This window comes from Sinohyriopsis cumingii, chromosome 14 (assembly GCF_028554795.1).
Source record: "Sinohyriopsis cumingii isolate HCF-2022 chromosome 14, ASM2855479v2, whole genome shotgun sequence".
Classification (NCBI taxonomy): Eukaryota; Metazoa; Mollusca; class Bivalvia; order Unionida; family Unionidae; genus Sinohyriopsis; species Sinohyriopsis cumingii.
In genome coordinates this window covers 58,759,662-58,903,840 of record NC_142974.1, presented here as the reverse complement: position 1 = coordinate 58,903,840, position 144,179 = coordinate 58,759,662, and the positions used below count along the sequence as shown (strand labels likewise).

The window sequence follows — 144,179 nt, the reverse complement described above, 5'->3', positions numbered from 1 at the left end:
TCTTGCAATAATAAAATATGGCCTCTTATTTTTTAGAAATATTTCTAAAACAGACTTTCGCTTATTCAAATCTAGCATGCCGTTTACAATTAGAGATACAATATATAAGGCCATTATAATGATTAGTGTGTTTAAAGTATTAAATTATGTCGCATGTTTTATCATTTCCATGAATACTAGAAATTATTTAATGGATTTGAGACGCATGCTATTCGTTTTCAGTCTAGGTACTGTATTAAACCGTCTTCTCCAACTGTGTATGACTTTGAAAGTGTCTATATCAGTACTGTTATTTCCATTTCCGTTTACCTGAAAACTCTGAACATCGTTTGCCTTTCAACAGCGACTTCAACTACCATCCTACTGTCATCACTTCCTGGATCCGTCACCGATCTATCACTAACAGTACGCCTGTTGTTTCGTTCTTCCTCCGATTCTATTTCTTGTTCGGTCTTATCGACTCTGCTTCCCACAGTTTCCTCCCCTCTTTCTTCACTATAATTATCCTGTATTTAATTCTCAACGTCTTCTTCATCATCTTCGGCAAGCTGTAACTCCAATGATTGTTCCTCCCTCTTAGCATCACCAATCTGCGGATTCACTTCCACAATGTCCTCTCTGTAACATGTACATGTTTGGGCTTCCTTGTGGCATTTGTCGCATATCCTTCATTGACACATAAAGAAAACCTTCCACAACTGTCAAATCTTTGCCGTTTGCTATTCATAGCTACATGGCTCTTCTCCCCACACTTATAGCACACAAAATCCAGTCACCTTTTCATAAGCTGGCTCGGATCTAGACATCGAGAACACACCTTTACTTTATTACTGTGCAATACCCCAAAATATGTTTATTATTTATTTTCATGTTTGCCTAAAGTTCTAACTGATAGCTTTCTATATTAGGTTTAAGGTAAACTTATGAATTACTCCTCGTGCTCACTGCTATAACGAAGATAAGACACATACCAAAGTGTGCTTCAGCTGATTGTGGATCTTTCACTTCACCTTCTAGATCTCAAATATAACGTATATTGAATCATGATTTTGGTAACATAAAGTTTTGATATTGAATTGTTAAACTTTTAAAAAATAATAGCACAGACTTTATTTCGTTACTCCAGATAAGAAATGAAAGAGAAGGAGAAAAAATAAAGGTAAATAAAGAAATAGAGAGGAAAATAGTAACGAAAATGAAAACTATTGGCCACAGGGGGGATCGAACCCACGACCTTCGCGTTATTAGCACGACGCTCTAACCAACTGAGCTATGCGGCCACTTGCTAATCAAAATCCTCCTACACAATCTAGAAATACAGATGGAGTACATACTTTCACACAATGAATGATTAGCAAAAGGAACCACACAATTAGGGTACGTAAAAGCATTGCCAACGTGTATGTTAATAGTATAAAATATATGGAAATAATGTAAAATGCATAACTCCCATATTATAACAAATATTGGTCTTTTCATAATTGCCGAATGTGCTAACGTTAACACATTGCGTGTTGTTTTAAGTAAAGTCATAAATTACTCCTCGAGCTTTTGGAGAGAACGAAGATAAGACACATACCAAGGTGGCTCTTGGTTAGTCGTGGATGTCTCACTTCCACTTGCAGGTCTCATATATATCTTAGATGGTCCTCTGAATCAGGTTTTGGGTAGCAGACTAACGCAGCTTTTAGAATTGAATAATATAGTTTTACGAGATAACTAGGTACAGATTTTGTGCCTTTACAAATGGAAATTGAAATTTGTGCTGCAGAATAGAAATGAAAGAGACATATGAGAAAATAAAATAAGTATGGCCAAAGGGGCGATCGAAGCCACGAACTTCGCATGGTCAACGTGTGTGTTATCATTATAAAAATCTATTGAACCAATGTAAAATGCATAATTCGGAAATTATAAAAGAAAACATATCTTACTATCCTCTTGGACACTTCAATATACAGTTTGACAATATGATTTCAGCAAAAATTGTTGAGGTTAAACAGTTGCTATGCTCTATACTGATTTCTATGAATGTGCATTCTTATTACCAACTGATTGGGAAATGAACATTGGCAGTATAGTAAGTTAAAATAATAATTTACCAAAGTTCATCAAGTTCATTTTTACTTAGGACACACTCGTCTATAAAGTATAACGTGATAAGAAATATAACAGCAGCAATCGCTAAGCAATCTGTAATATTTGGCGAAACGAAAGGCAACCATGATGATAATTATGAAACAAATGAAGTAGACATGCCTACAGTATCCAGAAACTAGTGTGCCTCATGGTGGGAAATCTACAGATCACGAAGCTAATAGGCAAGGTTTTATCATGTTGACTACGCTTTCAGGAGTTATCTGATGCAAATTCAGCTCTAGCATATTTACTATCTAGCATCCCGCCCTAAAGCCCTGATCGATTCAAATTGACCAGTAAATAATTACCTACTACTGGAACTGACATATGAACTACTGCTACTCCTAGCAGTTTTAATAATGATAATATTAATAATAATAGTAAGAGTAAATTTATCGTCAAGAAAGAAAAAGAGACAAGCCTAACTCAGCATGATTAAAATCAGATCTCCACTGTCATACTGTAACGTATCAAGGGTAAAGACCAAATAAAATGGAATATATGGACAGCTCACGCCTTCTTCAGCTACTAGATGTCTCCAATGTATTGTAGTGTCAAGAAATGGTGTGTTCACCACAACCGTTCTTATTTAGATTATAAAAGCACAAAGCAAAAGAATTATAAAAGCCAAAACATCTTATTATACAACGTCCAGGCTTGTATGTGTTTTCTCCCAAAATGTAGTCCTCAAAATAATGAAATATAATATTTTAAAATATGCAGACCATATATTTGATGGTCAATGGCTTGTGAAAATCAGCATAAATATTGTTGTTGTTGTTATAGGGTTTAACGCCATTTTTCAGCACAAGATAGGCTATACATGGCGGCCAGTATTAATGGTGGAGGAAGAACCGGGAAAACCCCGGAAAGAACCACCGACCCACAAGAAGCTACCGGCAAGCTTTCTCACGTATCTACATTTGACGAGCCCGAGACTCGAACCCACGCAGACAGAGGTGAGATGGCAGTGATCAGTGACGGACAGCGCTTTAGACCACTCGGCAGCATAAATATTCAATTTATCATAGTTCGCATAACCTCTGACTCAAATAATCCCATTTTCCAAACTAATCTTGCACAGAAAAGTAAGTTAATAGTTTTTCAAATTTGTTCATTTTGACGCACCGAAGTGTTAATGATGTTGTGCATCCAGTCAAAGTTCGGAACCATACCCAGGTTTGCGTTATAGAGTTCAATGCTAAATAAGTTAGATGCACAGTCTGGAACCGGATGCAAATAGTGTGTCGCCTTTGTTGGCTGAGGCACAGTTTGTCCTTTACAGCAACGTGGACATAGAATACAATTTAGTTTTCTATATGTTCACTACATTTGTTTCTCAATACTGACCTTTCCACTGTGTGACAATCAATACAATCATATGTTAATTTAAGATACCGTCAAAGATGATATCACGGTGAAGTTCTTGTCAAAGGTTGACCTGCATTTGTTTGAGAGGCTGGACTGTCAACAGAGCAGCATGTAAATAGAACACATATTTCACTTCAGGACCATCACCATAGCCTTATAACACACTAGTCACTGTCGCCAATATACAAAGAGAAAACCACACCTAGAACTCATATTCTTCAGAATAAACAATTACCTTTAAATCCCTACAAGAAATGCATATATATAACTCTTCTATCCCCACCAAAATAAGAGGAAAAAATGTACTGAAAATAGACGAAAACTGCTAGAACTACAATGGTGGGTACTGAACTCGAAGTACTAATTGTGACCTGATTCCAAATAGTCTGGGACCGAATGTCAATAGTGTGTCGAGTAGGTTAAATGCGACAATGTGTGTCGTTTTGTATTTCTATCATAACTAATTTTAGAAAGCCCTGTTAAGGTTTTGTTATGTCGATCAATTCCAGATAAAGCGTTATTGAACGCACCAACCAAGATAGTGTTATCGCTAGTATTGTTATGCAAATATGTGTTTGATCTCATTAAAAGGTATACCTTACTCGCACAAGATTTGGAGCATAAATATTGATTAAATCAACCACTCTTCATCAAGATCTATTTTAAATGTAAAATTCTACCCTTATGAAACATTTCATGTGCCACTTGATTTTTCACCTCTCTCACTACTAAAACATCAACACCAGCCCTCCTAATGACGGCATTGCTATCAAATATGTCACCATTACAAATCTCATTTTCTGTGATACATTCAGTAAACTCATCATCCCAAAAGGCTTCTTGCAATAATAAAATATGGCCTCTTATTTTTTAGAAATATTTCTAAAACAGACTTTCGCTTATTCAAATCTAGCATGCCGTTTACAATTAGAGATACAATATATAAGGCCATTATAATGATTAGTGTGTTTAAAGTATTAAATTATGTCGCATGTTTTATCATTTCCATGAATACTAGAAATTATTTAATGGATTTGAGACGCATGCTATTCGTTTTCAGTCTAGGTACTGTATTAAACCGTCTTCTCCAACTGTGTATGACTTTGAAAGTGTCTATATCAGTACTGTTATTTCCATTTCCGTTTACCTGAAAACTCTGAACATCGTTTGCCTTTCAACAGCGACTTCAACTACCATCCTACTGTCATCACTTCCTGGATCCGTCACCGATCTATCACTAACAGTACGCCTGTTGTTTCGTTCTTCCTCCGATTCTATTTCTTGTTCGGTCTTATCGACTCTGCTTCCCACAGTTTCCTCCCCTCTTTCTTCACTATAATTATCCTGTATTTAATTCTCAACGTCTTCTTCATCATCTTCGGCAAGCTGTAATTCCAATGATTGTTCCTCCCTCTTAGCATCACCAATCTGCGGATTCACTTCCACAATGTCCTCTCTGTAACATGTAGATGTTTGGGCTTCCTTGTGGCATTTGTCGCATATCCTTCATTGACACATAAAGGAAACCTTCCACAAGTGTCAAATCTTTGCCGTTTGCTATTCATAGCTACATGGCTCTTCTCCCCACACTTATAGCACACAAAATCCAGTCACCTTTTCATAAGCTGGCTCGGATCTAGACATCGAGAACACACCTTTACTTTATTACTGTGCAATACCCCAAAATATGTTTATTATTTATTTTCATGTTTGCCTAAAGTTCTAACTGATAGCTTTCTATATTAGGTTTAAGGTAGACTTATGAATTACTCCTCGTGCTCACTGCTATAACGAAGATAAGACACATACCAAAGTGTGCTTCAGCTGATTGTGGATCTTTCACTTCACCTTCTAGATCTCAAATATAACGTATATTGAATCATGATTTTGGTAACATAAAGTTTTGATATTGAATTGTTAAACTTTTAAAAAATAATAGCACAGACTTTATTTCGTTACTCCAGATAAGAAATGAAAGAGAAGGAGAAAAAATAAAGGTAAATAAAGAAATAGAGAGGAAAATAGTAACGAAAATGAAAACTATTGGCCACAGGGGGGATCGAACCCACGACCTTCGCGTTATTAGCACGACGCTCTAACCAACTGAGCTATGCGGCCACTTGCTAATCAAAATCCTCCTACACAATCTAGAAATACAGATGGAGTACATACTTTCACACAATGAATGATTAGCAAAAGGAACCACACAATTAGGGTACGTAAAAGCATTGCCAACGTGTATGTTAATAGTATAAAATATATGGAAATAATGTAAAATGCATAACTCCCATATTATAACAAATATTGGTCTTTTCATAATTGCCGAATGTGCTAACGTTAACACATTGCGTGTTGTTTTAAGTAAAGTCATAAATTACTCCTCGAGCTTTTGGAGAGAACGAAGATAAGACACATACCAAGGTGGCTCTTGGTTAGTCGTGGATGTCTCACTTTCACTTGCAGGTCTCATATATATCTTAGATGGTCCTCTGAATCAGGTTTTGGGTAGCAGACTAACGCAGCTTTTAGAATTGAATAATATAGTTTTACGAGATAACTAGGTACAGATTTTGTGCCTTTACAAATGGAAATTGAAATTTGTGCTGCAGAATAGAAATGAAAGAGACGTATGAGAAAATAAAATAAGTATGGCCAAAGGGGCGATCGAAGCCACGAACTTCGCATGGTCAACGTGTGTGTTATCATTATAAAAATCTATTGAACCAATGTAAAATGCATAATTCGGAAATTATAAAAGAAAACATATCTTACTATCCTCTTGGACACTTCAATATACAGTTTGACAATATGATTTCAGCAAAAATTGTTGAGGTTAAACAGTTGCTATGCTCTATACTGATTTCTATGAATGTGCATTCTTATTACCAACTGATTGGGAAATGAACATTGGCAGTATAGTAAGTTAAAATAATAATTTACCAAAGTTCATCAAGTTCATTTTTACTTAGGACACACTCGTCTATAAAGTATAACGTGATAAGAAATATAACAGCAGCAATCGCTAAGCAATCTGTAATATTTGGCGAAACGAAAGGCAACCATGATGATAATTATGAAACAAATGAAGTAGACATGCCTACAGTATCCAGAAACTAGTGTGCCTCATGGTGGGAAATCTACAGATCACGAAGCTAATAGGCAAGGTTTTATCATGTTGACTACGCTTTCAGGAGTTATCTGATGCAAATTCAGCTCTAGCATATTTACTATCTAGCATCCCGCCCTAAAGCCCTGATCGATTCAAATTGACCAGTAAATAATTACCTACTACTGGAACTGACATATGAACTACTGCTACTCCTAGCAGTTTTAATAATGATAATATTAATAATAATAGTAAGAGTAAATTTATCGTCAAGAAAGAAAAAGAGACAAGCCTAACTCAGCATGATTAAAATCAGATCTCCACTGTCATACTGTAACGTATCAAGGGTAAAGACCAAATAAAATGGAATATATGGACAGCTCACGCCTTCTTCAGCTACTAGATGTCTCCAATGTATTGTAGTGTCAAGAAATGGTGTGTTCACCACAACCGTTCTTATTTAGATTATAAAAGCACAAAGCAAAAGAATTATAAAAGCCAAAACATCTTATTATACAACGTCCAGGCTTGTATGTGTTTTCTCCCAAAATGTAGTCCTCAAAATAATGAAATATAATATTTTAAAATATGCAGACCATATATTTGATGGTCAATGGCTTGTGAAAATCAGCATAAATATTGTTGTTGTTGTTATAGGGTTTAACGCCATTTTTCAGCACAAGATAGGCTATACATGGCGGCCAGTATTAATGGTGGAGGAAGAACCGGGAAAACCCCGGAAAGAACCACCGACCCACAAGAAGCTACCGGCAAGCTTTCTCACGTATCTACATTTGACGAGCCCGAGACTCGAACCCACGCAGACAGAGGTGAGATGGCAGTGATCAGTGACGGACAGCGCTTTAGACCACTCGGCAGCATAAATATTCAATTTATCATAGTTCGCATAACTTCTAACTCAAATAATCCCATTTTCCAAACTAATCTTGCATAGAAAAGTAAGTTAATAGTTTTCCAAATTTGTTCATTTTGACGCACCGAAGTGTTAATGATGTTGTGCATCCAGTCAAAGTTCGGAACCATACCCAGGTTTGCGTTATAGAGTTCAATGCTAAATAAGTTAGATGCACAGTCTGGAACCGGATGCAAATAGTGTGTCGCCTTTGTTGGCTGAGGCACAGTTTGTCCTTTACAGCAACGTGGACATAGAATACAATTTATTTTGCTATATGTTCACTACATTTGTTTCTCAATACTGACCTTTCCACTGTGTGACAATCAATACAATCATATGTTAATTTAAGATACCGTCAAAGATGATATCACGGTGAAGTTCTTGTCAAAGGTTGACCTGCATTTGTTTGAGAGGCTGGACTGTCAATAGAGCAGCATGTAAATAGAACACATATTTCACTTCAGGACCATCACCAAAGCCTTATAACACACTAGTCACTGTCGCCAAAATACAAAGAGAAAACCACACCTAGAACTCATATTCTTCAGAATAAACAATTACCTTTAAATCCCTACAAGAAATGCATATATATAACTCTTCTATCCCCACCAAAATAAGAGGAAAAAATGTACTGAAAATAGACGAAAACTGCTAGAACTACAATGGTGGGTACTGAACTCGAAGTACTAATTGTGACCTGATTCCAAATAGTCTGGGACCGAATGTCAATAGTGTGTCGAGTAGGTTAAATGCGACAATGTGTGTCGTTTTGTATTTCTATCATAACTAATTTTAGAAAGCCCTGTTAAGGTTTTGTTATGTCGATCAATTCCAGATAAAGCGTTATTGAACTCACCAACCAAGATAGTGTTATCGCTAGTATTGTTATGCAAATATGTGTTTGATCTCATTGAAAGGTATACCTTACTCGCACAAGATTTGGAGCATAAATATTGATTAAATCAACCACTCTTCATCAAGATCTATTTTAAATGTAAAATTCTACCCTTATGAAACATTTCATGTGCCACTTGATTTTTCACCTCTCTCACTACTAAAACATCAACACCAGCCCTCCTAATGACGGCATTGCTATCAAATATGTCACCATTACAAATCTCATTTTCTGTGATACATTCAGTAAACTCATCATCCCAAAAGGCTTCTTGCAATAATAAAATATGGCCTCTTATTTTTTAGAAATATTTCTAAAACAGACTTTCGCTTATTCAAATCTAGCATGCCGTTTACAATTAGAGATACAATATATAAGGCCATTATAATGATTAGTGTGTTTAAAGTATTAAATTATGTCGCATGTTTTATCATTTCCATGAATACTAGAAATTATTTAATGGATTTGAGACGCATGCTATTCGTTTTCAGTCTAGGTACTGTATTAAACCGTCTTCTCCAACTGTGTATGACTTTGAAAGTGTCTATATCAGTACTGTTATTTCCATTTCCGTTTACCTGAAAACTCTGAACATCGTTTGCCTTTCAACAGCGACTTCAACTACCATCCTACTGTCATCACTTCCTGGATCCGTCACCGATCTATCACTAACAGTACGCCTGTTGTTTCGTTCTTCCTCCGATTCTATTTCTTGTTCGGTCTTATCGACTCTGCTTCCCACAGTTTCCTCCCCTCTTTCTTCACTATAATTATCCTGTATTTAATTCTCAACGTCTTCTTCATCATCTTCGGCAAGCTGTAACTCCAATGATTGTTCCTCCCTCTTAGCATCACCAATCTGCGGATTCACTTCCACAATGTCCTCTCTGTAACATGTACATGTTTGGGCTTCCTTGTGGCATTTGTCGCATATCCTTCATTGACACATAAAGAAAACCTTCCACAACTGTCAAATCTTTGCCGTTTGCTATTCATAGCTACATGGCTCTTCTCCCCACACTTATAGCACACAAAATCCAGTCACCTTTTCATAAGCTGGCTCGGATCTAGACATCGAGAACACACCTTTACTTTATTACTGTGCAATACCCCAAAATATGTTTATTATTTATTTTCATGTTTGCCTAAAGTTCTAACTGATAGCTTTCTATATTAGGTTTAAGGTAAACTTATGAATTACTCCTCGTGCTCACTGCTATAACGAAGATAAGACACATACCAAAGTGTGCTTCAGCTGATTGTGGATCTTTCACTTCACCTTCTAGATCTCAAATATAACGTATATTGAATCATTATTTTGGTAACATAAAGTTTTGATATTGAATTGTTAAACTTTTAAAAAATAATAGCACAGACTTTATTTCGTTACTCCAGATAAGAAATGAAAGAGAAGGAGAAAAAATAAAGGTAAATAAAGAAATAGAGAGGAAAATAGTAACGAAAATGAAAACTATTGGCCACAGGGGGGATCGAACCCACGACCTTCGCGTTATTAGCACGACGCTCTTTTTTTTTTTTTTTCTTTCTTTATTTAAAAAACGCTTTGTACAGTATATAAGTTAAAAATATACAGTCAGTATGTACATAGTAGTTTGTAATGCTATATTACAAAATAATGGTTCTACAATAGTATTTTGTAATGCTATATTACAAAACAATGATTCTACAATAGTATTTTGTTAAGCTATATTACAGAACAAAGATTCTAAAATTTTATTTTGTAATGGTATAGTACAAAACAATGATTCTACAATGTAATAAACACTTTATCCTCTTCTATTCTCATTAAAGAATTATCTTTTACAAAATACTTCGTAATCAAAGTCTGATTTTTGTCTTTGTAATGTTGATACGCATATAATATATATTTTCTAGTCAAATATTGGAACAATCTTTCGATGTCTATTTGTTTCCCTAATAAAGACATAATGTTTCTTCTTTTGTAAATGCACAATCGAGCAATGCTCAGAATGTAGTTCAAAAAATAACTATTTACTGATTTTGTTTCTTTGTTATATCCTATCATGAGCATTTGTTCAAAAGAAGTGCTATTGAGAACACCAACTCTACAATTTTTAAAAAGAATCTCAACTATATATACAATATAATTCTTAAAAGAGCTTAATTCAGGACATTTCAAAAACATGTGAAATAAATCCTCTGTTTCCAACTGGCACACTGGACATAAGTCATTATCAATTTTGCCATAGTATTTTAGTCTCTCTTTTGTAAATATTCGATTGTGCATTATTCTGTAATCCAATTCTATACAATCTGGGGTCTTGAAAGGTAGGTGTATCAATTTCCAGTATTTATGCTTTTCCAAACTAAATATCTTACTCCAAAAGGAAACAGAAGCTGGTTCTTGAATAAAAAAAACGTACATAAAAGCTTGTAAAATAGTTGTGTTGTACATAAACAGAGGTCATATAATTTTGTATCAACTCTGAGAAACATATTATTTCTCCCATTGGTTACAGTGGGTTTTGACTCTGTTGCAACAATATTTCTCCAGCCTAATGGTATACTTTCTATTATGCAATTATAGTCTTTTTTTATCTTATCTGTTTTGATCTCAGAATTTGATTTGTATATCATTTCTTGAATAGCTCTATAAGGTAGTATTCCAGGTACAAATTCATATGTAATATCCTGAACACGAACAATTCCTGCTTCTATAAATTCTGCGAAAAACAACGTTTTACCAGCACATGTAATATTAGGATTTAAAAAGAGAGGTTGTTCAAAAACATTCCTCACATCAATATTTGTATCGATATTATTTCTAAGTTTTTCCCATGCATGAAACATTTCTCTGTAAAATATAGGTAGGGTATTCAATTGTTGCTTATTTAAAGACATGAGAAACAACTCTTTGGTCAACCTCATGTTCAGGACAGTAGATAAAAAGTGATCAAAGGTATTTTTCCACATAGCATGGCAATTCACATCAAAGTATCTTTTTAAAAATTTTAGTCTGAATGCATACATTTTCATCTTTATATCAGTTAACTGTAGTCCGCCATTTCGCTTATCACCAATTATTGTATAATAGTGAACCAAATGGGACTTTCCTGACCAGATAAATCTGAGAAATAATTGCTTCAATTCATCAGCAATCATATCAGGAAGAGGCTGAACTGACACTATGTACAATACTCTAGAAACTAATAAGTTATTAACAACTGTTACTTTTCCTTGTATTGTCAAATATCTCTGTGACCACAGTTGTAATAAGTTTTTAATTTTAGACAATCTATCATTCCAGTTCAGTTGCTCACATAACTTTGCACATTTTCCAACATAAGCTCCCAAAATTAAGATGACGTGATCACACATTTGAATTTGTAATTGTTTGCAATAATCATCAGTAAGTTTACCAGATCCAATACACAGAAGTTCTGTCTTTTCCTTGTTCACCTTTGCACCAGATCCTTTACAATACAAGTCAAGTACATTAAAAGATTGATTAATGGATTGTGTGTCCGCTAATGTCAAGGTTGTATCATCTGCATGTTGAAAAACTTTACTTGTATTACTAGACAGTGGGAGCGGAATACCTTTGATAGTGGGATTTGCTTTGATAGCGAGTCCTAAGGGTTCTGCTGCTAATACATATAACATTGCTGATATAGGACAACCTTGTCTGACTGAATTTTTAATTAAAAAGGGTTTCGTTAGATGACCATTGCATTTAACACTACTTTTAATTTCATTATAAAATATCTTTATCCACTGAATAAAATTGTCACCAAAACCGAACTTTCGTAAAACAGAAATCAAATATGAGTGGCAAACTCTGTCAAACGCTTTTTCTTGATCAATTTTTAAGATATATCCCTCAAGATTGTCTCTCTCAACCATATCTATAATATCTCTTACAGTGACTATAGTATCAGCAATATCTCTCCCAACTATACAACATGTCTGAGTTTGAGAAATAATTTTGGGTAATACCATTTTTAAACGTGTAGACAAAATCCTTGCCAAAATTTTATAATCTACATTAAGTAAACTGATAGGACGCCAATTTTGCAATCTTCTATTATCCCCCTTATTTTTATAAATAAGTGATATAACCCCAAATCTCATTGATCTCGACATAATATTGTCATTCTTAACACTCTGAAAGATGTGCAACAGAATATCATATATACAATCATAAAATTTACAATACCACTCTACTGTCAATCCGTCCGGGCCGGGGCTTTTATTTTTAGCCATCCCTTTTATAGCTGTATGTATTTCATCAACTGTTATTATGGCATCACACATATCTTTATCCTCATCAGATACAGAACAGTTTACAAAATTTAAAAGTGAATCAGTACAATTATCATCAACAGTTACCGAAGAATATAAATGACTATAAAACTGATGTATTTCATCTAAGATTCCGCTTGTATTTGAAATAATTACACCATCATCATCAATCAATTCATTGATTACATTTTTGTTGTGTCGATATTTCTCAAGATTTAGAAAATATTTAGTATTTCTATCGCTTTCAATTGCCCATTTGGCCTTAGATCTCAATATAGCACCCCGACAAAAATCAGTTTCATAGTCACTTAGCTGATGTTTTAGTTCTTCATATTTGTTAATGTCATATGGTTCTTTATTTGCGACTTTTTCTGAAAATGATTTTAATTTATTTTGCAATGTAAAGTATTCTTTTAATCTTTCCTTATTTCTTCTTGTACAGTATACTTGGGAAAATTTTTTAATTTTGTATTTTACATTATCCCACCAAATGAGTGGTTCACTGAAATACATTTCGTCAGTTTTTCCCTCGGTAAGAATTGATTTCACTCTTTGTACATATTTTTCCTCAAAAAGAACATTGTTATTTAATATCCATAATCCGGGCCCTGTTTCCACTTTGCAGGTATTTAGTTTAAGGTATACAAAAGAATGATCACTAAAGGATGTATCTGCATAATAAATATTTTGCACATTGGAGTGCAATTTTGAGGAAATCAAAAAATAATCTATTCTACTCTGCTTCATTTCGCCTAGTACAACTTGTTTTCTGGAGAAACTACGAGTACTAGGATTTCGTGATCTCCATAAATCGGTAATATTCCTATCATGAATAATTTTATAAAGTTCACGCACTGCTACATCATCAATATGTAAGGCTTTGTTATATCGATCAATACCTGCTAAAGTTGTATTAAAATCACCAGCCAGGATAGTGCTATCACTAGTACTGTTATGTAAATATGTATTTAGCTTCATGAAAAAGTTAAACCTTTCCTTCACAACATTTGGAGCATAAATATTGATTAAATCAATCACTTTATCATCAATAGCTATTTTAAGATGTAAAATCCTACCCTTTTCAATCATTTCTTGTGTCACCTGATTTCTCAATTCTCTCACTACTAAAACAGCTACACCTGCCCTCCTATTGTCAGCATTACTATAAAATATGTCACCATTCCAAATCTCATTTTCTCTAATACTTTCAACAAACTCATCATCCCAAAAGGTTTCTTGCAATAATAAAATATGGCCTCTTTTCTCTTTAAATATTTCTAAAACAGACTTTAGTTTATTCAAATTACGCAAGCCATTTACATTTAGAGATACAATATTTAAAGCCATGATTATGATGAGTGTATTGAAAGTATTAAAAAATGTTGAGTGTTTGATCATTTCTTCATAGGTGTTCGTCGCATGCTATTCATCTTCATATTAGGTACTGGATTAAACCTTCTCCTTCTCCTTTGTACTACTTTGAAATTTTCGATATTAGTACCGTTTTCTTGACATGTACGTGATTCGTTTGATCTTTCAACAACGTCTGCAGCCATCTTCCTGTCATCATCTGAATCTGTCCCCGATCCATCTCCAATTGTATGATTGTTGTTTACTTCCTCAGATTCTATTTCTACATTGGTCATATCAACTCCAATTCTTTCTTTTTCTTCCCCACTTTCTCCACTCTCATTATCTTTTTTTGCATTCTCAATTTCTTCTTTATCATCTTCGTCACTCTGTAACTCCAATATGTCTTCCCTCATATCATCATCAACTTCCGAATGAATGCCTTTAATGGCCTCTCTGTAACACATACATGTTTGCGCCTCTTTGTGGCATTTGTCGCATATCCTGCATGTACACATAAGAGGAAAACTTCCACAACTTTCACATCTTTGCCTTGTGCACTTTTTTGCTACGTGGCCTTGCTCCCCACACTTGTAGCATACAAAATCAGGGCAGTCTTTTATAACATGTCCCGGATCAAGACATCTAGAACATACCTTAACTTGATTATTGTGTAATACTCTAAAGTATTGTTGACCATTAACAGTCTGAAATTTCAGACTGTAAGGCAAGGATTTTACCTGCTGTGGAAATTTACATTTGACATAACGAGTCCCATCAGCCACACTAGTTCCAGGATAATATCTGCGTTGAATGGGAGAAAGAAGTTCTACTCCGTATTCACCGAGCTTCATACTTATATCATCATCTGTGATGTATGCTGGTAAATGAAGAATTGACACAATAATAGTGTCTGAATATAAAAGAGTACAATCAAAGTGTTCACTTCCAATATCAATTCCACACAAGGTATTATATGCTACTTCCTTACTCGGTAGTGTGACCTCATACAAATTTGCACCTTTGGGCACAACTGCATAGACCGACATATCTCCGGTTAATTCTTCTACACTTCTAACAATATCACTTGCCTTTATTTTCTTCACATCCTTTACATCAATCACCACGGTACATTCTTTCCCAAAACGACGAGAAGCTCCTGTCTGTCTATCGATGTTACTCGACATGCCATTCTTATTGTTAGCTATTCCACTGGTGTCATTAGAGTGTGAGTCAGCTCCTTGTGCTGCACGTGCAGCACGACCAGGCTTTGTATTCATTGTCACAGAAAATAATATTTTGTGTGGTGGATAAAGTTATCCACACACTCAAAATATATCTCACTGATATATGAATGCGATCAAACAAATCTTATCAACGTACCTGTAACAAATTAAAACAGCAAAAATGTCTATTAAAGGAAAAAAACTTGAAAATTCACGGAGCGATCATCAAACGTGTTTTCCTTCTGATGTCATAACCGGAAGTCTCCACACGACGCTCTAACCAACTGAGCTATGCGGCCACTTGCTAATCAAAATCCTCCTACACAATCTAGAAATACAGATGGAGTACATACTTTCACACAATGAATGATTAGCAAAAGGAACCACACAATTAGGGTACGTAAAAGCATTGCCAACGTGTATGTTAATAGTATAAAATATATGGAAATAATGTAAAATGCATAACTCCCATAGTATAACAAATATTGGTCTTTTCATAATTGCCGAATGTGCTAACGTTAACACATTGCGTGTTGTTTTAAGTAAAGTCATAAATTACTCCTCGAGCTTTTGGAGAGAACGAAGATAAGACACATACCAAGGTGGCTCTTGGTTAGTCGTGGATGTCTCACTTCCACTTGCAGGTCTCATATATATCTTAGATGGTCCTCTGAATCAGGTTTTGGGTAGCAGACTAACGCAGCTTTTAGAATTGAATAATATAGTTTTACGAGATAACTAGGTACAGATTTTGTGCCTTTACAAATGGAAATTGAAATTTGTGCTGCAGAATAGAAATGAAAGAGACGTATGAGAAAAATAAAATAAGTATGGGTAAAGGGGCGATCGAAGCCACGAACTTCGCATGGTCAACGTGTGTGTTATCATTATAAAAAAATCTATTGAACCAATGTAAAATGCATAATTCGGAAATTATAAAAGAAAACATATCTTACTATCCTCTTGGACACTTCAATATACAGTTTGACAATATGATTTCAGCAAAAATTGTTGAGGTTAAACAGTTGCTATGCTCTATACTGATTTCTATGAATGTGCATTCTTATTACCAACTGATTGGGAAATGAACATTGGCAGTATGGTAAGTTAAAATAATAATTTACCAAAGTTCATCAAGTTCATTTTTACTTAGGACACACTCGTCTATAAAGTATAACGTGATAAGAAATATAACAGCAGCAATCGCTAAGCAATCTGTAATATTTGGCGAAACGACAGGCAACCATGATGATAATTATGAAACAAATGAAGTAGACATGCCTACAGTATCCAGAAACTAGTGTGCCTCATGGTGGGAAATCTACAGATCACGAAGCTAATAGGCAAGGTTTTATCATGTTGACTACGCTTTCAGGAGTTATCTGATGCAAATTCAGCTCTAGCATATTTACTATCTAGCATCCCGCCCTAAAGCCCTGATCGATTCAAATTGACCAGTAAATAATTACCTACTACTGGAACTGACATATGAACTACTGCTACTCCTAGCAGTTTTAATAATGATAATATTAATAATAATAGTAAGAGTAAATTTATCGTCAAGAAAGAAAAAGAGACAAGCCTAACTCAGCATGATTAAAATCAGATCTCCACTGTCATACTGTAACGTATCAAGGGTAAAGACCAAATAAAATGGAATATATGGACAGCTCACGCCTTCTTCAGCTACTAGATGTCTCCAATGTATTGTAGTGTCAAGAAATGGTGTGTTCACCACAACCGTTCTTATTTAGATTATAAAAGCACAAAGCAAAAGAATTATAAAAGCCAAAACATCTTATTATACAACGTCCAGGCTTGTATGTGTTTTCTCCCAAAATGTAGTCCTCAAAATAATGAAATATAATATTTTAAAATATGCAGACCATATATTTGATGGTCAATGGCTTGTGAAAATCAGCATAAATATTGTTGTTGTTGTTATAGGGTTTAACGCCATTTTTCAGCACAAGATAGGCTATACATGGCGGCCAGTATTAATGGTGGAGGAAGAACCGGGAAAACCCCGGAAAGAACCACCGACCCACAAGAAGCTACCGGCAAGCTTTCTCACGTATCTACATTTGACGAGCCCGAGACTCGAACCCACGCAGACAGAGGTGAGATGGCAGTGATCAGTGACGGACAGCGCTTTAGACCACTCGGCAGCATAAATATTCAATTTATCATAGTTCGCATAACTTCTAACTCAAATAATCCCATTTTCCAAACTAATCTTGCACAGAAAAGTAAGTTAATAGTTTTTCAAATTTGTTCATTTTGACGCACCGAAGTGTTAATGATGTTGTGCATCCAGTCAAAGTTCGGAACCATACCCAGGTTTGCGTTATAGAGTTCAATGCTAAATAAGTTAGATGCACAGTCTGGAACCGGATGCAAATAGTGTGTCGCCTTTGTTGGCTGAGGCACAGTTTGTCCTTTACAGCAACGTGGACATAGAATACAATTTATTTTGCTATATGTTCACTACATTTGTTTCTCAATACTGACCTTTCCACTGTGTGACAATCAATACAATCATATGTTAATTTAAGATACCGTCAAAGATGATATCACGGTGAAGTTCTTGTCAAAGGTTGACCTGCATTTGTTTGAGAGGCTGGACTGTCAACAGAGCAGCATGTAAATAGAACACATATTTCACTTCAGGACCATCACCATAGCCTTATAACACACTAGTCACTGTCGCCAATATACAAAGAGAAAACCACACCTAGAACTCATATTCTTCAGAATAAACAATTACCTTTAAATCCCTACAAGAAATGCATATATATAACTCTTCTATCCCCACCAAAATAAGAGGAAAAAATGTACTGAAAATAGACGAAAACTGCTAGAACTACAATGGTGGGTACTGAACTCGAAGTACTAATTGTGACCTGATTCCAAATAGTCTGGGACCGAATGTCAATAGTGTGTCGAGTAGGTTAAATGCGACAATGTGTGTCGTTTTGTATTTCTATCATAACTAATTTTAGAAAGCCCTGTTAAGGTTTTGTTATGTCGATCAATTCCAGATAAAGCGTTATTGAACGCACCAACCAAGATAGTGTTATCGCTAGTATTGTTATGCAAATATGTGTTTGATCTCATTAAAAGGTATACCTTACTCGCACAAGATTTGGAGCATAAATATTGATTAAATCAACCACTCTTCATCAAGATCTATTTTAAATGTAAAATTCTACCCTTATGAAACATTTCATGTGCCACTTGATTTTTCACCTCTCTCACTACTAAAACATCAACACCAGCCCTCCTAATGACGGCATTGCTATCAAATATGTCACCATTACAAATCTCATTTTCTGTGATACATTCAGTAAACTCATCATCCCAAAAGGCTTCTTGCAATAATAAAATATGGCCTCTTATTTTTTAGAAATATTTCTAAAACAGACTTTCGCTTATTCAAATCTAGCATGCCGTTTACAATTAGAGATACAATATATAAGGCCATTATAATGATTAGTGTGTTTAAAGTATTAAATTATGTCGCATGTTTTATCATTTCCATGAATACTAGAAATTATTTAATGGATTTGAGACGCATGCTATTCGTTTTCAGTCTAGGTACTGTATTAAACCGTCTTCTCCAACTGTGTATGACTTTGAAAGTGTCTATATCAGTACTGTTATTTCCATTTCCGTTTACCTGAAAACTCTGAACATCGTTTGCCTTTCAACAGCGACTTCAACTACCATCCTACTGTCATCACTTCCTGGATCCGTCACCGATCTATCACTAACAGTACGCCTGTTGTTTCGTTCTTCCTCCGATTCTATTTCTTGTTCGGTCTTATCGACTCTGCTTCCCACAGTTTCCTCCCCTCTTTCTTCACTATAATTATCCTGTATTTAATTCTCAACGTCTTCTTCATCATCTTCGGCAAGCTGTAATTCCAATGATTGTTCCTCCCTCTTAGCATCACCAATCTGCGGATTCACTTCCACAATGTCCTCTCTGTAACATGTACATGTTTGGGCTTCCTTGTGGCATTTGTCGCATATCCTTCATTGACACATAAAGAAAACCTTCCACAACTGTCAAATCTTTGCCGTTTGCTATTCATAGCTACATGGCTCTTCTCCCCACACTTATAGCACACAAAATCCAGTCACCTTTTCATAAGCTGGCTCGGATCTAGACATCGAGAACACACCTTTACTTTATTACTGTGCAATACCCCAAAATATGTTTATTATTTATTTTCATGTTTGCCTAAAGTTCTAACTGATAGCTTTCTATATTAGGTTTAATGTAAACTTATGAATTACTCCTCGTGCTCACTGCTATAACGAAGATAAGACACATACCAAAGTGTGCTTCAGCTGATTGTGGATCTTTCACTTCACCTTCTAGATCTCAAATATAACGTATATTGAATCATGATTTTGGTAACATAAAGTTTTGATATTGAATTGTTAAACTTTTAAAAAATAATAGCACAGACTTTATTTCGTTACTCCAGATAAGAAATGAAAGAGAAGGAGAAAAAATAAAGGTAAATAAAGAAATAGAGAGGAAAATAGTAACGAAAATGAAAACTATTGGCCACAGGGGGGATCGAACCCACGACCTTCGCGTTATTAGCACGACGCTCTAACCAACTGAGCTATGCGGCCACTTGCTAATCAAAATCCTCCTACACAATCTAGAAATACAGATGGAGTACATACTTTCACACAATGAATGATTAGCAAAAGGAACCACACAATTAGGGTACGTAAAAGCATTGCCAACGTGTATGTTAATAGTATAAAATATATGGAAATAATGTAAAATGCATAACTCCCATATTATAACAAATATTGGTCTTTTCATAATTGCCGAATGTGCTAACGTTAACACATTGCGTGTTGTTTTAAGTAAAGTCATAAATTACTCCTCGAGCTTTTGGAGAGAACGAAGATAAGACACATACCAAGGTGGCTCTTGGTTAGTCGTGGATGTCTCACTTCCACTTGCAGGTCTCATATATATCTTAGATGGTCCTCTGAATCAGGTTTTGGGTAGCAGACTAACGCAGCTTTTAGAATTGAATAATATAGTTTTACGAGATAACTAGGTACAGATTTTGTGCCTTTACAAATGGAAATTGAAATTTGTGCTGCAGAATAGAAATGAAAGAGACGTATGAGAAAATAAAATAAGTATGGGTAAAGGGGCGATCGAAGCCACGAACTTCGCATGGTCAACGTGTGTGTTATCATTATAAAAATCTATTGAACCAATGTAAAATGCATAATTCGGAAATTATAAAAGAAAACATATCTTACTATCCTCTTGGACACTTCAATATACAGTTTGACAATATGATTTCAGCAAAAATTGTTGAGGTTAAACAGTTGCTATGCTCTATACTGATTTCTATGAATGTGCATTCTTATTACCAACTGATTGGGAAATGAACATTGGCAGTATGGTAAGTTAAAATAATAATTTACCAAAGTTCATCAAGTTCATTTTTACTTAGGACACACTCGTCTATAAAGTATAACGTGATAAGAAATATAACAGCAGCAATCGCTAAGCAATCTGTAATATTTGGCGAAACGACAGGCAACCATGATGATAATTATGAAACAAATGAAGTAGACATGCCTACAGTATCCAGAAACTAGTGTGCCTCATGGTGGGAAATCTACAGATCACGAAGCTAATAGGCAAGGTTTTATCATGTTGACTACGCTTTCAGGAGTTATCTGATGCAAATTCAGCTCTAGCATATTTACTATCTAGCATCCCGCCCTAAAGCCCTGATCGATTCAAATTGACCAGTAAATAATTACCTACTACTGGAACTGACATATGAACTACTGCTACTCCTAGCAGTTTTAATAATGATAATATTAATAATAATAGTAAGAGTAAATTTATCGTCAAGAAAGAAAAAGAGACAAGCCTAACTCAGCATGATTAAAATCAGATCTCCACTGTCATACTGTAACGTATCAAGGGTAAAGACCAAATAAAATGGAATATATGGACAGCTCACGCCTTCTTCAGCTACTAGATGTCTCCAATGTATTGTAGTGTCAAGAAATGGTGTGTTCACCACAACCGTTCTTATTTAGATTATAAAAGCACAAAGCAAAAGAATTATAAAAGCCAAAACATCTTATTATACAACGTCCAGGCTTGTATGTGTTTTCTCCCAAAATGTAGTCCTCAAAATAATGAAATATAATATTTTAAAATATGCAGACCATATATTTGATGGTCAATGGCTTGTGAAAATCAGCATAAATATTGTTGTTGTTGTTATAGGGTTTAACGCCATTTTTCAGCACAAGATAGGCTATACATGGCGGCCAGTATTAATGGTGGAGGAAGAACCGGGAAAACCCCGGAAAGAACCACCGACCCACAAGAAGCTACCGGCAAGCTTTCTCACGTATCTACATTTGACGAGCCCGAGACTCGAACCCACGCAGACAGAGGTGAGATGGCAGTGATCAGTGACGGACAGCGCTTTAGACCACTCGGCAGCATAAATATTCAATTTATCATAGTTCGCATAACCTCTGACTCAAATAATCCCATTTTCCAAACTAATCTTGCACAGAAAAGTAAGTTAATAGTTTTTCAAATTTGTTCATTTTGACGCACCGAAGTGTTAATGATGTTGTGCATCCAGTCAAAGTTCGGAACCATAACCAGGTTTGCGTTATAGAGTTCAATGCTAAATAAGTTAGATGCACAGTCTGGAACCGGATGCAAATAGTGTGTCGCCTTTGTTGGCTGAGGCACAGTTTGTCCTTTACAGCAACGTGGACATAGAATACAATTTAGTTTTCTATATGTTCACTACATTTGTTTCTCAATACTGACCTTTCCACTGTGTGACAATCAATACAATCATATGTTAATTTAAGATACCGTCAAAGATGATATCACGGTGAAGTTCTTGTCAAAGGTTGACCTGCATTTGTTTGAGAGGCTGGACTGTCAACAGAGCAGCATGTAAATAGAACACATATTTCACTTCAGGACCATCACCATAGCCTTATAACACACTAGTCACTGTCGCCAATATACAAAGAGAAAACCACACCTAGAACTCATATTCTTCAGAATAAACAATTACCTTTAAATCCCTACAAGAAATGCATATATATAACTCTTCTATCCCCACCAAAATAAGAGGAAAAAATGTACTGAAAATAGACGAAAACTGCTAGAACTACAATGGTGGGTACTGAACTCGAAGTACTAATTGTGACCTGATTCCAAATAGTCTGGGACCGAATGTCAATAGTGTGTCGAGTAGGTTAAATGCGACAATGTGTGTCGTTTTGTATTTCTATCATAACTAATTTTAGAAAGCCCTGTTAAGGTTTTGTTATGTCGATCAATTCCAGATAAAGCGTTATTGAACGCACCAACCAAGATAGTGTTATCGCTAGTATTGTTATGCAAATATGTGTTTGATCTCATTAAAAGGTATACCTTACTCGCACAAGATTTGGAGCATAAATATTGATTAAATCAACCACTCTTCATCAAGATCTATTTTAAATGTAAAATTCTACCCTTATGAAACATTTCATGTGCCACTTGATTTTTCACCTCTCTCACTACTAAAACATCAACACCAGCCGTCCTAATGACGGCATTGCTATCAAATATGTCACCATTACAAATCTCATTTTCTCTGATACATTCAGTAAACTCATCATCCCAAAAGGCTTCTTGCAATAATAAAATATGGCCTCTTATTTTTTAGAAATATTTCTAAAACAGACTTTCGCTTATTCAAATCTAGCATGCCGTTTACAATTAGAGATACAATATATAAGGCCATTATAATGATTAGTGTGTTTAAAGTATTAAATTATGTCGCATGTTTTATCATTTCCATGAATACTAGAAATTATTTAATGGATTTGAGACGCATGCTATTCGTTTTCAGTCTAGGTACTGTATTAAACCGTCTTCTCCAACTGTGTATGACTTTGAAAGTGTCTATATCAGTACTGTTATTTCCATTTCCGTTTACCTGAAAACTCTGAACATCGTTTGCCTTTCAACAGCGACTTCAACTACCATCCTACTGTCATCACTTCCTGGATCCGTCACCGATCTATCACTAACAGTACGCCTGTTGTTTCGTTCTTCCTCCGATTCTATTTCTTGTTCGGTCTTATCGACTCTGCTTCCCACAGTTTCCTCCCCTCTTTCTTCACTATAATTATCCTGTATTTAATTCTCAACGTCTTCTTCATCATCTTCGGCAAGCTGTAACTCCAATGATTGTTCCTCCCTCTTAGCATCACCAATCTGCGGATTCACTTCCACAATGTCCTCTCTGTAACATGTACATGTTTGGGCTTCCTTGTGGCATTTGTCGCATATCCTTCATTGACACATAAAGAAAACCTTCCACAACTGTCAAATCTTTGCCGTTTGCTATTCATAGCTACATGGCTCTTCTCCCCACACTTATAGCACACAAAATCCAGTCACCTTTTCATAAGCTGGCTCGGATCTAGACATCGAGAACACACCTTTACTTTATTACTGTGCAATACCCCAAAATATGTTTATTATTTATTTTCATGTTTGCCTAAAGTTCTAACTGACAGCTTTCTATATTAGGTTTAAGGTAAACTTATGAATTACTCCTCGTGCTCACTGCTATAACGAAGATAAGACACATACCAAAGTGTGCTTCAGCTGATTGTGGATCTTTCACTTCACCTTCTAGATCTCAAATATAACGTATATTGAATCATTATTTTGGTAACATAAAGTTTTGATATTGAATTGTTAAACTTTTAAAAAATAATAGCACAGACTTTATTTCGTTACTCCAGATAAGAAATGAAAGAGAAGGAGAAAAAATAAAGGTAAATAAAGAAATAGAGAGGAAAATAGTAACGAAAATGAAAACTATTGGCCACAGGGGGGATCGAACCCACGACCTTCGCGTTATTAGCACGACGCTCTAACCAACTGAGCTATGCGGCCACTTGCTAATCAAAATCCTCCTACACAATCTAGAAATACAGATGGAGTACATACTTTCACACAATGAATGATTAGCAAAAGGAACCACACAATTAGGGTACGTAAAAGCATTGCCAACGTGTATGTTAATAGTATAAAATATATGGAAATAATGTAAAATGCATAACTCCCATATTATAACAAATATTGGTCTTTTCATAATTGCCGAATGTGCTAACGTTAACACATTGCGTGTTGTTTTAAGTAAAGTCATAAATTACTCCTCGAGCTTTTGGAGAGAACGAAGATAAGACACATACCAAGGTGGCTCTTGGTTAGTCGTGGATGTCTCACTTCCACTTGCAGGTCTCATATATATCTTAGATGGTCCTCTGAATCAGGTTTTGGGTAGCAGACTAACGCAGCTTTTAGAATTGAATAATATAGTTTTACGAGATAACTAGGTACAGATTTTGTGCCTTTACAAATGGAAATTGAAATTTGTGCTGCAGAATAGAAATGAAAGAGACGTATGAGAAAATAAAATAAGTATGGGTAAAGGGGCGATCGAAGCCACGAACTTCGCATGGTCAACGTGTGTGTTATCATTATAAAAATCTATTGAACCAATGTAAAATGCATAATTCGGAAATTATAAAAGAAAACATATCTTACTATCCTCTTGGACACTTCAATATACAGTTTGACAATATGATTTCAGCAAAAATTGTTGAGGTTAAACAGTTGCTATGCTCTATACTGATTTCTATGAATGTGCATTCTTATTACCAACTGATTGGGAAATGAACATTGGCAGTATGGTAAGTTAAAATAATAATTTACCAAAGTTCATCAAGTTCATTTTTACTTAGGACACACTCGTCTATAAAGTATAACGTGATAAGAAATATAACAGCAGCAATCGCTAAGCAATCTGTAATATTTGGCGAAACGACAGGCAACCATGATGATAATTATGAAACAAATGAAGTAGACATGCCTACAGTATCCAGAAACTAGTGTGCCTCATGGTGGGAAATCTACAGATCACGAAGCTAATAGGCAAGGTTTTATCATGTTGACTACGCTTTCAGGAGTTATCTGATGCAAATTCAGCTCTAGCATATTTACTATCTAGCATCCCGCCCTAAAGCCCTGATCGATTCAAATTGACCAGTAAATAATTACCTACTACTGGAACTGACATATGAACTACTGCTACTCCTAGCAGTTTTAATAATGATAATATTAATAATAATAGTAAGAGTAAATTTATCGTCAAGAAAGAAAAAGAGACAAGCCTAACTCAGCATGATTAAAATCAGATCTCCACTGTCATACTGTAACGTATCAAGGGTAAAGACCAAATAAAATGGAATATATGGACAGCTCACGCCTTCTTCAGCTACTAGATGTCTCCAATGTATTGTAGTGTCAAGAAATGGTGTGTTCACCACAACCGTTCTTATTTAGATTATAAAAGCACAAAGCAAAAGAATTATAAAAGCCAAAACATCTTATTATACAACGTCCAGGCTTGTATGTGTTTTCTCACAAAATGTAGTCCTCAAAATAATGAAATATAATATTTTGAAATATGCAGACCATATATTTGATGGTCAATGGCTTGTGAAAATCAGCATAAATATTGTTGTTGTTGTTATAGGGTTTAACGCCATTTTTCAGCACAAGAGAGGCTATACATGGCGGCCAGTATTAATGGTGGAGGAAGAACCGGGAAAACCCCGGAAAGAACCACCGACCCACGAGAAGCTAACGGCAAGCTTTCTCACGTATCCACATTTGCCGAGCCCGAGACTCGAACCCACGCAGACAGAGGTGAGATGGCAGTGATCAGTGACGGACAGCGCTTTAGACCACTCGGCAGCATAAATATTCAATTTATCATAGTTCGCATAACCTCTGACTCAAATAATCCCATTTTCCAAACTAATCTTGCACAGAAAAGTAAGTTAATAGTTTTTCAAATTTGTTCATTTTGACGCACCGAAGTGTTAATGATGTTGTGCATCCAGTCAAAGTTCGGAACCATACCCAGGTTTGCGTTATAGAGTTCAATGCTAAATAAGTTAGATGCACAGTCTGGAACCGGATGCAAATAGTGTGTCGCCTTTGTTGGCTGAGGCACAGTTTGTCCTTTACAGCAACGTGGACATAGAATACAATTTAGTTTTCTATATGTTCACTACATTTGTTTCTCAATACTGACCTTTCCACTGTGTGACAATCAATACAATCATATGTTAATTTAAGATACCGTCAAAGATGATATCACGGTGAAGTTCTTGTCAAAGGTTGACCTGCATTTGTTTGAGAGGCTGGACTGTCAACAGAGCAGCATGTAAATAGAACACATATTTCACTTCAGGACCATCACCATAGCCTTATAACACACTAGTCACTGTCGCCAATATACAAAGAGAAAACCACACCTAGAACTCATATTCTTCAGAATAAACAATTACCTTTAAATCCCTACAAGAAATGCATATATATAACTCTTCTATCCCCACCAAAATAAGAGGAAAAAATGTACTGAAAATAGACGAAAACTGCTAGAACTACAATGGTGGGTACTGAACTCGAAGTACTAATTGTGACCTGATTCCAAATAGTCTGGGACCGAATGTCAATAGTGTGTCGAGTAGGTTAAATGCGACAATGTGTGTCGTTTTGTATTTCTATCATAACTAATTTTAGAAAGCCCTGTTAAGGTTTTGTTATGTCGATCAATTCCAGATAAAGCGTTATTGAACGCACCAACCAAGATAGTGTTATCGCTAGTATTGTTATGCAAATATGTGTTTGATCTCATTAAAAGGTATACCTTACTCGCACAAGATTTGGAGCATAAATATTGATTAAATCAACCACTCTTCATCAAGATCTATTTTAAATGTAAAATTCTACCCTTATGAAACATTTCATGTGCCACTTGATTTTTCACCTCTCTCACTACTAAAACATCAACACCAGCCCTCCTAATGACGGCATTGCTATCAAATATGTCACCATTACAAATCTCATTTTCTGTGATACATTCAGTAAACTCATCATCCCAAAAGGCTTCTTGCAATAATAAAATATGGCCTCTTATTTTTTAGAAATATTTCTAAAACAGACTTTCGCTTATTCAAATCTAGCATGCCGTTTACAATTAGAGATACAATATATAAGGCCATTATAATGATTAGTGTGTTTAAAGTATTAAATTATGTCGCATGTTTTATCATTTCCATGAATACTAGAAATTATTTAATGGATTTGAGACGCATGCTATTCGTTTTCAGTCTAGGTACTGTATTAAACCGTCTTCTCCAACTGTGTATGACTTTGAAAGTGTCTATATCAGTACTGTTATTTCCATTTCCGTTTACCTGAAAACTCTGAACATCGTTTGCCTTTCAACAGCGACTTCAACTACCATCCTACTGTCATCACTTCCTGGATCCGTCACCGATCTATCACTAACAGTACGCCTGTTGTTTCGTTCTTCCTCCGATTCTATTTCTTGTTCGGTCTTATCGACTCTGCTTCCCACAGTTTCCTCCCCTCTTTCTTCACTATAATTATCCTGTATTTAATTCTCAACGTCTTCTTCATCATCTTCGGCAAGCTGTAACTCCAATGATTGTTCCTCCCTCTTAGCATCACCAATCTGCGGATTCACTTCCACAATGTCCTCTCTGTAACATGTACATGTTTGGGCTTCCTTGTGGCATTTGTCGCATATCCTTCATTGACACATAAAGAAAACCTTCCACAACTGTCAAATCTTTGCCGTTTGCTATTCATAGCTACATGGCTCTTCTCCCCACACTTATAGCACACAAAATCCAGTCACCTTTTCATAAGCTGGCTCGGATCTAGACATCGAGAACACACCTTTACTTTATTACTGTGCAATACCCCAAAATATGTTTATTATTTATTTTCATGTTTGCCTAAAGTTCTAACTGACAGCTTTCTATATTAGGTTTAAGGTAAACTTATGAATTACTCCTCGTGCTCACTGCTATAACGAAGATAAGACACATACCAAAGTGTGCTTCAGCTGATTGTGGATCTTTCACTTCACCTTCTAGATCTCAAATATAACGTATATTGAATCATTATTTTGGTAACATAAAGTTTTGATATTGAATTGTTAAACTTTTAAAAAATAATAGCACAGACTTTATTTCGTTACTCCAGATAAGAAATGAAAGAGAAGGAGAAAAAATAAAGGTAAATAAAGAAATAGAGAGGAAAATAGTAACGAAAATGAAAACTATTGGCCACAGGGGGGATCGAACCCACGACCTTCGCGTTATTAGCACGACGCTCTAACCAACTGAGCTATGCGGCCACTTGCTAATCAAAATCCTCCTACACAATCTAGAAATACAGATGGAGTACATACTTTCACACAATGAATGATTAGCAAAAGGAACCACACAATTAGGGTACGTAAAAGCATTGCCAACGTGTATGTTAATAGTATAAAATATATGGAAATAATGTAAAATGCATAACTCCCATATTATAACAAATATTGGTCTTTTCATAATTGCCGAATGTGCTAACGTTAACACATTGCGTGTTGTTTTAAGTAAAGTCATAAATTACTCCTCGAGCTTTTGGAGAGAACGAAGATAAGACACATACCAAGGTGGCTCTTGGTTAGTCGTGGATGTCTCACTTCCACTTGCAGGTCTCATATATATCTTAGATGGTCCTCTGAATCAGGTTTTGGGTAGCAGACTAACGCAGCTTTTAGAATTGAATAATATAGTTTTACGAGATAACTAGGTACAGATTTTGTGCCTTTACAAATGGAAATTGAAATTTGTGCTGCAGAATAGAAATGAAAGAGACGTATGAGAAAATAAAATAAGTATGGGTAAAGGGGCGATCGAAGCCACGAACTTCGCATGGTCAACGTGTGTGTTATCATTATAAAAATCTATTGAACCAATGTAAAATGCATAATTCGGAAATTATAAAAGAAAACATATCTTACTATCCTCTTGGACACTTCAATATACAGTTTGACAATATGATTTCAGCAAAAATTGTTGAGGTTAAACAGTTGCTATGCTCTATACTGATTTCTATGAATGTGCATTCTTATTACCAACTGATTGGGAAATGAACATTGGCAGTATGGTAAGTTAAAATAATAATTTACCAAAGTTCATCAAGTTCATTTTTACTTAGGACACACTCGTCTATAAAGTATAACGTGATAAGAAATATAACAGCAGCAATCGCTAAGCAATCTGTAATATTTGGCGAAACGACAGGCAACCATGATGATAATTATGAAACAAATGAAGTAGACATGCCTACAGTATCCAGAAACTAGTGTGCCTCATGGTGGGAAATCTACAGATCACGAAGCTAATAGGCAAGGTTTTATCATGTTGACTACGCTTTCAGGAGTTATCTGATGCAAATTCAGCTCTAGCATATTTACTATCTAGCATCCCGCCCTAAAGCCCTGATCGATTCAAATTGACCAGTAAATAATTACCTACTACTGGAACTGACATATGAACTACTGCTACTCCTAGCAGTTTTAATAATGATAATATTAATAATAATAGTAAGAGTAAATTTATCGTCAAGAAAGAAAAAGAGACAAGCCTAACTCAGCATGATTAAAATCAGATCTCCACTGTCATACTGTAACGTATCAAGGGTAAAGACCAAATAAAATGGAATATATGGACAGCTCACGCCTTCTTCAGCTACTAGATGTCTCCAATGTATTGTAGTGTCAAGAAATGGTGTGTTCACCACAACCGTTCTTATTTAGATTATAAAAGCACAAAGCAAAAGAATTATAAAAGCCAAAACATCTTATTATACAACGTCCAGGCTTGTATGTGTTTTCTCACAAAATGTAGTCCTCAAAATAATGAAATATAATATTTTGAAATATGCAGACCATATATTTGATGGTCAATGGCTTGTGAAAATCAGCATAAATATTGTTGTTGTTGTTATAGGGTTTAACGCCATTTTTCAGCACAAGAGAGGCTATACATGGCGGCCAGTATTAATGGTGGAGGAAGAACCGGGAAAACCCCGGAAAGAACCACCGACCCACGAGAAGCTAACGGCAAGCTTTCTCACGTATCCACATTTGCCGAGCCCGAGACTCGAACCCACGCAGACAGAGGTGAGATGGCAGTGATCAGTGACGGACAGCGCTTTAGACCACTCGGCAGCATAAATATTCAATTTATCATAGTTCGCATAACCTCTGACTCAAATAATCCCATTTTCCAAACTAATCTTGCACAGAAAAGTAAGTTAATAGTTTTTCAAATTTGTTCATTTTGACGCACCGAAGTGTTAATGATGTTGTGCATCCAGTCAAAGTTCGGAACCATACCCAGGTTTGCGTTATAGAGTTCAATGCTAAATAAGTTAGATGCACAGTCTGGAACCGGATGCAAATAGTGTGTCGCCTTTGTTGGCTGAGGCACAGTTTGTCCTTTACAGCAACGTGGACATAGAATACAATTTAGTTTTCTATATGTTCACTACATTTGTTTCTCAATACTGACCTTTCCACTGTGTGACAATCAATACAATCATATGTTAATTTAAGATACCGTCAAAGATGATATCACGGTGAAGTTCTTGTCAAAGGTTGACCTGCATTTGTTTGAGAGGCTGGACTGTCAACAGAGCAGCATGTAAATAGAACACATATTTCACTTCAGGACCATCACCATAGCCTTATAACACACTAGTCACTGTCGCCAATATACAAAGAGAAAACCACACCTAGAACTCATATTCTTCAGAATAAACAATTACCTTTAAATCCCTACAAGAAATGCATATATATAACTCTTCTATCCCCACCAAAATAAGAGGAAAAAATGTACTGAAAATAGACGAAAACTGCTAGAACTACAATGGTGGGTACTGAACTCGAAGTACTAATTGTGACCTGATTCCAAATAGTCTGGGACCGAATGTCAATAGTGTGTCGAGTAGGTTAAATGCGACAATGTGTGTCGTTTTGTATTTCTATCATAACTAATTTTAGAAAGCCCTGTTAAGGTTTTGTTATGTCGATCAATTCCAGATAAAGCGTTATTGAACGCACCAACCAAGATAGTGTTATCGCTAGTATTGTTATGCAAATATGTGTTTGATCTCATTAAAAGGTATACCTTACTCGCACAAGATTTGGAGCATAAATATTGATTAAATCAACCACTCTTCATCAAGATCTATTTTAAATGTAAAATTCTACCCTTATGAAACATTTCATGTGCCACTTGATTTTTCACCTCTCTCACTACTAAAACATCAACACCAGCCCTCCTAATGACGGCATTGCTATCAAATATGTCACCATTACAAATCTCATTTTCTGTGATACATTCAGTAAACTCATCATCCCAAAAGGCTTCTTGCAATAATAAAATATGGCCTCTTATTTTTTAGAAATATTTCTAAAACAGACTTTCGCTTATTCAAATCTAGCATGCCGTTTACAATTAGAGATACAATATATAAGGCCATTATAATGATTAGTGTGTTTAAAGTATTAAATTATGTCGCATGTTTTATCATTTCCATGAATACTAGAAATTATTTAATGGATTTGAGACGCATGCTATTCGTTTTCAGTCTAGGTACTGTATTAAACCGTCTTCTCCAACTGTGTATGACTTTGAAAGTGTCTATATCAGTACTGTTATTTCCATTTCCGTTTACCTGAAAACTCTGAACATCGTTTGCCTTTCAACAGCGACTTCAACTACCATCCTACTGTCATCACTTCCTGGATCCGTCACCGATCTATCACTAACAGTACGCCTGTTGTTTCGTTCTTCCTCCGATTCTATTTCTTGTTCGGTCTTATCGACTCTGCTTCCCACAGTTTCCTCCCCTCTTTCTTCACTATAATTATCCTGTATTTAATTCTCAACGTCTTCTTCATCATCTTCGGCAAGCTGTAACTCCAATGATTGTTCCTCCCTCTTAGCATCACCAATCTGCGGATTCACTTCCACAATGTCCTCTCTGTAACATGTACATGTTTGGGCTTCCTTGTGGCATTTGTCGCATATCCTTCATTGACACATAAAGAAAACCTTCCACAACTGTCAAATCTTTGCCGTTTGCTATTCATAGCTACATGGCTCTTCTCCCCACACTTATAGCACACAAAATCCAGTCACCTTTTCATAAGCTGGCTCGGATCTAGACATCGAGAACACACCTTTACTTTATTACTGTGCAATACCCCAAAATATGTTTATTATTTATTTTCATGTTTGCCTAAAGTTCTAACTGACAGCTTTCTATATTAGGTTTAAGGTAAACTTATGAATTACTCCTCGTGCTCACTGCTATAACGAAGATAAGACACATACCAAAGTGTGCTTCAGCTGATTGTGGATCTTTCACTTCACCTTCTAGATCTCAAATATAACGTATATTGAATCATTATTTTGGTAACATAAAGTTTTGATATTGAATTGTTAAACTTTTAAAAAATAATAGCACAGACTTTATTTCGTTACTCCAGATAAGAAATGAAAGAGAAGGAGAAAAAATAAAGGTAAATAAAGAAATAGAGAGGAAAATAGTAACGAAAATGAAAACTATTGGCCACAGGGGGGATCGAACCCACGACCTTCGCGTTATTAGCACGACGCTCTAACCAACTGAGCTATGCGGCCACTTGCTAATCAAAATCCTCCTACACAATCTAGAAATACAGATGGAGTACATACTTTCACACAATGAATGATTAGCAAAAGGAACCACACAATTAGGGTACGTAAAAGCATTGCCAACGTGTATGTTAATAGTATAAAATATATGGAAATAATGTAAAATGCATAACTCCCATATTATAACAAATATTGGTCTTTTCATAATTGCCGAATGTGCTAACGTTAACACATTGCGTGTTGTTTTAAGTAAAGTCATAAATTACTCCTCGAGCTTTTGGAGAGAACGAAGATAAGACACATACCAAGGTGGCTCTTGGTTAGTCGTGGATGTCTCACTTCCACTTGCAGGTCTCATATATATCTTAGATGGTCCTCTGAATCAGGTTTTGGGTAGCAGACTAACGCAGCTTTTAGAATTGAATAATATAGTTTTACGAGATAACTAGGTACAGATTTTGTGCCTTTACAAATGGAAATTGAAATTTGTGCTGCAGAATAGAAATGAAAGAGACGTATGAGAAAATAAAATAAGTATGGGTAAAGGGGCGATCGAAGCCACGAACTTCGCATGGTCAACGTGTGTGTTATCATTATAAAAATCTATTGAACCAATGTAAAATGCATAATTCGGAAATTATAAAAGAAAACATATCTTACTATCCTCTTGGACACTTCAATATACAGTTTGACAATATGATTTCAGCAAAAATTGTTGAGGTTAAACAGTTGCTATGCTCTATACTGATTTCTATGAATGTGCATTCTTATTACCAACTGATTGGGAAATGAACATTGGCAGTATGGTAAGTTAAAATAATAATTTACCAAAGTTCATCAAGTTCATTTTTACTTAGGACACACTCGTCTATAAAGTATAACGTGATAAGAAATATAACAGCAGCAATCGCTAAGCAATCTGTAATATTTGGCGAAACGACAGGCAACCATGATGATAATTATGAAACAAATGAAGTAGACATGCCTACAGTATCCAGAAACTAGTGTGCCTCATGGTGGGAAATCTACAGATCACGAAGCTAATAGGCAAGGTTTTATCATGTTGACTACGCTTTCAGGAGTTATCTGATGCAAATTCAGCTCTAGCATATTTACTATCTAGCATCCCGCCCTAAAGCCCTGATCGATTCAAATTGACCAGTAAATAATTACCTACTACTGGAACTGACATATGAACTACTGCTACTCCTAGCAGTTTTAATAATGATAATATTAATAATAATAGTAAGAGTAAATTTATCGTCAAGAAAGAAAAAGAGACAAGCCTAACTCAGCATGATTAAAATCAGATCTCCACTGTCATACTGTAACGTATCAAGGGTAAAGACCAAATAAAATGGAATATATGGACAGCTCACGCCTTCTTCAGCTACTAGATGTCTCCAATGTATTGTAGTGTCAAGAAATGGTGTGTTCACCACAACCGTTCTTATTTAGATTATAAAAGCACAAAGCAAAAGAATTATAAAAGCCAAAACATCTTATTATACAACGTCCAGGCTTGTATGTGTTTTCTCACAAAATGTAGTCCTCAAAATAATGAAATATAATATTTTGAAATATGCAGACCATATATTTGATGGTCAATGGCTTGTGAAAATCAGCATAAATATTGTTGTTGTTGTTATAGGGTTTAACGCCATTTTTCAGCACAAGAGAGGCTATACATGGCGGCCAGTATTAATGGTGGAGGAAGAACCGGGAAAACCCCGGAAAGAACCACCGACCCACGAGAAGCTAACGGCAAGCTTTCTCACGTATCCACATTTGCCGAGCCCGAGACTCGAACCCACGCAGACAGAGGTGAGATGGCAGTGATCAGTGACGGACAGCGCTTTAGACCACTCGGCAGCATAAATATTCAATTTATCATAGTTCGCATAACCTCTGACTCAAATAATCCCATTTTCCAAACTAATCTTGCACAGAAAAGTAAGTTAATAGTTTTTCAAATTTGTTCATTTTGACGCACCGAAGTGTTAATGATGTTGTGCATCCAGTCAAAGTTCGGAACCATACCCAGGTTTGCGTTATAGAGTTCAATGCTAAATAAGTTAGATGCACAGTCTGGAACCGGATGCAAATAGTGTGTCGCCTTTGTTGGCTGAGGCACAGTTTGTCCTTTACAGCAACGTGGACATAGAATACAATTTAGTTTTCTATATGTTCACTACATTTGTTTCTCAATACTGACCTTTCCACTGTGTGACAATCAATACAATCATATGTTAATTTAAGATACCGTCAAAGATGATATCACGGTGAAGTTCTTGTCAAAGGTTGACCTGCATTTGTTTGAGAGGCTGGACTGTCAACAGAGCAGCATGTAAATAGAACACATATTTCACTTCAGGACCATCACCATAGCCTTATAACACACTAGTCACTGTCGCCAATATACAAAGAGAAAACCACACCTAGAACTCATATTCTTCAGAATAAACAATTACCTTTAAATCCCTACAAGAAATGCATATATATAACTCTTCTATCCCCACCAAAATAAGAGGAAAAAATGTACTGAAAATAGACGAAAACTGCTAGAACTACAATGGTGGGTACTGAACTCGAAGTACTAATTGTGACCTGATTCCAAATAGTCTGGGACCGAATGTCAATAGTGTGTCGAGTAGGTTAAATGCGACAATGTGTGTCGTTTTGTATTTCTATCATAACTAATTTTAGAAAGCCCTGTTAAGGTTTTGTTATGTCGATCAATTCCAGATAAAGCGTTATTGAACTCACCAACCAAGATAGTGTTATCGCTAGTATTGTTATGCAAATATGTGTTTGATCTCATTAAAAGGTATACCTTACTCGCACAAGATTTGGAGCATAAATATTGATTAAATCAACCACTCTTCATCAAGATCTATTTTAAATGTAAAATTCTACCCTTATGAAACATTTCATGTGCCACTTGATTTTTCACCTCTCTCACTACTAAAACATCAACACCAGCCCTCCTAATGACGGCATTGCTATCAAATATGTCACCATTACAAATCTCATTTTCTGTGATACATTCAGTAAACTCATCATCCCAAAAGGCTTCTTGCAATAATAAAATATGGCCTCTTATTTTTTAGAAATATTTCTAAAACAGACTTTCGCTTATTCAAATCTAGCATGCCGTTTACAATTAGAGATACAATATATAAGGCCATTATAATGATTAGTGTGTTTAAAGTATTAAATTATGTCGCATGTTTTATCATTTCCATGAATACTAGAAATTATTTAATGGATTTGAGACGCATGCTATTCGTTTTCAGTCTAGGTACTGTATTAAACCGTCTTCTCCAACTGTGTATGACTTTGAAAGTGTCTATATCAGTACTGTTATTTCCATTTCCGTTTACCTGAAAACTCTGAACATCGTTTGCCTTTCAACAGCGACTTCAACTACCATCCTACTGTCATCACTTCCTGGATCCGTCACCGATCTATCACTAACAGTACGCCTGTTGTTTCGTTCTTCCTCCGATTCTATTTCTTGTTCGGTCTTATCGACTCTGCTTCCCACAGTTTCCTCCCCTCTTTCTTCACTATAATTATCCTGTATTTAATTCTCAACGTCTTCTTCATCATCTTCGGCAAGCTGTAACTCCAATGATTGTTCCTCCCTCTTAGCATCACCAATCTGCGGATTCACTTCCACAATGTCCTCTCTGTAACATGTACATGTTTGGGCTTCCTTGTGGCATTTGTCGCATATCCTTCATTGACACATAAAGAAAACCTTCCACAACTGTCAAATCTTTGCCGTTTGCTATTCATAGCTACATGGCTCTTCTCCCCACACTTATAGCACACAAAATCCAGTCACCTTTTCATAAGCTGGCTCGGATCTAGACATCGAGAACACACCTTTACTTTATTACTGTGCAATACCCCAAAATATGTTTATTATTTATTTTCATGTTTGTCTAAAGTTCTAACTGACAGCTTTCTATATTAGGTTTAAGGTAAACTTATGAATTACTCCTCGTGCTCACTGCTATAACGAAGATAAGACACATACCAAAGTGTGCTTCAGCTGATTGTGGATCTTTCACTTCACCTTCTAGATCTCAAATATAACGTATATTGAATCATTATTTTGGTAACATAAAGTTTTGATATTGAATTGTTAAACTTTTAAAAAATAATAGCACAGACTTTATTTCGTTACTCCAGATAAGAAATGAAAGAGAAGGAGAAAAAATAAAGGTAAATAAAGAAATAGAGAGGAAAATAGTAACGAAAATGAAAACTATTGGCCACAGGGGGGATCGAACCCACGACCTTCGCGTTATTAGCACGACGCTCTAACCAACTGAGCTATGCGGCCACTTGCTAATCAAAATCCTCCTACACAATCTAGAAATACAGATGGAGTACATACTTTCACACAATGAATGATTAGCAAAAGGAACCACACAATTAGGGTACGTAAAAGCATTGCCAACGTGTATGTTAATAGTATAAAATATATGGAAATAATGTAAAATGCATAACTCCCATATTATAACAAATATTGGTCTTTTCATAATTGCCGAATGTGCTAACGTTAACACATTGCGTGTTGTTTTAAGTAAAGTCATAAATTACTCCTCGAGCTTTTGGAGAGAACGAAGATAAGACACATACCAAGGTGGCTCTTGGTTAGTCGTGGATGTCTCACTTCCACTTGCAGGTCTCATATATATCTTAGATGGTCCTCTGAATCAGGTTTTGGGTAGCAGACTAACGCAGCTTTTAGAATTGAATAATATAGTTTTACGAGATAACTAGGTACAGATTTTGTGCCTTTACAAATGGAAATTGAAATTTGTGCTGCAGAATAGAAATGAAAGAGACGTATGAGAAAATAAAATAAGTATGGGTAAAGGGGCGATCGAAGCCACGAACTTCGCATGGTCAACGTGTGTGTTATCATTATAAAAATCTATTGAACCAATGTAAAATGCATAATTCGGAAATTATAAAAGAAAACATATCTTACTATCCTCTTGGACACTTCAATATACAGTTTGACAATATGATTTCAGCAAAAATTGTTGAGGTTAAACAGTTGCTATGCTCTATACTGATTTCTATGAATGTGCATTCTTATTACCAACTGATTGGGAAATGAACATTGGCAGTATGGTAAGTTAAAATAATAATTTACCAAAGTTCATCAAGTTCATTTTTACTTAGGACACACTCGTCTATAAAGTATAACGTGATAAGAAATATAACAGCAGCAATCGCTAAGCAATCTGTAATATTTGGCGAAACGACAGGCAACCATGATGATAATTATGAAACAAATGAAGTAGACATGCCTACAGTATCCAGAAACTAGTGTGCCTCATGGTGGGAAATCTACAGATCACGAAGCTAATAGGCAAGGTTTTATCATGTTGACTACGCTTTCAGGAGTTATCTGATGCAAATTCAGCTCTAGCATATTTACTATCTAGCATCCCGCCCTAAAGCCCTGATCGATTCAAATTGACCAGTAAATAATTACCTACTACTGGAACTGACATATGAACTACTGCTACTCCTAGCAGTTTTAATAATGATAATATTAATAATAATAGTAAGAGTAAATTTATCGTCAAGAAAGAAAAAGAGACAAGCCTAACTCAGCATGATTAAAATCAGATCTCCACTGTCATACTGTAACGTATCAAGGGTAAAGACCAAATAAAATGGAATATATGGACAGCTCACGCCTTCTTCAGCTACTAGATGTCTCCAATGTATTGTAGTGTCAAGAAATGGTGTGTTCACCACAACCGTTCTTATTTAGATTATAAAAGCACAAAGCAAAAGAATTATAAAAGCCAAAACATCTTATTATACAACGTCCAGGCTTGTATGTGTTTTCTCACAAAATGTAGTCCTCAAAATAATGAAATATAATATTTTGAAATATGCAGACCATATATTTGATGGTCAATGGCTTGTGAAAATCAGCATAAATATTGTTGTTGTTGTTATAGGGTTTAACGCCATTTTTCAGCACAAGAGAGGCTATACATGGCGGCCAGTATTAATGGTGGAGGAAGAACCGGGAAAACCCCGGAAAGAACCACCGACCCACGAGAAGCTAACGGCAAGCTTTCTCACGTATCCACATTTGCCGAGCCCGAGACTCGAACCCACGCAGACAGAGGTGAGATGGCAGTGATCAGTGACGGACAGCGCTTTAGACCACTCGGCAGCATAAATATTCAATTTATCATAGTTCGCATAACCTCTGACTCAAATAATCCCATTTTCCAAACTAATCTTGCACAGAAAAGTAAGTTAATAGTTTTTCAAATTTGTTCATTTTGACGCACCGAAGTGTTAATGATGTTGTGCATCCAGTCAAAGTTCGGAACCATACCCAGGTTTGCGTTATAGAGTTCAATGCTAAATAAGTTAGATGCACAGTCTGGAACCGGATGCAAATAGTGTGTCGCCTTTGTTGGCTGAGGCACAGTTTGTCCTTTACAGCAACGTGGACATAGAATACAATTTAGTTTTCTATATGTTCACTACATTTGTTTCTCAATACTGACCTTTCCACTGTGTGACAATCAATACAATCATATGTTAATTTAAGATACCGTCAAAGATGATATCACGGTGAAGTTCTTGTCAAAGGTTGACCTGCATTTGTTTGAGAGGCTGGACTGTCAACAGAGCAGCATGTAAATAGAACACATATTTCACTTCAGGACCATCACCATAGCCTTATAACACACTAGTCACTGTCGCCAATATACAAAGAGAAAACCACACCTAGAACTCATATTCTTCAGAATAAACAATTACCTTTAAATCCCTACAAGAAATGCATATATATAACTCTTCTATCCCCACCAAAATAAGAGGAAAAAATGTACTGAAAATAGACGAAAACTGCTAGAACTACAATGGTGGGTACTGAACTCGAAGTACTAATTGTGACCTGATTCCAAATAGTCTGGGACCGAATGTCAATAGTGTGTCGAGTAGGTTAAATGCGACAATGTGTGTCGTTTTGTATTTCTATCATAACTAATTTTAGAAAGCCCTGTTAAGGTTTTGTTATGTCGATCAATTCCAGATAAAGCGTTATTGAACGCACCAACCAAGATAGTGTTATCGCTAGTATTGTTATGCAAATATGTGTTTGATCTCATTAAAAGGTATACCTTACTCGCACAAGATTTGGAGCATAAATATTGATTAAATCAACCACTCTTCATCAAGATCTATTTTAAATGTAAAATTCTACCCTTATGAAACATTTCATGTGCCACTTGATTTTTCACCTCTCTCACTACTAAAACATCAACACCAGCCCTCCTAATGACGGCATTGCTATCAAATATGTCACCATTACAAATCTCATTTTCTGTGATACATTCAGTAAACTCATCATCCCAAAAGGCTTCTTGCAATAATAAAATATGGCCTCTTATTTTTTAGAAATATTTCTAAAACAGACTTTCGCTTATTCAAATCTAGCATGCCGTTTACAATTAGAGATACAATATATAAGGCCATTATAATGATTAGTGTGTTTAAAGTATTAAATTATGTCGCATGTTTTATCATTTCCATGAATACTAGAAATTATTTAATGGATTTGAGACGCATGCTATTCGTTTTCAGTCTAGGTACTGTATTAAACCGTCTTCTCCAACTGTGTATGACTTTGAAAGTGTCTATATCAGTACTGTTATTTCCATTTCCGTTTACCTGAAAACTCTGAACATCGTTTGCCTTTCAACAGCGACTTCAACTACCATCCTACTGTCATCACTTCCTGGATCCGTCACCGATCTATCACTAACAGTACGCCTGTTGTTTCGTTCTTCCTCCGATTCTATTTCTTGTTCGGTCTTATCGACTCTGCTTCCCACAGTTTCCTCCCCTCTTTCTTCACTATAATTATCCTGTATTTAATTCTCAACGTCTTCTTCATCATCTTCGGCAAGCTGTAACTCCAATGATTGTTCCTCCCTCTTAGCATCACCAATCTGCGGATTCACTTCCACAATGTCCTCTCTGTAACATGTACATGTTTGGGCTTCCTTGTGGCATTTGTCGCATATCCTTCATTGACACATAAAGAAAACCTTCCACAACTGTCAAATCTTTGCCGTTTGCTATTCATAGCTACATGGCTCTTCTCCCCACACTTATAGCACACAAAATCCAGTCACCTTTTCATAAGCTGGCTCGGATCTAGACATCGAGAACACACCTTTACTTTATTACTGTGCAATACCCCAAAATATGTTTATTATTTATTTTCATGTTTGCCTAAAGTTCTAACTGATAGCTTTCTATATTAGGTTTAAGGTAAACTTATGAATTACTCCTCGTGCTCACTGCTATAACGAAGATAAGACACATACCAAAGTGTGCTTCAGCTGATTGTGGATCTTTCACTTCACCTTCTAGATCTCAAATATAACGTATATTGAATCATTATTTTGGTAACATAAAGTTTTGATATTGAATTGTTAAACTTTTAAAAAATAATAGCACAGACTTTATTTCGTTACTCCAGATAAGAAATGAAAGAGAAGGAGAAAAAATAAAGGTAAATAAAGAAATAGAGAGGAAAATAGTAACGAAAATGAAAACTATTGGCCACAGGGGGGATCGAACCCACGACCTTCGCGTTATTAGCACGACGCTCTAACCAACTGAGCTATGCGGCCACTTGCTAATCAAAATCCTCCTACACAATCTAGAAATACAGATGGAGTACATACTTTCACACAATGAATGATTAGCAAAAGGAACCACACAATTAGGGTACGTAAAAGCATTGCCAACGTGTATGTTAATAGTATAAAATATATGGAAATAATGTAAAATGCATAACTCCCATATTATAACAAATATTGGTCTTTTCATAATTGCCGAATGTGCTAACGTTAACACATTGCGTGTTGTTTTAAGTAAAGTCATAAATTACTCCTCGAGCTTTTGGAGAGAACGAAGATAAGACACATACCAAGGTGGCTCTTGGTTAGTCGTGGATGTCTCACTTCCACTTGCAGGTCTCATATATATCTTAGATGGTCCTCTGAATCAGGTTTTGGGTAGCAGACTAACGCAGCTTTTAGAATTGAATAATATAGTTTTACGAGATAACTAGGTACAGATTTTGTGCCTTTACAAATGGAAATTGAAATTTGTGCTGCAGAATAGAAATGAAAGAGACGTATGAGAAAATAAAATAAGTATGGGTAAAGGGGCGATCGAAGCCACGAACTTCGCATGGTCAACGTGTGTGTTATCATTATAAAAATCTATTGAACCAATGTAAAATGCATAATTCGGAAATTATAAAAGAAAACATATCTTACTATCCTCTTGGACACTTCAATATACAGTTTGACAATATGATTTCAGCAAAAATTGTTGAGGTTAAACAGTTGCTATGCTCTATACTGATTTCTATGAATGTGCATTCTTATTACCAACTGATTGGGAAATGAACATTGGCAGTATGGTAAGTTAAAATAATAATTTACCAAAGTTCATCAAGTTCATTTTTACTTAGGACACACTCGTCTATAAAGTATAACGTGATAAGAAATATAACAGCAGCAATCGCTAAGCAATCTGTAATATTTGGCGAAACGACAGGCAACCATGATGATAATTATGAAACAAATGAAGTAGACATGCCTACAGTATCCAGAAACTAGTGTGCCTCATGGTGGGAAATCTACAGATCACGAAGCTAATAGGCAAGGTTTTATCATGTTGACTACGCTTTCAGGAGTTATCTGATGCAAATTCAGCTCTAGCATATTTACTATCTAGCATCCCGCCCTAAAGCCCTGATCGATTCAAATTGACCAGTAAATAATTACCTACTACTGGAACTGACATATGAACTACTGCTACTCCTAGCAGTTTTAATAATGATAATATTAATAATAATAGTAAGAGTAAATTTATCGTCAAGAAAGAAAAAGAGACAAGCCTAACTCAGCATGATTAAAATCAGATCTCCACTGTCATACTGTAACGTATCAAGGGTAAAGACCAAATAAAATGGAATATATGGACAGCTCACGCCTTCTTCAGCTACTAGATGTCTCCAATGTATTGTAGTGTCAAGAAATGGTGTGTTCACCACAACCGTTCTTATTTAGATTATAAAAGCACAAAGCAAAAGAATTATAAAAGCCAAAACATCTTATTATACAACGTCCAGGCTTGTATGTGTTTTCTCACAAAATGTAGTCCTCAAAATAATGAAATATAATATTTTGAAATATGCAGACCATATATTTGATGGTCAATGGCTTGTGAAAATCAGCATAAATATTGTTGTTGTTGTTATAGGGTTTAACGCCATTTTTCAGCACAAGAGAGGCTATACATGGCGGCCAGTATTAATGGTGGAGGAAGAACCGGGAAAACCCCGGAAAGAACCACCGACCCACGAGAAGCTAACGGCAAGCTTTCTCACGTATCCACATTTGCCGAGCCCGAGACTCGAACCCACGCAGACAGAGGTGAGATGGCAGTGATCAGTGACGGACAGCGCTTTAGACCACTCGGCAGCATAAATATTCAATTTATCATAGTTCGCATAACCTCTGACTCAAATAATCCCATTTTCCAAACTAATCTTGCACAGAAAAGTAAGTTAATAGTTTTTCAAATTTGTTCATTTTGACGCACCGAAGTGTTAATGATGTTGTGCATCCAGTCAAAGTTCGGAACCATACCCAGGTTTGCGTTATAGAGTTCAATGCTAAATAAGTTAGATGCACAGTCTGGAACCGGATGCAAATAGTGTGTCGCCTTTGTTGGCTGAGGCACAGTTTGTCCTTTACAGCAACGTGGACATAGAATACAATTTAGTTTTCTATATGTTCACTACATTTGTTTCTCAATACTGACCTTTCCACTGTGTGACAATCAATACAATCATATGTTAATTTAAGATACCGTCAAAGATGATATCACGGTGAAGTTCTTGTCAAAGGTTGACCTGCATTTGTTTGAGAGGCTGGACTGTCAACAGAGCAGCATGTAAATAGAACACATATTTCACTTCAGGACCATCACCATAGCCTTATAACACACTAGTCACTGTCGCCAATATACAAAGAGAAAACCACACCTAGAACTCATATTCTTCAGAATAAACAATTACCTTTAAATCCCTACAAGAAATGCATATATATAACTCTTCTATCCCCACCAAAATAAGAGGAAAAAATGTACTGAAAATAGACGAAAACTGCTAGAACTACAATGGTGGGTACTGAACTCGAAGTACTAATTGTGACCTGATTCCAAATAGTCTGGGACCGAATGTCAATAGTGTGTCGAGTAGGTTAAATGCGACAATGTGTGTCGTTTTGTATTTCTATCATAACTAATTTTAGAAAGCCCTGTTAAGGTTTTGTTATGTCGATCAATTCCAGATAAAGCGTTATTGAACGCACCAACCAAGATAGTGTTATCGCTAGTATTGTTATGCAAATATGTGTTTGATCTCATTAAAAGGTATACCTTACTCGCACAAGATTTGGAGCATAAATATTGATTAAATCAACCACTCTTCATCAAGATCTATTTTAAATGTAAAATTCTACCCTTATGAAACATTTCATGTGCCACTTGATTTTTCACCTCTCTCACTACTAAAACATCAACACCAGCCCTCCTAATGACGGCATTGCTATCAAATATGTCACCATTACAAATCTCATTTTCTCTGATACATTCAGTAAACTCATCATCCCAAAAGGCTTCTTGCAATAATAAAATATGGCCTCTTATTTTTTAGAAATATTTCTAAAACAGACTTTCGCTTATTCAAATCTAGCATGCCGTTTACAATTAGAGATACAATATATAAGGCCATTATAATGATTAGTGTGTTTAAAGTATTAAATTATGTCGCATGTTTTATCATTTCCATGAATACTAGAAATTATTTAATGGATTTGAGACGCATGCTATTCGTTTTCAGTCTAGGTACTGTATTAAACCGTCTTCTCCAACTGTGTATGACTTTGAAAGTGTCTATATCAGTACTGTTATTTCCATTTCCGTTTACCTGAAAACTCTGAACATCGTTTGCCTTTCAACAGCGACTTCAACTACCATCCTACTGTCATCACTTCCTGGATCCGTCACCGATCTATCACTAACAGTACGCCTGTTGTTTCGTTCTTCCTCCGATTCTATTTCTTGTTCGGTCTTATCGACTCTGCTTCCCACAGTTTCCTCCCCTCTTTCTTCACTATAATTATCCTGTATTTAATTCTCAACGTCTTCTTCATCATCTTCGGCAAGCTGTAACTCCAATGATTGTTCCTCCCTCTTAGCATCACCAATCTGCGGATTCACTTCCACAATGTCCTCTCTGTAACATGTACATGTTTGGGCTTCCTTGTGGCATTTGTCGCATATCCTTCATTGACACATAAAGAAAACCTTCCACAACTGTCAAATCTTTGCCGTTTGCTATTCATAGCTACATGGCTCTTCTCCCCACACTTATAGCACACAAAATCCAGTCACCTTTTCATAAGCTGGCTCGGATCTAGACATCGAGAACACACCTTTACTTTATTACTGTGCAATACCCCAAAATATGTTTATTATTTATTTTCATGTTTGCCTAAAGTTCTAACTGACAGCTTTCTATATTAGGTTTAAGGTAAACTTATGAATTACTCCTCGTGCTCACTGCTATAACGAAGATAAGACACATACCAAAGTGTGCTTCAGCTGATTGTGGATCTTTCACTTCACCTTCTAGATCTCAAATATAACGTATATTGAATCATTATTTTGGTAACATAAAGTTTTGATATTGAATTGTTAAACTTTTAAAAAATAATAGCACAGACTTTATTTCGTTACTCCAGATAAGAAATGAAAGAGAAGGAGAAAAAATAAAGGTAAATAAAGAAATAGAGAGGAAAATAGTAACGAAAATGAAAACTATTGGCCACAGGGGGGATCGAACCCACGACCTTCGCGTTATTAGCACGACGCTCTAACCAACTGAGCTATGCGGCCACTTGCTAATCAAAATCCTCCTACACAATCTAGAAATACAGATGGAGTACATACTTTCACACAATGAATGATTAGCAAAAGGAACCACACAATTAGGGTACGTAAAAGCATTGCCAACGTGTATGTTAATAGTATAAAATATATGGAAATAATGTAAAATGCATAACTCCCATATTATAACAAATATTGGTCTTTTCATAATTGCCGAATGTGCTAACGTTAACACATTGCGTGTTGTTTTAAGTAAAGTCATAAATTACTCCTCGAGCTTTTGGAGAGAACGAAGATAAGACACATACCAAGGTGGCTCTTGGTTAGTCGTGGATGTCTCACTTCCACTTGCAGGTCTCATATATATCTTAGATGGTCCTCTGAATCAGGTTTTGGGTAGCAGACTAACGCAGCTTTTAGAATTGAATAATATAGTTTTACGAGATAACTAGGTACAGATTTTGTGCCTTTACAAATGGAAATTGAAATTTGTGCTGCAGAATAGAAATGAAAGAGACGTATGAGAAAATAAAATAAGTATGGGTAAAGGGGCGATCGAAGCCACGAACTTCGCATGGTCAACGTGTGTGTTATCATTATAAAAATCTATTGAACCAATGTAAAATGCATAATTCGGAAATTATAAAAGAAAACATATCTTACTATCCTCTTGGACACTTCAATATACAGTTTGACAATATGATTTCAGCAAAAATTGTTGAGGTTAAACAGTTGCTATGCTCTATACTGATTTCTATGAATGTGCATTCTTATTACCAACTGATTGGGAAATGAACATTGGCAGTATGGTAAGTTAAAATAATAATTTACCAAAGTTCATCAAGTTCATTTTTACTTAGGACACACTCGTCTATAAAGTATAACGTGATAAGAAATATAACAGCAGCAATCGCTAAGCAATCTGTAATATTTGGCGAAACGACAGGCAACCATGATGATAATTATGAAACAAATGAAGTAGACATGCCTACAGTATCCAGAAACTAGTGTGCCTCATGGTGGGAAATCTACAGATCACGAAGCTAATAGGCAAGGTTTTATCATGTTGACTACGCTTTCAGGAGTTATCTGATGCAAATTCAGCTCTAGCATATTTACTATCTAGCATCCCGCCCTAAAGCCCTGATCGATTCAAATTGACCAGTAAATAATTACCTACTACTGGAACTGACATATGAACTACTGCTACTCCTAGCAGTTTTAATAATGATAATATTAATAATAATAGTAAGAGTAAATTTATCGTCAAGAAAGAAAAAGAGACAAGCCTAACTCAGCATGATTAAAATCAGATCTCCACTGTCATACTGTAACGTATCAAGGGTAAAGACCAAATAAAATGGAATATATGGACAGCTCACGCCTTCTTCAGCTACTAGATGTCTCCAATGTATTGTAGTGTCAAGAAATGGTGTGTTCACCACAACCGTTCTTATTTAGATTATAAAAGCACAAAGCAAAAGAATTATAAAAGCCAAAACATCTTATTATACAACGTCCAGGCTTGTATGTGTTTTCTCACAAAATGTAGTCCTCAAAATAATGAAATATAATATTTTAAAATATGCAGACCATATATTTGATGGTCAATGGCTTGTGAAAATCAGCATAAATATTGTTGTTGTTGTTATAGGGTTTAACGCCATTTTTCAGCACAAGAGAGGCTATACATGGCGGCCAGTATTAATGGTGGAGGAAGAACCGGGAAAACCCCGGAAAGAACCACCGACCCACGAGAAGTTAACGGCAAGCTTTCTCACGTATCCACATTTGCCGAGCCCGAGACTCGAACCCACGCAGACAGAGGTGAGATGGCAGTGATCAGTGACGGACAGCGCTTTAGACCACTCGGCAGCATAAATATTCAATTTATCATAGTTCGCATAACCTCTGACTCAAATAATCCCATTTTCCAAACTAATCTTGCACAGAAAAGTAAGTTAATAGTTTTTCAAATTTGTTCATTTTGACGCACCGAAGTGTTAATGATGTTGTGCATCCAGTCAAAGTTCGGAACCATACCCAGGTTTGCGTTATAGAGTTCAATGCTAAATAAGTTAGATGCACAGTCTGGAACCGGATGCAAATAGTGTGTCGCCTTTGTTGGCTGAGGCACAGTTTGTCCTTTACAGCAACGTGGACATAGAATACAATTTAGTTTTCTATATGTTCACTACATTTGTTTCTCAATACTGACCTTTCCACTGTGTGACAATCAATACAATCATATGTTAATTTAAGATACCGTCAAAGATGATATCACGGTGAAGTTCTTGTCAAAGGTTGACCTGCATTTGTTTGAGAGGCTGGACTGTCAACAGAGCAGCATGTAAATAGAACACATATTTCACTTCAGGACCATCACCATAGCCTTATAACACACTAGTCACTGTCGCCAATATACAAAGAGAAAACCACACCTAGAACTCATATTCTTCAGAATAAACAATTACCTTTAAATCCCTACAAGAAATGCATATATATAACTCTTCTATCCCCACCAAAATAAGAGGAAAAAATGTACTGAAAATAGACGAAAACTGCTAGAACTACAATGGTGGGTACTGAACTCGAAGTACTAATTGTGACCTGATTCCAAATAGTCTGGGACCGAATGTCAATAGTGTGTCGAGTAGGTTAAATGCGACAATGTGTGTCGTTTTGTATTTCTATCATAACTAATTTTAGAAAGCCCTGTTAAGGTTTTGTTATGTCGATCAATTCCAGATAAAGCGTTATTGAACGCACCAACCAAGATAGTGTTATCGCTAGTATTGTTATGCAAATATGTGTTTGATCTCATTAAAAGGTATACCTTACTCGCACAAGATTTGGAGCATAAATATTGATTAAATCAACCACTCTTCATCAAGATCTATTTTAAATGTAAAATTCTACCCTTATGAAACATTTCATGTGCCACTTGATTTTTCACCTCTCTCACTACTAAAACATCAACACCAGCCCTCCTAATGACGGCATTGCTATCAAATATGTCACCATTACAAATCTCATTTTCTCTGATACATTCAGTAAACTCATCATCCCAAAAGGCTTCTTGCAATAATAAAATATGGCCTCTTATTTTTTAGAAATATTTCTAAAACAGACTTTCGCTTATTCAAATCTAGCATGCCGTTTACAATTAGAGATACAATATATAAGGCCATTATAATGATTAGTGTGTTTAAAGTATTAAATTATGTCGCATGTTTTATCATTTCCATGAATACTAGAAATTATTTAATGGATTTGAGACGCATGCTATTCGTTTTCAGTCTAGGTACTGTATTAAACCGTCTTCTCCAACTGTGTATGACTTTGAAAGTGTCTATATCAGTACTGTTATTTCCATTTCCGTTTACCTGAAAACTCTGAACATCGTTTGCCTTTCAACAGCGACTTCAACTACCATCCTACTGTCATCACTTCCTGGATCCGTCACCGATCTATCACTAACAGTACGCCTGTTGTTTCGTTCTTCCTCCGATTCTATTTCTTGTTCGGTCTTATCGACTCTGCTTCCCACAGTTTCCTCCCCTCTTTCTTCACTATAATTATCCTGTATTTAATTCTCAACGTCTTCTTCATCATCTTCGGCAAGCTGTAACTCCAATGATTGTTCCTCCCTCTTAGCATCACCAATCTGCGGATTCACTTCCACAATGTCCTCTCTGTAACATGTACATGTTTGGGCTTCCTTGTGGCATTTGTCGCATATCCTTCATTGACACATAAAGAAAACCTTCCACAACTGTCAAATCTTTGCCGTTTGCTATTCATAGCTACATGGCTCTTCTCCCCACACTTATAGCACACAAAATCCAGTCACCTTTTCATAAGCTGGCTCGGATCTAGACATCGAGAACACACCTTTACTTTATTACTGTGCAATACCCCAAAATATGTTTATTATTTATTTTCATGTTTGCCTAAAGTTCTAACTGATAGCTTTCTATATTAGGTTTAAGGTAAACTTATGAATTACTCCTCGTGCTCACTGCTATAACGAAGATAAGACACATACCAAAGTGTGCTTCAGCTGATTGTGGATCTTTCACTTCACCTTCTAGATCTCAAATATAACGTATATTGAATCATTATTTTGGTAACATAAAGTTTTGATATTGAATTGTTAAACTTTTAAAAAATAATAGCACAGACTTTATTTCGTTACTCCAGATAAGAAATGAAAGAGAAGGAGAAAAAATAAAGGTAAATAAAGAAATAGAGAGGAAAATAGTAACGAAAATGAAAACTATTGGCCACAGGGGGGATCGAACCCACGACCTTCGCGTTATTAGCACGACGCTCTAACCAACTGAGCTATGCGGCCACTTGCTAATCAAAATCCTCCTACACAATCTAGAAATACAGATGGAGTACATACTTTCACACAATGAATGATTAGCAAAAGGAACCACACAATTAGGGTACGTAAAAGCATTGCCAACGTGTATGTTAATAGTATAAAATATATGGAAATAATGTAAAATGCATAACTCCCATATTATAACAAATATTGGTCTTTTCATAATTGCCGAATGTGCTAACGTTAACACATTGCGTGTTGTTTTAAGTAAAGTCATAAATTACTCCTCGAGCTTTTGGAGAGAACGAAGATAAGACACATACCAAGGTGGCTCTTGGTTAGTCGTGGATGTCTCACTTCCACTTGCAGGTCTCATATATATCTTAGATGGTCCTCTGAATCAGGTTTTGGGTAGCAGACTAACGCAGCTTTTAGAATTGAATAATATAGTTTTACGAGATAACTAGGTACAGATTTTGTGCCTTTACAAATGGAAATTGAAATTTGTGCTGCAGAATAGAAATGAAAGAGACGTATGAGAAAATAAAATAAGTATGGCCAAAGGGGCGATCGAAGCCACGAACTTCGCATGGTCAACGTGTGTGTTATCATTATAAAAATCTATTGAACCAATGTAAAATGCATAATTCGGAAATTATAAAAGAAAACATATCTTACTATCCTCTTGGACACTTCAATATACAGTTTGACAATATGATTTCAGCAAAAATTGTTGAGGTTAAACAGTTGCTATGCTCTATACTGATTTCTATGAATGTGCATTCTTATTACCAACTGATTGGGAAATGAACATTGGCAGTATAGTAAGTTAAAATAATAATTTACCAAAGTTCATCAAGTTCATTTTTACTTAGGACACACTCGTCTATAAAGTATAACGTGATAAGAAATATAACAGCAGCAATCGCTAAGCAATCTGTAATATTTGGCGAAACGACAGGCAACCATGATGATAATTATGAAACAAATGAAGTAGACATGCCTACAGTATCCAGAAACTAGTGTGCCTCATGGTGGGAAATCTACAGATCACGAAGCTAATAGGCAAGGTTTTATCATGTTGACTACGCTTTCAGGAGTTATCTGATGCAAATTCAGCTCTAGCATATTTACTATCTAGCATCCCGCCCTAAAGCCCTGATCGATTCAAATTGACCAGTAAATAATTACCTACTACTGGAACTGACATATGAACTACTGCTACTCCTAGCAGTTTTAATAATGATAATATTAATAATAATAGTAAGAGTAAATTTATCGTCAAGAAAGAAAAAGAGACAAGCCTAACTCAGCATGATTAAAATCAGATCTCCACTGTCATACTGTAACGTATCAAGGGTAAAGACCAAATAAAATGGAATATATGGACAGCTCACGCCTTCTTCAGCTACTAGATGTCTCCAATGTATTGTAGTGTCAAGAAATGGTGTGTTCACCACAACCGTTCTTATTTAGATTATAAAAGCACAAAGCAAAAGAATTATAAAAGCCAAAACATCTTATTAAACAACGTCCAGGCTTGTATGTGTTTTCTCCCAAAATGTAGTCCTCAAAAGAATGAAATATAATATTTTAAAATATGCAGACCATATATTTGATGGTCAATGGCTTGTGAAAATCAGCATAAATATTGTTGTTGTTGTTATAAGGGTTTAACGCCATTTTTCAACACAAGATAGGCTATACATGGCGGCCAGTATTAATGGTGGAGGAAGAACCGGGAAAACCCCGGAAAGAACCACCGACCCACAAGAAGCTACCGGCAAGCTTTCTCACGTATCTACATTTGACGAGCCCGAGACTCGAACCCACGCAGACAGAGGTGAGATGGCAGTGATCAGTGACGGACAGCGCTTTAGACCACTCGGCAGCATAAATATTCAATTTATCATAGTTCGCATAACCTCTAACTCAAATAATCCCATTTTCCAAACTAATCTTGCATAGAAAAGTAAGTTAATAGTTTTCCAAATTTGTTCATTTTGACGCACCGAAGTGTTAATGATGTTGTGCATCCAGTCAAAGTTCGGAACCATACCCAGGTTTGCGTTATAGAGTTCAATGCTAAATAAGTTAGATGCACAGTCTGGAACCGGATGCAAATAGTGTGTCGCCTTTGTTGGCTGAGGCACAGTTTGTCCTTTACAGCAACGTGGACATAGAATACAATTTATTTTGCTATATGTTCACTACATTTGTTTCTCAATACTGACCTTTCCACTGTGTGACAATCAATACAATCATATGTTAATTTAAGATACCGTCAAAGATGATATCACGGTGAAGTTCTTGTCAAAGGTTGACCTGCATTTGTTTGAGAGGCTGGACTGTCAACAGAGCAGCATGTAAATAGAACACATATTTCACTTCAGGACCATCACCAAAGCCTTATAACACACTAGTCACTGTCGCCAAAATACAAAGAGAAAACCACACCTAGAACTCATATTCTTCAGAATAAACAATTACCTTTAAATCCCTACAAGAAATGCATATATATAACTCTTCTATCCCCACCAAAATAAGAGGAAAAAATGTACTGAAAATAGACGAAAACTGCTAGAACTACAATGGTGGGTACTGAACTCGAAGTACTAATTGTGACCTGATTCCAAATAGTCTGGGACCGAATGTCAATAGTGTGTCGAGTAGGTTAAATGCGACAATGTGTGTCGTTTTGTATTTCTATCATAACTAATTTTAGAAAGCCCTGTTAAGGTTTTGTTATGTCGATCAATTCCAGATAAAGCGTTATTGAACTCACCAACCAAGATAGTGTTATCGCTAGTATTGTTATGCAAATATGTGTTTGATCTCATTAAAAGGTATACCTTACTCGCACAAGATTTGGAGCATAAATATTGATTAAATCAACCACTCTTCATCAAGATCTATTTTAAATGTAAAATTCTACCCTTATGAAACATTTCATGTGCCACTTGATTTTTCACCTCTCTCACTACTAAAACATCAACACCAGCCCTCCTAATGACGGCATTGCTATCAAATATGTCACCATTACAAATCTCATTTTCTGTGATACATTCAGTAAACTCATCATCCCAAAAGGCTTCTTGCAATAATAAAATATGGCCTCTTATTTTTTAGAAATATTTCTAAAACAGACTTTCGCTTATTCAAATCTAGCATGCCGTTTACAATTAGAGATACAATATATAAGGCCATTATAATGATTAGTGTGTTTAAAGTATTAAATTATGTCGCATGTTTTATCATTTCCATGAATACTAGAAATTATTTAATGGATTTGAGACGCATGCTATTCGTTTTCAGTCTAGGTACTGTATTAAACCGTCTTCTCCAACTGTGTATGACTTTGAAAGTGTCTATATCAGTACTGTTATTTCCATTTCCGTTTACCTGAAAACTCTGAACATCGTTTGCCTTTCAACAGCGACTTCAACTACCATCCTACTGTCATCACTTCCTGGATCCGTCACCGATCTATCACTAACAGTACGCCTGTTGTTTCGTTCTTCCTCCGATTCTATTTCTTGTTCGGTCTTATCGACTCTGCTTCCCACAGTTTCCTCCCCTCTTTCTTCACTATAATTATCCTGTATTTAATTCTCAACGTCTTCTTCATCATCTTCGGCAAGCTGTAACTCCAATGATTGTTCCTCCCTCTTAGCATCACCAATCTGCGGATTCACTTCCACAATGTCCTCTCTGTAACATGTACATGTTTGGGCTTCCTTGTGGCATTTGTCGCATATCCTTCATTGACACATAAAGAAAACCTTCCACAACTGTCAAATCTTTGCCGTTTGCTATTCATAGCTACATGGCTCTTCTCCCCACACTTATAGCACACAAAATCCAGTCACCTTTTCATAAGCTGGCTCGGATCTAGACATCGAGAACACACCTTTACTTTATTACTGTGCAATACCCCAAAATATGTTTATTATTTATTTTCATGTTTGCCTAAAGTTCTAACTGATAGCTTTCTATATTAGGTTTAAGGTAAACTTATGAATTACTCCTCGTGCTCACTGCTATAACGAAGATAAGACACATACCAAAGTGTGCTTCAGCTGATTGTGGATCTTTCACTTCACCTTCTAGATCTCAAATATAACGTATATTGAATCATTATTTTGGTAACATAAAGTTTTGATATTGAATTGTTAAACTTTTAAAAAATAATAGCACAGACTTTATTTCGTTACTCCAGATAAGAAATGAAAGAGAAGGAGAAAAAATAAAGGTAAATAAAGAAATAGAGAGGAAAATAGTAACGAAAATGAAAACTATTGGCCACAGGGGGGATCGAACCCACGACCTTCGCGTTATTAGCACGACGCTCTAACCAACTGAGCTATGCGGCCACTTGCTAATCAAAATCCTCCTACACAATCTAGAAATACAGATGGAGTACATACTTTCACACAATGAATGATTAGCAAAAGGAACCACACAATTAGGGTACGTAAAAGCATTGCCAACGTGTATGTTAATAGTATAAAATATATGGAAATAATGTAAAATGCATAACTCCCATATTATAACAAATATTGGTCTTTTCATAATTGCCGAATGTGCTAACGTTAACACATTGCGTGTTGTTTTAAGTAAAGTCATAAATTACTCCTCGAGCTTTTGGAGAGAACGAAGATAAGACACATACCAAGGTGGCTCTTGGTTAGTCGTGGATGTCTCACTTCCACTTGCAGGTCTCATATATATCTTAGATGGTCCTCTGAATCAGGTTTTGGGTAGCAGACTAACGCAGCTTTTAGAATTGAATAATATAGTTTTACGAGATAACTAGGTACAAATTGTGTGCCTTTACAAATGGAAATTGAAATTTGTGCTGCAGAATAGAAATGAAAGAGACGTATGAGAAAATAAAATAAGTATGGCCAAAGGGGCGATCGAAGCCACGAACTTCGCATGGTCAACGTGTGTGTTATCATTATAAAAATCTATTGAACCAATGTAAAATGCATAATTCGGAAATTATAAAAGAAAACATATCTTACTATCCTCTTGGACACTTCAATATACAGTTTGACAATATGATTTCAGCAAAAATTGTTGAGGTTAAACAGTTGCTATGCTCTATACTGATTTCTATGAATGTGCATTCTTATTACCAACTGATTGGGAAATGAACATTGGCAGTATAGTAAGTTAAAATAATAATTTACCAAAGTTCATCAAGTTCATTTTTACTTAGGACACACTCGTCTATAAAGTATAACGTGATAAGAAATATAACAGCAGCAATCGCTAAGCAATCTGTAATATTTGGCGAAACGACAGGCAACCATGATGATAATTATGAAACAAATGAAGTAGACATGCCTACAGTATCCAGAAACTAGTGTGCCTCATGGTGGGAAATCAACAGATCACGAAGCTAATAGGCAAGGTTTTATCATGTTGACTACGCTTTCAGGAGTTATCTGATGCAAATTCAGCTCTAGCATATTTATTATCTAGCATCCCGCCCTAAAGCCCTGATCGATTCAAATTGACCAGTAAATAATTACCTACTACTGGAACTGACATATGAACTACTGCTACTCCTAGCAGTTTTAATAATGATAATATTAATAATAATAGTAAGAGTAAATTTATCGTCAAGAAAGAAAAAGAGACAAGCCTAACTCAGCATGATTAAAATCAGATCTCCACTGTCATACTGTAACGTATCAAGGGTAAAGACCAAATAAAATGGAATATATGGACAGCTCACGCCTTCTTCAGCTACTAGATGTCTCCAATGTATTGTAGTGTCAAGAAATGGTGTGTTCACCACAACCGTTCTTATTTAGATTATAAAAGCACAAAGCAAAAGAATTATAAAAGCCAAAACATCTTATTAAACAACGTCCAGGCTTGTATGTGTTTTCTCCCAAAATGTAGTCCTCAAAAGAATGAAATATAATATTTTAAAATATGCAGACCATATATTTGATGGTCAATGGCTTGTGAAAATCAGCATAAATATTGTTGTTGTTGTTATAAGGGTTTAACGCCATTTTTCAGCACAAGATAGGCTATACACGGCGGCCAGTATTAATGGTGGAGGAAGAACCGGGAAAACCCCGGAAAGAACCACCGACCCACAAGAAGCTACCGGCAAGCTTTCTCACGTATCTACATTTGACGAGCCCGAGACTCGAACCCACGCAGACAGAGGTGAGATGGCAGTGATCAGTGACGGACAGCGCTTTAGACCACTCGGCAGCATAAATATTCAATTTATCATAGTTCGCATAACCTCTAACTCAAATAATCCCATTTTCCAAACTAATCTTGCACAGAAAAGTAAGTTAATAGTTTTCCAAATTTGTTCATTTTGACGCACCGAAGTGTTAATGATGTTGTGCATCCAGTCAAAGTTCGGAACCATACCCAGGTTTGCGTTATAGAGTTCAATGCTAAATAAGTTAGATGCACAGTCTGGAACCGGATGCAAATAGTGTGTCGCCTTTGTTGGCTGAGGCACAGTTTGTCCTTTACAGCAACGTGGACATAGAATACAATTTATTTTGCTATATGTTCACTACATTTGTTTCTCAATACTGACCTTTCCACTGTGTGACAATCAATACAATCATATGTTAATTTAAGATACCGTCAAAGATGATATCACGGTGAAGTTCTTGTCAAAGGTTGACCTGCATTTGTTTGAGAGGCTGGACTGTCAACAGAGCAGCATGTAAATAGAACACATATTTCACTTCAGGACCATCACCAAAGCCTTATAACACACTAGTCACTGTCGCCAAAATACAAAGAGAAAACCACACCTAGAACTCATATTCTTCAGAATAAACAATTACCTTTAAATCCCTACAAGAAATGCATATATATAACTCTTCTATCCCCACCAAAATAAGAGGAAAAAATGTACTGAAAATAGACGAAAACTGCTAGAACTACAATGGTGGGTACTGAACTCGAAGTACTAATTGTGACCTGATTCCAAATAGTCTGGGACCGAATGTCAATAGTGTGTCGAGTAGGTTAAATGCGACAATGTGTGTCGTTTTGTATTTCTATCATAACTAATTTTAGAAAGCCCTGTTAAGGTTTTGTTATGTCGATCAATTCCAGATAAAGCGTTATTGAACTCACCAACCAAGATAGTGTTATCGCTAGTATTGTTATGCAAATATGTGTTTGATCTCATTAAAAGGTATACCTTACTCGCACAAGATTTGGAGCATAAATATTGATTAAATCAACCACTCTTCATCAAGATCTATTTTAAATGTAAAATTCTACCCTTATGAAACATTTCATGTGCCACTTGATTTTTCACCTCTCTCACTACTAAAACATCAACACCAGCCCTCCTAATGACGGCATTGCTATCAAATATGTCACCATTACAAATCTCATTTTCTGTGATACATTCAGTAAACTCATCATCCCAAAAGGCTTCTTGCAATAATAAAATATGGCCTCTTATTTTTTAGAAATATTTCTAAAACAGACTTTCGCTTATTCAAATCTAGCATGCCGTTTACAATTAGAGATACAATATATAAGGCCATTATAATGATTAGTGTGTTTAAAGTATTAAATTATGTCGCATGTTTTATCATTTCCATGAATACTAGAAATTATTTAATGGATTTGAGACGCATGCTATTCGTTTTCAGTCTAGGTACTGTATTAAACCGTCTTCTCCAACTGTGTATGACTTTGAAAGTGTCTATATCAGTACTGTTATTTCCATTTCCGTTTACCTGAAAACTCTGAACATCGTTTGCCTTTCAACAGCGACTTCAACTACCATCCTACTGTCATCACTTCCTGGATCCGTCACCGATCTATCACTAACAGTACGCCTGTTGTTTCGTTCTTCCTCCGATTCTATTTCTTGTTCGGTCTTATCGACTCTGCTTCCCAAAGTTTCCTCCCCTCTTTCTTCACTATAATTATCCTGTATTTAATTCTCAACGTCTTCTTCATCATCTTCGGCAAGCTGTAACTCCAATGATTGTTCCTCCCTCTTAGCATCACCAATCTGCGGATTCACTTCCACAATGTCCTCTCTGTAACATGTACATGTTTGGGCTTCCTTGTGGCATTTGTCGCATATCCTTCATTGACACATAAAGAAAACCTTCCACAACTGTCAAATCTTTGCCATTTGCTATTCATAGCTACATGGCTCTTCTCCCCACACTTATAGCACACAAAATCCAGTCACCTTTTCATAAGCTGGCTCGGATCTAGACATCGAGAACACACCTTTACTTTATTACTGTGCAATACCCCAAAATATGTTTATTATTTATTTTCATGTTTGCCTAAAGTTCTAACTGATAGCTTTCTATATTAGGTTTAAGGTAAACTTATGAATTACTCCTCGTGCTCACTGCTATAACGAAGATAAGACACATACCAAAGTGTGCTTCAGCTGATTGTGGATCTTTCACTTCACCTTCTAGATCTCAAATATAACGTATATTGAATCATGATTTTGGTAACATAAAGTTTTGATATTGAATTGTTAAACTTTTAAAAAATAATAGCACAGACTTTATTTCGTTACTCCAGATAAGAAATGAAAGAGAAGGAGAAAAAATAAAGGTAAATAAAGAAATAGAGAGGAAAATAGTAACGAAAATGAAAACTATTGGCCACAGGGGGGATCGAACCCACGACCTTCGCGTTATTAGCACGACGCTCTAACCAACTGAGCTATGCGGCCACTTGCTAATCAAAATCCTCCTACACAATCTAGAAATACAGATGGAGTACATACTTTCACACAATGAATGATTAGCAAAAGGAACCACACAATTAGGGTACGTAAAAGCATTGCCAACGTGTATGTTAATAGTATAAAATATATGGAAATAATGTAAAATGCATAACTCCCATATTATAACAAATATTGGTCTTTTCATAATTGCCGAATGTGCTAACGTTAACACATTGCGTGTTGTTTTAAGTAAAGTCATAAATTACTCCTCGAGCTTTTGGAGAGAACGAAGATAAGACACATACCAAGGTGGCTCTTGGTTAGTCGTGGATGTCTCACTTCCACTTGCAGGTCTCATATATATCTTAGATGGTCCTCTGAATCAGGTTTTGGGTAGCAGACTAACGCAGCTTTTAGAATTGAATAATATAGTTTTACGAGATAACTAGGTACAGATTTTGTGCCTTTACAAATGGAAATTGAAATTTGTGCTGCAGAATAGAAATGAAAGAGACGTATGAGAAAATAAAATAAGTATGGCCAAAGGGGCGATCGAAGCCACGAACTTCGCATGGTCAACGTGTGTGTTATCATTATAAAAATCTATTGAACCAATGTAAAATGCATAATTCGGAAATTATAAAAGAAAACATATCTTACTATCCTCTTGGACACTTCAATATACAGTTTGACAATATGATTTCAGCAAAAATTGTTGAGGTTAAACAGTTGCTATGCTCTATACTGATTTCTATGAATGTGCATTCTTATTACCAACTGATTGGGAAATGAACATTGGCAGTATAGTAAGTTAAAATAATAATTTACCAAAGTTCATCAAGTTCATTTTTACTTAGGACACACTCGTCTATAAAGTATAACGTGATAAGAAATATAACAGCAGCAATCGCTAAGCAATCTGTAATATTTGGCGAAACGACAGGCAACCATGATGATAATTATGAAACAAATGAAGTAGACATGCCTACAGTATCCAGAAACTAGTGTGCCTCATGGTGGGAAATCAACAGATCACGAAGCTAATAGGCAAGGTTTTATCATGTTGACTACGCTTTCAGGAGTTATCTGATGCAAATTCAGCTCTAGCATATTTACTATCTAGCATCCCGCCCTAAAGCCCTGATCGATTCAAATTGACCAGTAAATAATTACCTACTACTGGAACTGACATATGAACTACTGCTACTCCTAGCAGTTTTAATAATGATAATATTAATAATAATAGTAAGAGTAAATTTATCGTCAAGAAAGAAAAAGAGACAAGTCTAACTCAGCATGATTAAAATCAGATCTCCACTGTCATACTGTAACGTATCAAGGGTAAAGACCAAATAAAATGGAATATATGGACAGCTCACGCCTTCTTCAGCTACTAGATGTCTCCAATGTATTGTAGTGTCAAGAAATGGTGTGTTCACCACAACCGTTCTTATTTAGATTATAAAAGCACAAAGCAAAAGAATTATAAAAGCCAAAACATCTTATTATACAACGTCCAGGCTTGTATGTGTTTTCTCACAAAATGTAGTCCTCAAAATAATGAAATATAATATTTTGAAATATGCAGACCATATATTTGATGGTCAATGGCTTGTGAAAATCAGCATAAATATTGTTGTTGTTGTTATAGGGTTTAACGCCATTTTTCAACACAAGAGAGGCTATACATGGCGGCCAGTATTAATGGTGGAGGAAGAACCGGGAAAACCCCGGAAAGAACCACCGACCCACGAGAAGCTAACGGCAAGATTTCTCACGTATCCACATTTGCCGAGCCCGAGACTCGAACCCACGCAGACAGAGGTGAGATGGCAGTGATCAGTGACGGACAGCGCTTTAGACCACTCGGCAGCATAAATATTCAATTTATCATAGTTCGCATAACCTCTGACTCAAATAATCCCATTTTCCAAACTAATCTTGCACAGAAAAGTAAGTTAATAGTTTTTCAAATTTGTTCATTTTGACGCACCGAAGTGTTAATGATGTTGTGCATCCAGTCAAAGTTCGGAACCATACCCAGGTTTGCGTTATAGAGTTCAATGCTAAATAAGTTAGATGCACAGTCTGGAACCGGATGCAAATAGTGTGTCGCCTTTGTTGGCTGAGGCACAGTTTGTCCTTTACAGCAACGTGGACATAGAATACAATTTATTTTGCTATATGTTCACTACATTTGTTTCTCAATACTGACCTTTCCACTGTGTGACAATCAATACAATCATATGTTAATTTAAGATACCGTCAAAGATGATATCACGGTGAAGTTCTTGTCAAAGGTTGACCTGCATTTGTTTGAGAGGCTGGACTGTCAACAGAGCAGCATGTAAATAGAACACATATTTCACTTCAGGACCATCACCAAAGCCTTATAACACACTAGTCACTGTCGCCAAAATACAAAGAGAAAACCACACCTAGAACTCATATTCTTCAGAATAAACAATTACCTTTAAATCCCTACAAGAAATGCATATATATAACTCTTCTATCCCCACCAAAATAAGAGGAAAAAATGTACTGAAAATAGACGAAAACTGCTAGAACTACAATGGTGGGTACTGAACTCGAAGTACTAATTGTGACCTGATTCCAAATAGTCTGGGACTGAATGTCAATAGTGTGTCGAGTAGGTTAAATGCGACAATGTGTGTCGTTTTGTATTTCTATCATAACTAATTTTAGAAAGCCCTGTTAAGGTTTTGTTATGTCGATCAATTCCAGATAAAGCGTTATTGAACTCACCAACCAAGATAGTGTTATCGCTAGTATTGTTATGCAAATATGTGTTTGATCTCATTAAAAGGTATACCTTACTCGCACAAGATTTGGAGCATAAATATTGATTAAATCAACCACTCTTCATCAAGATCTATTTTAAATGTAAAATTCTACCCTTATGAAACATTTCATGTGCCACTTGATTTTTCACCTCTCTCACTACTAAAACATCAACACCAGCCCTCCTAATGACGGCATTGCTATCAAATATGTCACCATTACAAATCTCATTTTCTCTGATACATTCAGTAAACTCATCATCCCAAAAGGCTTCTTGCAATAATAAAATATGGCCTCTTATTTTTTAGAAATATTTCTAAAACAGACTTTCGCTTATTCAAATCTAGCATGCCGTTTACAATTAGAGATACAATATATAAGGCCATTATAATGATTAGTGTGTTTAAAGTATTAAATTATGTCGCATGTTTTATCATTTCCATGAATACTAGAAATTATTTAATGGATTTGAGACGCATGCTATTCGTTTTCAGTCTAGGTACTGTATTAAACCGTCTTCTCCAACTGTGTATGACTTTGAAAGTGTCTATATCAGTACTGTTATTTCCATTTCCGTTTACCTGAAAACTCTGAACATCGTTTGCCTTTCAACAGCGACTTCAACTACCATCCTACTGTCATCACTTCCTGGATCCGTCACCGATCTATCACTAACAGTACGCCTGTTGTTTCGTTCTTCCTCCGATTCTATTTCTTGTTCGGTCTTATCGACTCTGCTTCCCACAGTTTCCTCCCCTCTTTCTTCACTATAATTATCCTGTATTTAATTCTCAACGTCTTCTTCATCATCTTCGGCAAGCTGTAACTCCAATGATTGTTCCTCCCTCTTAGCATCACCAATCTGCGGATTCACTTCCACAATGTCCTCTCTGTAACATGTACATGTTTGGGCTTCCTTGTGGCATTTGTCGCATATCCTTCATTGACACATAAAGAAAACCTTCCACAACTGTCAAATCTTTGCCGTTTGCTATTCATAGCTACATGGCTCTTCTCCCCACACTTATAGCACACAAAATCCAGTCACCTTTTCATAAGCTGGCTCGGATCTAGACATCGAGAACACACCTTTACTTTATTACTGTGCAATACCCCAAAATATGTTTATTATTTATTTTCATGTTTGCCTAAAGTTCTAACTGACAGCTTTCTATATTAGGTTTAAGGTAAACTTATGAATTACTCCTCGTGCTCACTGCTATAACGAAGATAAGACACATACCAAAGTGTGCTTCAGCTGATTGTGGATCTTTCACTTCACCTTCTAGATCTCAAATATAACGTATATTGAATCATTATTTTGGTAACATAAAGTTTTGATATTGAATTGTTAAACTTTTAAAAAATAATAGCACAGACTTTATTTCGTTACTCCAGATAAGAAATGAAAGAGAAGGAGAAAAAATAAAGGTAAATAAAGAAATAGAGAGGAAAATAGTAACGAAAATGAAAACTATTGGCCACAGGGGGGATCGAACCCACGACCTTCGCGTTATTAGCACGACGCTCTAACCAACTGAGCTATGCGGCCACTTGCTAATCAAAATCCTCCTACACAATCTAGAAATACAGATGGAGTACATACTTTCACACAATGAATGATTAGCAAAAGGAACCACACAATTAGGGTACGTAAAAGCATTGCCAACGTGTATGTTAATAGTATAAAATATATGGAAATAATGTAAAATGCATAACTCCCATATTATAACAAATATTGGTCTTTTCATAATTGCCGAATGTGCTAACGTTAACACATTGCGTGTTGTTTTAAGTAAAGTCATAAATTACTCCTCGAGCTTTTGGAGAGAACGAAGATAAGACACATACCAAGGTGGCTCTTGGTTAGTCGTGGATGTCTCACTTCCACTTGCAGGTCTCATATATATCTTAGATGGTCCTCTGAATCAGGTTTTGGGTAGCAGACTAACGCAGCTTTTAGAATTGAATAATATAGTTTTACGAGATAACTAGGTACAGATTTTGTGCCTTTACAAATGGAAATTGAAATTTGTGCTGCAGAATAGAAATGAAAGAGACGTATGAGAAAATAAAATAAGTATGGGTAAAGGGGCGATCGAAGCCACGAACTTCGCATGGTCAACGTGTGTGTTATCATTATAAAAATCTATTGAACCAATGTAAAATGCATAATTCGGAAATTATAAAAGAAAACATATCTTACTATCCTCTTGGACACTTCAATATACAGTTTGACAATATGATTTCAGCAAAAATTGTTGAGGTTAAACAGTTGCTATGCTCTATACTGATTTCTATGAATGTGCATTCTTATTACCAACTGATTGGGAAATGAACATTGGCAGTATAGTAAGTTAAAATAATAATTTACCAAAGTTCATCAAGTTCATTTTTACTTAGGACACACTCGTCTATAAAGTATAACGTGATAAGAAATATAACAGCAGCAATCGCTAAGCAATCTGTAATATTTGGCGAAACGACAGGCAACCATGATGATAATTATGAAATAAATGAAGTAGACATGCCTACAGTATCCAGAAACTAGTGTGCCTCATGGTGGGAAATCAACAGATCACGAAGCTAATAGGCAAGGTTTTATCATGTTGACTACGCTTTCAGGAGTTATCTGATGCAAATTCAGCTCTAGCATATTTACTATCTAGCATCCCGCCCTAAAGCCCTGATCGATTCAAATTGACCAGTAAATAATTACCTACTACTGGAACTGACATATGAACTACTGCTACTCCTAGCAGTTTTAATAATGATAATATTAATAATAATAGTAAGAGTAAATTTATCGTCAAGAAAGAAAAAGAGACAAGCCTAACTCAGCATGATTAAAATCAGATCTCCACTGTCATACTGTAACGTATCAAGGGTAAAGACCAAATAAAATGGAATATATGGACAGCTCACGCCTTCTTCAGCTACTAGATGTCTCCAATGTATTGTAGTGTCAAGAAATGGTGTGTTCACCACAACCGTTCTTATTTAGATTATAAAAGCACAAAGCAAAAGAATTATAAAAGCCAAAAGATCTTATTATACAACGTCCAGGCTTGTATGTGTTTTCTCACAAAATGTAGTCCTCAAAATAATGAAATATAATATTTTGAAATATGCAGACCATATATTTGATGGTCAATGGCTTGTGAAAATCAGCATAAATATTGTTGTTGTTGTTATAGGGTTTAACGCCATTTTTCAACACAAGAGAGGCTATACATGGCGGCCAGTATTAATGGTGGAGGAAGAACCGGGAAAACCCCGGAAAGAACCACCGACCCACGAGAAGCTAACGGCAAGCTTTCTCACGTATCCACATTTGCCGAGCCCGAGACTCGAACCCACGCAGACAGAGGTGAGATGGCAGTGATCAGTGACGGACAGCGCTTTAGACCACTCGGCAGCATAAATATTCAATTTATCATAGTTCGCATAACCTCTAACTCAAATAATCCCATTTTCCAAACTAATCTTGCACAGAAAAGTAAGTTAATAGTTTTTCAAATTTGTTCATTTTGACGCACCGAAGTGTTAATGATGTTGTGCATCCAGTCAAAGTTCGGAACCATACCCAGGTTTGCGTTATAGAGTTCAATGCTAAATAAGTTAGATGCACAGTCTGGAACCGGATGCAAATAGTGTGTCTCCTTTGTTGGCTGAGGCACAGTTTGTCCTTTACAGCAACGTGGACATAGAATACAATTTATTTTGCTATATGTTCACTACATTTGTTTCTCAATACTGACCTTTCCACTGTGTGACAATCAATACAATCATATGTTAATTTAAGATACCGTCAAAGATGATATCACGGTGAAGTTCTTGTCAAAGGTTGACCTGCATTTGTTTGAGAGGCTGGACTGTCAACAGAGCAGCATGTAAATAGAACACATATTTCACTTCAGGACCATCACCAAAGCCTTATAACACACTAGTCACTGTCGCCAAAATACAAAGAGAAAACCACACCTAGAACTCATATTCTTCAGAATAAACAATTACCTTTAAATCCCTACAAGAAATGCATATATATAACTCTTCTATCCCCACCAAAATAAGAGGAAAAAATGTACTGAAAATAGACGAAAACTGCTAGAACTACAATGGTGGGTACTGAACTCGAAGTACTAATTGTGACCTGATTCCAAATAGTCTGGGACTGAATGTCAATAGTGTGTCGAGTAGGTTAAATGCGACAATGTGTGTCGTTTTGTATTTCTATCATAACTAATTTTAGAAAGCCCTGTTAAGGTTTTGTTATGTCGATCAATTCCAGATAAAGCGTTATTGAACTCACCAACCAAGATAGTGTTATCGCTAGTATTGTTATGCAAATATGTGTTTGATCTCATTAAAAGGTATACCTTACTCGCACAAGATTTGGAGCATAAATATTGATTAAATCAACCACTCTTCATCAAGATCTATTTTAAATGTAAAATTCTACCCTTATGAAACATTTCATGTGCCACTTGATTTTTCACCTCTCTCACTACTAAAACATCAACACCAGCCCTCCTAATGACGGCATTGCTATCAAATATGTCACCATTACAAATCTCATTTTCTCTGATACATTCAGTAAACTCATCATCCCAAAAGGCTTCTTGCAATAATAAAATATGGCCTCTTATTTTTTAGAAATATTTCTAAAACAGACTTTCGCTTATTCAAATCTAGCATGCCGTTTACAATTAGAGATACAATATATAAGGCCATTATAATGATTAGTGTGTTTAAAGTATTAAATTATGTCGCATGTTTTATCATTTCCATGAATACTAGAAATTATTTAATGGATTTGAGACGCATGCTATTCGTTTTCAGTCTAGGTACTGTATTAAACCGTCTTCTCCAACTGTGTATGACTTTGAAAGTGTCTATATCAGTACTGTTATTTCCATTTCCGTTTACCTGAAAACTCTGAACATCGTTTGCCTTTCAACAGCGACTTCAACTACCATCCTACTGTCATCACTTCCTGGATCCGTCACCGATCTATCACTAACAGTACGCCTGTTGTTTCGTTCTTCCTCCGATTCTATTTCTTGTTCGGTCTTATCGACTCTGCTTCCCACAGTTTCCTCCCCTCTTTCTTCACTATAATTATCCTGTATTTAATTCTCAACGTCTTCTTCATCATCTTCGGCAAGCTGTAACTCCAATGATTGTTCCTCCCTCTTAGCATCACCAATCTGCGGATTCACTTCCACAATGTCCTCTCTGTAACATGTACATGTTTGGGCTTCCTTGTGGCATTTGTCGCATATCCTTCATTGACACATAAAGAAAACCTTCCACAACTGTCAAATCTTTGCCGTTTGCTATTCATAGCTACATGGCTCTTCTCCCCACACTTATAGCACACAAAATCCAGTCACCTTTTCATAAGCTGGCTCGGATCTAGACATCGAGAACACACCTTTACTTTATTACTGTGCAATACCCCAAAATATGTTTATTATTTATTTTCATGTTTGCCTAAAGTTCTAACTGATAGCTTTCTATATTAGGTTTAAGGTAAACTTATGAATTACTCCTCGTGCTCACTGCTATAACGAAGATAAGACACATACCAAAGTGTGCTTCAGCTGATTGTGGATCTTTCACTTCACCTTCTAGATCTCAAATATAACGTATATTGAATCATGATTTTGGTAACATAAAGTTTTGATATTGAATTGTTAAACTTTTAAAAAATAATAGCACAGACTTTATTTCGTTACTCCAGATAAGAAATGAAAGAGAAGGAGAAAAAATAAAGGTAAATAAAGAAATAGAGAGGAAAATAGTAACGAAAATGAAAACTATTGGCCACAGGGGGGATCGAACCCACGACCTTCGCGTTATTAGCACGACGCTCTAACCAACTGAGCTATGCGGCCACTTGCTAATCAAAATCCTCCTACACAATCTAGAAATACAGATGGAGTACATACTTTCACACAATGAATGATTAGCAAAAGGAACCACACAATTAGGGTACGTAAAAGCATTGCCAACGTGTATGTTAATAGTATAAAATATATGGAAATAATGTAAAATGCATAACTCCCATATTATAACAAATATTGGTCTTTTCATAATTGCCGAATGTGCTAACGTTAACACATTGCGTGTTGTTTTAAGTAAAGTCATAAATTACTCCTCGAGCTTTTGGAGAGAACGAAGATAAGACACATACCAAGGTGGCTCTTGGTTAGTCGTGGATGTCTCACTTCCACTTGCAGGTCTCATATATATCTTAGATGGTCCTCTGAATCAGGTTTTGGGTAGCAGACTAACGCAGCTTTTAGAATTGAATAATATAGTTTTACGAGATAACTAGGTACAAATTGTGTGCCTTTACAAATGGAAATTGAAATTTGTGCTGCAGAATAGAAATGAAAGAGACGTATGAGAAAATAAAATAAGTATGGCCAAAGGGGCGAACGAAGCCACGAACTTCGCATGGTCAACGTGTGTGTTATCATTATAAAAATCTATTGAACCAATGTAAAATGCATAATTCGGAAATTATAAAAGAAAACATATCTTACTATCCTCTTGGACACTTCAATATACAGTTTGACAATATGATTTCAGCAAAAATTGTTGAGGTTAAACAGTTGCTATGCTCTATACTGATTTCTATGAATGTGCATTCTTATTACCAACTGATTGGGAAATGAACATTGGCAGTATAGTAAGTTAAAATAATAATTTACCAAAGTTCATCAAGTTCATTTTTACTTAGGACACACTCGTCTATAAAGTATAACGTGATAAGAAATATAACAGCAGCAATCGCTAAGCAATCTGTAATATTTGGCGAAACGACAGGCAACCATGATGATAATTATGAAATAAATGAAGTAGACATGCCTACAGTATCCAGAAACTAGTGTGCCTCATGGTGGGAAATCAACAGATCACGAAGCTAATAGGCAAGGTTTTATCATGTTGACTACGCTTTCAGGAGTTATCTGATGCAAATTCAGCTCTAGCATATTTACTATCTAGCATCCCGCCCTAAAGCCCTGATCGATTCAAATTGACCAGTAAATAATTACCTACTACTGGAACTGACATATGAACTACTGCTACTCCTAGCAGTTTTAATAATGATAATATTAATAATAATAGTAAGAGTAAATTTATCGTCAAGAAAGAAAAAGAGACAAGCCTAACTCAGCATGATTAAAATCAGATCTCCACTGTCATACTGTAACGTATCAAGGGTAAAGACCAAATAAAATGGAATATATGGACAGCTCACGCCTTCTTCAGCTACTAGATGTCTCCAATGTATTGTAGTGTCAAGAAATGGTGTGTTCACCACAACCGTTCTTATTTAGATTATAAAAGCACAAAGCAAAAGAATTATAAAAGCCAAAAGATCTTATTATACAACGTCCAGGCTTGTATGTGTTTTCTCACAAAATGTAGTCCTCAAAATAATGAAATATAATATTTTGAAATATGCAGACCATATATTTGATGGTCAATGGCTTGTGAAAATCAGCATAAATATTGTTGTTGTTGTTATAGGGTTTAACGCCATTTTTCAACACAAGAGAGGCTATACATGGCGGCCAGTATTAATGGTGGAGGAAGAACCGGGAAAACCCCGGAAAGAACCACCGACCCACGAGAAGCTAACGGCAAGCTTTCTCACGTATCCACATTTGCCGAGCCCGAGACTCGAACCCACGCAGACAGAGGTGAGATGGCAGTGATCAGTGACGGACAGCGCTTTAGACCACTCGGCAGCATAAATATTCAATTTATCATAGTTCGCATAACCTCTAACTCAAATAATCCCATTTTCCAAACTAATCTTGCACAGAAAAGTAAGTTAATAGTTTTTCAAATTTGTTCATTTTGACGCACCGAAGTGTTAATGATGTTGTGCATCCAGTCAAAGTTCGGAACCATACCCAGGTTTGCGTTATAGAGTTCAATGCTAAATAAGTTAGATGCACAGTCTGGAACCGGATGCAAATAGTGTGTCTCCTTTGTTGGCTGAGGCACAGTTTGTCCTTTACAGCAACGTGGACATAGAATACAATTTATTTTGCTATATGTTCACTACATTTGTTTCTCAATACTGACCTTTCCACTGTGTGACAATCAATACAATCATATGTTAATTTAAGATACCGTCAAAGATGATATCACGGTGAAGTTCTTGTCAAAGGTTGACCTGCATTTGTTTGAGAGGCTGGACTGTCAACAGAGCAGCATGTAAATAGAACACATATTTCACTTCAGGACCATCACCAAAGCCTTATAACACACTAGTCACTGTCGCCAAAATACAAAGAGAAAACCACACCTAGAACTCATATTCTTCAGAATAAACAATTACCTTTAAATCCCTACAAGAAATGCATATATATAACTCTTCTATCCCCACCAAAATAAGAGGAAAAAATGTACTGAAAATAGACGAAAACTGCTAGAACTACAATGGTGGGTACTGAACTCGAAGTACTAATTGTGACCTGATTCCAAATAGTCTGGGACTGAATGTCAATAGTGTGTCGAGTAGGTTAAATGCGACAATGTGTGTCGTTTTGTATTTCTATCATAACTAATTTTAGAAAGCCCTGTTAAGGTTTTGTTATGTCGATCAATTCCAGATAAAGCGTTATTGAACTCACCAACCAAGATAGTGTTATCGCTAGTATTGTTATGCAAATATGTGTTTGATCTCATTAAAAGGTATACCTTACTCGCACAAGATTTGGAGCATAAATATTGATTAAATCAACCACTCTTCATCAAGATCTATTTTAAATGTAAAATTCTACCCTTATGAAACATTTCATGTGCCACTTGATTTTTCACCTCTCTCACTACTAAAACATCAACACCAGCCCTCCTAATGACGGCATTGCTATCAAATATGTCACCATTACAAATCTCATTTTCTGTGATACATTCAGTAAACTCATCATCCCAAAAGGCTTCTTGCAATAATAAAATATGGCCTCTTATTTTTTAGAAATATTTCTAAAACAGACTTTCGCTTATTCAAATCTAGCATGCCGTTTACAATTAGAGATACAATATATAAGGCCATTATAATGATTAGTGTGTTTAAAGTATTAAATTATGTCGCATGTTTTATCATTTCCATGAATACTAGAAATTATTTAATGGATTTGAGACGCATGCTATTCGTTTTCAGTCTAGGTACTGTATTAAACCGTCTTCTCCAACTGTGTATGACTTTGAAAGTGTCTATATCAGTACTGTTATTTCCATTTCCGTTTACCTGAAAACTCTGAACATCGTTTGCCTTTCAACAGCGACTTCAACTACCATCCTACTGTCATCACTTCCTGGATCCGTCACCGATCTATCACTAACAGTACGCCTGTTGTTTCGTTCTTCCTCCGATTCTATTTCTTGTTCGGTCTTATCGACTCTGCTTCCCACAGTTTCCTCCCCTCTTTCTTCACTATAATTATCCTGTATTTAATTCTCAACGTCTTCTTCATCATCTTCGGCAAGCTGTAACTCCAATGATTGTTCCTCCCTCTTAGCATCACCAATCTGCGGATTCACTTCCACAATGTCCTCTCTGTAACATGTACATGTTTGGGCTTCCTTGTGGCATTTGTCGCATATCCTTCATTGACACATAAAGAAAACCTTCCACAACTGTCAAATCTTTGCCGTTTGCTATTCATAGCTACATGGCTCTTCTCCCCACACTTATAGCACACAAAATCCAGTCACCTTTTCATAAGCTGGCTCGGATCTAGACATCGAGAACACACCTTTACTTTATTACTGTGCAATACCCCAAAATATGTTTATTATTTATTTTCATGTTTGCCTAAAGTTCTAACTGATAGCTTTCTATATTAGGTTTAAGGTAAACTTATGAATTACTCCTCGTGCTCACTGCTATAACGAAGATAAGACACATACCAAAGTGTGCTTCAGCTGATTGTGGATCTTTCACTTCACCTTCTAGATCTCAAATATAACGTATATTGAATCATGATTTTGGTAACATAAAGTTTTGATATTGAATTGTTAAACTTTTAAAAAATAATAGCACAGACTTTATTTCGTTACTCCAGATAAGAAATGAAAGAGAAGGAGAAAAAATAAAGGTAAATAAAGAAATAGAGAGGAAAATAGTAACGAAAATGAAAACTATTGGCCACAGGGGGGATCGAACCCACGACCTTCGCGTTATTAGCACGACGCTCTAACCAACTGAGCTATGCGGCCACTTGCTAATCAAAATCCTCCTACACAATCTAGAAATACAGATGGAGTACATACTTTCACACAATGAATGATTAGCAAAAGGAACCACACAATTAGGGTACGTAAAAGCATTGCCAACGTGTATGTTAATAGTATAAAATATATGGAAATAATGTAAAATGCATAACTCCCATATTATAACAAATATTGGTCTTTTCATAATTGCCGAATGTGCTAACGTTAACACATTGCGTGTTGTTTTAAGTAAAGTCATAAATTACTCCTCGAGCTTTTGGAGAGAACGAAGATATTACACATACCAAGGTGGCTCTTGGTTAGTCGTGGATGTCTCACTTCCACTTGCAGGTCTCATATATATCTTAGATGGTCCTCTGAATCAGGTTTTGGGTAGCAGACTAACGCAGCTTTTAGAATTGAATAATATAGTTTTACGAGATAACTAGGTACAGATTTTGTGCCTTTACAAATGGAAATTGAAATTTGTGCTGCAGAATAGAAATGAAAGAGACGTATGAGAAAATAAAATAAGTATGGCCAAAGGGGCGATCGAAGCCACGAACTTCGCATGGTCAACGTGTGTGTTATCATTATAAAAATCTATTGAACCAATGTAAAATGCATAATTCGGAAATTACAAAAAAAAATATATCTTACTATCCTCTTGGACACTTCAATATACAGTTTGACAATATGATTTCAGCAAAAATTGTTGAGGTTAAACAGTTGCTATGCTCTATACTGATTTCTATGAATGTGCATTCTTATTACCAACTGATTGGGAAATGAACATTGGCAGTATAGTAAGTTAAAATAATAATTTACCAAAGTTCATCAAGTTCATTTTTACTTAGGACACACTCGTCTATAAAGTATAACGTGATAAGAAATATAACAGCAGCAATCGCTAAGCAATCTGTAATATTTGGCGAAACGACAGGCAACCATGATGATAATTATGAAACAAATGAAGTAGACATGCCTACAGTATCCAGAAACTAGTGTGCCTCATGGTGGGAAATCAACAGATCACGAAGCTAATAGGCAAGGTTTTATCATGTTGACTACGCTTTCAGGAGTTATCTGATGCAAATTCAGCTCTAGCATATTTACTATCTAGCATCCCGCCCTAAAGCCCTGATCGATTCAAATTGACCAGTAAATAATTACCTACTACTGGAACTGACATATGAACTACTGCTACTCCTAGCAGTTTTAATAATGATAATATTAATAATAATAGTAAGAGTAAATTTATCGTCAAGAAAGAAAAAGAGACAAGCCTAACTCAGCATGATTAAAATCAGATCTCCACTGTCATACTGTAACGTATCAAGGGTAAAGACCAAATAAAATGGAATATATGGACAGCTCACGCCTTCTTCAGCTACTAGATGTCTCCAATGTATTGTAGTGTCAAGAAATGGTGTGTTCACCACAACCGTTCTTATTTAGATTATAAAAGCACAAAGCAAAAGAATTATAAAAGCCAAAAGATCTTATTATACAACGTCCAGGCTTGTATGTGTTTTCTCACAAAATGTAGTCCTCAAAATAATGAAATATAATATTTTGAAATATGCAGACCATATATTTGATGGTCAATGGCTTGTGAAAATCAGCATAAATATTGTTGTTGTTGTTATAGGGTTTAACGCCATTTTTCAACACAAGAGAGGCTATACATGGCGGCCAGTATTAATGGTGGAGGAAGAACCGGGAAAACCCCGGAAAGAACCACCGACCCACGAGAAGCTAACGGCAAGCTTTCTCACGTATCCACATTTGCCGAGCCCGAGACTCGAACCCACGCAGACAGAGGTGAGATGGCAGTGATCAGTGACGGACAGCGCTTTAGACCACTCGGCAGCATAAATATTCAATTTATCATAGTTCGCATAACCTCTAACTCAAATAATCCCATTTTCCAAACTAATCTTGCACAGAAAAGTAAGTTAATAGTTTTTCAAATTTGTTCATTTTGACGCACCGAAGTGTTAATGATGTTGTGCATCCAGTCAAAGTTCGGAACCATACCCAGGTTTGCGTTATAGAGTTCAATGCTAAATAAGTTAGATGCACAGTCTGGAACCGGATGCAAATAGTGTGTCTCCTTTGTTGGCTGAGGCACAGTTTGTCCTTTACAGCAACGTGGACATAGAATACAATTTATTTTGCTATATGTTCACTACATTTGTTTCTCAATACTGACCTTTCCACTGTGTGACAATCAATACAATCATATGTTAATTTAAGATACCGTCAAAGATGATATCACGGTGAAGTTCTTGTCAAAGGTTGACCTGCATTTGTTTGAGAGGCTGGACTGTCAACAGAGCAGCATGTAAATAGAACACATATTTCACTTCAGGACCATCACCAAAGCCTTATAACACACTAGTCACTGTCGCCAAAATACAAAGAGAAAACCACACCTAGAACTCATATTCTTCAGAATAAACAATTACCTTTAAATCCCTACAAGAAATGCATATATATAACTCTTCTATCCCCACCAAAATAAGAGGAAAAAATGTACTGAAAATAGACGAGAACTCCTAGAACTACAATGGTGGGTACTGAACTCGAAGTACTAATTGTGACCTGATTCCAAATAGTCTGGGACTGAATGTCAATAGTGTGTCGAGTAGGTTAAATGCGACAATGTGTGTCGTTTTGTATTTCTATCATAACTAATTTTAGAAAGCCCTGTTAAGGTTTTGTTATGTCGATCAATTCCAGATAAAGCGTTATTGAACTCACCAACCAAGATAGTGTTATCGCTAGTATTGTTATGCAAATATGTGTTTGATCTCATTAAAAGGTATACCTTACTCGCACAAGATTTGGAGCATAAATATTGATTAAATCAACCACTCTTCATCAAGATCTATTTTAAATGTAAAATTCTACCCTTATGAAACATTTCATGTGCCACTTGATTTTTCACCTCTCTCACTACTAAAACATCAACACCAGCCCTCCTAATGACGGCATTGCTATCAAATATGTCACCATTACAAATCTCATTTTCTGTGATACATTCAGTAAACTCATCATCCCAAAAGGCTTCTTGCAATAATAAAATATGGCCTCTTATTTTTTAGAAATATTTCTAAAACAGACTTTCGCTTATTCAAATCTAGCATGCCGTTTACAATTAGAGATACAATATATAAGGCCATTATAATGATTAGTGTGTTTAAAGTATTAAATTATGTCGCATGTTTTATCATTTCCATGAATACTAGAAATTATTTAATGGATTTGAGACGCATGCTATTCGTTTTCAGTCTAGGTACTGTATTAAACCGTCTTCTCCAACTGTGTATGACTTTGAAAGTGTCTATATCAGTACTGTTATTTCCATTTCCGTTTACCTGAAAACTCTGAACATCGTTTGCCTTTCAACAGCGACTTCAACTACCATCCTACTGTCATCACTTCCTGGATCCGTCACCGATCTATCACTAACAGTACGCCTGTTGTTTCGTTCTTCCTCCGATTCTATTTCTTGTTCGGTCTTATCGACTCTGCTTCCCACAGTTTCCTCCCCTCTTTCTTCACTATAATTATCCTGTATTTAATTCTCAACGTCTTCTTCATCATCTTCGGCAAGCTGTAACTCCAATGATTGTTCCTCCCTCTTAGCATCACCAATCTGCGGATTCACTTCCACAATGTCCTCTCTGTAACATGTACATGTTTGGGCTTCCTTGTGGCATTTGTCGCATATCCTTCATTGACACATAAAGAAAACCTTCCACAACTGTCAAATCTTTGCCGTTTGCTATTCATAGCTACATGGCTCTTCTCCCCACACTTATAGCACACAAAATCCAGTCACCTTTTCATAAGCTGGCTCGGATCTAGACATCGAGAACACACCTTTACTTTATTACTGTGCAATACCCCAAAATATGTTTATTATTTATTTTCATGTTTGCCTAAAGTTCTAACTGATAGCTTTCTATATTAGGTTTAAGGTAAACTTATGAATTACTCCTCGTGCTCACTGCTATAACGAAGATAAGACACATACCAAAGTGTGCTTCAGCTGATTGTGGATCTTTCACTTCACCTTCTAGATCTCAAATATAACGTATATTGAATCATGATTTTGGTAACATAAAGTTTTGATATTGAATTGTTAAACTTTTAAAAAATAATAGCACAGACTTTATTTCGTTACTCCAGATAAGAAATGAAAGAGAAGGAGAAAAAATAAAGGTAAATAAAGAAATAGAGAGGAAAATAGTAACGAAAATGAAAACTATTGGCCACAGGGGGGATCGAACCCACGACCTTCGCGTTATTAGCACGACGCTCTAACCAACTGAGCTATGCGGCCACTTGCTAATCAAAATCCTCCTACACAATCTAGAAATACAGATGGAGTACATACTTTCACACAATGAATGATTAGCAAAAGGAACCACACAATTAGGGTACGTAAAAGCATTGCCAACGTGTATGTTAATAGTATAAAATATATGGAAATAATGTAAAATGCATAACTCCCATATTATAACAAATATTGGTCTTTTCATAATTGCCGAATGTGCTAACGTTAACACATTGCGTGTTGTTTTAAGTAAAGTCATAAATTACTCCTCGAGCTTTTGGAGAGAACGAAGATATTACACATACCAAGGTGGCTCTTGGTTAGTCGTGGATGTCTCACTTCCACTTGCAGGTCTCATATATATCTTAGATGGTCCTCTGAATCAGGTTTTGGGTAGCAGACTAACGCAGCTTTTAGAATTGAATAATATAGTTTTACGAGATAACTAGGTACAGATTTTGTGCCTTTACAAATGGAAATTGAAATTTGTGCTGCAGAATAGAAATGAAAGAGACGTATGAGAAAATAAAATAAGTATGGCCAAAGGGGCGATCGAAGCCACGAACTTCGCATGGTCAACGTGTGTGTTATCATTATAAAAATCTATTGAACCAATGTAAAATGCATAATTCGGAAATTATAAAAGAAAACATATCTTACTATCCTCTTGGACACTTCAATATACAGTTTGACAATATGATTTCAGCAAAAATTGTTGAGGTTAAACAGTTGCTATGCTCTATACTGATTTCTATGAATGTGCATTCTTATTACCAACTGATTGGGAAATGAACATTGGCAGTATAGTAAGTTAAAATAATAATTTACCAAAGTTCATCAAGTTCATTTTTACTTAGGACACACTCGTCTATAAAGTATAACGTGATAAGAAATATAACAGCAGCAATCGCTAAGCAATCTGTAATATTTGGCGAAACGACAGGCAACCATGATGATAATTATGAAACAAATGAAGTAGACATGCCTACAGTATCCAGAAACTAGTGTGCCTCATGGTGGGAAATCTACAGATCACGAAGCTAATAGGCAAGGTTTTATCATGTTGACTACGCTTTCAGGAGTTATCTGATGCAAATTCAGCTCTAGCATATTTACTATCTAGCATCCCGCCCTAAAGCCCTGATCGATTCAAATTGACCAGTAAATAATTACCTACTACTGGAACTGACATATGAACTACTGCTACTCCTAGCAGTTTTAATAATGATAATATTAATAATAATAGTAAGAGTAAATTTATCGTCAAGAAAGAAAAAGAGACAAGCCTAACTCAGCATGATTAAAATCAGATCTCCACTGTCATACTGTAACGTATCAAGGGTAAAGACCAAATAAAATGGAATATATGGACAGCTCACGCCTTCTTCAGCTACTAGATGTCTTGTAGTGTCAAGAAATGGTGTGTTCACCACAACCGTTCTTATTTAGATTATAAAAGCACAAAGCAAAAGAATTATAAAAGCCAAAACATCTTATTATACAACGTCCAGGCTTGTATGTGTTTTCTCACAAAATGTAGTCCTCAAAATAATGAAATATAATATTTTAAAATATGCAGACCATATATTTGATGGTCAATGGCTTGTGAAAATCAGCATAAATATTGTTGTTGTTGTTATAGGGTTTAACGCCATTTTTCAGCACAAGATAGGCTATACATGGCGGCCAGTATTAATGGTGGAGGAAGAACCGGGAAAACCCCGGAAAGAACCACCGACCCACAAGAAGCTACCGGCAAGCTTTCTCACGTATCTACATTTGACGAGCCCGAGACTCGAACCCACGCAGACAGAGGTGAGATGGCAGTGATCCGTGACGGACAGCGCTTTAGACCACTCGGCAGCATAAATATTCAATTTATCATAGTTCGCATAACCTCTAACTCAAATAATCCCATTTTCCAAACTAATCTTGCATAGAAAAGTAAGTTAATAGTTTTCCAAATTTGTTCATTTTGACGCACCGAAGTGTTAATGATGTTGTGCATCCAGTCAAAGTTCGGAACCATACCCAGGTTTGCGTTATAGAGTTCAATGCTAAATAAGTTAGATGCACAGTCTGGAACCGGATGCAAATAGTGTGTCGCCTTTGTTGGCTGAGGCACAGTTTGTCCTTTACAGCAACGTGGACATAGAATACAATTTATTTTGCTATATGTTCACTACATTTGTTTCTCAATACTGACCTTTCCACTGTGTGACAATCAATACAATCATATGTTAATTTAAGATACCGTCAAAGATGATATCACGGTGAAGTTCTTGTCAAAGGTTGACCTGCATTTGTTTGAGAGGCTGGACTGTCAACAGAGCAGCATGTAAATAGAACACATATTTCACTTCAGGACCATCACCAAAGCCTTATAACACACTAGTCACTGTCGCCAAAATACAAAGAGAAAACCACACCTAGAACTCATATTCTTCAGAATAAACAATTACCTTTAAATCCCTACAAGAAATGCATATATATAACTCTTCTATCCCCACCAAAATAAGAGGAAAAAATGTACTGAAAATAGACGAAAACTGCTAGAACTACAATGGTGGGTACTGAACTCGAAGTACTAATTGTGACCTGATTCCAAATAGTCTGGGACCGAATGTCAATAGTGTGTCGAGTAGGTTAAATGCGACAATGTGTGTCGTTTTGTATTTCTATCATAACTAATTTTAGAAAGCCCTGTTAAGGTTTTGTTATGTCGATCAATTCCAGATAAAGCGTTATTGAACGCACCAACCAAGATAGTGTTATCGCTAGTATTGTTATGCAAATATGTGTTTGATCTCATTAAAAGGTATACCTTACTCGCACAAGATTTGGAGCATAAATATTGATTAAATCAACCACTCTTCATCAAGATCTATTTTAAATGTAAAATTCTACCCTTATGAAACATTTCATGTGCCACTTGATTTTTCACCTCTCTCACTACTAAAACATCAACACCAGCCCTCCTAATGACGGCATTGCTATCAAATATGTCACCATTACAAATCTCATTTTCTCTGATACATTCAGTAAACTCATCATCCCAAAAGGCTTCTTGCAATAATAAAATATGGCCTCTTATTTTTTAGAAATATTTCTAAAACAGACTTTCGCTTATTCAAATCTAGCATGCCGTTTACAATTAGAGATACAATATATAAGGCCATTATAATGATTAGTGTGTTTAAAGTATTAAATTATGTCGCATGTTTTATCATTTCCATGAATACTAGAAATTATTTAATGGATTTGAGACGCATGCTATTCGTTTTCAGTCTAGGTACTGTATTAAACCGTCTTCTCCAACTGTGTATGACTTTGAAAGTGTCTATATCAGTACTGTTATTTCCATTTCCGTTTACCTGAAAACTCTGAACATCGTTTGCCTTTCAACAGCGACTTCAACTACCATCCTACTGTCATCACTTCCTGGATCCGTCACCGATCTATCACTAACAGTACGCCTGTTGTTTCGTTCTTCCTCCGATTCTATTTCTTGTTCGGTCTTATCGACTCTGCTTCCCACAGTTTCCTCCCCTCTTTCTTCACTATAATTATCCTGTATTTAATTCTCAACGTCTTCTTCATCATCTTCGGCAAGCTGTAACTCCAATGATTGTTCCTCCCTCTTAGCATCACCAATCTGCGGATTCACTTCCACAATGTCCTCTCTGTAACATGTACATGTTTGGGCTTCCTTGTGGCATTTGTCGCATATCCTTCATTGACACATAAAGAAAACCTTCCACAACTGTCAAATCTTTGCCGTTTGCTATTCATAGCTACATGGCTCTTCTCCCCACACTTATAGCACACAAAATCCAGTCACCTTTTCATAAGCTGGCTCGGATCTAGACATCGAGAACACACCTTTACTTTATTACTGTGCAATACCCCAAAATATGTTTATTATTTATTTTCATGTTTGCCTAAAGTTCTAACTGATAGCTTTCTATATTAGGTTTAAGGTAAACTTATGAATTACTCCTCGTGCTCACTGCTATAACGAAGATAAGACACATACCAAAGTGTGCTTCAGCTGATTGTGGATCTTTCACTTCACCTTCTAGATCTCAAATATAACGTATATTGAATCATGATTTTGGTAACATAAAGTTTTGATATTGAATTGTTAAACTTTTAAAAAATAATAGCACAGACTTTATTTCGTTACTCCAGATAAGAAATGAAAGAGAAGGAGAAAAAATAAAGGTAAATAAAGAAATAGAGAGGAAAATAGTAACGAAAATGAAAACTATTGGCCACAGGGGGGATCGAACCCACGACCTTCGCGTTATTAGCACGACGCTCTAACCAACTGAGCTATGCGGCCACTTGCTAATCAAAATCCTCCTACACAATCTAGAAATACAGATGGAGTACATACTTTCACACAATGAATGATTAGCAAAAGGAACCACACAATTAGGGTACGTAAAAGCATTGCCAACGTGTATGTTAATAGTATAAAATATATGGAAATAATGTAAAATGCATAACTCCCATATTATAACAAATATTGGTCTTTTCATAATTGCCGAATGTGCTAACGTTAACACATTGCGTGTTGTTTTAAGTAAAGTCATAAATTACTCCTCGAGCTTTTGGAGAGAACGAAGATAAGACACATACCAAGGTGGCTCTTGGTTAGTCGTGGATGTCTCACTTCCACTTGCAGGTCTCATATATATCTTAGATGGTCCTCTGAATCAGGTTTTGGGTAGCAGACTAACGCAGCTTTTAGAATTGAATAATATAGTTTTACGAGATAACTAGGTACAGATTTTGTGCCTTTACAAATGGAAATTGAAATTTGTGCTGCAGAATAGAAATGAAAGAGACGTATGAGAAAATAAAATAAGTATGGCCAAAGGGGCGATCGAAGCCACGAACTTCGCATGGTCAACGTGTGTGTTATCATTATAAAAATCTATTGAACCAATGTAAAATGCATAATTCGGAAATTATAAAAGAAAACATATCTTACTATCCTCTTGGACACTTCAATATACAGTTTGACAATATGATTTCAGCAAAAATTGTTGAGGTTAAACAGTTGCTATGCTCTATACTGATTTCTATGAATGTGCATTCTTATTACCAACTGATTGGGAAATGAACATTGGCAGTATAGTAAGTTAAAATAATAATTTACCAAAGTTCATCAAGTTCATTTTTACTTAGGACACACTCGTCTATAAAGTATAACGTGATAAGAAATATAACAGCAGCAATCGCTAAGCAATCTGTAATATTTGGCGAAACGACAGGCAACCATGATGATAATTATGAAACAAATGAAGTAGACATGCCTACAGTATCCAGAAACTAGTGTGCCTCATGGTGGGAAATCTACAGATCACGAAGCTAATAGGCAAGGTTTTATCATGTTGACTACGCTTTCAGGAGTTATCTGATGCAAATTCAGCTCTAGCATATTTACTATCTAGCATCCCGCCCTAAAGCCCTGATCGATTCAAATTGACCAGTAAATAATTACCTACTACTGGAACTGACATATGAACTACTGCTACTCCTAGCAGTTTTAATAATGATAATATTAATAATAATAGTAAGAGTAAATTTATCGTCAAGAAAGAAAAAGAGACAAGCCTAACTCAGCATGATTAAAATCAGATCTCCACTGTCATACTGTAACGTATCAAGGGTAAAGACCAAATAAAATGGAATATATGGACAGCTCACGCCTTCTTCAGCTACTAGATGTCTCCAATGTATTGTAGTGTCAAGAAATGGTGTGTTCACCACAACCGTTCTTATTTAGATTATAAAAGCACAAAGCAAAAGAATTATAAAAGCCAAAACATCTTATTATACAACGTCCAGGCTTGTATGTGTTTTCTCACAAAATGTAGTCCTCAAAATAATGAAATATAATATTTTAAAATATGCAGACCATATATTTGATGGTCAATGGCTTGTGAAAATCAGCATAAATATTGTTGTTGTTGTTATAGGGTTTAACGCCATTTTTCAGCACAAGATAGGCTATACATGGCGGCCAGTATTAATGGTGGAGGAAGAACCGGGAAAACCCCAGAAAGAACCACCGACCCACGAGAAGCTACCGGCAAGCTTTCTCACGTATCTACATTTGACGAGCCCGAGACTCGAACCCACGCAGACAGAGGTGAGATGGCAGTGATCAGTGACGGACAGCGCTTTAGACCACTCGGCAGCATAAATATTCAATTTATCATAGTTCGCATAACCTCTAACTCAAATAATCCCATTTTCCAAACTAATCTTGCATAGAAAAGTAAGTTAATAGTTTTCCAAATTTGTTCATTTTGACGCACCGAAGTGTTAATGATGTTGTGCATCCAGTCAAAGTTCGGAACCATACCCAGGTTTGCGTTATAGAGTTCAATGCTAAATAAGTTAGATGCACAGTCTGGAACCGGATGCAAATAGTGTGTCGCCTTTGTTGGCTGAGGCACAGTTTGTCCTTTACAGCAACGTGGACATAGAATACAATTTATTTTGCTATATGTTCACTACATTTGTTTCTCAATACTGACCTTTCCACTGTGTGACAATCAATACAATCATATGTTAATTTAAGATACCGTCAAAGATGATATCACGGTGAAGTTCTTGTCAAAGGTTGACCTGCATTTGTTTGAGAGGCTGGACTGTCAACAGAGCAGCATGTAAATAGAACACATATTTCACTTCAGGACCATCACCAAAGCCTTATAACACACTAGTCACTGTCGCCAAAATACAAAGAGAAAACCACACCTAGAACTCATATTCTTCAGAATAAACAATTACCTTTAAATCCCTACAAGAAATGCATATATATAACTCTTCTATCCCCACCAAAATAAGAGGAAAAAATGTACTGAAAATAGACGAAAACTGCTAGAACTACAATGGTGGGTACTGAACTCGAAGTACTAATTGTGACCTGATTCCAAATAGTCTGGGACCGAATGTCAATAGTGTGTCGAGTAGGTTAAATGCGACAATGTGTGTCGTTTTGTATTTCTATCATAACTAATTTTAGAAAGCCCTGTTAAGGTTTTGTTATGTCGATCAATTCCAGATAAAGCGTTATTGAACGCACCAACCAAGATAGTGTTATCGCTAGTATTGTTATGCAAATATGTGTTTGATCTCATTAAAAGGTATACCTTACTCGCACAAGATTTGGAGCATAAATATTGATTAAATCAACCACTCTTCATCAAGATCTATTTTAAATGTAAAATTCTACCCTTATGAAACATTTCATGTGCCACTTGATTTTTCACCTCTCTCACTACTAAAACATCAACACCAGCCCTCCTAATGACGGCATTGCTATCAAATATGTCACCATTACAAATCTCATTTTCTCTGATACATTCAGTAAACTCATCATCCCAAAAGGCTTCTTGCAATAATAAAATATGGCCTCTTATTTTTTAGAAATATTTCTAAAACAGACTTTCGCTTATTCAAATCTAGCATGCCGTTTACAATTAGAGATACAATATATAAGGCCATTATAATGATTAGTGTGTTTAAAGTATTAAATTATGTCGCATGTTTTATCATTTCCATGAATACTAGAAATTATTTAATGGATTTGAGACGCATGCTATTCGTTTTCAGTCTAGGTACTGTATTAAACCGTCTTCTCCAACTGTGTATGACTTTGAAAGTGTCTATATCAGTACTGTTATTTCCATTTCCGTTTACCTGAAAACTCTGAACATCGTTTGCCTTTCAACAGCGACTTCAACTACCATCCTACTGTCATCACTTCCTGGATCCGTCACCGATCTATCACTAACAGTACGCCTGTTGTTTCGTTCTTCCTCCGATTCTATTTCTTGTTCGGTCTTATCGACTCTGCTTCCCACAGTTTCCTCCCCTCTTTCTTCACTATAATTATCCTGTATTTAATTCTCAACGTCTTCTTCATCATCTTCGGCAAGCTGTAACTCCAATGATTGTTCCTCCCTCTTAGCATCACCAATCTGCGGATTCACTTCCACAATGTCCTCTCTGTAACATGTACATGTTTGGGCTTCCTTGTGGCATTTGTCGCATATCCTTCATTGACACATAAAGAAAACCTTCCACAACTGTCAAATCTTTGCCGTTTGCTATTCATAGCTACATGGCTCTTCTCCCCACACTTATAGCACACAAAATCCAGTCACCTTTTCATAAGCTGGCTCGGATCTAGACATCGAGAACACACCTTTACTTTATTACTGTGCAATACCCCAAAATATGTTTATTATTTATTTTCATGTTTGCCTAAAGTTCTAACTGATAGCTTTCTATATTAGGTTTAAGGTAAACTTATGAATTACTCCTCGTGCTCACTGCTATAACGAAGATAAGACACATACCAAAGTGTGCTTCAGCTGATTGTGGATCTTTCACTTCACCTTCTAGATCTCAAATATAACGTATTTTGAATCATGATTTTGGTAACATAAAGTTTTAATATTGAATTGTTAAACTTTTAAAAAATAATAGCACAGACTTTATTTCGTTACTCCAGATAAGAAATGAAAGAGAAGGAGAAAAAATAAAGGTAAATAAAGAAATAGAGAGGAAAATAGTAACGAAAATGAAAACTATTGGCCACAGGGGGGATCGAACCCACGACCTTCGCGTTATTAGCACGACGCTCTAACCAACTGAGCTATGCGGCCACTTGCTAATCAAAATCCTCCTACACAATCTAGAAATACAGATGGAGTACATACTTTCACACAATGAATGATTAGCAAAAGGAACCACACAATTAGGGTACGTAAAAGCATTGCCAACGTGTATGTTAATAGTATAAAATATATGGAAATAATGTAAAATGCATAACTCCCATATTATAACAAATATTGGTCTTTTCATAATTGCCGAATGTGCTAACGTTAACACATTGCGTGTTGTTTTAAGTAAAGTCATAAATTACTCCTCGAGCTTTTGGAGAGAACGAAGATAAGACACATACCAAGGTGGCTCTTGGTTAGTCGTGGATGTCTCACTTCCACTTGCAGGTCTCATATATATCTTAGATGGTCCTCTGAATCAGGTTTTGGGTAGCAGACTAACGCAGCTTTTAGAATTGAATAATATAGTTTTACGAGATAACTAGGTACAGATTTTGTGCCTTTACAAATGGAAATTGAAATTTGTGCTGCAGAATAGAAATGAAAGAGACGTATGAGAAAATAAAATAAGTATGGCCAAAGGGGCGATCGAAGCCACGAACTTCGCATGGTCAACGTGTGTGTTATCATTATAAAAATCTATTGAACCAATGTAAAATGCATAATTCGGAAATTATAAAAGTAAACATATCTTACTATCCTCTTGGACACTTCAATATACAGTTTGACAATATGATTTCAGCAAAAATTGTTGAGGTTAAACAGTTGCTATGCTCTATACTGATTTTTATGAATGTGCATTCTTATTACCAACTGATTGGGAAATGAACATTGGCAGTATAGTAAGTTAAAATAATAATTTACCAAAGTTCATCAAGTTCATTTTTACTTAGGACACACTCGTCTATAAAGTATAACGTGATAAGAAATATAACAGCAGCAATCGCTAAGCAATCTGTAATATTTGGCGAAACGACAGGCAACCATGATGATAATTATGAAACAAATGAAGTAGACATGCCTACAGTATCCAGAAACTAGTGTGCCTCATGGTGGGAAATCTACAGATCACGAAGCTAATAGGCAAGGTTTTGTCATGTTGACTACGCTTTCAGGAGTTATCTGATGCAAATAAATTCAGCTCTAGCATATTTACTATCTAGCATCCCGCCCTAAAGCCCTGATCGATTCAAATTGACCAGTAAATAATTACCTACTACTGGAACTGACATATGAACTACTGCTACTCCTAGCAGTTTTAATAATGATAATATTAATAATAATAGTAAGAGTAAATTTATCGTCAAGAAAGAAAAAGAGACAAGCCTAACTCAGCATGATTAAAATCAGATCTCCACTGTCATACTGTAACGTATCAAGGGTAAAGACCAAATAAAATGGAATATATGGACAGCTCACGCCTTCTTCAGCTACTAGATGTCTCCAATGTATTGTAGTGTCAAGAAATGGTGTGTTCACCACAACCGTTCTTATTTAGATTATAAAAGCACAAAGCAAAAGAATTATAAAAGCCAAAACATCTTATTATACAACGTCCAGGCTTGTATGTGTTTTCTCACAAAATGTAGTCCTCAAAATAATGAAATATAATATTTTAAAATATGCAGACCATATATTTGATGGTCAATGGCTTGTGAAAATCAGCATAAATATTGTTGTTGTTGTTATAGGGTTTAACGCCATTTTTCAGCACAAGAGAGGCTATACATGGCGGCCAGTATTAATGGTGGAGGAAGAACCGGGAAAACCCCGGAAAGAACCACCGACCCACAAGAAGCTACCGGCAAGCTTTCTCACGTATCTACATTTGACGAGCCCGAGACTCGAACCCACGCAGACAGAGGTGAGATGGCAGTGATCAGTGACGGACAGCGCTTTAGACCACTCGGCAGCATAAATATTCAATTTATCATAGTTCGCATAACCTCTAACTCAAATAATCCCATTTTCCAAACTAATCTTGCATAGAAAAGTAAGTTAATAGTTTTCCAAATTTGTTCATTTTGACGCACCGAAGTGTTAATGATGTTGTGCATCCAGTCAAAGTTCGGAACCATACCCAGGTTTGCGTTATAGAGTTCAATGCTAAATAAGTTAGATGCACAGTCTGGAACCGGATGCAAATAGTGTGTCGCCTTTGTTGGCTGAGGCACAGTTTGTCCTTTACAGCAACGTGGACATAGAATACAATTTATTTTGCTATATGTTCACTACATTTGTTTCTCAATACTGACCTTTCCACTGTGTGACAATCAATACAATCATATGTTAATTTAAGATACCGTCAAAGATGATATCACGGTGAAGTTCTTGTCAAAGGTTGACCTGCATTTGTTTGAGAGGCTGGACTGTCAACAGAGCAGCATGTAAATAGAACACATATTTCACTTCAGGACCATCACCAAAGCCTTATAACACACTAGTCACTGTCGCCAAAATACAAAGAGAAAACCACACCTAGAACTCATATTCTTCAGAATAAACAATTACCTTTAAATCCCTACAAGAAATGCATATATATAACTCTTCTATCCCCACCAAAATAAGAGGAAAAAATGTACTGAAAATAGACGAAAACTGCTAGAACTACAATGGTGGGTACTGAACTCGAAGTACTAATTGTGACCTGATTCCAAATAGTCTGGGACCGAATGTCAATAGTGTGTCGAGTAGGTTAAATGCGACAATGTGTGTCGTTTTGTATTTCTATCATAACTAATTTTAGAAAGCCCTGTTAAGGTTTTGTTATGTCGATCAATTCCAGATAAAGCGTTATTGAACGCACCAACCAAGATAGTGTTATCGCTAGTATTGTTATGCAAATATGTGTTTGATCTCATTAAAAGGTATACCTTACTCGCACAAGATTTGGAGCATAAATATTGATTAAATCAACCACTCTTCATCAAGATCTATTTTAAATGTAAAATTCTACCCTTATGAAACATTTCATGTGCCACTTGATTTTTCACCTCTCTCACTACTAAAACATCAACACCAGCCCTCCTAATGACGGCATTGCTATCAAATATGTCACCATTACAAATCTCATTTTCTCTGATACATTCAGTAAACTCATCATCCCAAAAGGCTTCTTGCAATAATAAAATATGGCCTCTTATTTTTTAGAAATATTTCTAAAACAGACTTTCGCTTATTCAAATCTAGCATGCCGTTTACAATTAGAGATACAATATATAAGGCCATTATAATGATTAGTGTGTTTAAAGTATTAAATTATGTCGCATGTTTTATCATTTCCATGAATACTAGAAATTATTTAATGGATTTGAGACGCATGCTATTCGTTTTCAGTCTAGGTACTGTATTAAACCGTCTTCTCCAACTGTGTATGACTTTGAAAGTGTCTATATCAGTACTGTTATTTCCATTTCCGTTTACCTGAAAACTCTGAACATCGTTTGCCTTTCAACAGCGACTTCAACTACCATCCTACTGTCATCACTTCCTGGATCCGTCACCGATCTATCACTAACAGTACGCCTGTTGTTTCGTTCTTCCTCCGATTCTATTTCTTGTTCGGTCTTATCGACTCTGCTTCCCACAGTTTCCTCCCCTCTTTCTTCACTATAATTATCCTGTATTTAATTCTCAACGTCTTCTTCATCATCTTCGGCAAGCTGTAACTCCAATGATTGTTCCTCCCTCTTAGCATCACCAATCTGCGGATTCACTTCCACAATGTCCTCTCTGTAACATGTACATGTTTGGGCTTCCTTGTGGCATTTGTCGCATATCCTTCATTGACACATAAAGAAAACCTTCCACAACTGTCAAATCTTTGCCGTTTGCTATTCATAGCTACATGGCTCTTCTCCCCACACTTATAGCACACAAAATCCAGTCACCTTTTCATAAGCTGGCTCGGATCTAGACATCGAGAACACACCTTTACTTTATTACTGTGCAATACCCCAAAATATGTTTATTATTTATTTTCATGTTTGCCTAAAGTTCTAACTGATAGCTTTCTATATTAGGTTTAAGGTAAACTTATGAATTACTCCTCGTGCTCACTGCTATAACGAAGATAAGACACATACCAAAGTGTGCTTCAGCTGATTGTGGATCTTTCACTTCACCTTCTAGATCTCAAATATAACGTATTTTGAATCATGATTTTGGTAACATAAAGTTTTAATATTGAATTGTTAAACTTTTAAAAAATAATAGCACAGACTTTATTTCGTTACTCCAGATAAGAAATGAAAGAGAAGGAGAAAAAATAAAGGTAAATAAAGAAATAGAGAGGAAAATAGTAACGAAAATGAAAACTATTGGCCACAGGGGGGATCGAACCCACGACCTTCGCGTTATTAGCACGACGCTCTAACCAACTGAGCTATGCGGCCACTTGCTAATCAAAATCCTCCTACACAATCTAGAAATACAGATGGAGTACATACTTTCACACAATGAATGATTAGCAAAAGGAACCACACAATTAGGGTACGTAAAAGCATTGCCAACGTGTATGTTAATAGTATAAAATATATGGAAATAATGTAAAATGCATAACTCCCATATTATAACAAATATTGGTCTTTTCATAATTGCCGAATGTGCTAACGTTAACACATTGCGTGTTGTTTTAAGTAAAGTCATAAATTACTCCTCGAGCTTTTGGAGAGAACGAAGATAAGACACATACCAAGGTGGCTCTTGGTTAGTCGTGGATGTCTCACTTCCACTTGCAGGTCTCATATATATCTTAGATGGTCCTCTGAATCAGGTTTTGGGTAGCAGACTAACGCAGCTTTTAGAATTGAATAATATAGTTTTACGAGATAACTAGGTACAGATTTTGTGCCTTTACAAATGGAAATTGAAATTTGTGCTGCAGAATAGAAATGAAAGAGACGTATGAGAAAATAAAATAAGTATGGCCAAAGGGGCGATCGAAGCCACGAACTTCGCATGGTCAACGTGTGTGTTATCATTATAAAAATCTATTGAACCAATGTAAAATGCATAATTCGGAAATTATAAAAGTAAACATATCTTACTATCCTCTTGGACACTTCAATATACAGTTTGACAATATGATTTCAGCAAAAATTGTTGAGGTTAAACAGTTGCTATGCTCTATACTGATTTTTATGAATGTGCATTCTTATTACCAACTGATTGGGAAATGAACATTGGCAGTATAGTAAGTTAAAATAATAATTTACCAAAGTTCATCAAGTTCATTTTTACTTAGGACACACTCGTCTATAAAGTATAACGTGATAAGAAATATAACAGCAGCAATCGCTAAGCAATCTGTAATATTTGGCGAAACGACAGGCAACCATGATGATAATTATGAAACAAATGAAGTAGACATGCCTACAGTATCCAGAAACTAGTGTGCCTCATGGTGGGAAATCTACAGATCACGAAGCTAATAGGCAAGGTTTTGTCATGTTGACTACGCTTTCAGGAGTTATCTGATGCAAATTCAGCTCTAGCATATTTACTATCTAGCATCCCGCCCTAAAGCCCTGATCGATTCAAATTGACCAGTAAATAATTACCTACTACTGGAACTGACATATGAACTACTGCTACTCCTAGCAGTTTTAATAATGATAATATTAATAATAATAGTAAGAGTAAATTTATCGTCAAGAAAGAAAAAGAGACAAGCCTAACTCAGCATGATTAAAATCAGATCTCCACTGTCATACTGTAACGTATCAAGGGTAAAGACCAAATAAAATGGAATATATGGACAGCTCACGCCTTCTTCAGCTACTAGATGTCTCCAATGTATTGTAGTGTCAAGAAATGGTGTGTTCACCACAACCGTTCTTATTTAGATTATAAAAGCACAAAGCAAAAGAATTATAAAAGCCAAAACATCTTATTATACAACGTCCAGGCTTGTATGTGTTTTCTCACAAAATGTAGTCCTCAAAATAATGAAATATAATATTTTAAAATATGCAGACCATATATTTGATGGTCAATGGCTTGTGAAAATCAGCATAAATATTGTTGTTGTTGTTATAGGGTTTAACGCCATTTTTCAGCACAAGAGAGGCTATACATGGCGGCCAGTATTAATGGTGGAGGAAGAACCGGGAAAACCCCGGAAAGAACCACCGACCCACAAGAAGCTACCGGCAAGCTTTCTCACGTATCTACATTTGACGAGCCCGAGACTCGAACCCACGCAGACAGAGGTGAGATGGCAGTGATCAGTGACGGACAGCGCTTTAGACCACTCGGCAGCATAAATATTCAATTTATCATAGTTCGCATAACCTCTAACTCAAATAATCCCATTTTCCAAACTAATCTTGCATAGAAAAGTAAGTTAATAGTTTTCCAAATTTGTTCATTTTGACGCACCGAAGTGTTAATGATGTTGTGCATCCAGTCAAAGTTCGGAACCATACCCAGGTTTGCGTTATAGAGTTCAATGCTAAATAAGTTAGATGCACAGTCTGGAACCGGATGCAAATAGTGTGTCGCCTTTGTTGGCTGAGGCACAGTTTGTCCTTTACAGCAACGTGGACATAGAATACAATTTATTTTGCTATATGTTCACTACATTTGTTTCTCAATACTGACCTTTCCACTGTGTGACAATCAATACAATCATATGTTAATTTAAGATACCGTCAAAGATGATATCACGGTGAAGTTCTTGTCAAAGGTTGACCTGCATTTGTTTGAGAGGCTGGACTGTCAACAGAGCAGCATGTAAATAGAACACATATTTCACTTCAGGACCATCACCAAAGCCTTATAACACACTAGTCACTGTCGCCAAAATACAAAGAGAAAACCACACCTAGAACTCATATTCTTCAGAATAAACAATTACCTTTAAATCCCTACAAGAAATGCATATATATAACTCTTCTATCCCCACCAAAATAAGAGGAAAAAATGTACTGAAAATAGACGAAAACTGCTAGAACTACAATGGTGGGTACTGAACTCGAAGTACTAATTGTGACCTGATTCCAAATAGTCTGGGACCGAATGTCAATAGTGTGTCGAGTAGGTTAAATGCGACAATGTGTGTCGTTTTGTATTTCTATCATAACTAATTTTAGAAAGCCCTGTTAAGGTTTTGTTATGTCGATCAATTCCAGATAAAGCGTTATTGAACGCACCAACCAAGATAGTGTTATCGCTAGTATTGTTATGCAAATATGTGTTTGATCTCATTAAAAGGTATACCTTACTCGCACAAGATTTGGAGCATAAATATTGATTAAATCAACCACTCTTCATCAAGATCTATTTTAAATGTAAAATTCTACCCTTATGAAACATTTCATGTGCCACTTGATTTTTCACCTCTCTCACTACTAAAACATCAACACCAGCCCTCCTAATGACGGCATTGCTATCAAATATGTCACCATTACAAATCTCATTTTCTCTGATACATTCAGTAAACTCATCATCCCAAAAGGCTTCTTGCAATAATAAAATATGGCCTCTTATTTTTTAGAAATATTTCTAAAACAGACTTTCGCTTATTCAAATCTAGCATGCCGTTTACAATTAGAGATACAATATATAAGGCCATTATAATGATTAGTGTGTTTAAAGTATTAAATTATGTCGCATGTTTTATCATTTCCATGAATACTAGAAATTATTTAATGGATTTGAGACGCATGCTATTCGTTTTCAGTCTAGGTACTGTATTAAACCGTCTTCTCCAACTGTGTATGACTTTGAAAGTGTCTATATCAGTACTGTTATTTCCATTTCCGTTTACCTGAAAACTCTGAACATCGTTTGCCTTTCAACAGCGACTTCAACTACCATCCTACTGTCATCACTTCCTGGATCCGTCACCGATCTATCACTAACAGTACGCCTGTTGTTTCGTTCTTCCTCCGATTCTATTTCTTGTTCGGTCTTATCGACTCTGCTTCCCACAGTTTCCTCCCCTCTTTCTTCACTATAATTATCCTGTATTTAATTCTCAACGTCTTCTTCATCATCTTCGGCAAGCTGTAACTCCAATGATTGTTCCTCCCTCTTAGCATCACCAATCTGCGGATTCACTTCCACAATGTCCTCTCTGTAACATGTACATGTTTGGGCTTCCTTGTGGCATTTGTCGCATATCCTTCATTGACACATAAAGAAAACCTTCCACAACTGTCAAATCTTTGCCGTTTGCTATTCATAGCTACATGGCTCTTCTCCCCACACTTATAGCACACAAAATCCAGTCACCTTTTCATAAGCTGGCTCGGATCTAGACATCGAGAACACACCTTTACTTTATTACTGTGCAATACCCCAAAATATGTTTATTATTTATTTTCATGTTTGCCTAAAGTTCTAACTGATAGCTTTCTATATTAGGTTTAAGGTAAACTTATGAATTACTCCTCGTGCTCACTGCTATAACGAAGATAAGACACATACCAAAGTGTGCTTCAGCTGATTGTGGATCTTTCACTTCACCTTCTAGATCTCAAATATAACGTATTTTGAATCATGATTTTGGTAACATAAAGTTTTAATATTGAATTGTTAAACTTTTAAAAAATAATAGCACAGACTTTATTTCGTTACTCCAGATAAGAAATGAAAGAGAAGGAGAAAAAATAAAGGTAAATAAAGAAATAGAGAGGAAAATAGTAACGAAAATGAAAACTATTGGCCACAGGGGGGATCGAACCCACGACCTTCGCGTTATTAGCACGACGCTCTAACCAACTGAGCTATGCGGCCACTTGCTAATCAAAATCCTCCTACACAATCTAGAAATACAGATGGAGTACATACTTTCACACAATGAATGATTAGCAAAAGGAACCACACAATTAGGGTACGTAAAAGCATTGCCAACGTGTATGTTAATAGTATAAAATATATGGAAATAATGTAAAATGCATAACTCCCATATTATAACAAATATTGGTCTTTTCATAATTGCCGAATGTGCTAACGTTAACACATTGCGTGTTGTTTTAAGTAAAGTCATAAATTACTCCTCGAGCTTTTGGAGAGAACGAAGATAAGACACATACCAAGGTGGCTCTTGGTTAGTCGTGGATGTCTCACTTCCACTTGCAGGTCTCATATATATCTTAGATGGTCCTCTGAATCAGGTTTTGGGTAGCAGACTAACGCAGCTTTTAGAATTGAATAATATAGTTTTACGAGATAACTAGGTACAGATTTTGTGCCTTTACAAATGGAAATTGAAATTTGTGCTGCAGAATAGAAATGAAAGAGACGTATGAGAAAATAAAATAAGTATGGCCAAAGGGGCGATCGAAGCCACGAACTTCGCATGGTCAACGTGTGTGTTATCATTATAAAAATCTATTGAACCAATGTAAAATGCATAATTCGGAAATTATAAAAGTAAACATATCTTACTATCCTCTTGGACACTTCAATATACAGTTTGACAATATGATTTCAGCAAAAATTGTTGAGGTTAAACAGTTGCTATGCTCTATACTGATTTTTATGAATGTGCATTCTTATTACCAACTGATTGGGAAATGAACATTGGCAGTATAGTAAGTTAAAATAATAATTTACCAAAGTTCATCAAGTTCATTTTTACTTAGGACACACTCGTCTATAAAGTATAACGTGATAAGAAATATAACAGCAGCAATCGCTAAGCAATCTGTAATATTTGGCGAAACGACAGGCAACCATGATGATAATTATGAAACAAATGAAGTAGACATGCCTACAGTATCCAGAAACTAGTGTGCCTCATGGTGGGAAATCTACAGATCACGAAGCTAATAGGCAAGGTTTTGTCATGTTGACTACGCTTTCAGGAGTTATCTGATGCAAATTCAGCTCTAGCATATTTACTATCTAGCATCCCGCCCTAAAGCCCTGATCGATTCAAATTGACCAGTAAATAATTACCTACTACTGGAACTGACATATGAACTACTGCTACTCCTAGCAGTTTTAATAATGATAATATTAATAATAATAGTAAGAGTAAATTTATCGTCAAGAAAGAAAAAGAGACAAGCCTAACTCAGCATGATTAAAATCAGATCTCCACTGTCATACTGTAACGTATCAAGGGTAAAGACCAAATAAAATGGAATATATGGACAGCTCACGCCTTCTTCAGCTACTAGATGTCTCCAATGTATTGTAGTGTCAAGAAATGGTGTGTTCACCACAACCGTTCTTATTTAGATTATAAAAGCACAAAGCAAAAGAATTATAAAAGCCAAAACATCTTATTATACAACGTCCAGGCTTGTATGTGTTTTCTCACAAAATGTAGTCCTCAAAATAATGAAATATAATATTTTAAAATATGCAGACCATATATTTGATGGTCAATGGCTTGTGAAAATCAGCATAAATATTGTTGTTGTTGTTATAGGGTTTAACGCCATTTTTCAGCACAAGAGAGGCTATACATGGCGGCCAGTATTAATGGTGGAGGAAGAACCGGGAAAACCCCGGAAAGAACCACCGACCCACAAGAAGCTACCGGCAAGCTTTCTCACGTATCTACATTTGACGAGCCCGAGACTCGAACCCACGCAGACAGAGGTGAGATGGCAGTGATCAGTGACGGACAGCGCTTTAGACCACTCGGCAGCATAAATATTCAATTTATCATAGTTCGCATAACCTCTAACTCAAATAATCCCATTTTCCAAACTAATCTTGCATAGAAAAGTAAGTTAATAGTTTTCCAAATTTGTTCATTTTGACGCACCGAAGTGTTAATGATGTTGTGCATCCAGTCAAAGTTCGGAACCATACCCAGGTTTGCGTTATAGAGTTCAATGCTAAATAAGTTAGATGCACAGTCTGGAACCGGATGCAAATAGTGTGTCGCCTTTGTTGGCTGAGGCACAGTTTGTCCTTTACAGCAACGTGGACATAGAATACAATTTATTTTGCTATATGTTCACTACATTTGTTTCTCAATACTGACCTTTCCACTGTGTGACAATCAATACAATCATATGTTAATTTAAGATACCGTCAAAGATGATATCACGGTGAAGTTCTTGTCAAAGGTTGACCTGCATTTGTTTGAGAGGCTGGACTGTCAACAGAGCAGCATGTAAATAGAACACATATTTCACTTCAGGACCATCACCAAAGCCTTATAACACACTAGTCACTGTCGCCAAAATACAAAGAGAAAACCACACCTAGAACTCATATTCTTCAGAATAAACAATTACCTTTAAATCCCTACAAGAAATGCATATATATAACTCTTCTATCCCCACCAAAATAAGAGGAAAAAATGTACTGAAAATAGACGAAAACTGCTAGAACTACAATGGTGGGTACTGAACTCGAAGTACTAATTGTGACCTGATTCCAAATAGTCTGGGACCGAATGTCAATAGTGTGTCGAGTAGGTTAAATGCGACAATGTGTGTCGTTTTGTATTTCTATCATAACTAATTTTAGAAAGCCCTGTTAAGGTTTTGTTATGTCGATCAATTCCAGATAAAGCGTTATTGAACGCACCAACCAAGATAGTGTTATCGCTAGTATTGTTATGCAAATATGTGTTTGATCTCATTAAAAGGTATACCTTACTCGCACAAGATTTGGAGCATAAATATTGATTAAATCAACCACTCTTCATCAAGATCTATTTTAAATGTAAAATTCTACCCTTATGAAACATTTCATGTGCCACTTGATTTTTCACCTCTCTCACTACTAAAACATCAACACCAGCCCTCCTAATGACGGCATTGCTATCAAATATGTCACCATTACAAATCTCATTTTCTCTGATACATTCAGTAAACTCATCATCCCAAAAGGCTTCTTGCAATAATAAAATATGGCCTCTTATTTTTTAGAAATATTTCTAAAACAGACTTTCGCTTATTCAAATCTAGCATGCCGTTTACAATTAGAGATACAATATATAAGGCCATTATAATGATTAGTGTGTTTAAAGTATTAAATTATGTCGCATGTTTTATCATTTCCATGAATACTAGAAATTATTTAATGGATTTGAGACGCATGCTATTCGTTTTCAGTCTAGGTACTGTATTAAACCGTCTTCTCCAACTGTGTATGACTTTGAAAGTGTCTATATCAGTACTGTTATTTCCATTTCCGTTTACCTGAAAACTCTGAACATCGTTTGCCTTTCAACAGCGACTTCAACTACCATCCTACTGTCATCACTTCCTGGATCCGTCACCGATCTATCACTAACAGTACGCCTGTTGTTTCGTTCTTCCTCCGATTCTATTTCTTGTTCGGTCTTATCGACTCTGCTTCCCACAGTTTCCTCCCCTCTTTCTTCACTATAATTATCCTGTATTTAATTCTCAACGTCTTCTTCATCATCTTCGGCAAGCTGTAACTCCAATGATTGTTCCTCCCTCTTAGCATCACCAATCTGCGGATTCACTTCCACAATGTCCTCTCTGTAACATGTACATGTTTGGGCTTCCTTGTGGCATTTGTCGCATATCCTTCATTGACACATAAAGAAAACCTTCCACAACTGTCAAATCTTTGCCGTTTGCTATTCATAGCTACATGGCTCTTCTCCCCACACTTATAGCACACAAAATCCAGTCACCTTTTCATAAGCTGGCTCGGATCTAGACATCGAGAACACACCTTTACTTTATTACTGTGCAATACCCCAAAATATGTTTATTATTTATTTTCATGTTTGCCTAAAGTTCTAACTGATAGCTTTCTATATTAGGTTTAAGGTAAACTTATGAATTACTCCTCGTGCTCACTGCTATAACGAAGATAAGACACATACCAAAGTGTGCTTCAGCTGATTGTGGATCTTTCACTTCACCTTCTAGATCTCAAATATAACGTATTTTGAATCATGATTTTGGTAACATAAAGTTTTAATATTGAATTGTTAAACTTTTAAAAAATAATAGCACAGACTTTATTTCGTTACTCCAGATAAGAAATGAAAGAGAAGGAGAAAAAATAAAGGTAAATAAAGAAATAGAGAGGAAAATAGTAACGAAAATGAAAACTATTGGCCACAGGGGGGATCGAACCCACGACCTTCGCGTTATTAGCACGACGCTCTAACCAACTGAGCTATGCGGCCACTTGCTAATCAAAATCCTCCTACACAATCTAGAAATACAGATGGAGTACATACTTTCACACAATGAATGATTAGCAAAAGGAACCACACAATTAGGGTACGTAAAAGCATTGCCAACGTGTATGTTAATAGTATAAAATATATGGAAATAATGTAAAATGCATAACTCCCATATTATAACAAATATTGGTCTTTTCATAATTGCCGAATGTGCTAACGTTAACACATTGCGTGTTGTTTTAAGTAAAGTCATAAATTACTCCTCGAGCTTTTGGAGAGAACGAAGATAAGACACATACCAAGGTGGCTCTTGGTTAGTCGTGGATGTCTCACTTCCACTTGCAGGTCTCATATATATCTTAGATGGTCCTCTGAATCAGGTTTTGGGTAGCAGACTAACGCAGCTTTTAGAATTGAATAATATAGTTTTACGAGATAACTAGGTACAGATTTTGTGCCTTTACAAATGGAAATTGAAATTTGTGCTGCAGAATAGAAATGAAAGAGACGTATGAGAAAATAAAATAAGTATGGCCAAAGGGGCGATCGAAGCCACGAACTTCGCATGGTCAACGTGTGTGTTATCATTATAAAAATCTATTGAACCAATGTAAAATGCATAATTCGGAAATTATAAAAGAAAACATATCTTACTATCCTCTTGGACACTTCAATATACAGTTTGACAATATGATTTCAGCAAAAATTGTTGAGGTTAAACAGTTGCTATGCTCTATACTGATTTCTATGAATGTGCATTCTTATTACCAACTGATTGGGAAATGAACATTGGCAGTATAGTAAGTTAAAATAATAATTTACCAAAGTTCATCAAGTTCATTTTTACTTAGGACACACTCGTCTATAAAGTATAACGTGATAAGAAATATAACAGCAGCAATCGCTAAGCAATCTGTAATATTTGGCGAAACGACAGGCAACCATGATGATAATTATGAAACAAATGAAGTAGACATGCCTACAGTATCCAGAAACTAGTGTGCCTCATGGTGGGAAATCTACAGATCACGAAGCTAATAGGCAAGGTTTTATCATGTTGACTACGCTTTCAGGAGTTATCTGATGCAAATTCAGCTCTAGCATATTTACTATCTAGCATCCCGCCCTAAAGCCCTGATCGATTCAAATTGACCAGTAAATAATTACCTACTACTGGAACTGACATATGAACTACTGCTACTCCTAGCAGTTTTAATAATGATAATATTAATAATAATAGTAAGAGTAAATTTATCGTCAAGAAAGAAAAAGAGACAAGCCTAACTCAGCATGATTAAAATCAGATCTCCACTGTCATACTGTAACGTATCAAGGGTAAAGACCAAATAAAATGGAATATATGGACAGCTCACGCCTTCTTCAGCTACTAGATGTCTCCAATGTATTGTAGTGTCAAGAAATGGTGTGTTCACCACAACCGTTCTTATTTAGATTATAAAAGCACAAAGCAAAAGAATTATAAAAGCCAAAACATCTTATTATACAACGTCCAGGCTTGTATGTGTTTTCTCACAAAATGTAGTCCTCAAAATAATGAAATATAATATTTTAAAATATGCAGACCATATATTTGATGGTCAATGGCTTGTGAAAATCAGCATAAATATTGTTGTTGTTGTTATAGGGTTTAACGCCATTTTTCAGCACAAGAGAGGCTATACATGGCGGCCAGTATTAATGGTGGAGGAAGAACCGGGAAAACCCCGGAAAGAACCACCGACCCACAAGAAGCTACCGGCAAGCTTTCTCACGTATCTACATTTGACGAGCCCGAGACTCGAACCCACGCAGACAGAGGTGAGATGGCAGTGATCAGTGACGGACAGCGCTTTAGACCACTCGGCAGCATAAATATTCAATTTATCATAGTTCGCATAACTTCTAACTCAAATAATCCCATTTTCCAAACTAATCTTGCATAGAAAAGTAAGTTAATAGTTTTCCAAATTTGTTCATTTTGACGCACCGAAGTGTTAATGATGTTGTGCATCCAGTCAAAGTTCGGAACCATACCCAGGTTTGCGTTATAGAGTTCAATGCTAAATAAGTTAGATGCACAGTCTGGAACCGGATGCAAATAGTGTGTCGCCTTTGTTGGCTGAGGCACAGTTTGTCCTTTACAGCAACGTGGACATAGAATACAATTTATTTTGCTATATGTTCACTACATTTGTTTCTCAATACTGACCTTTCCACTGTGTGACAATCAATACAATCATATGTTAATTTAAGATACCGTCAAAGATGATATCACGGTGAAGTTCTTGTCAAAGGTTGACCTGCATTTGTTTGAGAGGCTGGACTGTCAACAGAGCAGCATGTAAATAGAACACATATTTCACTTCAGGACCATCACCAAAGCCTTATAACACACTAGTCACTGTCGCCAAAATACAAAGAGAAAACCACACCTAGAACTCATATTCTTCAGAATAAACAATTACCTTTAAATCCCTACAAGAAATGCATATATATAACTCTTCTATCCCCACCAAAATAAGAGGAAAAAATGTACTGAAAATAGACGAAAACTGCTAGAACTACAATGGTGGGTACTGAACTCGAAGTACTAATTGTGACCTGATTCCAAATAGTCTGGGACCGAATGTCAATAGTGTGTCGAGTAGGTTAAATGCGACAATGTGTGTCGTTTTGTATTTCTATCATAACTAATTTTAGAAAGCCCTGTTAAGGTTTTGTTATGTCGATCAATTCCAGATAAAGCGTTATTGAACGCACCAACCAAGATAGTGTTATCGCTAGTATTGTTATGCAAATATGTGTTTGATCTCATTAAAAGGTATACCTTACTCGCACAAGATTTGGAGCATAAATATTGATTAAATCAACCACTCTTCATCAAGATCTATTTTAAATGTAAAATTCTACCCTTATGAAACATTTCATGTGCCACTTGATTTTTCACCTCTCTCACTACTAAAACATCAACACCAGCCCTCCTAATGACGGCATTGCTATCAAATATGTCACCATTACAAATCTCATTTTCTCTGATACATTCAGTAAACTCATCATCCCAAAAGGCTTCTTGCAATAATAAAATATGGCCTCTTATTTTTTAGAAATATTTCTAAAACAGACTTTCGCTTATTCAAATCTAGCATGCCGTTTACAATTAGAGATACAATATATAAGGCCATTATAATGATTAGTGTGTTTAAAGTATTAAATTATGTCGCATGTTTTATCATTTCCATGAATACTAGAAATTATTTAATGGATTTGAGACGCATGCTATTCGTTTTCAGTCTAGGTACTGTATTAAACCGTCTTCTCCAACTGTGTATGACTTTGAAAGTGTCTATATCAGTACTGTTATTTCCATTTCCGTTTACCTGAAAACTCTGAACATCGTTTGCCTTTCAACAGCGACTTCAACTACCATCCTACTGTCATCACTTCCTGGATCCGTCACCGATCTATCACTAACAGTACGCCTGTTGTTTCGTTCTTCCTCCGATTCTATTTCTTGTTCGGTCTTATCGACTCTGCTTCCCACAGTTTCCTCCCCTCTTTCTTCACTATAATTATCCTGTATTTAATTCTCAACGTCTTCTTCATCATCTTCGGCAAGCTGTAACTCCAATGATTGTTCCTCCCTCTTAGCATCACCAATCTGCGGATTCACTTCCACAATGTCCTCTCTGTAACATGTACATGTTTGGGCTTCCTTGTGGCATTTGTCGCATATCCTTCATTGACACATAAAGAAAACCTTCCACAACTGTCAAATCTTTGCCGTTTGCTATTCATAGCTACATGGCTCTTCTCCCCACACTTATAGCACACAAAATCCAGTCACCTTTTCATAAGCTGGCTCGGATCTAGACATCGAGAACACACCTTTACTTTATTACTGTGCAATACCCCAAAATATGTTTATTATTTATTTTCATGTTTGCCTAAAGTTCTAACTGATAGCTTTCTATATTAGGTTTAAGGTAAACTTATGAATTACTCCTCGTGCTCACTGCTATAACGAAGATAAGACACATACCAAAGTGTGCTTCAGCTGATTGTGGATCTTTCACTTCACCTTCTAGATCTCAAATATAACGTATTTTGAATCATGATTTTGGTAACATAAAGTTTTAATATTGAATTGTTAAACTTTTAAAAAATAATAGCACAGACTTTATTTCGTTACTCCAGATAAGAAATGAAAGAGAAGGAGAAAAAATAAAGGTAAATAAAGAAATAGAGAGGAAAATAGTAACGAAAATGAAAACTATTGGCCACAGGGGGGATCGAACCCACGACCTTCGCGTTATTAGCACGACGCTCTAACCAACTGAGCTATGCGGCCACTTGCTAATCAAAATCCTCCTACACAATCTAGAAATACAGATGGAGTACATACTTTCACACAATGAATGATTAGCAAAAGGAACCACACAATTAGGGTACGTAAAAGCATTGCCAACGTGTATGTTAATAGTATAAAATATATGGAAATAATGTAAAATGCATAACTCCCATATTATAACAAATATTGGTCTTTTCATAATTGCCGAATGTGCTAACGTTAACACATTGCGTGTTGTTTTAAGTAAAGTCATAAATTACTCCTCGAGCTTTTGGAGAGAACGAAGATAAGACACATACCAAGGTGGCTCTTGGTTAGTCGTGGATGTCTCACTTCCACTTGCAGGTCTCATATATATCTTAGATGGTCCTCTGAATCAGGTTTTGGGTAGCAGACTAACGCAGCTTTTAGAATTGAATAATATAGTTTTACGAGATAACTAGGTACAGATTTTGTGCCTTTACAAATGGAAATTGAAATTTGTGCTGCAGAATAGAAATGAAAGAGACGTATGAGAAAATAAAATAAGTATGGCCAAAGGGGCGATCGAAGCCACGAACTTCGCATGGTCAACGTGTGTGTTATCATTATAAAAATCTATTGAACCAATGTAAAATGCATAATTCGGAAATTATAAAAGAAAACATATCTTACTATCCTCTTGGACACTTCAATATACAGTTTGACAATATGATTTCAGCAAAAATTGTTGAGGTTAAACAGTTGCTATGCTCTATACTGATTTCTATGAATGTGCATTCTTATTACCAACTGATTGGGAAATGAACATTGGCAGTATAGTAAGTTAAAATAATAATTTACCAAAGTTCATCAAGTTCATTTTTACTTAGGACACACTCGTCTATAAAGTATAACGTGATAAGAAATATAACAGCAGCAATCGCTAAGCAATCTGTAATATTTGGCGAAACGACAGGCAACCATGATGATAATTATGAAACAAATGAAGTAGACATGCCTACAGTATCCAGAAACTAGTGTGCCTCATGGTGGGAAATCTACAGATCACGAAGCTAATAGGCAAGGTTTTATCATGTTGACTACGCTTTCAGGAGTTATCTGATGCAAATTCAGCTCTAGCATATTTACTATCTAGCATCCCGCCCTAAAGCCCTGATCGATTCAAATTGACCAGTAAATAATTACCTACTACTGGAACTGACATATGAACTACTGCTACTCCTAGCAGTTTTAATAATGATAATATTAATAATAATAGTAAGAGTAAATTTATCGTCAAGAAAGAAAAAGAGACAAGCCTAACTCAGCATGATTAAAATCAGATCTCCACTGTCATACTGTAACGTATCAAGGGTAAAGACCAAATAAAATGGAATATATGGACAGCTCACGCCTTCTTCAGCTACTAGATGTCTCCAATGTATTGTAGTGTCAAGAAATGGTGTGTTCACCACAACCGTTCTTATTTAGATTATAAAAGCACAAAGCAAAAGAATTATAAAAGCCAAAACATCTTATTATACAACGTCCAGGCTTGTATGTGTTTTCTCACAAAATGTAGTCCTCAAAATAATGAAATATAATATTTTAAAATATGCAGACCATATATTTGATGGTCAATGGCTTGTGAAAATCAGCATAAATATTGTTGTTGTTGTTATAGGGTTTAACGCCATTTTTCAGCACAAGAGAGGCTATACATGGCGGCCAGTATTAATGGTGGAGGAAGAACCGGGAAAACCCCGGAAAGAACCACCGACCCACAAGAAGCTACCGGCAAGCTTTCTCACGTATCTACATTTGACGAGCCCGAGACTCGAACCCACGCAGACAGAGGTGAGATGGCAGTGATCAGTGACGGACAGCGCTTTAGACCACTCGGCAGCATAAATATTCAATTTATCATAGTTCGCATAACCTCTAACTCAAATAATCCCATTTTCCAAACTAATCTTGCATAGAAAAGTAAGTTAATAGTTTTCCAAATTTGTTCATTTTGACGCACCGAAGTGTTAATGATGTTGTGCATCCAGTCAAAGTTCGGAACCATACCCAGGTTTGCGTTATAGAGTTCAATGCTAAATAAGTTAGATGCACAGTCTGGAACCGGATGCAAATAGTGTGTCGCCTTTGTTGGCTGAGGCACAGTTTGTCCTTTACAGCAACGTGGACATAGAATACAATTTATTTTGCTATATGTTCACTACATTTGTTTCTCAATACTGACCTTTCCACTGTGTGACAATCAATACAATCATATGTTAATTTAAGATACCGTCAAAGATGATATCACGGTGAAGTTCTTGTCAAAGGTTGACCTGCATTTGTTTGAGAGGCTGGACTGTCAACAGAGCAGCATGTAAATAGAACACATATTTCACTTCAGGACCATCACCAAAGCCTTATAACACACTAGTCACTGTCGCCAAAATACAAAGAGAAAACCACACCTAGAACTCATATTCTTCAGAATAAACAATTACCTTTAAATCCCTACAAGAAATGCATATATATAACTCTTCTATCCCCACCAAAATAAGAGGAAAAAATGTACTGAAAATAGACGAAAACTGCTAGAACTACAATGGTGGGTACTGAACTCGAAGTACTAATTGTGACCTGATTCCAAATAGTCTGGGACCGAATGTCAATAGTGTGTCGAGTAGGTTAAATGCGACAATGTGTGTCGTTTTGTATTTCTATCATAACTAATTTTAGAAAGCCCTGTTAAGGTTTTGTTATGTCGATCAATTCCAGATAAAGCGTTATTGAACGCACCAACCAAGATAGTGTTATCGCTAGTATTGTTATGCAAATATGTGTTTGATCTCATTAAAAGGTATACCTTACTCGCACAAGATTTGGAGCATAAATATTGATTAAATCAACCACTCTTCATCAAGATCTATTTTAAATGTAAAATTCTACCCTTATGAAACATTTCATGTGCCACTTGATTTTTCACCTCTCTCACTACTAAAACATCAACACCAGCCCTCCTAATGACGGCATTGCTATCAAATATGTCACCATTACAAATCTCATTTTCTCTGATACATTCAGTAAACTCATCATCCCAAAAGGCTTCTTGCAATAATAAAATATGGCCTCTTATTTTTTAGAAATATTTCTAAAACAGACTTTCGCTTATTCAAATCTAGCATGCCGTTTACAATTAGAGATACAATATATAAGGCCATTATAATGATTAGTGTGTTTAAAGTATTAAATTATGTCGCATGTTTTATCATTTCCATGAATACTAGAAATTATTTAATGGATTTGAGACGCATGCTATTCGTTTTCAGTCTAGGTACTGTATTAAACCGTCTTCTCCAACTGTGTATGACTTTGAAAGTGTCTATATCAGTACTGTTATTTCCATTTCCGTTTACCTGAAAACTCTGAACATCGTTTGCCTTTCAACAGCGACTTCAACTACCATCCTACTGTCATCACTTCCTGGATCCGTCACCGATCTATCACTAACAGTACGCCTGTTGTTTCGTTCTTCCTCCGATTCTATTTCTTGTTCGGTCTTATCGACTCTGCTTCCCACAGTTTCCTCCCCTCTTTCTTCACTATAATTATCCTGTATTTAATTCTCAACGTCTTCTTCATCATCTTCGGCAAGCTGTAACTCCAATGATTGTTCCTCCCTCTTAGCATCACCAATCTGCGGATTCACTTCCACAATGTCCTCTCTGTAACATGTACATGTTTGGGCTTCCTTGTGGCATTTGTCGCATATCCTTCATTGACACATAAAGAAAACCTTCCACAACTGTCAAATCTTTGCCGTTTGCTATTCATAGCTACATGGCTCTTCTCCCCACACTTATAGCACACAAAATCCAGTCACCTTTTCATAAGCTGGCTCGGATCTAGACATCGAGAACACACCTTTACTTTATTACTGTGCAATACCCCAAAATATGTTTATTATTTATTTTCATGTTTGCCTAAAGTTCTAACTGATAGCTTTCTATGTTAGGTTTAAGGTAAACTTATGAATTACTCCTCGTGCTCACTGCTATAACGAAGATAAGACACATACCAAAGTGTGCTTCAGCTGATTGTGGATCTTTCACTTCACCTTCTAGATCTCAAATATAACGTATATTGAATCATGATTTTGGTAACATAAAGTTTTGATATTGAATTGTTAAACTTTTAAAAAATAATAGCACAGACTTTATTTCGTTACTCCAGATAAGAAATGAAAGAGAAGGAGAAAAAATAAAGGTAAATAAAGAAATAGAGAGGAAAATAGTAACGAAAATGAAAACTATTGGCCACAGGGGGGATCGAACCCACGACCTTCGCGTTATTAGCACGACGCTCTAACCAACTGAGCTATGCGGCCACTTGCTAATCAAAATCCTCCTACACAATCTAGAAATACAGATGGAGTACATACTTTCACACAATGAATGATTAGCAAAAGGAACCACACAATTAGGGTACGTAAAAGCATTGCCAACGTGTATGTTAATAGTATAAAATATATGGAAATAATGTAAAATGCATAACTCCCATATTATAACAAATATTGGTCTTTTCATAATTGCCGAATGTGCTAACGTTAACACATTGCGTGTTGTTTTAAGTAAAGTCATAAATTACTCCTCGAGCTTTTGGAGAGAACGAAGATAAGACACATACCAAGGTGGCTCTTGGTTAGTCGTGGATGTCTCACTTCCACTTGCAGGTCTCATATATATCTTAGATGGTCCTCTGAATCAGGTTTTGGGTAGCAGACTAACGCAGCTTTTAGAATTGAATAATATAGTTTTACGAGATAACTAGGTACAGATTTTGTGCCTTTACAAATGGAAATTGAAATTTGTGCTGCAGAATAGAAATGAAAGAGACGTATGAGAAAATAAAATAAGTATGGCCAAAGGGGCGATCGAAGCCACGAACTTCGCATGGTCAACGTGTGTGTTATCATTATAAAAATCTATTGAACCAATGTAAAATGCATAATTCGGAAATTATAAAAGAAAACATATCTTACTATCCTCTTGGACACTTCAATATACAGTTTGACAATATGATTTCAGCAAAAATTGTTGAGGTTAAACAGTTGCTATGCTCTATACTGATTTCTATGAATGTGCATTCTTATTACCAACTGATTGGGAAATGAACATTGGCAGTATAGTAAGTTAAAATAATAATTTACCAAAGTTCATCAAGTTCATTTTTACTTAGGACACACTCGTCTATAAAGTATAACGTGATAAGAAATATAACAGCAGCAATCGCTAAGCAATCTGTAATATTTGGCGAAACGACAGGCAACCATGATGATAATTATGAAACAAATGAAGTAGACATGCCTGCAGTATCCAGAAACTAGTGTGCCTCATGGTGGGAAATCTACAGATCACGAAGCTAATAGGCAAGGTTTTATCATGTTGACTACGCTTTCAGGAGTTATCTGATGCAAATTCAGCTCTAGCATATTTACTATCTAGCATCCCGCCCTAAAGCCCTGATCGATTCAAATTGACCAGTAAATAATTACCTACTACTGGAACTGACATATGAACTACTGCTACTCCTAGCAGTTTTAATAATGATAATATTAATAATAATAGTAAGAGTAAATTTATCGTCAAGAAAGAAAAAGAGACAAGCCTAACTCAGCATGATTAAAATCAGATCTCCACTGTCATACTGTAACGTATCAAGGGTAAAGACCAAATAAAATGGAATATATGGACAGCTCACGCCTTCTTCAGCTACTAGATGTCTCCAATGTATTGTAGTGTCAAGAAATGGTGTGTTCACCACAACCGTTCTTATTTAGATTATAAAAGCACAAAGCAAAAGAATTATAAAAGCCAAAACATCTTATTATACAACGTCCAGGCTTGTATGTGTTTTCTCACAAAATGTAGTCCTCAAAATAATGAAATATAATATTTTAAAATATGCAGACCATATATTTGATGGTCAATGGCTTGTGAAAATCAGCATAAATATTGTTGTTGTTGTTATAGGGTTTAACGCCATTTTTCAGCACAAGATAGGCTATACATGGCGGCCAGTATTAATGGTGGAGGAAGAACCGGGAAAACCCCGGAAAGAACCACCGACCCACAAGAAGCTACCGGCAAGCTTTCTCACGTATCTACATTTGACGAGCCCGAGACTCGAACCCACGCAGACAGAGGTGAGATGGCAGTGATCAGTGACGGACAGCGCTTTAGACCACTCGGCAGCATAAATATTCAATTTATCATAGTTCGCATAACCTCTAACTCAAATAATCCCATTTTCCAAACTAATCTTGCATAGAAAAGTAAGTTAATAGTTTTCCAAATTTGTTCATTTTGACGCACCGAAGTGTTAATGATGTTGTGCATCCAGTCAAAGTTCGGAACCATACCCAGGTTTGCGTTATAGAGTTCAATGCTAAATAAGTTAGATGCACAGTCTGGAACCGGATGCAAATAGTGTGTCGCCTTTGTTGGCTGAGGCACAGTTTGTCCTTTACAGCAACGTGGACATAGAATACAATTTATTTTGCTATATGTTCACTACATTTGTTTCTCAATACTGACCTTTCCACTGTGTGACAATCAATACAATCATATGTTAATTTAAGATACCGTCAAAGATGATATCACGGTGAAGTTCTTGTCAAAGGTTGACCTGCATTTGTTTGAGAGGCTGGACTGTCAACAGAGCAGCATGTAAATAGAACACATATTTCACTTCAGGACCATCACCAAAGCCTTATAACACACTAGTCACTGTCGCCAAAATACAAAGAGAAAACCACACCTAGAACTCATATTCTTCAGAATAAACAATTACCTTTAAATCCCTACAAGAAATGCATATATATAACTCTTCTATCCCCACCAAAATAAGAGGAAAAAATGTACTGAAAATAGACGAAAACTGCTAGAACTACAATGGTGGGTACTGAACTCGAAGTACTAATTGTGACCTGATTCCAAATAGTCTGGGACCGAATGTCAATAGTGTGTCGAGTAGGTTAAATGCGACAATGTGTGTCGTTTTGTATTTCTATCATAACTAATTTTAGAAAGCCCTGTTAAGGTTTTGTTATGTCGATCAATTCCAGATAAAGCGTTATTGAACGCACCAACCAAGATAGTGTTATCGCTAGTATTGTTATGCAAATATGTGTTTGATCTCATTAAAAGGTATACCTTACTCGCACAAGATTTGGAGCATAAATATTGATTAAATCAACCACTCTTCATCAAGATCTATTTTAAATGTAAAATTCTACCCTTATGAAACATTTCATGTGCCACTTGATTTTTCACCTCTCTCACTACTAAAACATCAACACCAGCCCTCCTAATGACGGCATTGCTATCAAATATGTCACCATTACAAATCTCATTTTCTCTGATACATTCAGTAAACTCATCATCCCAAAAGGCTTCTTGCAATAATAAAATATGGCCTCTTATTTTTTAGAAATATTTCTAAAACAGACTTTCGCTTATTCAAATCTAGCATGCCGTTTACAATTAGAGATACAATATATAAGGCCATTATAATGATTAGTGTGTTTAAAGTATTAAATTATGTCGCATGTTTTATCATTTCCATGAATACTAGAAATTATTTAATGGATTTGAGACGCATGCTATTCGTTTTCAGTCTAGGTACTGTATTAAACCGTCTTCTCCAACTGTGTATGACTTTGAAAGTGTCTATATCAGTACTGTTATTTCCATTTCCGTTTACCTGAAAACTCTGAACATCGTTTGCCTTTCAACAGCGACTTCAACTACCATCCTACTGTCATCACTTCCTGGATCCGTCACCGATCTATCACTAACAGTACGCCTGTTGTTTCGTTCTTCCTCCGATTCTATTTCTTGTTCGGTCTTATCGACTCTGCTTCCCACAGTTTCCTCCCCTCTTTCTTCACTATAATTATCCTGTATTTAATTCTCAACGTCTTCTTCATCATCTTCGGCAAGCTGTAACTCCAATGATTGTTCCTCCCTCTTAGCATCACCAATCTGCGGATTCACTTCCACAATGTCCTCTCTGTAACATGTACATGTTTGGGCTTCCTTGTGGCATTTGTCGCATATCCTTCATTGACACATAAAGAAAACCTTCCACAACTGTCAAATCTTTGCCGTTTGCTATTCATAGCTACATGGCTCTTCTCCCCACACTTATAGCACACAAAATCCAGTCTCCTTTTCATAAGCTGGCTCGGATCTAGACATCGAGAACACACCTTTACTTTATTACTGTGCAATACCCCAACATATGTTTATTATTTATTTTCATGTTTGCCTAAAGTTCTAACTGATAGCTTTCTATATTAGGTTTAAGGTAAACTTATGAATTACTCCTCGTGCTCACTGCTATAACGAAGATAAGACACATACCAAAGTGTGCTTCAGCTGATTGTGGATCTTTCACTTCACCTTCTAGATCTCAAATATAACGTATATTGAATCATGATTTTGGTAACATAAAGTTTTGATATTGAATTGTTAAACTTTTAAAAAATAATAGCACAGACTTTATTTCGTTACTCCAGATAAGAAATGAAAGAGAAGGAGAAAAAATAAAGGTAAATAAAGAAATAGAGAGGAAAATAGTAACGAAAATGAAAACTATTGGCCACAGGGGGGATCGAACCCACGACCTTCGCGTTATTAGCACGACGCTCTAACCAACTGAGCTATGCGGCCACTTGCTAATCAAAATCCTCCTACACAATCTAGAAATACAGATGGAGTACATACTTTCACACAATGAATGATTAGCAAAAGGAACCACACAATTAGGGTACGTAAAAGCATTGCCAACGTGTATGTTAATAGTATAAAATATATGGAAATAATGTAAAATGCATAACTCCCATATTATAACAAATATTGGTCTTTTCATAATTGCCGAATGTGCTAACGTTAACACATTGCGTGTTGTTTTAAGTAAAGTCATAAATTACTCCTCGAGCTTTTGGAGAGAACGAAGATAAGACACATACCAAGGTGGCTCTTGGTTAGTCGTGGATGTCTCACTTCCACTTGCAGGTCTCATATATATCTTAGATGGTCCTCTGAATCAGGTTTTGGGTAGCAGACTAACGCAGCTTTTAGAATTGAATAATATAGTTTTACGAGATAACTAGGTACAGATTTTGTGCCTTTACAAATGGAAATTGAAATTTGTGCTGCAGAATAGAAATGAAAGAGACGTATGAGAAAATAAAATAAGTATGGCCAAAGGGGCGATCGAAGCCACGAACTTCGCATGGTCAACGTGTGTGTTATCATTATAAAAATCTATTGAACCAATGTAAAATGCATAATTCGGAAATTATAAAAGAAAACATATCTTACTATCCTCTTGGACACTTCAATATACAGTTTGACAATATGATTTCAGCAAAAATTGTTGAGGTTAAACAGTTGCTATGCTCTATACTGATTTCTATGAATGTGCATTCTTATTACCAACTGATTGGGAAATGAACATTGGCAGTATAGTAAGTTAAAATAATAATTTACCAAAGTTCATCAAGTTCATTTTTACTTAGGACACACTCGTCTATAAAGTATAACGTGATAAGAAATATAACAGCAGCAATCGCTAAGCAATCTGTAATATTTGGCGAAACGACAGGCAACCATGATGATAATTATGAAACAAATGAAGTAGACATGCCTACAGTATCCAGAAACTAGTGTGCCTCATGGTGGGAAATCTACAGATCACGAAGCTAATAGGCAAGGTTTTATCATGTTGACTACGCTTTCAGGAGTTATCTGATGCAAATTCAGCTCTAGCATATTTACTATCTAGCATCCCGCCCTAAAGCCCTGATCGATTCAAATTGACCAGTAAATAATTACCTACTACTGGAACTGACATATGAACTACTGCTACTCCTAGCAGTTTTAATAATGATAATATTAATAATAATAGTAAGAGTAAATTTATCGTCAAGAAAGAAAAAGAGACAAGCCTAACTCAGCATGATTAAAATCAGATCTCCACTGTCATACTGTAACGTATCAAGGGTAAAGACCAAATAAAATGGAATATATGGACAGCTCACGCCTTCTTCAGCTACTAGATGTCTCCAATGTATTGTAGTGTCAAGAAATGGTGTGTTCACCACAACCGTTCTTATTTAGATTATAAAAGCACAAAGCAAAAGAATTATAAAAGCCAAAACATCTTATTATACAACGTCCAGGCTTGTATGTGTTTTCTCACAAAATGTAGTCCTCAAAATAATGAAATATAATATTTTAAAATATGCAGACCATATATTTGATGGTCAATGGCTTGTGAAAATCAGCATAAATATTGTTGTTGTTGTTATAGGGTTTAACGCCATTTTTCAGCACAAGAGAGGCTATACGTGGCGGCCAGTATTAATGGTGGAGGAAGAACCGGGAAAACCCCTGAAAGAACCACCGACCCACAAGAAGCTACCGGCAAGCTTTCTCACGTATCTACATTTGACGAGCCCGAGACTCGAACCCACGCAGACAGAGGTGAGATGGCAGTGATCAGTGACGGACAGCGCTTTAGACCACTCGGCAGCATAAATATTCAATTTATCATAGTTCGCATAACCTCTAACTCAAATAATCCCATTTTCCAAACTAATCTTGCATAGAAAAGTAAGTTAATAGTTTTCCAAATTTGTTCATTTTGACGCACCGAAGTGTTAATGATGTTGTGCATCCAGTCAAAGTTCGGAACCATACCCAGGTTTGCGTTATAGAGTTCAATGCTAAATAAGTTAGATGCACAGTCTGGAACCGGATGCAAATAGTGTGTCGCCTTTGTTGGCTGAGGCACAGTTTGTCCTTTACAGCAACGTGGACATAGAATACAATTTATTTTGCTATATGTTCACTACATTTGTTTCTCAATACTGACCTTTCCACTGTGTGACAATCAATACAATCATATGTTAATTTAAGATACCGTCAAAGATGATATCACGGTGAAGTTCTTGTCAAAGGTTGACCTGCATTTGTTTGAGAGGCTGGACTGTCAACAGAGCAGCATGTAAATAGAACACATATTTCACTTCAGGACCATCACCAAAGCCTTATAACACACTAGTCACTGTCGCCAAAATACAAAGAGAAAACCACACCTAGAACTCATATTCTTCAGAATAAACAATTACCTTTAAATCCCTACAAGAAATGCATATATATAACTCTTCTATCCCCACCAAAATAAGAGGAAAAAATGTACTGAAAATAGACGAAAACTGCTAGAACTACAATGGTGGGTACTGAACTCGAAGTACTAATTGTGACCTGATTCCAAATAGTCTGGGACCGAATGTCAATAGTGTGTCGAGTAGGTTAAATGCGACAATGTGTGTCGTTTTGTATTTCTATCATAACTAATTTTAGAAAGCCCTGTTAAGGTTTTGTTATGTCGATCAATTCCAGATAAAGCGTTATTGAACGCACCAACCAAGATAGTGTTATCGCTAGTATTGTTATGCAAATATGTGTTTGATCTCATTAAAAGGTATACCTTACTCGCACAAGATTTGGAGCATAAATATTGATTAAATCAACCACTCTTCATCAAGATCTATTTTAAATGTAAAATTCTACCCTTATGAAACATTTCATGTGCCACTTGATTTTTCACCTCTCTCACTACTAAAACATCAACACCAGCCCTCCTAATGACGGCATTGCTATCAAATATGTCACCATTACAAATCTCATTTTCTCTGATACATTCAGTAAACTCATCATCCCAAAAGGCTTCTTGCAATAATAAAATATGGCCTCTTATTTTTTAGAAATATTTCTAAAACAGACTTTCGCTTATTCAAATCTAGCATGCCGTTTACAATTAGAGATACAATATATAAGGCCATTATAATGATTAGTGTGTTTAAAGTATTAAATTATGTCGCATGTTTTATCATTTCCATGAATACTAGAAATTATTTAATGGATTTGAGACGCATGCTATTCGTTTTCAGTCTAGGTACTGTATTAAACCGTCTTCTCCAACTGTGTATGACTTTGAAAGTGTCTATATCAGTACTGTTATTTCCATTTCCGTTTACCTGAAAACTCTGAACATCGTTTGCCTTTCAACAGCGACTTCAACTACCATCCTACTGTCATCACTTCCTGGATCCGTCACCGATCTATCACTAACAGTACGCCTGTTGTTTCGTTCTTCCTCCGATTCTATTTCTTGTTCGGTCTTATCGACTCTGCTTCCCACAGTTTCCTCCCCTCTTTCTTCACTATAATTATCCTGTATTTAATTCTCAACGTCTTCTTCATCATCTTCGGCAAGCTGTAACTCCAATGATTGTTCCTCCCTCTTAGCATCACCAATCTGCGGATTCACTTCCACAATGTCCTCTCTGTAACATGTACATGTTTGGGCTTCCTTGTGGCATTTGTCGCATATCCTTCATTGACACATAAAGAAAACCTTCCACAACTGTCAAATCTTTGCCGTTTGCTATTCATAGCTACATGGCTCTTCTCCCCACACTTATAGCACACAAAATCCAGTCACCTTTTCATAAGCTGGCTCGGATCTAGACATCGAGAACACACCTTTACTTTATTACTGTGCAATACCCCAAAATATGTTTATTATTTATTTTCATGTTTGCCTAAAGTTCTAACTGATAGCTTTCTATATTAGGTTTAAGGTAAACTTATGAATTACTCCTCGTGCTCACTGCTATAACGAAGATAAGACACATACCAAAGTGTGCTTCAGCTGATTGTGGATCTTTCACTTCACCTTCTAGATCTCAAATATAACGTATATTGAATCATGATTTTGGTAACATAAAGTTTTGATATTGAATTGTTAAACTTTTAAAAAATAATAGCACAGACTTTATTTCGTTACTCCAGATAAGAAATGAAAGAGAAGGAGAAAAAATAAAGGTAAATAAAGAAATAGAGAGGAAAATAGTAACGAAAATGAAAACTATTGGCCACAGGGGGGATCGAACCCACGACCTTCGCGTTATTAGCACGACGCTCTAACCAACTGAGCTATGCGGCCACTTGCTAATCAAAATCCTCCTACACAATCTAGAAATACAGATGGAGTACATACTTTCACACAATGAATGATTAGCAAAAGGAACCACACAATTAGGGTACGTAAAAGCATTGCCAACGTGTATGTTAATAGTATAAAATATATGGAAATAATGTAAAATGCATAACTCCCATATTATAACAAATATTGGTCTTTTCATAATTGCCGAATGTGCTAACGTTAACACATTGCGTGTTGTTTTAAGTAAAGTCATAAATTACTCCTCGAGCTTTTGGAGAGAACGAAGATAAGACACATACCAAGGTGGCTCTTGGTTAGTCGTGGATGTCTCACTTCCACTTGCAGGTCTCATATATATCTTAGATGGTCCTCTGAATCAGGTTTTGGGTAGCAGACTAACGCAGCTTTTAGAATTGAATAATATAGTTTTACGAGATAACTAGGTACAGATTTTGTGCCTTTACAAATGGAAATTGAAATTTGTGCTGCAGAATAGAAATGAAAGAGACGTATGAGAAAATAAAATAAGTATGGCCAAAGGGGCGATCGAAGCCACGAACTTCGCATGGTCAACGTGTGTGTTATCATTATAAAAATCTATTGAACCAATGTAAAATGCATAATTCGGAAATTATAAAAGAAAACATATCTTACTATCCTCTTGGACACTTCAATATACAGTTTGACAATATGATTTCAACAAAAATTGTTGAGGTTAAACAGTTGCTATGCTCTATACTGATTTCTATGAATGTGCATTCTTATTACCAACTGATTGGGAAATGAACATTGGCAGTATAGTAAGTTAAAATAATAATTTACCAAAGTTCATCAAGTTCATTTTTACTTAGGACACACTCGTCTATAAAGTATAACGTGATAAGAAATATAACAGCAGCAATCGCTAAGCAATCTGTAATATTTGGCGAAACGACAGGCAACCATGATGATAATTATGAAACAAATGAAGTAGACATGCCTACAGTATCCAGAAACTAGTGTGCCTCATGGTGGGAAATCTACAGATCACGAAGCTAATAGGCAAGGTTTTATCATGTTGACTACGCTTTCAGGAGTTATCTGATGCAAATTCAGCTCTAGCATATTTACTATCTAGCATCCCGCCCTAAAGCCCTGATCGATTCAAATTGACCAGTAAATAATTACCTACTACTGGAACTGACATATGAACTACTGCTACTCCTAGCAGTTTTAATAATGATAATATTAATAATAATAGTAAGAGTAAATTTATCGTCAAGAAAGAAAAAGAGACAAGCCTAACTCAGCATGATTAAAATCAGATCTCCACTGTCATACTGTAACGTATCAAGGGTAAAGACCAAATAAAATGGAATATATGGACAGCTCACGCCTTCTTCAGCTACTAGATGTCTTGTAGTGTCAAGAAATGGTGTGTTCACCACAACCGTTCTTATTTAGATTATAAAAGCACAAAGCAAAAGAATTATAAAAGCCAAAACATCTTATTATACAACGTCCAGGCTTGTATGTGTTTTCTCACAAAATGTAGTCCTCAAAATAATGAAATATAATATTTTAAAATATGCAGACCATATATTTGATGGTCAATGGCTTGTGAAAATCAGCATAAATATTGTTGTTGTTGTTATAGGGTTTAACGCCATTTTTCAGCACAAGATAGGCTATACATGGCGGCCAGTATTAATGGTGGAGGAAGAACCGGGAAAACCCCGGAAAGAACCACCGACCCACAAGAAGCTACCGGCAAGCTTTCTCACGTATCTACATTTGACGAGCCCGAGACTCGAACCCACGCAGACAGAGGTGAGATGGCAGTGATCAGTGACGGACAGCGCTTTAGACCACTCGGCAGCATAAATATTCAATTTATCATAGTTCGCATAACCTCTAACTCAAATAATCCCATTTTCCAAACTAATCTTGCATAGAAAAGTAAGTTAATAGTTTTCCAAATTTGTTCATTTTGACGCACCGAAGTGTTAATGATGTTGTGCATCCAGTCAAAGTTCGGAACCATACCCAGGTTTGCGTTATAGAGTTCAATGCTAAATAAGTTAGATGCACAGTCTGGAACCGGATGCAAATAGTGTGTCGCCTTTGTTGGCTGAGGCACAGTTTGTCCTTTACAGCAACGTGGACATAGAATACAATTTATTTTGCTATATGTTCACTACATTTGTTTCTCAATACTGACCTTTCCACTGTGTGACAATCAATACAATCATATGTTAATTTAAGATACCGTCAAAGATGATATCACGGTGAAGTTCTTGTCAAAGGTTGACCTGCATTTGTTTGAGAGGCTGGACTGTCAACAGAGCAGCATGTAAATAGAACACATATTTCACTTCAGGACCATCACCAAAGCCTTATAACACACTAGTCACTGTCGCCAAAATACAAAGAGAAAACCACACCTAGAACTCATATTCTTCAGAATAAACAATTACCTTTAAATCCCTACAAGAAATGCATATATATAACTCTTCTATCCCCACCAAAATAAGAGGAAAAAATGTACTGAAAATAGACGAAAACTGCTAGAACTACAATGGTGGGTACTGAACTCGAAGTACTAATTGTGACCTGATTCCAAATAGTCTGGGACCGAATGTCAATAGTGTGTCGAGTAGGTTAAATGCGACAATGTGTGTCGTTTTGTATTTCTATCATAACTAATTTTAGAAAGCCCTGTTAAGGTTTTGTTATGTCGATCAATTCCAGATAAAGCGTTATTGAACGCACCAACCAAGATAGTGTTATCGCTAGTATTGTTATGCAAATATGTGTTTGATCTCATTAAAAGGTATACCTTACTCGCACAAGATTTGGAGCATAAATATTGATTAAATCAACCACTCTTCATCAAGATCTATTTTAAATGTAAAATTCTACCCTTATGAAACATTTCATGTGCCACTTGATTTTTCACCTCTCTCACTACTAAAACATCAACACCAGCCCTCCTAATGACGGCATTGCTATCAAATATGTCACCATTACAAATCTCATTTTCTCTGATACATTCAGTAAACTCATCATCCCAAAAGGCTTCTTGCAATAATAAAATATGGCCTCTTATTTTTTAGAAATATTTCTAAAACAGACTTTCGCTTATTCAAATCTAGCATGCCGTTTACAATTAGAGATACAATATATAAGGCCATTATAATGATTAGTGTGTTTAAAGTATTAAATTATGTCGCATGTTTTATCATTTCCATGAATACTAGAAATTATTTAATGGATTTGAGACGCATGCTATTCGTTTTCAGTCTAGGTACTGTATTAAACCGTCTTCTCCAACTGTGTATGACTTTGAAAGTGTCTATATCAGTACTGTTATTTCCATTTCCGTTTACCTGAAAACTCTGAACATCGTTTGCCTTTCAACAGCGACTTCAACTACCATCCTACTGTCATCACTTCCTGGATCCGTCACCGATCTATCACTAACAGTACGCCTGTTGTTTCGTTCTTCCTCCGATTCTATTTCTTGTTCGGTCTTATCGACTCTGCTTCCCACAGTTTCCTCCCCTCTTTCTTCACTATAATTATCCTGTATTTAATTCTCAACGTCTTCTTCATCATCTTCGGCAAGCTGTAACTCCAATGATTGTTCCTCCCTCTTAGCATCACCAATCTGCGGATTCACTTCCACAATGTCCTCTCTGTAACATGTACATGTTTGGGCTTCCTTGTGGCATTTGTCGCATATCCTTCATTGACACATAAAGAAAACCTTCCACAACTGTCAAATCTTTGCCGTTTGTTATTCATAGCTACATGGCTCTTCTCCCCACACTTATAGCACACAAAATCCAGTCACCTTTTCATAAGCTGGCTCGGATCTAGACATCGAGAACACACCTTTACTTTATTACTGTGCAATACCCCAAAATATGTTTATTATTTATTTTCATGTTTGCCTAAAGTTCTAACTGATAGCTTTCTATATTAGGTTTAAGGTAAACTTATGAATTACTCCTCGTGCTCACTGCTATAACGAAGATAAGACACATACCAAAGTGTGCTTCAGCTGATTGTGGATCTTTCACTTCACCTTCTAGATCTCAAATATAACGTATATTGAATCATGATTTTGGTAACATAAAGTTTTGATATTGAATTGTTAAACTTTTAAAAAATAATAGCACAGACTTTATTTCGTTACTCCAGATAAGAAATGAAAGAGAAGGAGAAAAAATAAAGGTAAATAAAGAAATAGAGAGGAAAATAGTAACGAAAATGAAAACTATTTGCCACAGGGGGGATCGAACCCACGACCTTCGCGTTATTAGCACGACGCTCTAACCAACTGAGCTATGCGGCCACTTGCTAATCAAAATCCTCCTACACAATCTAGAAATACAGATGGAGTACATACTTTCACACAATGAATGATTAGCAAAAGGAACCACACAATTAGGGTACGTAAAAGCATTGCCAACGTGTATGTTAATAGTATAAAATATATGGAAATAATGTAAAATGCATAACTCCCATATTATAACAAATATTGGTCTTTTCATAATTGCCGAATGTGCTAACGTTAACACATTGCGTGTTGTTTTAAGTAAAGTCATAAATTACTCCTCGAGCTTTTGGAGAGAACGAAGATAAGACACATACCAAGGTGGCTCTTGGTTAGTCGTGGATGTCTCACTTCCACTTGCAGGTCTCATATATATCTTAGATGGTCCTCTGAATCAGGTTTTGGGTAGCAGACTAACGCAGCTTTTAGAATTGAATAATATAGTTTTACGAGATAACTAGGTACAGATTTTGTGCCTTTACAAATGGAAATTGAAATTTGTGCTGCAGAATAGAAATGAAAGAGACGTATGAGAAAATAAAATAAGTATGGCCAAAGGGGCGATCGAAGCCACGAACTTCGCATGGTCAACGTGTGTGTTATCATTATAAAAATCTATTGAACCAATGTAAAATGCATAATTCGGAAATTATAAAAGAAAACATATCTTACTATCCTCTTGGACACTTCAATATACAGTTTGACAATATGATTTCAGCAAAAATTGTTGAGGTTAAACAGTTGCTATGCTCTATACTGATTTCTATGAATGTGCATTCTTATTACCAACTGATTGGGAAATGAACATTGGCAGTATAGTAAGTTAAAATAACAATTTACCAAAGTTCATCAAGTTCATTTTTACTTAGGACACACTCGTCTATAAAGTATAACGTGATAAGAAATATAACAGCAGCAATCGCTAAGCAATCTGTAATATTTGGCGAAACGACAGGCAACCATGATGATAATTATGAAACAAATGAAGTAGACATGCCTACAGTATCCAGAAACTAGTGTGCCTCATGGTGGGAAATCTACAGATCACGAAGCTAATAGGCAAGGTTTTATCATGTTGACTACGCTTTCAGGAGTTATCTGATGCAAATTCAGCTCTAGCATATTTACTATCTAGCATCCCGCCCTAAAGCCCTGATCGATTCAAATTGACCAGTAAATAATTACCTACTACTGGAACTGACATATGAACTACTGCTACTCCTAGCAGTTTTAATAATGATAATATTAATAATAATAGTAAGAGTAAATTTATCGTCAAGAAAGAAAAAGAGACAAGCCTAACTCAGCATGATTAAAATCAGATCTCCACTGTCATACTGTAACGTATCAAGGGTAAAGACCAAATAAAATGGAATATATGGACAGCTCACGCCTTCTTCAGCTACTAGATGTCTCCAATGTATTGTAGTGTCAAGAAATGGTGTGTTCACCACAACCGTTCTTATTTAGATTATAAAAGCACAAAGCAAAAGAATTATAAAAGCCAAAACATCTTATTATACAACGTCCAGGCTTGTATGTGTTTTCTCACAAAATGTAGTCCTCAAAATAATGAAATATAATATTTTAAAATATGCAGACCATATATTTGATGGTCAATGGCTTGTGAAAATCAGCATAAATATTGTTGTTGTTGTTATAGGGTTTAACGCCATTTTTCAGCACAAGATAGGCTATACATGGCGGCCAGTATTAATGGTGGAGGAAGAACCGGGAAAACCCCGGAAAGAACCACCGACCCACAAGAAGCTACCGGCAAGCTTTCTCACGTATCTACATTTGACGAGCCCGAGACTCGAACCCACGCAGACAGAGGTGAGATGGCAGTGATCAGTGACGGACAGCGCTTTAGACCACTCGGCAGCATAAATATTCAATTTATCATAGTTCGCATAACCTCTAACTCAAATAATCCCATTTTCCAAACTAATCTTGCATAGAAAAGTAAGTTAATAGTTTTCCAAATTTGTTCATTTTGACGCACCGAAGTGTTAATGATGTTGTGCATCCAGTCAAAGTTCGGAACCATACCCAGGTTTGCGTTATAGAGTTCAATGCTAAATAAGTTAGATGCACAGTCTGGAACCGGATGCAAATAGTGTGTCGCCTTTGTTGGCTGAGGCACAGTTTGTCCTTTACAGCAACGTGGACATAGAATACAATTTATTTTGCTATATGTTCACTACATTTGTTTCTCAATACTGACCTTTCCACTGTGTGACAATCAATACAATCATATGTTAATTTAAGATACCGTCAAAGATGATATCACGGTGAAGTTCTTGTCAAAGGTTGACCTGCATTTGTTTGAGAGGCTGGACTGTCAACAGAGCAGCATGTAAATAGAACACATATTTCACTTCAGGACCATCACCAAAGCCTTATAACACACTAGTCACTGTCGCCAAAATACAAAGAGAAAACCACACCTAGAACTCATATTCTTCAGAATAAACAATTACCTTTAAATCCCTACAAGAAATGCATATATATAACTCTTCTATCCCCACCAAAATAAGAGGAAAAAATGTACTGAAAATAGACGAAAACTGCTAGAACTACAATGGTGGGTACTGAACTCGAAGTACTAATTGTGACCTGATTCCAAATAGTCTGGGACCGAATGTCAATAGTGTGTCGAGTAGGTTAAATGCGACAATGTGTGTCGTTTTGTATTTCTATCATAACTAATTTTAGAAAGCCCTGTTAAGGTTTTGTTATGTCGATCAATTCCAGATAAAGCGTTATTGAACGCACCAACCAAGATAGTGTTATCGCTAGTATTGTTATGCAAATATGTGTTTGATCTCATTAAAAGGTATACCTTACTCGCACAAGATTTGGAGCATAAATATTGATTAAATCAACCACTCTTCATCAAGATCTATTTTAAATGTAAAATTCTACCCTTATGAAACATTTCATGTGCCACTTGATTTTTCACCTCTCTCACTACTAAAACATCAACACCAGCCCTCCTAATGACGGCATTGCTATCAAATATGTCACCATTACAAATCTCATTTTCTCTGATACATTCAGTAAACTCATCATCCCAAAAGGCTTCTTGCAATAATAAAATATGGCCTCTTATTTTTTAGAAATATTTCTAAAACAGACTTTCGCTTATTCAAATCTAGCATGCCGTTTACAATTAGAGATACAATATATAAGGCCATTATAATGATTAGTGTGTTTAAAGTATTAAATTATGTCGCATGTTTTATCATTTCCATGAATACTAGAAATTATTTAATGGATTTGAGACGCATGCTATTCGTTTTCAGTCTAGGTACTGTATTAAACCGTCTTCTCCAACTGTGTATGACTTTGAAAGTGTCTATATCAGTACTGTTATTTCCATTTCCGTTTACCTGAAAACTCTGAACATCGTTTGCCTTTCAACAGCGACTTCAACTACCATCCTACTGTCATCACTTCCTGGATCCGTCACCGATCTATCACTAACAGTACGCCTGTTGTTTCGTTCTTCCTCCGATTCTATTTCTTGTTCGGTCTTATCGACTCTGCTTCCCACAGTTTCCTCCCCTCTTTCTTCACTATAATTATCCTGTATTTAATTCTCAACGTCTTCTTCATCATCTTCGGCAAGCTGTAACTCCAATGATTGTTCCTCCCTCTTAGCATCACCAATCTGCGGATTCACTTCCACAATGTCCTCTCTGTAACATGTACATGTTTGGGCTTCCTTGTGGCATTTGTCGCATATCCTTCATTGACACATAAAGAAAACCTTCCACAACTGTCAAATCTTTGCCGTTTGCTATTCATAGCTACATGGCTCTTCTCCCCACACTTATAGCACACAAAATCCAGTCACCTTTTCATAAGCTGGCTCGGATCTAGACATCGAGAACACACCTTTACTTTATTACTGTGCAATACCCCAAAATATGTTTATTATTTATTTTCATGTTTGCCTAAAGTTCTAACTGATAGCTTTCTATATTAGGTTTAAGGTAAACTTATGAATTACTCCTCGTGCTCACTGCTATAACGAAGATAAGACACATACCAAAGTGTGCTTCAGCTGATTGTGGATCTTTCACTTCACCTTCTAGATCTCAAATATAACGTATATTGAATCATGATTTTGGTAACATAAAGTTTTGATATTGAATTGTTAAACTTTTAAAAAATAATAGCACAGACTTTATTTCGTTACTCCAGATAAGAAATGAAAGAGAAGGAGAAAAAATAAAGGTAAATAAAGAAATAGAGAGGAAAATAGTAACGAAAATGAAAACTATTTGCCACAGGGGGGATCGAACCCACGACCTTCGCGTTATTAGCACGACGCTCTAACCAACTGAGCTATGCGGCCACTTGCTAATCAAAATCCTCCTACACAATCTAGAAATACAGATGGAGTACATACTTTCACACAATGAATGATTAGCAAAAGGAACCACACAATTAGGGTACGTAAAAGCATTGCCAACGTGTATGTTAATAGTATAAAATATATGGAAATAATGTAAAATGCATAACTCCCATATTATAACAAATATTGGTCTTTTCATAATTGCCGAATGTGCTAACGTTAACACATTGCGTGTTGTTTTAAGTAAAGTCATAAATTACTCCTCGAGCTTTTGGAGAGAACGAAGATAAGACACATACCAAGGTGGCTCTTGGTTAGTCGTGGATGTCTCACTTCCACTTGCAGGTCTCATATATATCTTAGATGGTCCTCTGAATCAGGTTTTGGGTAGCAGACTAACGCAGCTTTTAGAATTGAATAATATAGTTTTACGAGATAACTAGGTACAGATTTTGTGCCTTTACAAATGGAAATTGAAATTTGTGCTGCAGAATAGAAATGAAAGAGACGTATGAGAAAATAAAATAAGTATGGCCAAAGGGGCGATCGAAGCCACGAACTTCGCATGGTCAACGTGTGTGTTATCATTATAAAAATCTATTGAACCAATGTAAAATGCATAATTCGGAAATTATAAAAGAAAACATATCTTACTATCCTCTTGGACACTTCAATATACAGTTTGACAATATGATTTCAGCAAAAATTGTTGAGGTTAAACAGTTGCTATGCTCTATACTGATTTCTATGAATGTGCATTCTTATTACCAACTGATTGGGAAATGAACATTGGCAGTATAGTAAGTTAAAATAACAATTTACCAAAGTTCATCAAGTTCATTTTTACTTAGGACACACTCGTCTATAAAGTATAACGTGATAAGAAATATAACAGCAGCAATCGCTAAGCAATCTGTAATATTTGGCGAAACGACAGGCAACCATGATGATAATTATGAAACAAATGAAGTAGACATGCCTACAGTATCCAGAAACTAGTGTGCCTCATGGTGGGAAATCTACAGATCACGAAGCTAATAGGCAAGGTTTTATCATGTTGACTACGCTTTCAGGAGTTATCTGATGCAAATTCAGCTCTAGCATATTTACTATCTAGCATCCCGCCCTAAAGCCCTGATCGATTCAAATTGACCAGTAAATAATTACCTACTACTGGAACTGACATATGAACTACTGCTACTCCTAGCAGTTTTAATAATGATAATATTAATAATAATAGTAAGAGTAAATTTATCGTCAAGAAAGAAAAAGAGACAAGCCTAACTCAGCATGATTAAAATCAGATCTCCACTGTCATACTGTAACGTATCAAGGGTAAAGACCAAATAAAATGGAATATATGGACAGCTCACGCCTTCTTCAGCTACTAGATGTCTCCAATGTATTGTAGTGTCAAGAAATGGTGTGTTCACCACAACCGTTCTTATTTAGATTATAAAAGCACAAAGCAAAAGAATTATAAAAGCCAAAACATCTTATTATACAACGTCCAGGCTTGTATGTGTTTTCTCACAAAATGTAGTCCTCAAAATAATGAAATATAATATTTTAAAATATGCAGACCATATATTTGATGGTCAATGGCTTGTGAAAATCAGCATAAATATTGTTGTTGTTGTTATAGGGTTTAACGCCATTTTTCAGCACAAGATAGGCTATACATGGCGGCCAGTATTAATGGTGGAGGAAGAACCGGGAAAACCCCGGAAAGAACCACCGACCCACAAGAAGCTACCGGCAAGCTTTCTCACGTATCTACATTTGACGAGCCCGAGACTCGAACCCACGCAGACAGAGGTGAGATGGCAGTGATCAGTGACGGACAGCGCTTTAGACCACTCGGCAGCATAAATATTCAATTTATCATAGTTCGCATAACCTCTAACTCAAATAATCCCATTTTCCAAACTAATCTTGCATAGAAAAGTAAGTTAATAGTTTTCCAAATTTGTTCATTTTGACGCACCGAAGTGTTAATGATGTTGTGCATCCAGTCAAAGTTCGGAACCATACCCAGGTTTGCGTTATAGAGTTCAATGCTAAATAAGTTAGATGCACAGTCTGGAACCGGATGCAAATAGTGTGTCGCCTTTGTTGGCTGAGGCACAGTTTGTCCTTTACAGCAACGTGGACATAGAATACAATTTATTTTGCTATATGTTCACTACATTTGTTTCTCAATACTGACCTTTCCACTGTGTGACAATCAATACAATCATATGTTAATTTAAGATACCGTCAAAGATGATATCACGGTGAAGTTCTTGTCAAAGGTTGACCTGCATTTGTTTGAGAGGCTGGACTGTCAACAGAGCAGCATGTAAATAGAACACATATTTCACTTCAGGACCATCACCAAAGCCTTATAACACACTAGTCACTGTCGCCAAAATACAAAGAGAAAACCACACCTAGAACTCATATTCTTCAGAATAAACAATTACCTTTAAATCCCTACAAGAAATGCATATATATAACTCTTCTATCCCCACCAAAATAAGAGGAAAAAATGTACTGAAAATAGACGAAAACTGCTAGAACTACAATGGTGGGTACTGAACTCGAAGTACTAATTGTGACCTGATTCCAAATAGTCTGGGACCGAATGTCAATAGTGTGTCGAGTAGGTTAAATGCGACAATGTGTGTCGTTTTGTATTTCTATCATAACTAATTTTAGAAAGCCCTGTTAAGGTTTTGTTATGTCGATCAATTCCAGATAAAGCGTTATTGAACGCACCAACCAAGATAGTGTTATCGCTAGTATTGTTATGCAAATATGTGTTTGATCTCATTAAAAGGTATACCTTACTCGCACAAGATTTGGAGCATAAATATTGATTAAATCAACCACTCTTCATCAAGATCTATTTTAAATGTAAAATTCTACCCTTATGAAACATTTCATGTGCCACTTGATTTTTCACCTCTCTCACTACTAAAACATCAACACCAGCCCTCCTAATGACGGCATTGCTATCAAATATGTCACCATTACAAATCTCATTTTCTCTGATACATTCAGTAAACTCATCATCCCAAAAGGCTTCTTGCAATAATAAAATATGGCCTCTTATTTTTTTAGAAATATTTCTAAAACAGACTTTCGCTTATTCAAATCTAGCATGCCGTTTACAATTAGAGATACAATATATAAGGCCATTATAATGATTAGTGTGTTTAAAGTATTAAATTATGTCGCATGTTTTATCATTTCCATGAATACTAGAAATTATTTAATGGATTTGAGACGCATGCTATTCGTTTTCAGTCTAGGTACTGTATTAAACCGTCTTCTCCAACTGTGTATGACTTTGAAAGTGTCTATATCAGTACTGTTATTTCCATTTCCGTTTACCTGAAAACTCTGAACATCGTTTGCCTTTCAACAGCGACTTCAACTACCATCCTACTGTCATCACTTCCTGGATCCGTCACCGATCTATCACTAACAGTACGCCTGTTGTTTCGTTCTTCCTCCGATTCTATTTCTTGTTCGGTCTTATCGACTCTGCTTCCCACAGTTTCCTCCCCTCTTTCTTCACTATAATTATCCTGTATTTAATTCTCAACGTCTTCTTCATCATCTTCGGCAAGCTGTAACTCCAATGATTGTTCCTCCCTCTTAGCATCACCAATCTGCGGATTCACTTCCACAATGTCCTCTCTGTAACATGTACATGTTTGGGCTTCCTTGTGGCATTTGTCGCATATCCTTCATTGACACATAAAGAAAACCTTCCACAACTGTCAAATCTTTGCCGTTTGCTATTCATAGCTACATGGCTCTTCTCCCCACACTTATAGCACACAAAATCCAGTCACCTTTCCATAAGCTGGCTCGGATCTAGACATCGAGAACACACCTTTACTTTATTACTGTGCAATACCCCAAAATATGTTTATTATTTATTTTCATGTTTGCCTAAAGTTCTAACTGATAGCTTTCTATATTAGGTTTAAGGTAAACTTATGAATTACTCCTCGTGCTCACTGCTATAACGAAGATAAGACACATACCAAAGTGTGCTTCAGCTGATTGTGGATCTTTCACTTCACCTTCTAGATCTCAAATATAACGTATATTAAATCATGATTTTGGTAACATAAAGTTTTAATATTGAATTGTTAAACTTTTAAAAAATAATAGCACAGACTTTATTTCGTTACTCCAGATAAGAAATGAAAGAGAAGGAGAAAAAATAAAGGTAAATAAAGAAATAGAGAGGAAAATAGTAACGAAAATGAAAACTATTGGCCACAGGGGGGATCGAACCCACGACCTTCGCGTTATTAGCACGACGCTCTAACCAACTGAGCTATGCGGCCACTTGCTAATCAAAATCCTCCTACACAATCTAGAAATACAGATGGAGTACATACTTTCACACAATGAATGATTAGCAAAAGGAACCACACAATTAGGGTACGTAAAAGCATTGCCAACGTGTATGTCAATAGTATAAAATATATGGAAATAATGTAAAATGCATAACTCCCATATTATAACAAATATTGGTCTTTTCATAATTGCCGAATGTGCTAACGTTAACACATTGCGTGTTGTTTTAAGTAAAGTCATAAATTACTCCTCGAGCTTTTGGAGAGAACGAAGATAAGACACATACCAAGGTGGCTCTTGGTTAGTCGTGGATGTCTCACTTCCACTTGCAGGTCTCATATATATCTTAGATGGTCCTCTGAATCAGGTTTTGGGTAGCAGACTAACGCAGCTTTTAGAATTGAATAATATAGTTTTACGAGATAACTAGGTACAGATTTTGTGCCTTTACAAATGGAAATTGAAATTTGTGCTGCAGAATAGAAATGAAAGAGACGTATGAGAAAATAAAATAAGTATGGCCAAAGGGGCGATCGAAGCCACGAACTTCGCATGGTCAACGTGTGTGTTATCATTATAAAAATCTATTGAACCAATGTAAAATGCATAATTCGGAAATTATAAAAGAAAACATATCTTACTATCCTCTTGGACACTTCAATATACAGTTTGACAATATGATTTCAGCAAAAATTGTTGAGGTTAAACAGTTGCTATGCTCTATACTGATTTCTATGAATGTGCATTCTTATTACCAACTGATTGGGAAATGAAAATTGGCAGTATAGTAAGTTAAAATAATAATTTACCAAAGTTCATCAAGTTCATTTTTACTTAGGACACACTCGTCTATAAAGTATAACGTGATAAGAAATATAACAGCAGCAATCGCTAAGCAATCTGTAATATTTGGCGAAACGACAGGCAACCATGATGATAATTATGAAACAAATGAAGTAGACATGCCTACAGTATCCAGAAACTAGTGTGCCTCATGGTGGGAAATCTACAGATCACGAAGCTAATAGGCAAGGTTTTATCATGTTGACTACGCTTTCAGGAGTTATCTGATGCAAATTCAGCTCTAGCATATTTACTATCTAGCATCCCGCCCTAAAGCCCTGATCGATTCAAATTGACCAGTAAATAATTACCTACTACTGGAACTGACATATGAACTACTGCTACTCCTAGCAGTTTTAATAATGATAATATTAATAATAATAGTAAGAGTAAATTTATCGTCAAGAAAGAAAAAGAGACAAGCCTAACTCAGCATGATTAAAATCAGATCTCCACTGTCATACTGTAACGTATCAAGGGTAAAGACCAAATAAAATGGAATATATGGACAGCTCACGCCTTCTTCAGCTACTAGATGTCTCCAATGTATTGTAGTGTCAAGAAATGGTGTGTTCACCACAACCGTTCTTATTTAGATTATAAAAGCACAAAGCAAAAGAATTATAAAAGCCAAAACATCTTATTATACAACGTCCAGGCTTGTATGTGTTTTCTCACAAAATGTAGTCCTCAAAATAATGAAATATAATATTTTAAAATATGCAGACCATATATTTGATGGTCAATGGCTTGTGAAAATCAGCATAAATATTGTTGTTGTTGTTATAGGGTTTAACGCCATTTTTCAGCACAAGAGAGGCTATACATGGCGGCCAGTATTAATGGTGGAGGAAGAACCGGGAAAACCCCGGAAAGAACCACCGACCCACAAGAAGCTACCGGCAAGCTTTCTCACGTATCTACATTTGACGAGCCCGAGACTCGAACCCACGCAGACAGAGGTGAGATGGCAGTGATCAGTGACGGACAGCGCTTTAGACCACTCGGCAGCATAAATATTCAATTTATCATAGTTCGCATAACTTCTAACTCAAATAATCCCATTTTCCAAACTAATCTTGCATAGAAAAGTAAGTTAATAGTTTTCCAAATTTGTTCATTTTGACGCACCGAAGTGTTAATGATGTTGTGCATCCAGTCAAAGTTCGGAACCATACCCAGGTTTGCGTTATAGAGTTCAATGCTAAATAAGTTAGATGCACAGTCTGGAACCGGATGCAAATAGTGTGTCGCCTTTGTTGGCTGAGGCACAGTTTGTCCTTTACAGCAACGTGGACATAGAATACAATTTATTTTGCTATATGTTCACTACATTTGTTTCTCAATACTGACCTTTCCACTGTGTGACAATCAATACAATCATATGTTAATTTACGATACCGTCAAAGATGATATCACGGTGAAGTTCTTGTCAAAGGTTGACCTGCATTTGTTTGAGAGGCTGGACTGTCAACAGAGCAGCATGTAAATAGAACACATATTTCACTTCAGGACCATCACCAAAGCCTTATAACACACTAGTCACTGTCGCCAAAATACAAAGAGAAAACCACACCTAGAACTCATATTCTTCAGAATAAACAATTACCTTTAAATCCCTACAAGAAATGCATATATATAACTCTTCTATCCCCACCAAAATAAGAGGAAAAAATGTACTGAAAATAGACGAAAACTGCTAGAACTACAATGGTGGGTACTGAACTCGAAGTACTAATTGTGACCTGATTCCAAATAGTCTGGGACCGAATGTCAATAGTGTGTCGAGTAGGTTAAATGCGACAATGTGTGTCGTTTTGCATTTCTATCATAACTAATTTTAGAAAGCCCTGTTAAGGTTTTGTTATGTCGATCAATTCCAGATAAAGCGTTATTGAACGCACCAACCAAGATAGTGTTATCGCTGGTATTGTTATGCAAATATGTGTTTGATCTCATTAAAAGGTATACCTTACTCGCACAAGATTTGGAGCATAAATATTGATTAAATCAACCACTCTTCATCAAGATCTATTTTAAATGTAAAATTCTACCCTTATGAAACATTTCATGTGCCACTTGATTTTTCACCTCTCTCACTACTAAAACATCAACACCAGCCCTCCTAATGACGGCATTGCTATCAAATATGTCACCATTACAAATCTCATTTTCTCTGATACATTCAGTAAACTCATCATCCCAAAAGGCTTCTTGCAATAATAAAATATGGCCTCTTATTTTTTAGAAATATTTCTAAAACAGACTTTCGCTTATTCAAATCTAGCATGCCGTTTACAATTAGAGATACAATATATAAGGCCATTATAATGATTAGTGTGTTTAAAGTATTAAATTATGTCGCATGTTTTATCATTTCCATGAATACTAGAAATTATTTAATGGATTTGAGACGCATGCTATTCGTTTTCAGTCTAGGTACTGTATTAAACCGTCTTCTCCAACTGTGTATGACTTTGAAAGTGTCTATATCAGTACTGTTATTTCCATTTCCGTTTACCTGAAAACTCTGAACATCGTTTGCCTTTCAACAGCGACTTCAACTACCATCCTACTGTCATCACTTCCTGGATCCGTCACCGATCTATCACTAACAGTACGCCTGTTGTTTCGTTCTTCCTCCGATTCTATTTCTTGTTCGGTCTTATCGACTCTGCTTCCCACAGTTTCCTCCCCTCTTTCTTCACTATAATTATCCTGTATTTAATTCTCAACGTCTTCTTCATCATCTTCGGCAAGCTGTAACTCCAATGATTGTTCCTCCCTCTTAGCATCACCAATCTGCGGATTCACTTCCACAATGTCCTCTCTGTAACATGTACATGTTTGGGCTTCCTTGTGGCATTTGTCGCATATCCTTCATTGACACATAAAGAAAACCTTCCACAACTGTCAAATCTTTGCCGTTTGCTATTCATAGCTACATGGCTCTTCTCCCCACACTTATAGCACACAAAATCCAGTCACCTTTTCATAAGCTGGCTCGGATCTAGACATCGAGAACACACCTTTACTTTATTACTGTGCAATACCCCAAAATATGTTTATTATTTATTTTCATGTTTGCCTAAAGTTCTAACTGATAGCTTTCTATATTAGGTTTAAGGTAAACTTATGAATTACTCCTCGTGCTCACTGCTATAACGAAGATAAGACACATACCAAAGTGTGCTTCAGCTGATTGTGGATCTTTCACTTCACCTTCTAGATCTCAAATATAACGTATATTGAATCATGATTTTGGTAACATAAAGTTTTGATATTGAATTGTTAAACTTTTAAAAAGTAATAGCACAGACTTTATTTCGTTACTCCAGATAAGAAATGAAAGAGAAGGAGAAAAAATAAAGGTAAATAAAGAAATAGAGAGGAAAATAGTAACGAAAATGAAAACTATTGGCCACAGGGGGGATCGAACCCACGACCTTCGCGTTATTAGCACGACGCTCTAACCAACTGAGCTATGCGGCCACTTGCTAATCAAAATCCTCCTACACAATCTAGAAATACAGATGGAGTACATACTTTCACACAATGAATGATTAGCAAAAGGAACCACACAATTAGGGTACGTAAAAGCATTGCCAACGTGTATGTCAATAGTATAAAATATATGGAAATAATGTAAAATGCATAACTCCCATATTATAACAAATATTGGTCTTTTCATAATTGCCGAATGTGCTAACGTTAACACATTGCGTGTTGTTTTAAGTAAAGTCATAAATTACTCCTCGAGCTTTTGGAGAGAACGAAGATAAGACACATACCAAGGTGGCTCTTGGTTAGTCGTGGATGTCTCACTTCCACTTGCAGGTCTCATATATATCTTAGATGGTCCTCTGAATCAGGTTTTGGGTAGCAGACTAACGCAGCTTTTAGAATTGAATAATATAGTTTTACGAGATAACTAGGTACAGATTTTGTGCCTTTACAAATGGAAATTGAAATTTGTGCTGCAGAATAGAAATGAAAGAGACGTATGAGAAAATAAAATAAGTATGGCCAAAGGGGCGATCGAAGCCACGAACTTCGCATGGTCAACGTGTGTGTTATCATTATAAAAATCTATTGAACCAATGTAAAATGCATAATTCGGAAATTATAAAAGAAAACATATCTTACTATCCTCTTGGACACTTCAATATACAGTTTGACAATATGATTTCAGCAAAAATTGTTGAGGTTAAACAGTTGCTATGCTCTATACTGATTTTTATGAATGTGCATTCTTATTACCAACTGATTGGGAAATGAACATTGGCAGTATAGTAAGTTAAAATAATAATTTACCAAAGTTCATCAAGTTCATTTTTACTTAGGACACACTCGTCTATAAAGTATAACGTGATAAGAAATATAACAGCAGCAATCGCTAAGCAATCTGTAATATTTGGCGAAACGACAGGCAACCATGATGATAATTATGAAACAAATGAAGTAGACATGCCTACAGTATCCAGAAACTAGTGTGCCTCATGGTGGGAAATCTACAGATCACGAAGCTAATAGGCAAGGTTTTATCATGTTGACTACGCTTTCAGGAGTTATCTGATGCAAATTCAGCTCTAGCATATTTACTATCTAGCATCCCGCCCTAAAGCCCTGATCGATTCAAATTGACCAGTAAATAATTACCTACTACTGGAACTGACATATGAACTACTGCTACTCCTAGCAGTTTTAATAATGATAATATTAATAATAATAGTAAGAGTAAATTTATCGTCAAGAAAGAAAAAGAGACAAGCCTAACTCAGCATGATTAAAATCAGATCTCCACTGTCATACTGTAACGTATCAAGGGTAAAGACCAAATAAAATGGAATATATGGACAGCTCACGCCTTCTTCAGCTACTAGATGTCTCCAATGTATTGTAGTGTCAAGAAATGGTGTGTTCACCACAACCGTTCTTATTTAGATTATAAAAGCACAAAGCAAAAGAATTATAAAAGCCAAAACATCTTATTATACAACGTCCAGGCTTGTATGTGTTTTCTCACAAAATGTAGTCCTCAAAATAATGAAATATAATATTTTAAAATATGCAGACCATATATTTGATGGTCAATGGCTTGTGAAAATCAGCATAAATATTGTTGTTGTTGTTATAGGGTTTAGCGCCATTTTTCAGCACAAGAGAGGCTATACATGGCGGCCAGTATTAATGGTGGAGGAAGAACCGGGAAAACCCCGGAAAGAACCACCGACCCACAAGAAGCTACCGGCAAGCTTTCTCACGTATCTACATTTGACGAGCCCGAGACTCGAACCCACGCAGACAGAGGTGAGATGGCAGTGATCAGTGACGGACAGCGCTTTAGACCACTCGGCAGCATAAATATTCAATTTATCATAGTTCGCATAACTTCTAACTCAAATAATCCCATTTTCCAAACTAATCTTGCATAGAAAAGTAAGTTAATAGTTTTCCAAATTTGTTCATTTTGACGCACCGAAGTGTTAATGATGTTGTGCATCCAGTCAAAGTTCGGAACCATACCCAGGTTTGCGTTATAGAGTTCAATGCTAAATAAGTTAGATGCACAGTCTGGAACCGGATGCAAATAGTGTGTCGCCTTTGTTGGCTGAGGCACAGTTTGTCCTTTACAGCAACGTGGACATAGAATACAATTTATTTTGCTATATGTTCACTACATTTGTTTCTCAATACTGACCTTTCCACTGTGTGACAATCAATACAATCATATGTTAATTTAAGATACCGTCAAAGATGATATCACGGTGAAGTTCTTGTCAAAGGTTGACCTGCATTTGTTTGAGAGGCTGGACTGTCAACAGAGCAGCATGTAAATAGAACACATATTTCACTTCAGGACCATCACCAAAGCCTTATAACACACTAGTCACTGTCGCCAAAATACAAAGAGAAAACCACACCTAGAACTCATATTCTTCAGAATAAACAATTACCTTTAAATCCCTACAAGAAATGCATATATATAACTCTTCTATCCCCACCAAAATAAGAGGAAAAAATGTACTGAAAATAGACGAAAACTGCTAGAACTACAATGGTGGGTACTGAACTCGAAGTACTAATTGTGACCTGATTCCAAATAGTCTGGGACCGAATGTCAATAGTGTGTCGAGTAGGTTAAATGCGACAATGTGTGTCGTTTTGTATTTCTATCATAACTAATTTTAGAAAGCCCTGTTAAGGTTTTGTTATGTCGATCAATTCCAGATAAAGCGTTATTGAACGCACCAACCAAGATAGTGTTATCGCTAGTATTGTTATGCAAATATGTGTTTGATCTCATTAAAAGGTATACCTTACTCGCACAAGATTTGGAGCATAAATATTGATTAAATCAACCACTCTTCATCAAGATCTATTTTAAATGTAAAATTCTACCCTTATGAAACATTTCATGTGCCACTTGATTTTTCACCTCTCTCACTACTAAAACATCAACACCAGCCCTCCTAATGACGGCATTGCTATCAAATATGTCACCATTACAAATCTCATTTTCTCTGATACATTCAGTAAACTCATCATCCCAAAAGGCTTCTTGCAATAATAAAATATGGCCTCTTATTTTTTAGAAATATTTCTAAAACAGACTTTCGCTTATTCAAATCTAGCATGCCGTTTACAATTAGAGATACAATATATAAGGCCATTATAATGATTAGTGTGTTTAAAGTATTAAATTATGTCGCATGTTTTATCATTTCCATGAATACTAGAAATTATTTAATGGATTTGAGACGCATGCTATTCGTTTTCAGTCTAGGTACTGTATTAAACCGTCTTCTCCAACTGTGTATGACTTTGAAAGTGTCTATATCAGTACTGTTATTTCCATTTCCGTTTACCTGAAAACTCTGAACATCGTTTGCCTTTCAACAGCGACTTCAACTACCATCCTACTGTCATCACTTCCTGGATCCGTCACCGATCTATCACTAACAGTACGCCTGTTGTTTCGTTCTTCCTCCGATTCTATTTCTTGTTCGGTCTTATCGACTCTGCTTCCCACAGTTTCCTCCCCTCTTTCTTCACTATAATTATCCTGTATTTAATTCTCAACGTCTTCTTCATCATCTTCGGCAAGCTGTAACTCCAATGATTGTTCCTCCCTCTTAGCATCACCAATCTGCGGATTCACTTCCACAATGTCCTCTCTGTAACATGTACATGTTTGGGCTTCCTTGTGGCATTTGTCGCATATCCTTCATTGACACATAAAGAAAACCTTCCACAACTGTCAAATCTTTGCCGTTTGCTATTCATAGCTACATGGCTCTTCTCCCCACACTTATAGCACACAAAATCCAGTCACCTTTTCATAAGCTGGCTCGGATCTAGACATCGAGAACACACCTTTACTTTATTACTGTGCAATACCCCAAAATATGTTTATTATTTATTTTCATGTTTGCCTAAAGTTCTAACTGATAGCTTTCTATATTAGGTTTAAGGTAAACTTATGAATTACTCCTCGTGCTCACTGCTATAACGAAGATAAGACACATACCAAAGTGTGCTTCAGCTGATTGTGGATCTTTCACTTCACCTTCTAGATCTCAAATATAACGTATATTGAATCATGATTTTGGTAACATAAAGTTTTGATATTGAATTGTTAAACATTTAAAAAATAATAGCACAGACTTTATTTCGTTACTCCAGATAAGAAATGAAAGAGAAGGAGAAAAAATAAAGGTAAATAAAGAAATAGAGAGGAAAATAGTAACGAAAATGAAAACTATTGGCCACAGGGGGGATCGGACCCACGACCTTCGCGTTATTAGCACGACGCTCTTTTTTTTTTTTTTCTTTCTTTATTTAAAAAACGCTTTGTACAGTATATAAGTTAAAAGTATACAGTCAGTATGTACATAGTAATTTGTAATGCTATATTACAAAATAATGGTTCTACAATAGTATTTTGTAATGCTATATTACAAAACAATGATTCTACAATATTATTTTGTTAAGCTATATTACAGAACAATGATTCTAAAATTTTATTTTGTAATCCTATAGTACAAAACAATGATTCTACAATGTAATAAACAGTTTATCCTCTTCTATTCTCATTAAAGGATTATCTTTTACAAAATACTTCGTAATCAAAGTCTGATTTTTGTCTTTGTAATGTTGATACGCATATAATATATATTTTCTAGTCAAATATTGGAACAATCTTTCGATGTCCATTTGTTTCCCGAATAACGACATAATGTTTCTTCTTTTGTAAATGCACAATCGAGCAATGCTCAGAATGTAGTTCAAAAAATAACTATTTACTGATTTTGTTTCTTTGTTATATCCTATCATGAGCATTTGTTCAAAAGAAGTGCTATTGAGAACACCAACTCTACAATTTTTAAAAAGAATCTCAACTATATATACAATATAATTCTTAAAAGAGCTTAATTCAGGACATTTCAAAAACATGTGAAATAAATCCTCTGTTTCCAACTGGCACACTGGACATAAGTCATTATCAATTTTGCCATAGTATTTTAGTCTCTCTTTTGTAAATATTCGATTGTGCATTATTCTGTAATCCAAATCTATACAATCTGGGGTCTTGAAAGGTAGGTGTATCAATTTCCAGCATTTATGCTTTTCCAAACTAAATATCTTACTCCAAAAGGAGACAGAAGCTGGTTCTTGAATAAAAAAAACGTACATAAAAGCTTGTAAAATAGTTGTGTTGTACATAAACAGAGGTCATATAATTTTGTATCAACTCTGAGAAACATATTATTTCTCCCATTGGTTACAGTGGGTTTTGACTCTGTTGCAACAATATTTCTCCAGCCTAATGGTATACTTTCTATTATGCAATTATAGTCTTTTTTTATCTTATCTGTTTTGATCTCAGAATTTGATTTGTATATCATTTCTTGAATAGCTCTATAAGGTAGTATTCCAGGTACAAATTCATATGTAATATCCTGAACACGAACAATTCCTGCTTCTATAAATTCTGCGAAAAACAACGTTTTACCAGCACATGTAATATTAGGATTTAAAAAGAGAGGTTGTTCAAAAACATTCCTCACATCAATATTTGTATCGATATTATTTCTAAGTTTTTCCCATGCATGAAACATTTCTCTGTAAAATATAGGTAGGGTATTCAATTGTTGCTTATTTAAAGACATGAGAAACAACTCTTTGGTCAACCTCATGTTCAGGACAGTAGATAAAAAGTGATCAAAGGTAGTTTTCCACATAGCATGGCAATTCACATCAAAGTATCTTTTTAAAAATTTTAGTCTGAATGCATACATTTTCATCTTTATATCAGTTAACTGTAGTCCGCCATTTCGCTTATCACCAATTATTGTATAATAGTGAACCAAATGGGACTTTCCTGACCAGATAAATCTGAGAAATAATTGCTTCAATTCATCAGCAATCATATCAGGAAGAGGCTGAACTGACACTATGTACAATACTCTAGAAACTAATAAGTTATTAACAACTGTTACTTTTCCTTGTATTGTCAAAAATCTCTGTGACCACAGTTGCAATAAGTTTTTAATTTTAGACAATCTATCATTCCAGTTCAGTTGCTCACATAACTTTGCACATTTTCCCACATAAGCTCCCAAAATTAAGATGACTTGATCACACATTTGAATTTGTAATTGTTTGCAATAATCATCAGTAAGTTTACCAGATCCAATACACAGAAGTTCTGTCTTTTCCTTGTTCACCTTTGCACCAGATCCTTTACAATACAAGTCAAGTACATTAAAAGATTGATTAATGGATTGTGTGTCCGCTAATGTCAAGGTTGTATCATCTGCATGTTGAAAAACTTTACTTGTATTACTAGACAGTGGGAGTGGAATACCTTTGATAGTGGAATTTGCTTTGATAGCGAGTCCTAAGGGTTCTGCTGCTAATACATATAACATTGCTGATATAGGACAACCTTGTCTGACTGAATTTTTAATTAAAAAGGGTTTCGTTAGATGACCATTGCATTTAACACTACTTTTAATTTCATTATAAAATATCTTTATCCACTGAATAAAATTGTCACCAAAACCGAACTTTCGTAAAACAGAAATCAGATATGAGTGGCAAACTCTGTCAAACGCTTTTTCTTGATCAATTTTTAAGATATATCCCTCAAGATTGTCTCTCTCAACCATATCTATAATATCTCTTACAGTGACTATAGTATCAGCAATATCTCTCCCAACTATACAACATGTCTGAGTTTGAGAAATAATTTTGGGTAATACCATTTTTAAACGTGTAGTCAAAATCCTTGCCAAAATTTTATAATCTACATTAAGTAAACTGATAGGACGCCAATTTTGCAATCTTCTATTATCCCCCTTATTTTTATAAATAAGTGATATAACCCCAAATCTCATTGATCTCGACATAATATTGTCATTCTTAACACTCTGAAAGATGTGCAACAGAATATCATATATACAATCATAAAATTTACAATACCACTCTACTGTCAATCCGTCCGGGCCGGGGCTTTTATTTTTAGCCATCCCTTTTATAGCTGTATGTATTTCATCAACTGTTATTATGGCATCACACATATCTTTATCCTCATCAGATACAGAACAGTTTACAAAATTTAAAAGTGAATCAGTACAATTATCATCAACAGTTACCGAAGAATATAAATGACTATAAAACTGATGTATTTCATCTAAGATCCCGCTTGTATTTGAAATAATTACACCATCATCATCAATCAATTCATTGATTACATTTTTGTTGTGTCGATATTTCTCAAGATTTAGAAAGTATTTAGTATTTCTATCGCTTTCAATTGCCCATTTCGCCTTAGATCTCAAAATAGCACCCCGACAAAAATCAGTTTCATAGTCACTTAGCTGATGTTTTAGTTCTTCATATTTGTTAATGTCATATGCTTCTTTATTTGCGACTTTTTCTGAAAATGATTTTAATTTATTTTGCAATGTAAAGTATTCTTGTAATCTTTCCTTATTTCTTCTTGTACAGTATACTTGGGAAAATTTTTTAATTTTGTATTTTACATTATCCCACCAAATGAGTGGTTCCCTTAAATACATTTCTTCAGTTTTTCCTTCGGTAAGAATTGATTTCACTCTTTGTACATATTTTTCCTCAAAAAGAACATTGTTGTTTAGTATCCATAATCCGGGCCCTGTTTCCACTTTGCAGGTATTTAGTTTAAGGTATACAAAAGAATGATCACTAAAGGATGTATCTGCATAATAAATATTTTGCACATTGGAATGCAATTTTGAGGAAATCAAAAAATAATCTATTCTACTCTGCTTCATTTCGCCTAGTACAACTTGTTTTCTGGAGAAACTACGAGTACTAGGATTTCGTGATCTCCATAAATCGGTAATATTCCTATCATGAATAATTTTATAAAGTTCACGCACTGCTACATCATCAATATGTAAGGCTTTGTTATGTCGATCAATACCTGCTAAAGTTGTATTAAAATCACCAGCCAGGATAGTGCTATCACTAGTACTGTTATGTAAATATGTATTTAGCTTCATGAAAAAGTTAAACCTTTCCTTCACAACATTTGGAGCATAAATATTGATTAAATCAATCACTTTATCATCAATAGCTATTTTAAGATGTAAAATCCTACCCTTTTCAATAATTTCTTGTGTCACCTGATTTCTCAATTCTCTCACTACTAAAACAGCAACACCTGCCCTCCTATTGTCTGCATTACTATAAAATATGTCACCATTCCAAATCTCATTTTCTCTAACACTTTCAACAAACTCATCATCCCAAAAGGTTTCTTGCAATAATAAAATATGGCCTCTTTTCTCTTTAAATATTTCTAAAACAGACTTTAGTTTATTCAAATTACGCAAGCCATTTACATTTAGAGATACAATATTTAAAGCCATGATTATGATGAGTGTATTGAAAGTATTAAAAAATGTTGAGTGTTTGATCATTTCTTAATAGGTGTTCGTCGCATGTTATTCAATTTCATGTTAGGTACTGGATTAAACCTTCTCCTTCTCCTTTGTACTACTTTGAAATTTTCGATATTAGTACCGTTTTCTTGACATGTACGTGATTCGTTTGATCTTTCAACAACGTCTGCAGCCATCTTCCTGTCATCATCTGAATCTGTCCCCGATCCATCTCCAATTGTATGATTGTTGTTTACTTCCTCTATTTCTACATTGGTCATATCAACTCCACTTCTTTCTTTTTCTTCCCCACTTTCTCCACTCTCATTATCTTTTTTTGCATTCTCAATTTCTTCTTTATCATCTTCGTCACTCGGTAACTCCAATATGTCTTCCCTCGTATCATCATCAACTTGCGAATGAATGCCTGCAATGGCCTCTCTGTAACACATACATGTTTGCGCCTCTTTGTGGCATTTGTCGCATATCCTGCATGTACACATAAGAGGAAAACTTCCACAACTATCACATCTTTGCCTTGTGCAATTTTTTGCTACATGGCCTTGCTCCCCACACTTGTAGCATACAAAATCAGGGCAGTCTTTTATAACATGTCCCGGATCTAGACATCTAGAACATACCTTAACTTGATTGTCATGTAATACTCTAAAGTATTGTTGACCATTAACAGTCTGAAATTTCAGACTGTAAGGCAAGGATTTTACCTGCTGTGGAAATTTACATTTGACATAACGAGTCCCATCAGCCACACTAGTTCCAGGATAATATCTGCGTTGAATGGGAGAAAGAAGTTCTACTCCGTATTCACCGAGCTTCATACTTATATCATCATCATTGATGTATGCTGGTAAATGAAGAATTGACACTATAATAGTGTCTGAATATAATAGAGTACAATCAAAGTGTTCACTTCCAATATCAATTCCACACAAGGTATTATATGCTACTTCCTTGCTCGGTAGTGTGACCTCATACAAATTTGCACCTTTGGGCACAACTGCATAGACCGACATATCTCCGGTTAATTCTTCTACACTTCTAACAATATCACTTGCCTTTATTTTCTTCACATCCTTTACATCAATCACCACGGTACATTCTTTCCCAAAACGACGAGAAGCTCCTGTCTGTCTATCAATGTTACTCGACATGCCATTCTTATTGTTAGCTATTCCACTGGTGTCATTAGAGTGTGAGTCAGCTCCTTGTGCTGCACGTGCAGCACGACCAGGCTTTGCATTCATTGTCACAGAAAATAATATATTGTGTGGTGGATAAAGTTATCCACACACTCAAAATATATCTCACTTATATATGAATGCGATCACACAAATCTTATCAACGTACCTGTAACAAATTAAAACAGCAAAAATGTCTATTAAAGGAAAAAAACTGGAAAATTCACGGAGCGATCATCAAACGTGTTTTCCTTCTGATGTCATAACCGGAAGTCTCACCAACTGATTGGGAAATGAACATTGGCAGTATGGTAAGTTAAAATAATAATTTACCAAAGTTCATCAAGTTCATTTTTACTTAGGACACACTCGTCTATAAAGTATAACGTGATAAGAAATATAACAGCAGCAATCGCTAAGCAATCTGTAATATTTGGCGAAACGACAGGCAACCATGATGATAATTATGAAACAAATGAAGTAGACATGCCTACAGTATCCAGAAACTAGTGTGCCTCATGGTGGGAAATCTACAGATCACGAAGCTAATAGGCAAGGTTTTATCATGTTGACTACGCTTTCAGGAGTTATCTGATGCAAATTCAGCTCTAGCATATTTACTATCTAGCATCCCGCCCTAAAGCCCTGATCGATTCAAATTGACCAGTAAATAATTACCTACTACTGGAACTGACATATGAACTACTGCTACTCCTAGCAGTTTTAATAATGATAATATTAATAATAATAGTAAGAGTAAATTTATCGTCAAGAAAGAAAAAGAGACAAGCCTAACTCAGCATGATTAAAATCAGATCTCCACTGTCATACTGTAACGTATCAAGGGTAAAGACCAAATAAAATGGAATATATGGACAGCTCACGCCTTCTTCAGCTACTAGATGTCTCCAATGTATTGTAGTGTCAAGAAATGGTGTGTTCACCACAACCGTTCTTATTTAGATTATAAAAGCACAAAGCAAAAGAATTGTAAAAGCCAAAACATCTTATTATACAACGTCCAGGCTTGTATGTGTTTTCTCACAAAATGTAGTCCTCAAAATAATGAAATATAATATTTTGAAATATGCAGACCATATATTAGATGGTCAATGGCTTGTGAAAATCAGCATAAATATTGTTGTTGTTGTTATAGGGTTTAACGCCATTTTTCAGCACAAGAGAGGCTATACATGGCGGCCAGTATTAATGGTGGAGGAAGAACCGGGAAAACCCCGGAAAGAACCACCGACCCACAAGAAGCTACCGGCAAGCTTTCTCACGTATCTACATTTGACGAGCCCGAGACTCGAACCCACGCAGACAGAGGTGAGATGGCAGTGATCAGTGACGGACAGCGCTTTAGACCACTCGGCAGCATAAATATTCAATTTATCATAGTTCGCATAACCTCTAACTCAAATAATCCCATTTTCCAAACTAATCTTGCATAGAAAAGTAAGTTAATAGTTTTCCAAATTTGTTCATTTTGACGCACCGAAGTGTTAATGATGTTGTGCATCCAGTCAAAGTTCGGAACCATACCCAGGTTTGCGTTATAGAGT

General features: G+C 35.9%; 29 non-coding genes across 29 annotated transcripts; all 29 read right to left on the bottom strand.

Moving 5' to 3' along the window:
* Positions 1-1,206: 1,206 nt before the first annotated feature.
* Positions 1,207-1,280, bottom strand: Trnai-aau (transfer RNA isoleucine (anticodon AAU)). Its single transcript has one exon. It is a non-coding gene; the product is annotated as a tRNA-Ile (tRNA).
* Positions 1,281-5,554: 4,274 nt separating this feature from the next.
* Positions 5,555-5,628, bottom strand: Trnai-aau (transfer RNA isoleucine (anticodon AAU)). The gene has a single exon. It is a non-coding gene; the product is annotated as a tRNA-Ile (tRNA).
* A 14,235-nt stretch (positions 5,629-19,863) lies between these two features.
* Trnai-aau (transfer RNA isoleucine (anticodon AAU)) lies at positions 19,864-19,937 on the bottom strand. The gene has a single exon. It is a non-coding gene; the product is annotated as a tRNA-Ile (tRNA).
* A 4,274-nt stretch (positions 19,938-24,211) lies between these two features.
* On the bottom strand, positions 24,212-24,285 carry Trnai-aau (transfer RNA isoleucine (anticodon AAU)). The gene has a single exon. It is a non-coding gene; the product is annotated as a tRNA-Ile (tRNA).
* Positions 24,286-28,559: 4,274 nt separating this feature from the next.
* Trnai-aau (transfer RNA isoleucine (anticodon AAU)) lies at positions 28,560-28,633 on the bottom strand. The gene has a single exon. It is a non-coding gene; the product is annotated as a tRNA-Ile (tRNA).
* A 4,274-nt stretch (positions 28,634-32,907) lies between these two features.
* Trnai-aau (transfer RNA isoleucine (anticodon AAU)) lies at positions 32,908-32,981 on the bottom strand. The gene has a single exon. It is a non-coding gene; the product is annotated as a tRNA-Ile (tRNA).
* Positions 32,982-37,255: 4,274 nt separating this feature from the next.
* Trnai-aau (transfer RNA isoleucine (anticodon AAU)) lies at positions 37,256-37,329 on the bottom strand. The gene has a single exon. It is a non-coding gene; the product is annotated as a tRNA-Ile (tRNA).
* Positions 37,330-41,603: 4,274 nt separating this feature from the next.
* On the bottom strand, positions 41,604-41,677 carry Trnai-aau (transfer RNA isoleucine (anticodon AAU)). The gene has a single exon. It is a non-coding gene; the product is annotated as a tRNA-Ile (tRNA).
* A 4,274-nt stretch (positions 41,678-45,951) lies between these two features.
* Trnai-aau (transfer RNA isoleucine (anticodon AAU)) lies at positions 45,952-46,025 on the bottom strand. Its single transcript has one exon. It is a non-coding gene; the product is annotated as a tRNA-Ile (tRNA).
* Positions 46,026-50,299: 4,274 nt separating this feature from the next.
* Trnai-aau (transfer RNA isoleucine (anticodon AAU)) lies at positions 50,300-50,373 on the bottom strand. The gene has a single exon. It is a non-coding gene; the product is annotated as a tRNA-Ile (tRNA).
* A 4,275-nt stretch (positions 50,374-54,648) lies between these two features.
* Trnai-aau (transfer RNA isoleucine (anticodon AAU)) lies at positions 54,649-54,722 on the bottom strand. The gene has a single exon. It is a non-coding gene; the product is annotated as a tRNA-Ile (tRNA).
* A 4,275-nt stretch (positions 54,723-58,997) lies between these two features.
* On the bottom strand, positions 58,998-59,071 carry Trnai-aau (transfer RNA isoleucine (anticodon AAU)). Its single transcript has one exon. It is a non-coding gene; the product is annotated as a tRNA-Ile (tRNA).
* Positions 59,072-63,345: 4,274 nt separating this feature from the next.
* On the bottom strand, positions 63,346-63,419 carry Trnai-aau (transfer RNA isoleucine (anticodon AAU)). Its single transcript has one exon. It is a non-coding gene; the product is annotated as a tRNA-Ile (tRNA).
* A 4,274-nt stretch (positions 63,420-67,693) lies between these two features.
* On the bottom strand, positions 67,694-67,767 carry Trnai-aau (transfer RNA isoleucine (anticodon AAU)). The gene has a single exon. It is a non-coding gene; the product is annotated as a tRNA-Ile (tRNA).
* Positions 67,768-72,041: 4,274 nt separating this feature from the next.
* Positions 72,042-72,115, bottom strand: Trnai-aau (transfer RNA isoleucine (anticodon AAU)). The gene has a single exon. It is a non-coding gene; the product is annotated as a tRNA-Ile (tRNA).
* A 4,274-nt stretch (positions 72,116-76,389) lies between these two features.
* Positions 76,390-76,463, bottom strand: Trnai-aau (transfer RNA isoleucine (anticodon AAU)). Its single transcript has one exon. It is a non-coding gene; the product is annotated as a tRNA-Ile (tRNA).
* Positions 76,464-80,728: 4,265 nt separating this feature from the next.
* On the bottom strand, positions 80,729-80,802 carry Trnai-aau (transfer RNA isoleucine (anticodon AAU)). The gene has a single exon. It is a non-coding gene; the product is annotated as a tRNA-Ile (tRNA).
* Positions 80,803-85,076: 4,274 nt separating this feature from the next.
* Trnai-aau (transfer RNA isoleucine (anticodon AAU)) lies at positions 85,077-85,150 on the bottom strand. Its single transcript has one exon. It is a non-coding gene; the product is annotated as a tRNA-Ile (tRNA).
* Positions 85,151-89,428: 4,278 nt separating this feature from the next.
* On the bottom strand, positions 89,429-89,502 carry Trnai-aau (transfer RNA isoleucine (anticodon AAU)). The gene has a single exon. It is a non-coding gene; the product is annotated as a tRNA-Ile (tRNA).
* A 4,274-nt stretch (positions 89,503-93,776) lies between these two features.
* Positions 93,777-93,850, bottom strand: Trnai-aau (transfer RNA isoleucine (anticodon AAU)). Its single transcript has one exon. It is a non-coding gene; the product is annotated as a tRNA-Ile (tRNA).
* A 4,274-nt stretch (positions 93,851-98,124) lies between these two features.
* Positions 98,125-98,198, bottom strand: Trnai-aau (transfer RNA isoleucine (anticodon AAU)). Its single transcript has one exon. It is a non-coding gene; the product is annotated as a tRNA-Ile (tRNA).
* A 4,274-nt stretch (positions 98,199-102,472) lies between these two features.
* Positions 102,473-102,546, bottom strand: Trnai-aau (transfer RNA isoleucine (anticodon AAU)). The gene has a single exon. It is a non-coding gene; the product is annotated as a tRNA-Ile (tRNA).
* A 4,274-nt stretch (positions 102,547-106,820) lies between these two features.
* Trnai-aau (transfer RNA isoleucine (anticodon AAU)) lies at positions 106,821-106,894 on the bottom strand. Its single transcript has one exon. It is a non-coding gene; the product is annotated as a tRNA-Ile (tRNA).
* A 4,274-nt stretch (positions 106,895-111,168) lies between these two features.
* Positions 111,169-111,242, bottom strand: Trnai-aau (transfer RNA isoleucine (anticodon AAU)). The gene has a single exon. It is a non-coding gene; the product is annotated as a tRNA-Ile (tRNA).
* Positions 111,243-115,516: 4,274 nt separating this feature from the next.
* Trnai-aau (transfer RNA isoleucine (anticodon AAU)) lies at positions 115,517-115,590 on the bottom strand. The gene has a single exon. It is a non-coding gene; the product is annotated as a tRNA-Ile (tRNA).
* A 4,265-nt stretch (positions 115,591-119,855) lies between these two features.
* On the bottom strand, positions 119,856-119,929 carry Trnai-aau (transfer RNA isoleucine (anticodon AAU)). The gene has a single exon. It is a non-coding gene; the product is annotated as a tRNA-Ile (tRNA).
* A 4,274-nt stretch (positions 119,930-124,203) lies between these two features.
* On the bottom strand, positions 124,204-124,277 carry Trnai-aau (transfer RNA isoleucine (anticodon AAU)). The gene has a single exon. It is a non-coding gene; the product is annotated as a tRNA-Ile (tRNA).
* A 4,275-nt stretch (positions 124,278-128,552) lies between these two features.
* On the bottom strand, positions 128,553-128,626 carry Trnai-aau (transfer RNA isoleucine (anticodon AAU)). Its single transcript has one exon. It is a non-coding gene; the product is annotated as a tRNA-Ile (tRNA).
* Positions 128,627-132,900: 4,274 nt separating this feature from the next.
* On the bottom strand, positions 132,901-132,974 carry Trnai-aau (transfer RNA isoleucine (anticodon AAU)). Its single transcript has one exon. It is a non-coding gene; the product is annotated as a tRNA-Ile (tRNA).
* Between the last annotated feature and the right edge of the window lie 11,205 nt (positions 132,975-144,179).